The sequence below is a fragment of the Phoca vitulina genome, unplaced genomic scaffold (assembly GCF_004348235.1).
Source record: "Phoca vitulina isolate PV1807 unplaced genomic scaffold, GSC_HSeal_1.0 scaffold31, whole genome shotgun sequence".
NCBI lineage: Eukaryota > Metazoa > Chordata > Mammalia > Carnivora > Phocidae > Phoca > Phoca vitulina.
The window spans coordinates 12,145,572-12,270,331 of NW_022589734.1; the positions used below are offsets into that span (position 1 = coordinate 12,145,572).

The 124,760-nt window shown below is 42.3% G+C and overlaps 1 protein-coding gene and 1 pseudogene across 1 annotated transcript; one reads left to right on the forward strand and one right to left on the reverse strand.

The window, feature by feature from the left end:
* Nucleotides 1–48,277: 48,277 nt before the first annotated feature.
* Nucleotides 48,278–107,369, reverse strand: ADTRP (androgen dependent TFPI regulating protein). Its single transcript, XM_032425002.1, has 6 exons — nucleotides 106,962–107,369; nucleotides 97,184–97,318; nucleotides 95,494–95,595; nucleotides 68,383–68,498; nucleotides 56,459–56,610; nucleotides 48,278–50,383 (listed from the first exon to the last, which is right to left on the reverse strand). The coding sequence occupies exons 1-6, from the start codon at nucleotides 107,115–107,117 to the stop codon at nucleotides 50,349–50,351; spliced, it is 696 nt and encodes a 231-aa protein (XP_032280893.1). The 5' UTR covers nucleotides 107,118–107,369; the 3' UTR covers nucleotides 48,278–50,348.
* A 12,920-nt stretch (nucleotides 107,370–120,289) lies between these two features.
* Nucleotides 120,290–120,398, forward strand: LOC116645060 (annotated as a pseudogene).
* The last annotated feature ends 4,362 nt before the right edge of the window (nucleotides 120,399–124,760 follow it).

Here is a 124,760-nt window from a genome sequence, read left to right on the forward strand (position 1 = left end):
TGTCAGGGGAAAACAGTGTATTGAGAATCAGAGGACTTGGGTTTGGGCTCTGGTCTTCAGCAAATCAAGTAAATCTTCCGAGCTCCCTCCCTTCTTCCTTCTTTCTTTCTTTTCTTCCTTCTAAAGCAATTTTATTGAGGTATAATTGACACGCAATGAAATGCACCCATTTTAAGTATACAGTTGATAAATTTTGATACAGGTCTACATCCACCATAATCAATATATACGACTTTTCTATTGGTCCTAAAATTTCACTCTTGCCCCTTGCCGTTAATCCTTCCCCCTCTCCCCAGCCCCAGGCAACTGCTGACTGACCTGCTTTCTATCACTCTAGATTAGTCTGTTTTAGTGCTTTATATAAATAGAATTACACAGTATGTATTCTTTTGTATCTGGCTCATTTCACTCAGCATGCTTTTGAAATTCATTCATATTGTTGTATATAGCAATAGTTCCTCCTTTTGCTTGTTCCTTTTTATTGCTGTGTAATATTTCATTATGCAGCTTTGCTTCTGTTTGTCCATTCACCCATTGGTGGGCATTTGGTGTTTGTCTCTTAAAAATAAATATGAACATGTGTCTGTTAGCCATTTGTATGTCTTCTTCAGAGAAGTGTCTTTTCATATCTTCTGCCCACTTTTTGACTTGATTATTTGTTTTTTGGGTGTTGAGTTTGAGAAGTTCTTTATAGATCTTGGATACCAGCCCTTTATCTGTAGTGTCATTTGCAAATATCTTCTCCCATTCTGTGGGTTGCCTCTTTGTTTTGTTGACTGTTTCCTTTGCTGTGCAGAAGCTTTGTATCTTGATGAAGTCCCAAAAGTTCATTTTTGCTTTTGTTTCACTAGCTTTTGGAGATGTATCTTGAAAGAAGTTGCTGTGGCCAATGTCAAAGAGGTTACTGCCTATGTTCTCCTCTAGGATTTTGATGGATTCCTGTCTCACATTGAGGTCTTTCATCCACTTTGATTTTATCTTTGTGAATGGTGTTAGAGAATGGTCGAGTTTCATTCTTCTGCATGTAGCTGTCCAATTTTCCCAGCATAACCACATTGAGATACCACCTTACACCAGTTAGAATGGCAAAAATGGACAGGGAAAGAAACAACAAATGTTGGAGAGGTTGTGGAGAAAGGGGAACCCTCTTACACTGTTGGTGGGAATGCAAGATGGTATAGCCACTTTGGAAAACAGTGTGGAGGTTCCTCAAAAATTTAAAAATAGAGCTACCCTATGACCCAGCAATTGCACTACTGGGTATTTACCCCAAAGACACAGATGTAGTGAAAAGAAGGGCCATATGCACCCCAATATTCATAGCAGCAATGTCCACAATAGCCAAACTGTGGAAAGAGCCAAGATGCCCTTCAACAGATGAATGGATAAAGAAGATGTGGTCCATGTATACAATGGAATATTACTCAGCCATCAGAAAGGATGAATACCCAACTTTTACATCAACATGGATGGGACTGGAGGAGATTATGCTAAGTGAAATAAGTCAAGCAGAGAAAGTCAATTATCAGATGGTTTCACTTACTTATGGAACGTAAGGAATAGCATGGAGGACATTAGGAGAAGGAAGGGAAAAATGGGGGGGGGAATTGGAGGGAGAGATGAACCATGAGAAACTATGGACTCTGAGAAACAAACAGGGTTTTAGAGGGAGGGGGGAGGGGGGATTGGTTAGCCCGGTGATGGGTATTAAGGAGGGCACGTACTACATGGAGCACTGGGTGTTATACGAAAACAATGGATCGTGGATCACTACATCAAAAACTAATGATGTATTGTATGGTGACTAACATAACATAATAAAATTAAAAAAAAGAAAAAGAAATAAATATGAACATTCATGTAACAGTGTTTTGCTGACATGTGTGTTCATTTCTCATGGGCAAAACTTGGGAGGGGAATTGCTGGGTCTTATGGTAAGGGTATATTTACATTTATTTTAAAAGTACTCAACTTTGCCAAACTTCACCATTTTATATGCACGTTCCGGTTGTTTCATATCCTGGCCAACAATGGTTATTGTCAATAGTTCAAACTTTAGCCATTCTAGTGTGAAGGGCATTGTGAACTTGATTTTAATTTTAATATTCCAATAACTAATATTTTCTTTTTTAAAAATTTAATTTAGTTTATTTATTTGTCAGAGAGAGAGAGAGAGAGCACAAGCAGGGGGAGCAGTAGGCAAAGGGAGAAGCAGGCTCCCCACTGAGCAAGGAGCCCGATGCGGGACTCGATCCCAGGACCCTGGGATCATGACCTGAGTCAAAGGCAGATGCTTAACCGACTGAGCCCCCCAGGCACCCCCATTCATATGTTTTCATTTTTGAAGTGTCTGCTCATATATTTTGACCATTTAAAAAATTATCATTTAGGTGTAAGAGTTCTTTATATATTCTAGACATAAGTCTTTTGTCAGATATATAGAATGCAAATATTTTGTTCAGCCTGATATACTTTTCAAGTAGTTGAAATTTTAAATTTTGATAAAGTCAACTCACAATTTTATTATTTTATACTTCATGCTTCTTGTTGTTTTGTCTAAAAAGCTTTTGGCCTATTTCATTACAAGGTTATGAAAGTAAAATGTGATCAGGTATATATGTAAGAACTTTGTAAACTATAAAGTATTGTACAACCCTAAGGTATAATAATAAATAGAGCAGCAAAAATAAAAATCTTAGTAAGTAAATCAACAAGCCCTTTAGTAAAGCACAACTCTCAGTGATTAAAGAATTACAAAGAAACACCTCCAATCTAGAGAGTTACAAAATATATACTAAAAGTCTGCAACAAAATAAGATGGCAAATGCTATGTGCCATGTAATAACATTAGAGCTACTCTTAAGTGAATATTTAAGGCATACTAGCTAAGTTTTTAATAAACATTATTTCACTTAATCCTTAAAAGAATCTTGAGGAGTAAAGGTTAGTGTGTCTTCTCCATAGATCAGGAAATCAGGGTTCAAGAAGGTTAAATAGCTGAGAAAGTTTACATAGAATGCTATAGAACTAAAATTAGACACACAGTTGTATCCTGATTATCCGTTAGGAGGTTAGACCATGCACTTTAAGAATTCAGAGGACAGACAGAGACGTGTTGACTTGAAGGCTGAAGGAATGCTTTTGATAGGAGGTGGGGGTTGAGATAGACCTTGAAGAACATTTAAATAAGAGTAAATAGGAATCCAATTTTGTCAAGAAGGGGATTAATTACAGAAGCAAAGAAATAAAGATAATATGTTCCAGGGACATTGACTAGACTGATTTTACTAGTTTGTAGGAGTAGCAGTTAAGGTTGCAGCTATATGGTGATAAATGATGTTTAAACTATTAATATATTACTTTAATGTCAACATATCTTTAAGTGTAGTACAAATGTTGGTTTTTATTTTATTTTATTTTTTTACTAATAGTACTTTTTAAATTAATAGTAACCCATACCAATATTTTCGACCATTAAGTGCTTTCCACATAATCTCATAATCTTGCATAATGTCCATTCATTTCTTTAATGTTTGTGAGTGTTTGCTCTGTGCTGGGCATTGTACTAGGCACAGAGAATATAAAGGTAAATCCAATATTGTCTTTGCTTTCAAGGAATTCACAGTTAATGTTTAAGTGAAAGGGTCTGTTGAACAGAAAAAAATTGAGGGTTGAGTTCTAGAGAGACAAGGCTAAAAATGTAAATTTTGTAGTCGCTGATGTGTGCACAAGGCACATATGCATTTTCTAGAAAGAAAAACAAAGATGAGATTCCAAAGAGCAGGAGTGGCAGGGTAGCTCAGTGGGTTAAATGTCTGACTCTTGGTTTTGGCTCATGTCATGATCTCAGGGTTATGGGATCAAGTCTAGCATAGGGCTCCACACTTAGTGGGGAATCTGCTTCAGATTCTCCCTCCTTCTCCTTCTGCCTCTCTCCCTGCTTACATACTCTCTCTCTCTCTAAAATAAATTAATTAAAACCTTGAAAAAAAGAAAGATTTCAAAGAGCAGCCCAAAGCAGTTGGAAACTTTTTAAAAATTTCTGAATTATATACATGTATGTACACACACACACACACACACACACACACACACAACTATTTTAGCTAATCTTGCAACAAGGAAGTAATAAGAAATGTTACCTTGAGGTCACAAAGTAGTTTTTATTATAATATGCACATTCCCTTGAATCAGTGGAGTATTGGGTAACTAGAGAAATGGATGTCAGTATTAGATAGGTGGTCAATATCTTTTTAATGCTTATGACAAGCCTATAGTTAAATATTTCTGGGCTTGAACCAAGTTTTATCTTTTAAGGGAAATGTGGATCAATTTCTCAGGACCTCCAGTCTTAAGATAGAAGAAAATAGCTCATTCCCAGAGGTAGAGCTGAATTGTACTCAATATGTTTGGGACTCATCTCCATTCCTTTAAGGAGACAAAGATTTTATGAGGAATTTATAGCAATATAATATTACAATCCACATACTACATAGCCCAGGGGATTCTTTATCCAAGCTTATATTGCAATAGAGCTGACTGTGGAAGGTTTCTGAGTAAAAGGAGATTCTGGAGTCTTGGAAGCAGCAGCATAACATGACCTCCAGCCAGAGGTTCTGAAGGTCATTGTCATTAAGAGCATCTGGTGAGGGAGTGATCCCTACAGAGATGCTGGGTGAAGAGATGCTCAGTGCGGAGGAGAAAGGGAGGAGAGGAAAGGCTGGGACCAGAACCTTGCAGAAGGCCTGTGATTAGGGGGTGGGAGAGACAGAGAAGATGGAATAGAACAAAAGATGAGCACAGTCTCAGGAAAACATTGAGTCACAGAAGGCAAAGGAAAGAGTTTTCATCAGAATCAAATAGAGCTAAGTGAGAGAGCATGACAGATTTAAAAAAGGTCTTAGATTTGGCTTTTCAGTCATTAGCAAAATTTTGGAATACAGTTTCTGATCTTAACTTTCTGAGATCACCAAGTTGTTTTGTTAGCTGACTTTCCTGTTTCTGGAAGATTCTGAAGAACAAATCAATCTATATATACAAATAAATGAGAAATAGACATATTTATTACTTAAAGATCATCTTGCAGAGATAGACATTGGAGAAAAGAGATGAAATATGAGGGCATACATACAAATACAACAATTGATAACAAGTTCAGGTGTTTTCTCTACCCAGAAGCCAATGACTCCCCTTTGTCTACAAACCATAGCACTCCTTCTTCTATCTGGAAATCATAGCCTTGACTTGTGAGGGTTGTCTCCCAGGATTCTATACCTTCCCAAACTGGGCAACCACCTTGAACCCACTTATCTTCCCCACCCAGGTACCTTTGCATACCCTCCACTTAGACTTTCTTTGATGCATTTATTCAACAAGTATTTAGATGCCTTCTTTTGGCCTTGTAAGGGAGTTACCATGGAAACTAAGGTGGCCCTGGCCCTTGTCCATGTGAAACTTTGCATCCATGGGACAGTAAGACATTAAATAATAGCACACCTAATCATGTAACTATGAGCTGTGTGCAGAGGAAATTTATGTAATAACATGAAGGTTAAATAAAAGGGCTGGACGCTAACTGGCGGATATCCCCAAGATCCAAAGAGTATGTAGGAGTTAATTTGGTAAAAGATAGGGGAAGTGTCTGAGGCAGAGCGAACAGTGTGAAGGTAGGAAGGGAGCCTGAAACACAGAAAATGAGACAACAGCACAAGATGAGGTAGTGAGGAAGGCAGGGACCAGACTGGGCCATAAGCTGGGCCCGAATAAGGCTTCAGACTATTTCCTACAGGTAATTGAAAGCAACGGAAGGATATAAACAGAGGAATTATGCAGTCAAATTTATATTTTAAAGACCATTCTGGGAAAATAGACATGAATAGACATTAATTTTATATAACAACAATAGTAAATGAAATTAAAAGTAATTATACACCCTGACTAACTGGGGTTTATTCTAGGGATGCAAGTCGGTTTAATATGTGAAAATCAGTCATTGGAATCCACCATATTAACAGGTTTAAGACAGGAGAAAAATCATATGGTTGTATGAATCAATTCAGGAAAAGCACTTGACAAAATCCAACACCCATTCATGATAAAAACTATCAGAAAAATAGGAATAAAAGGGACTTCTTCAAACTAGTAAAGAATGCAATATAATTTGCATCAGTAAATCAGACTTAATGGTGACTGATGTTTTTTCACTAACATTGAGAGTAAGGTCATAATTGCTATTCAACATAGAACTGGAAATTCTAGCCAGTGCAGTAACGAAGAAAAGGAACTAAATGCATACAGATTGAAAGGGAAGTAATAAAACTGTGCCTACTTGCATATTACATGATGTCCACGTAGAAATCCTAAGGAATCTACAGAACAACTCCTACAACTATTGAATTCACTGCTACTACAAGATCAACATACAAAAATCAGTTGTATTTATATACACTATCAATTAACATGTGGAAACTAAAATTAAATAAATACTACTTAGAATCACTAAAGAGACGAAATACTTAAGTATAAGTCTAACAAAACACATATAGGATTTATGTGCTTAAAAATACCAAAGAAATCAAAGATCTAGGGCGCCTGGGTGGCTCAGTTGGTTAAGCGACTGCCTTCAGCTCAGGTCATGATCCTGGAGTCCCGGGATCGAGTCCCGCATCGGGCTCCCTGCTCAGCAGGGAGTCTGCTTCTCCCTCTGACCCTCCTCCCTCTCATGCTCTCTGTCTCTCATTCTCTCTCTCGCAAATAAATAAAATCTTAAAAAAAAAAAAAGAAATCAAAGATCTAAATAAGTGGAGAGATATTTCATGTTCATGAATAGGAAGATTCAATATAGTAATGATGTCAATTCTCCCCAAATTGATATACAAATTTAATATAATTCTTATTAAAATCCCAGCAAGGTTTTTTGAAGACGACAAGATTATTTGAAAATATGTATGGGAGAGGTACCTGGGTGGCTCAGTCGGTTAAGTGTCTGACTCTTGGTTTCGGCTCAGGTCATGATCTCAGGGTCGTGGGATCAAGCCCCTCATTGGGCTCCGTGCTGAATGGGGAGTCTGCTTGAGGATTCTCTCCCTCTGTTTCTGCCCCTCCCCCCTCTAAAATAAATAAATCTTTAAAAAAAGATATGAAGAGACACTGCACCGAAGAAGATACGCAAATGGCACATAAGCACATTAAAAATGCTCCACACCACTAGCCGTTAGCTAAATGCAGATGAAGAAATGAAGAACAAGGTGAGAGAACACTATACACCCATTGGAACAGCTTAAAAAATGATGACAAGGACGCAAGGAAGGGGATGCAGAGAGAGTGGATCTCTCCTACATTGCTGGTAAAATCGTACAGCCATCTGGAAAATGATTTGCTAGTTTCTTACAAAACCAAATATACAATTGCACTCCCGGGCTTTCCAGAGAAATGAAGACTCATGTCCACATTAACACCTGTACACAATTGTTCATTTCAGCTTTACTTGTAAGAGCCAAAACTGGAAACAGCCAAAACGAATTCATAGGAATTCACTCATCTGTAACATGAGTACTACTTAGCAAAAAAAAAAAAAAAGGAACAAACAATTGATATGCAACAACTTAGATCTCAAGGGCGTTATCTTGAGTGAAAAAAGCCAATCCTAGAAAGTCACATACTTTATGATTTTAAGGGGTTTGGCATTTTTTTTTAAATGTTTTATTTATTTATTCATGAGAGTGAGAGAGAGAGAGAGAGGCAGAGGCAGAGGGAGAAGCAGGCTCCCCGCCTAGCAGGGAGCCCGATGCGGGACTCGATCCCAGGACCCTGGGATCATGACCTGAGCCGAAGGCAGACGCTTAACCATCTGAGCCACCCAGGCGCCCAAGGGGTTTGGCATTCTTGAAAAGACAAAATTATAGAGATGGAAAACAGATTGAAAGTTGCATGGGTTAGAAATGGTGGGGAAGACAGTGGAGAGAAGTAGGTGTGACTACGAAGGGGTAGCATGAGGGAGGTCTCTGTGGTGATGGAATAATAGTTCTGTACCTTGATTGTTGTAGTGGTGGTGACATCAATCTACACATGTAATAAAATGAAACAGGACTATACTCACACATTGCACCAATGTCAAATTCCTGGCTTTGACCTTGTACTATAATTATTCAAAATGTAACCACTGAGGAAACTAGGTGCAGAATATGTGGGTCCTCTCTCTCCTATCTTTATACCTTCCTGTGAATCTATAAATATTTCAAAATTAAAGTTAAGAAAAGGAGGTTGCTTTGGTTGTGGTATGAAGAGACTAAGGGAAGAAATGGTAGAATGGTTTTGGGCTCAGGGAAATGACAAGCAACCACTGGGAAGTTTCCTATAGTCATCGCTCTGATGAGGCTAGTAGTGAGAGAAATGGAGAAAAGTGAACAGATATGAGAGATTTTTAGGTCATAAGATGGAAAGTTTTCCTTTGGTGTTGTACATAAGATGGAGAGGACATTGTCAATAATAACATTCAGGTTTCTGGACAACGCAATTGCCATGATGGTGGTGCTATTCAGTGAACGAGGAAATGGCAAGAAGAACAGGATAGGGGTGCAGGGGTTTGGATGTGGAGATTGACTTAGTTTTAGACTCACTGAAATTTGAGTGCTTTTGAGAGCAAGGAAGAACTGTTGACAGTCAGAAACTCAGAGTTGAGTATATGGGAATCCAGAACATAGGATATTTAAAGCCACATTGAATGAGATTACTTTAAGAAAGTACAGCAAGTAGAAGAGTGAAGACCTACTAGTCCTACCTAGGATCTAGTTTTGAGAAATTCCAACATTTAATAGGTTGGGTAGAGAAGTACAAGTAGACAAAGGATACTGAGGAGGAGTTGCCAGAGAAACAGGAGAAAAACCAGGAGCAGATAGTACCAGGGAAACTGAGGACAGAACGTCTTTCAGAAAGAGAACGACTCACAGTACCGGATGGTCTGGGAAGTTCTGGTAGATTAGAACATATGTCCCTTGGGTTCATGACATAGAGGTGGCCTTATTGAGCGTCTCTTTCCTTCCCCAAGCATGGTGGAGTTGATTAAGGAGGCAGTGGAAGGGAAGACAATGGATATGGCAAAGTATATATAATTTTTCCTGAAGTTTGGCTGTGAAGGGACAGAGAGAGCCATGGAGGGAGGTTTTCATTTGTTTGTGGTTAGCTGGTTTCAGAGACATGTCAATGGAGGAGGATTGAAAATACACACAAGTAAAAGTACATGATAGAGTACCTGAGAGGCCACAGGTTCCAGAGCACAGAGGTGGAGACATCATGGACCATTTTTCGAAACCAGAGAGAGAAGTACCTCTCATTCGGCAGTGCCAAGGTTTGGGTTGCAACGGTAATCATGGCACTTGGGTTTAGTCTGTATTCTTCATCTGAATAAATATTCTTTCCTTAAATTACAGGTTAGAAGGTTAGACATGTCAAAGAAAAGTAAGAAGGGACGTTGGAATCGACCCAGCTTAGAGGCTGAGAAGAGTTGCTCTTCCCAACGGTGTGTGGGACTTGGACGGAAGCCACTGGACTTGCTTTCATCCCTTGCATTCTCTGTCAGGTCAGCACCCTTCTCTGAGCTTAGGCTTCTTCAGGTACAACATGAACCATATGGTTTTGGAGAGGAGAGGTCTTTGGGATGATCTACTTTTTTGTTGATATTACTTTGAAAAAAGTTGTACTTTCTCTGCTCCCAGCTTCTCTTAGGAGCTGACGGGCCTTACAGGTAAATCTGGCCAAACCCCCTGATTACAGTGCACCAGTCTGCACTGTGGCACCCAGTGTTATACTGGAAATATAAAGAACTGATTGGTTTTTAGGTGTCTATTTATGAAGGAGTGGTGGCTCACTTGTATTTGGGCAGAGAAGCCCTGATTTCTTGTTACACCCAGCAGGCCTCATGACAAGTCAGATCCCCAGGCCCCATCAGCAGGGCAGGCTGAAACAGTAGGACAGGCACCTGTGCTCTTGTATCTGCTGAGACCACAGGTGGTGGTTCCGTTCTTCTTCTATGGTACAAAGAAGAACTCTGTTTTCTTGAAGGGCCATAGGCTCAATAGAATCAATTCTCTTTCTGCATGCTTTTGTTGGTGCTTGGAACCCTGCCAATTTAAAATCTTTTATAATATTCTCTGCACAGAAATGTCTCCCTCTCTATTATGCTAAGCGAAATAAGTCAGTCAGAGAAAGACAGATGCCATATGATCTCACTCATATGTGGAATTTAAGAAACAAAACAGATGAACATAGGGGAAGGGAAGGAAAAATAAAATAAGACGAAATCAGAGAGGGAGACAAACCATAGCAGACTCTTAACTCTAGGAAACAAACTGAGGGTTGCTGGAGGGGAAGTGGGTGGGAGGACGGGGTAACTGGGTGAAGAGCATTAAGGAGGGTACGTGATGTAATGAGCACTGGGTGTTATATGCAACCAATGAATCACTGAACTCTACCTCTGAAACTAACAATACACTATGTATCAATTAAATTGAATTTAAATAAAAACAATTAAAAAAAAGAAATGTCTCCCTCTCTTTTTATGTGTATATCTGTTGGGGCTTTTTGTTTGTTTATTAATTTATTTTAGGGATATTTTAAACAATATATTATGAATTATTTTAGTGTTATAACCAAATTGTAAAAATAGTCCCAAAAGTTTTCATATACTCTTCTAGCTTCCACAAATGAAACCATTAGACAACTATCAAAACCAGGGAAGTAAAAATAGTACAGACAATACCATTACTTAATCAACAGACCTTATTCAAATTTTGCCAGTTGTCATACCCATGTTCTTTCTATAATCTAGAATCCGAGCCAGCATTTCACAATTAATTGCATTTCGTAGTCATGACTCTCATCTGGGACAGGTCCTCATTGTCTTTTTGTCTTTCATAACCTTGATATTTTGAGCTTGTCTCTTAGTGTGGGTCTATCTGATGTTTCCTCACAGTTGAATTCAAGTTTGTGTGCTTTTCCCTTTTAAGCACTAGGTCTTGGAGTTTGGGAGCCGGAATTTGTATACTACCCATTCATCATGAGCCTGTGTTCTTAGTGAAAGGCACATTCATTTAGAGAAAAAAGAATCTGCTCCTGGCTCTACCTCTGGAGCTATAAAATTAATCCTTAATGCAACTAATACAGCACTTACGGTTCACCTCCTGGGTTTTCATGAAATATTTTTTTAAGGAACATGAACTTTAAGTGTTATATTGTTTAATGTGCTATTTAAAACAGCTAAGTACCTGAGGGTATCAGTTCTTAAATCCCTATCATTAGTCATCATTAATTCACAAGGAACACAGCTAAATCATCAAAAAACTAATGCTTAGCCCAATTACTGGATCAACAGAAATTCTTCAAGACTAAAGTCACCCATAAATAACTTCACAGCATAAAAGTGCCTAGGCCAAATGCACCAGCCACCAATCATGCGGCATGAAGGGGCTGACTTCCCAAGAGATTTGCAGGCTGGGTACCATTACTGACACCTCTAAAATGAATATGGGGAGCTGACAGTGGTCAAGAAGCTCTTTTAAGTTTTTAACTCAAATGCCACATGAAAACTCTGACTGGGCTAGGAATCAGAAGCCCCATTCCAATGCCCCAGCTTATTACCATGTCATCTTAGTCAAGGAACATGACTTTGCTCATTATTCATCCATTTCTTTTATTGACCCATGTTGAGTTAAAATAGATCAGGTCTTTGGCCAAAAGGGATAAGGAATAGTGTTCTGGGGGTGGGTGGTGGGTGGAGGGCAAGTGTGAACAGAGCCGTTTGGAAGACGAGAGCAAGGGTTTTGCAAAGAGGTCACTGTAGATAGATGGCAAGCAAAAAGGGCAAGCAGCATAGGAGCTAACTCTGTAGGGTAAGGAATGGTGAGGCTTTGGGGAGCACTGCAGGGAAAAATTAACTCAAAATGGATCCTAGAGCTAAATGTAAAAGCTAAGATTATACAACTTTTAGAAAGAAATATAGGAGAATTTGAGTTGAGATCCTGAGTTAAGCAAAGATTTCTGGGATGTGATACTAAAAGCAATTCCACACAGAAAAAAAAAAATGATAAAGTGGACTTCATCAAGATTTAAAACTTCTGCCTTTTTTTTTTTTTAAGATTTTATTTATTTATCTGAGAGAGAGAGAGTATGAGTAGGGAGGAAGGAGAAGCAGAAGGAGAAGCAGCAGACTCCCTGTTGAGCAGGGAGCTGGATGTGGGACTCGATCTCAGGACCCTGAGATCATGACCTGAGACAAAGGCAGACACTCAACCAACTGAGCCACCCAGGCATCCCAAAACTTCTGCCTTTTAAAAGATACTCTTAAGAGAATAAAATGGCAAGTCCCAGGATAGCAGAAAATGTGAAAATATTTGTAACCTGAATATGTAAAGAGCTCTCATAACTCAATAATAAAAAAACAAACAACCCAATTAAAAACTGAGCAAAAGACTTGAACAGATACTTCAGCAAAGAATATATACAGGTGGAAAAAAAAAAAAGCAGATGAAATGATACCTCAACATCATCAGCCATTAGGGAAAAACAAATTAAACCACAATGAGATAACTTCATGCCTATTAGAAAGGCTAAAATTTAAGACTTATCATACCAAATGTGGCAGAAGATGTGAAGGAACTGGAACTCTCCCATTACTGGTGGGAATGTAAAATGTTGCAATCACTTCGGAAAATTCTTAGTAGGTTTTTTTTTTTTTTTTGAGAGAGCTTGAGCACGTGAGGAGGGGGAGGGGCACAGGGAGAGGGAGAGAGAGAATCTTAAGCAGACTCTGTGCTGAGCCTGGAGCCCAATGCCAGGCTCTATCTCACGACCCTGAGATCATGACCTGAGCTGAAATCAAGAGTCAGACGTTTAACTGACTGAGCAACCCAGGCGCCCTTTGGCAATTTCTTAAATTAAAATATTACCTACCATATTATCCAGATATTCCACCCTAGGCATTTACCCAGAAGAAACGAAAGCACATGTCCATACAAAGACTTATACATGGATCTTCATAGAAGTGCTATTTGTAATACCCCAAACCTGGAAACAACCCAAATGCCCATCAGCAAATGAATACATTGTGGTATATCTTTTTAAAGGAATGCTACTTAGCAGTATAAAGGATTGCTAAACCATTGATACTTGTAACAAGCTGAATGTCAAAATAATTATGCTGGGTGAAAGAAGCCAGATGAAAGGTGTGTACTCTGTATGATTCTATTTCTGTAACATTTCTGGAAAATCATTTTCTGTAATGACAGAAAACAGATCAGTAGCTGCCTGGGAAGAGGTGGGGGTGGGAACGAGTGGGAAAGAAGGATTACAAAGGAGCATAAGAAAAAACTCTTGGCAGTGATGAATATTATCATTATTGTGATGTTGGTGATGATTCTGCAGGTGTAGATGTACATCAAAAATCATCAAATTATATACTTTAAATATGTGCAGCTTATTGTATGTCAATTCTGTTTTATTCAATTATATGTCAATTCTATTTTATTCAATTGTGTGTCAATCTAATTTTATTCTATTGCATGTCAATTCTATTCTATTCTGTTTGTCAAATCTATTTTTTTTAAGGTGGGGGGCGGGGCTGAACTATCCATGTCTCAGATAATCTCCCAGAGGGCTAGAGGACTTTATCTGGAGGCTGCACAACAGGGAACAGAGTTCAAAATTGTCTTGCAAACTTGCCTGGCAATCACCCCACTGCTAGGTTCTAGATGTGGGGTCTGGTACAACCAGCTCCGGGGTAGGATTGGGCTAGAGATGCTCCCACTTGAATTGCTGTCCCTGCTGCCTCCTGAACAAAGATGTAGCTGCCCCTTCCAAGTCCAGCATGGATCCTGAGTCCTCATTTCTCTAACTTCGGATTCAGAGTCTGAATCCAACTTCTGAGTCGGAGCTGCATCATAGGTGGGTCCTGGGCCGAGTGCCTATGTGGTAGCTGCAACAGAGGCTGGGAGCATACGTGCTTGCCCTGTGAGACTGGAGGGTTCCCCAAATACTGCAAGGGTAACCGGATGCTGGGTAGCCAAGAACAGCCAACATCAGGAGTCAGGGCCACTTTTGAGCTTACCCTTCATGCCCTTCACTCGCTAAGAAAGGAGTTTTTAATGAAGATTTCTGTGAGAATCCAATGAGATCATATACGTGGAAGTACTTCGCAATTTTCAGTATAAATGCAAGCTGTTATTTTTCAAACCCATAAAACTTTGGAACTGAACATTTTTTTGGCCAACTAGCGTCTTAAAAGAATACGCTAAACAGCGGAGGGAGAAGGCCCTGTGAGCAGACAATGGGAGATGCCAGAAGACGGAGAAAGCCCTGGATTCCAGGTTGTGAAGCAACCAGCAGAGGGCCCAGAGAGCACAGCCCAGAAAAGACGACTCCTTGAAGGAAATTCTTTCTATAGCTATTTCTGGAACTTAAAATATAATAAAGATGGGTGTCTTAGGAAAAGCAGGACAGTTCTTAAATGTATACACTTTGAAATCTTACATATACCTGTTATAAATAAGTTGAATAAGAATACCCTTACAGGTGTCAGAAAATATTTTTGTATGAATGTGTTTGTATCTGTGTAACACATATTACCGATTCAAAATCTGGGGAAATGCTATCCTATCCATTCTAATTTAACTGTTTGTTCTATGTTGTCTGATGGCATCATTTTGCATCCCCATCCTTAAAAAAATAAAACATGCCACACATACAGAGTTTGTTAATGCCAATTGAACGGACTAGATTCTTTAATTCCATGCATAACTCCTATGACTTGGCTTTCCTTTCAGTTTGTACTACCATGGTCAACATTGAAAGTAAGAGCCTTTAGTCTACAGAGACGCACAGACAAAGACCTCACAACTGCATTTAGGAGGTTAAATATCTAACAGCACCCGCGATATAATAACGAAGTAACGTTAATTCCTTCAGGTATTATTTGCTATATGTTTTTAAATAAACTTTTGTATTTTAGAACAGGTTTAGAATTACAGAACAGTTGTGAAGACAGAACAGAGAGTTCCTGGATATTCCACACCCAATTTCTCCTATTGTTAACACCTTGAGTTAATGTGGTGCATTTGCTGAAATGGGTAATCAGTATTGTTAACTAAGGTCCGTATTTTATATTCTCTTCAGTTTTCACCTAACGTCTCTTTCTGTCCCAGGATGCCATCTAGGGATCCACATTACCTCTAAGTCACTGTGTCTCCTTAGGTTCCTCTTAGCTGTGATGGTTTCTTGTTTTCAGATGACTTTGACAGTTTTAAGGTTTACTGCTTGGGTATTTCTTAGATAGTCCCTCAGTTGGGATTTATCTCATTTTTTGTCATGATTAGACTGGGGTTATCTGTTTGTGAGAGGAAAATCATAGAGGTGAAGTGCTCATGAGTGAAGACACTCATCATGTCATATCAAGACACATGCTATCGACAGGACTTCATCACCATTGTTGTTGACCTTGGTCACCTGAGTTGGATGTGCTCTGTACCGTGGTCACTCTGTGCTCTAGAAACTCCATCTGCCATTTACGTTTTCATTGTTTTTCCAACATTTTCTCATGAGAACTTGAAAACACACAGCAAAATCAAAGTTGTAAACAAGTTTTTATAATATTTACATATATCCCCAACATAGATTCTACAACTGATCTTTTACTTCACTTCCTTTATCGCATACCTGTCTATCCATTCTGCCATTCAGCACGTCAAATCATCTTTTTTAAAAAAAGGTACCAAGTTGCCATTTACTTTAGATTCTGCCAATTTTGCCCCACGATACAAGAGGAAATAGGACAGACTTGTTGCAAAGAAACAAAAGAGAATCATATTGGATTTTAAAATCCAGGTTCTAGAGATATGGGAGCAGGGGCACATCAAAGAGAACCGTAGAGGGTAAAAATTAGCCTGCAATTTAGAGACTAGTGGAATGTCCTTTGACATTAGAAAGTGTGTCAAAAATACCACTGCAACTCCAAAGATTGCCAAGCATCCCATGGAAAGACGTTAAAGAAAACTATGTCCCAAGGCATGTGTGACATCAGGGCATTTGAAGAAAATGGAAGAGCATTTGCCAGTTTTGGATAGCAGGAGCAGATCTCCAAAGGCACTGTGTCAGAAAGATCTGGAATTGCATTACCATTTCCTGGATCCCATTCCCAGCACTAAATGGGAAATGCTGGGGTACCAGATTTTAATGATCTATTCCCCTAAGGCAAAGAACAACACAGTGAGTGTCCCTTTACATTTCTCCTTGTCCATCAGTGTGAGGTTTTCTCCAAGAGAATGGTCTTTGTATTAGTTCTCTAGAGATGCTGTAAAAAGGTACCTCAGACAGGGTCTTAACAACAGAAATGTATTTCTCACAGTTCTGGAGGCTCAAAGTCTGAAATGGATGTCTGTAGGAATGGTTCCTTCTAAATGTTGTGAGGATCTGTTCCTGGCCTCTCTCCTTGGCTTTAAGATGGCCACCTTCTCCCTAAGTCTCTTTGCCCTGTATTTCCTCTGTCTCCGTGTCCAAACTTACCTTTTTATAAGGACACACCAGTCATATTGATTAGGGCCCACCCTAATGACCTCATTTTCACTTGATTATTTTTATAAAGGTCCTATCTCCAAATAAGGTCATATTCTGAACAACTGGGCTTAGAACTTCAATGCATGAATGGAATGGAGGCGGGGGGCGGCGGGCACAATTCAACCTGTAAGTCTTCAAATTCATTTCTTGTATAAACCTTAAAAGAATTTGGAGAAACTATGTACCCCTCACACAGTTTAACACTGACATTTGAGAATTTAAATCATAGGTTTAAAACAGTTCCGAAGGATAAAATTGCTGACATTTTGTAAATATTAACATTTTTAAATAAATGATTACTCTTTCAAGTATATCCAGAAGAATCTAAATCCCTTAACAATTTGATTCAATGATCATAATCATTAAAAATACATGCATAATTTCCTATGGAAATTTTAAATCTTTCCGTTTTCCCCTTCCCATTCCAATTCTCCCAGAGTTTTATCTTTGTGTAATATATTTCCATGCCAGGAAGTCCCATTTTTGATCATCCTATTATATTTCTTTTTGATGAAATTATGAATGGAAATTAAAAATTTTAAATGTTTTATTTCCTGGGATCATAAGTCTATTATAAGTGTTTAAACTTTCTTTTTGGTATTGTTATGCAATTGATCAAGAAAACAAAATGATGTTATAAAATAATTACCCTTTTGTAATTTATTGAACAGAAAAAATAAAATATCATTGAAAATGCTTCTCTAGAAATAATATAAATAGTGCTTCTCCCTCCAATTAATTCATGTATCCATTGATGAATGGCTTTATACTAGAACAATACAGATTTCTGCACTGATTTTATTCTTGTCCTCCACCCTATTTTTACAGAAGTAACTGCTCAGAAAACATATTCATTGTAATAAATAAATGGGAATGAAAAGTGTTTGTTACAGCGATTTTATCCAATTCTTTGAAATTCATTCAAATTACATGCCAAATACTAACTAGTCATTTACCATCAAAAATTATTTTTAGTATTCCTCTTGCTAAAAATTCTATTAAATTCTTCTTCAAATTGGTGAAAATTTAAAACCACCTGACATGCGAATGAGAGTTATTCACACGTTCAAGTTCTCAGAGGGACATCTAGATTTATCAAATAGCTCTTGGTTATACCTGTTGCTCTTTTACTTACAGCACCTTGTCTAGAACAGATCGCTGTCTTAGTTAGAGTTCTTCAAAAAACCAAAGCAAACTCTAAAATGAAGTCTTGGGTTCAAGTGGTTTATCCGAACGTCGATCCCAGAAAATATATCACAGTGGGGACTTTCTGAGTACCATGTAGAAGACACCTCAGAACTGTCCCATCAAGCATGCCCTTTCATTACCTGCCCCTGTACCTGGGAGAACCAGAGAGAACCTTCCTTAGGCAAACACTCGGGCACTTACCAAGAGAAGGTGCAGTGAACTCAGAGGTGGGCTGGAGGATACACTGTGGAAAATCAGCGTAGTCTGTAATACTGAAAAAAAAGGGAAACATTGTAATTTTCGTGACTGATAAAAATATGTATCTTATCACATTTTTTTAAAGATTTTATTTATTTATTCAAGAGAGAGAGAGAGAGTGAGCACGAGCAGAGGAGCGGTGAGTAGAGGGGGAGAAGCAGACTCCCCACTGAGCAGGGAGCCAGATATGGGGCTCCATCCCAGGACCTGGGATCATGACCTGAGCTGAAGGCAGCCGTTTTACCTACTGAGCCACCTGGGCACCCCTCTTATCACATTTTAAAATATATTTTCGTCAAAACCTTGAAGCTGCATTTAATTTATAAAAAATATTCTCCCTATATTGACAAAACCAATAACCTTTGTCAAACCTATCAGCAAAATAAAACATTTTCTGACAACAATAGTTTAACTTCATTTTTGATTCAAATAAATGTTAATATAGGATTCAAAAATCTCTTTAGCTATTCCTTGAATTGAATTTGAATTTAATATAGTAAACATGAAACACTACCAAACTACTGAGAAATAAATTTCAAGATGCATGTTGTAAAGAGATGATTTAAATGGTGTAGAGATAATTTATTTATTCACTTTATAATAAGTCATCCAAACAAGAAAATGAATTGACATGTTGTTTCTCATTATTTAATTTATAATAATGTAACATACTATTTAGCTAAAATTGTAAATTATTTTTGAAATGAGGTATATGATAAAAAAGCATGGTATTCCTTTGGTAAGTGTGTTTGTGTGCATATATGGATTATTGGTATTCTGCTCTGGGGAATAATTAACTTAGAACCCAGGAAAGATGTCATAAATAATGTCATTAATTTCTAGACCTCAGGATAAAACATGTCCTCGTCTTCAAAGGAAGAGAAAGATACTGCTGAAACTCATCTGTGTAGAAGAAACATATGATTTTATTTTTTTGTTGTTAACAGTAATAAAAAACATTAAGTGTTTTATAAATAAAATTAGATGGAAATTAATTTCAACTAGAATAAATTTTTAATGATATGCTGTTATAATGTGCATTTTAGCTGCTTTATTTAAGAGCACACACCAAGAAATAATGAACACATTTTAGTTGTGGATTTTTATCCAATTTACTTCGGGCAGTTTGCGGTTTCCAGAAAAACATGCTGGATCCATTTAAAAAAATCAGAGTCACTAACATATACTTCTCTGACTATTTAAAGGTGTTTTACTTTCCTACTAATGAAACATTTTAGGCATAAATATTGAGGATGGCTTAACAGAATTGCCTGCACCTAAACACACGAGAAAAGTCAGGTATTAAAATAATTTAAAAATTTTAAATAATTGAAAACTTTAGCCACGATTTGCTCTCATGAACTCCCCCCACCCCACCACTACAAATAGAGTTGCCATTTTTGACATTAGTCGAGGAATAACAGAGGCAAAATGGTAACCCATTTTCTGCAATGTAACCCATTATCTCATTTTATTTTATTATTTTTTTAAGGTTTTACTTATTTATTTGTCAGAGAAGGAGAGAGCACAAGCAGGGGGAGTGGCAGGCAGACAGAAAAGAAGGCAGAGGGAGAAGCAGGCTCGATCCCAGGACCCTGGCAGACACTTAACCAACTGAGCCACCCAGGCATCCCTCATTATCTCATTTTAGACCAAGGCTTCATTCTTAACAGAACTGTGTACACAGAGACTAGAAGACCAAAAACTCCATGGTGTTTTAAGGAGTCCTTAAAGGAGGCTGCTTTTTTGTTTGGTTACCCATAGGTTTTTGAACTCAGGAGCCATGAACTGAAGTAGGATTTGGGATGGATGTGGGAAGGGCTTTTGTGCACACAGGTAGGCTCTTAGGTCAGTCTGGTAAAAACCTCCGAACTGATGAAACCTTTGAATAGCCCTGATGTAAAGACCACCAGAATGCTGGACATGCATGTATTCAATGTTAAAAAATACTGCCAAATTGCCCCCCACGGTGTTGGTGCCAATTTTCACTTTCACCACCTGTGTGTGAGAGTTCCCATCACTCTAGCTACCTGCCGACATTTGAAACCATCGGACTTTGAAAGTTGTGTCAGCTTGGCAGGTGGGTTTTGCTTTACAAAATTTCCAAATAATCACAATGATTTCATGGATTTTGCTTTCCATGTTCCAAATTATTAGTGAGTTTTGGCTTATAGGGTTGTCAGCTGAGTTTCTACGGAAGTAAATCGTCCTTATTTCTTTGCCTCATTTTTTGATTTTTAAAATTGAATTTTGAAGTTCTTTATATACTCTATATGCTACTCCTTTGTCTGGTTTAGTGTTGAAAATGTGGTCTCTAATCTGTCCCTGTACCATGACTTTAATTCATTGTCCTCATTGTTATCATCGTTTTTATGCCTCGACTACCACTAACATTAAAATACATTGAGTGCTTACCTTGTGCCAGGCCTGTTTAAATAACTCATGTGTATTATCTCATTTAATTCTCACAATAGGCCTATGAAGTAGGGTTTATTATATCCCTGTTTTGTAGACAGAGAAACTGAGGTATACCAAGGCCTAAGGAAATCAATCAAGGTTCTCCAGCCAGTCAGGGACAGAGCGCTCATCCTTAATCACTAGACTGTCTCATATAACTTCATCATAATACAATACAAAGATTATTGCAGTGTTCAAGACTTAATTTTGGTATAGCATAAATGGTACTGAGTTTTATAGTCAAAGATATAGTCCGTTTCAATTCGATTGACATTAAGTTCAATGGGTTATACATTATAGGAGACCTTCGGACTACAAAAAGGAAAAGGAAAAAGAAAAAGGCAGAGTCCCTGCCCTCGGACTGCTTACAATGCAGAAAGAAAGACAGACAATTTTAATACTGCATGATGAGCCCTATAATAAGATACGGCAAAAGTTGCTAATAGAATATCTAGGAGGGGGCCCTAACATGCAATCATGTGTGGTTCTATAAATAATCATATCATAAGAATGATTTATATTGAATGTTCATTCAATAAAACGGCCTCATCTCTATCATATGTACCAACCTTCCCTTATTTTATACATTAGTTTAGACATAAATGTCCTAATGAATATGGCTGATCTGCTTGAGATCTTTGGGACTCAGTGGCCGTCCTGCTGCTTCTTTCCCTTTTCCTTCTTCTTCACTCTTCTCCCCACTCCCCGCACCGCCCCCCCACCCCACCATCCAAAGCTGCCTAATCGCTTCAAAGAAATTAGTGAAGCTTTAAGTTTTCATTTGAGCTGAAAATAACAAGAGATCACTTAAAACTGCTGACACCTCAATTTATTCCTCTTTAAAATAGAAAAAAGTAATGCTAGACACTAAATGAAAAATTGTAGTTCCTTAGTGTGTTTTGGAGGGAAGGAAGATTAAGAGCTGCAGGAGATTAACTGTGCTTGCAAACATTTGTGGGGCCAAAGGGAAAAAGCGCATCCAGTGGTAAAGCCGTTTGTGACTTCACACGGGAGCAAACATTGTTGTATCTGGGTTTGTCCTATTATGTCATTCCAGATTGGCTATTTTTAAGCACACAGGCACAAATATTTATTTCTTGGCTGCTAGTTTTCGGTCTCACCTTGGTTGCTATTTTAGCAATCGTCCTATAAAGGGCCGGCTCTGTGATCTCACAGGGTGCTGTGAAAAAGAGGGAGGATCGGGGAGGCAGGCAGGAGGGCCTGACGAAGAGGGCAGAGGGTCTGTTTCCAGGGTCGTTAGCAAGCACAGGTGAGCTGGGAGAGCAAGCAGAAGCCAAGTCCAAGATGTCGCCGCTGCAGAGGGCTGGGCTGTTTGCCATTTATGGGAGAAGAGCGAGGTTCTTTAAAATTCCGAAGGAGTGAGGCTGGGTGACGTTGGCAACAGAAGCAAACCAACAAGAAGGAGCAAGTAGCCTTCTTCCCTGGTCATTCCCCACTGGAAGACGCAAAGGTGGGGGCAACTGGCAAAACAAAAGTGGAGTTTGCAGAGTCAGTGTCAGAATCTCAAAGCTGAGTATTCAAGCCTGAGTTGGAAGCTGAGAGAGAAAGTCTTAATAGCTGGCTCACTAATGAAGTCCACTAGGATGGAGCCTTAGCCTCGCTATCATTTAGTACACTCAGAAGACACGGTCAGAGTCAGGACAGTAATTAAGGAAGTAAGGGAAGACATATACCTTCTCCAGGGAAGAGAATAGTATTAGTTTCCCTATGAAAATGTTGATTTTTAAAGTACCCCTGTGGGGTTACTCATGCATACTATTGAACATTATTTATTAGCGCATGCATTTATTTAACACATGTCAGGATGTACCTTCTAGGTTTATGGTGTTTGCAGTCTAAGGATTCTGTAGGTGGAAAAGGGGGCTCATTTAAAGCTAACTTTTCCACTGTGGCCATAGCAAATGTGTCTAATGCTGGCCAGGGTCCTAGGCAATTATCTTTTACCATGGCCCATTCTTTTTCACCAGGAGGGCTGTGTTGGAGAGAAAGGAGAGAGAGAAAATTAAAAATATTTTAAAATATAAACAACATATCATCCCTACTACTTAATCCAGTTTTGCAATCTCTCAAGAAATTTGGGAGAGGAAGGAAGTTTGAGTTTCTGTCTTTAGGCACTGATTATATAAGGTGAGATTAATTTTCCCATATGTGCATGAAATCCACCTCACTGCTCTGCAGGTATACTTCCGCCTCACGTAAGTCTATTTGCATCTAGCTAAGCACACAGAGTAGGGTGTAGCTTAGAATAGAAAAAAATAAGAAATGGAAGGTAAGAAGAGAGAAAAAAAGTGTGAAGGGCAAAGGGAGACACAGCAGATAATTTAATTCAAGGCTCATCCTTCAGAATGGGTCAAACCTATTAGGGTCTAGTCACTCATTCTATCATGTAGTATTTATTGACATTCACATGCCAAGTGTTGCAGGGTAGTCTGTAGGTTGCAAGCATACAAAGAAAAATAAAACACGACCCCTACCCTCAAGAGCTTTTCATACCAGGGGCGCCTGGGGGGCTCAGTTGGTTAAGCGTCTGCCTTCGGCTCAGTTCATGATCTCAGGGTCCTGGGATCGAGTCCCATGTCGGGCTCTCTCTGCTCAACGGGGAGCCTGCTTCTCCCTCTCCCATTCCCCCTGCTTGTGCTCGCTCTCTCACTGCCTTTCTCTGTCAAATAAATACATAAAATATTTATTAAAAAAAAGAACTTTCTGTCCAGTGGAGAAGCTGCATGAGGGAAATAAGCCACAGTGTGATACGGCAAGAACTCTGATGAGATGTATGCAGGGTGCTGTGCGAGAAGAGACGAATGGCATCAAAATCACACTCGAAGTCTGGAAGGCTTCCTAGAGGAGACAGTACTTTGAGTTGGATGAGAATAAAGGACATAAGATTTGGGGAGGTACGATCAGCATCTTTTAAGGCACAGGAACAGGAAACAGGTCAGTGCAACCAGAGCATGGGATGAGAGATGGAACAAGAGATAGGAGAAGATGGAGCTGTCAAACACTGTGGAAGGTATGGAATTTTCCGCTACTTACAGCCTAACATGTTAGCATCACGGCAGATGATACAAGACTCCTGGGTCAGAGACAAAGTGCTTTATTATTAATGGTGTAGCAAGAACATGAGCTTCAGCATATTCGCACTGGTTTCCTTTCCCCCAAATCCCACATGAGTGATGTGATGGACCCAAGTGGATGCTACATGTTCAGTGGGTTTGCTTTGCAGCTGAGGCATGCAGACCCAAGGGCACAGCCTCTTGTAAGCAAGCAGCCAGCTATCAAGTCCCCCCACTCCAAGGGAGCGAGCAGATATGCAGTGACCATGCTGTGGTCACCTGGATCTCCTTAGATCCCTCTGTGACTGGCTGCAGGTACTGCTCAGTGTCAGGAGATGGACAAGTCTTGCAGTCGGACCCACTCGGCAAGAGGGTGCAGAGACACTCAGCACCCATGGTGGAAGGTCTCTCCCAACAGGGGCTGGAGAGCTAAACAGGGGCTATCCCACGAAGGGCATTTTAGTTGATGCTGAGGAATTTGAACTTTGCCTGAAAGCATGTGGAGCCACTGAAGACATGACCGGAGAAATGTGACGATGATCGCTACAGTCTGAAAAGATGACTCTTGTAGCTACTTGTGGGGAGGACTGGACAGCTCGCTGAGATGGAGAAGAAAAGCCAGTTAGGAAGCAGTGCCAGTATTCCATGTGTGAAGCAAACTCCCCAAAGTCAAGGTAGGACAGGTTGGGGTGGGGGAAGGTGGCAAGACCAAGGATATTATGTAAAGTAGGGTCTGAAGCAGTTCTGTGGGGTTGGTTTTCCAAAAAAAAGAAAATTTAAAGATTTAATTAATTAATTAATTAATTTGAGAGAGACTGTAAGTGGTGGAGGGGGCAGAGGGGAGGAGAGAAGGTGAGGGAGAGAAAAATCTCAAGCAGACTCTGCACTGAGCGTGGAGCCCACTTCAGGGCTCAATCTCAGGACCCTGAGATCATGACCTGAGCCGATACCACGAGTCAGATGCCTAACTGATTGAGCCACCCAGGCGCCCCACTCCAAAAAAAGAAAATTTAAGAAAAAAATCTAATGGGCAATATTACTAATAACTTACTTTGTGTTCTGCATTTCATTAGCATTTTGCATGTATTAATTCATTTGATCTCATTCTCTGTGAAGTAGATACTATTAATATTGTTATTTTATAGATGAGGAAACAGAGAACCTAGAAGGTGACCTCTCCTAGTTGCCAGGTAGGCAGCTGGGCAGATGGTGCTGTTCTTCACTGAGATGAGGCACAGCAGAGGTGGGGCAGGTCTGGGAGGGAAGACTAGGCATTTGGTTTTGGCCCATATTATGAACTGAATGTTTGTGATTCTCTCCCCCCCCACCAGAAAATCATATGTTGGAGCACTAATCCCCAAAGTGATGATATGTATTTATTTATTTCATTAATTTTTAAAATATGTATTTATTTTAGAGATAGATGCATGCGCGTGCACAAGTGAGTGGGGGGAGGCAGAGGGAGAAAAATCTTTGAGCATTCTCCCCGCTGAGCATGGAGCCTGACATGGGGCTCGATCTCACGACCCATGAGATCATGACCTGAGCTGAAACCAAGAGTCAGATGTTTAACCGACAGAGCCACCCACGTGCCCCAATGATATTCAGAGATATGGTCTTTGGGAGGGTGGCTAAGGTTCAGTGAGGTAGTGAGTGTAGCACCCTTATGATGAGGTCAGTGCTTTTCAAAGAAGAGGAAGACAAAGAATTCTCTCTCTCTCCATGAGCATGCACTGAGTAAAGGTCATGTGAGTACACAGGGAGAAGCCATCTGCCAGCCAGGAAGAAGGCCTTCACTAGGAACTAAATTATCTGGCCCCTTAATCTTGGCCTCCAGAACCATGAGAAATAATTTTATGTTGTTTAAGCCACTCATCCCATGGTGTTTTGTTATGACAGGCCCAAGCACACTCAGAGAGCACAGTTGAATGTGTGATATCTGGGAAACATCTGAATGGAGATTCTTAGTAGATATTTGAATACATAAATTTGGACTCCAGAAGGGAGCTCTTTGCTGGAGAAATAGATTTAGAAGTAGTTATTGAGTGGGTGGTAAGTGAAACCATGAATTTGGATGAAGTCATCTGGAAAAGTGGGAAGAATAAGAAGAGAAAAGGGTTATAGGATGAAGCTGAGACAGGGAACCTTAAGGCACCCCATGAGAAACTGTTTTTTTGTTTGTTTTTTGTTTTTTGCTCCTTTTCCTGCTTTTATTCTTGCTAGGACCTGCATCTCTGCCTTACAGAGATGCTTTATAGAACAAATAATGTTTGTCCTCCTTGCAAAGGTCAAGGAGTTAATAATTTCTTTGGAGTCTTCAAGCATACCAGAGAACATCTAAGGAGTGACCGAGTGGGGTTGTCATAAACATTTTCCAAGACCACTGACTCATTAAGACCTCTGTCTCCAAGGCATAAGTGACTTATGGAGGACACCTAAAAAACTATCTTTGTTCTTGGATGCCTGAGAACACACGTGCACGGAACCACAACCCTCAATAAAAACCCCAGACCCCAAGCAAAGATGAAATTCGCCGTCTTTTCCTTTCTGAGTCTCCCGGATGCTTTGTCTATATCTATGCTCTCTCTATGTCTTTAATGAACTCACTCTCACTTCTTCTCAGCTTGCACTTGATTTCTATCCTGCATGAAGCCAAGGACCCTCTTGGCTTGTCCTGAGGGACTCCCCTCTGGGTCCCTCAAAACTGTAAACACCTACATTTTAGGGGCAGGTAGAGAGGAAAGCCCCACAGAAGACCAGAAAGAGATGATCAGAGTGGTTGGAAGGACACAAAGAGAGAAGGCACAGAAGCCAAAGGAGGGGAGAATTTCACATAGAACGGAGTGCTTCATAAAAACTGGACCTCAGATGGATTGAGTAATAGAAGCACCATGCACATTGAGTGAGGCAATGTGTAGGCAATTTCTGAGTGTAAAGAGAGTAAGTTAAGGCAGTGGATAGGTAGGGAGTCATTGAAATCTGAATTGTGGGTGACAGACTTGAGACACCATGTGTTAAGTGAGGAATTTACCTCGATGATAACTTTACAGGATGTCCCATCTGTGTTGGTTGGAGGAATATGTGTGAAGCAGAAATGGCAACAAAGTGGACAGCCTTCTCCTTTTCCTAAAATATATGTGATTCTATATCTCTCTGGAAGAGAATATTGTTGGCTTTTAAGAAGGTCATAGCCAGAATATGTATTCCTCTTGCATAGATTGGAAAAATAAAGTGGGCATGTGTCCCAGATATCTTAGTTGTGTTTTAGACAGCATTTGGATACTGATCTAGTATCCCTGTGCCTTGATCTTCTGCAAAAAATAAAAATAAAAAATTGAAAGTGAGCAGTTAAGAGAACAGAGCTAGCTATCTTGTTGGTCATGCTAAATGTACTATTGTTTTTTGAAAGTGTTAGGAGCATTGTAAGATAGTAGGAAGAGAGAACAGGCCAAAGAGACCAGGCATGGAGACCTCTCTTATCTTTCACTGCAGTTACTTAACCAGCTCAGGGAGAAGATAAAGGAGAAAGAAATGCTTAATAAATAAATAAATAAAACATGGGCATAGGGTCAAGCAGAGTACTTATTGTAGAAGGAGGTGATTATTATAATTAATGGTGATACATATGGGTAATGTCAATTTGTGAAAGTTGTGCTGGTCTCTTATTTATTCTATTCTTCTATCTTCTTCCTCTGGCCTCCTTAATAGGCCTCTGCTAACTCAGCTACTCTTCCCTGTTAACCTGGTGGCCCTGCTTCTGTCTTTGTATTTCTGATGTGTGTGTGCGCGCGTGCATGTATGTGCATAATTCTAAATAGCTAGATACATAGCTATGACAAACAGTTCTACAGACAGCAAGAGTCCCCAAATAACAGAAAGGGCTGGATAATATTCTTACTTGAATGTAATCCAAAATGCAATCAAGTTCATGGTCTCCTGTGATTAATAGGACTTAGCCCTTGCATCAAAGATGAAAGAGGAGGATGCTCTTCCCTTGATATTGACTATTGCACATTATCTAGCCTATGGAAGAATTACAAGGGTTTTTAGAAATCAAAATTTCTAACTTTTTGTCTCTATAGATGAGAAGACTAAGGCCTAGAGAGGCTAAATTACAAGGTCACACAGCTGGACGGTGGCTAGGCCAGGATCATCACAAAGGTTTTCGAGTAACTTTACTGTTCCTCATTTCATGTGGCATACCTGTGATTAGAAGAGACTGAAGACATTATTATGTGTTCAGACACATTTGAATATATTTTTTAAAAACTTTGCTCTCACTACTATACCCTTCTGTTTTTCATGCACAGCCATGGGTTCAAAGACCTATTTAGCTTTTACTTGGATATTCTTGGACAACAAAATTTTGTTATTTGTAGAGTATCAAGCTGTATCATTGAGATCTTTACCCCTCTTATCTTTCTATATCCTAACTTTTAAAAGCTTTTTGGGGAGGGGTGCTTGGCTGGCTCAATCAGAACATGCGACTCTTAATCTCGGGGTTGTGAGTTCAAGCCCTACACTGGGTGTAGAGATGACTTAAGTAAGTAAAACTTAAAAAAAATATAAAAAGCTCTTTGGGGAAACTTTCAGGATGATGATGAAGGAAATAATATTGTTAGCTTGACATAAGCTCAAGTTCCCTTTGATAACCGTGTCGAAGGAAAGATTCCTTAGGAAACGGGGTGGTGTCTAAGCTGGGAGGGGGAGAAGAGGAAGCAAAGAACACTCAGAGGGGTTGAGCTAGAGAAAACTGCAGGGTCTCAGTGGCAATGTCTTTAGGTCCTCCTGCTTGGTCTCTTCTGGAGATTTTTGCTACCTTGCATATTCACCTTTGAAACTTGCTGTTACTTCCTTCCTTTAAATATAGCAATCATGTCCTAGATGCATGTCATTCTCTCTGACATCAAACAAACAGCTCATGTTCTTTGCTGGCATTGTTTCCTTTAGCTCAAGAACGGCCTCCCATAGCAGGTCATGGGCTCGTTAGTCATAATTTCCCATCTTCACTCTCCTTTCTACTTTCTATCAGAACCTAGAGCACCAAGTATCAAATAATTGATTTTCATGAACGTTTGTATTAGTTACTATTTTTTCCATTTACCTTTGCAAAGAGCACTGTCGAAAGTTCTGACGTTAACCACTTCTTAACTCTGTGGCTAGAAACAAATCACTCTGGCTTCTCAGAGTCTTTTTTTTTTTCCTTTGTAAAGCTGGAAAATTTATACCTGATCTGCTGCTCCAATGGGATAAAATGGGAAAGTGCCTGTCATTTTCTGGTAAGTGTGATAAGCAGAATTCAAAGATGGGCCTTAAGATTCCCACCTCCTGGTTTATATACCCTGTGTAATCTCCACTCCTTGAGTATGGGCAAGACGTGTGACTGTGACAGGATTTCACTGCTATGAGCCGATTACAACTCAGTTGACTAGTAGCTGCGCAAAGGGGTGGGCCTGGTCTAAGCAGGTGAACCTTTGAAAGAGAATGAGAGGCTTTCTAAAGGAAGAATATAAAGCCAGAGAGATACTCCTGCTGGCTTTGAAGAAGTCAACAGTCCTACTGTGAGCTGTCTATTGGGGGGGGGTGGGCCTGTGGATATGGCAAGGACTTGAGCGTGGCTCCAGGGAGCTGAGCATGGTCCCAGCTGACAGCTAACAACAAAGCAGGGATTTCAGACACACGGCTGCAAATACAAAATTCTTCCATCCTCTGAGGGACCTTGAAATGGATTCTTCTCCAGGTGAGCTTCCCAGTGAGAAAGCAGCCCAGTCAACACCTTGATTCCAGCTTGGTGACGCCGTGAGTGGAAAGCCCAGCTAGAGGCTGTACTGGAATTGTGGCCCATGGAAGCTGTGAGATAATAAATTAGTGTCATTTTAAACCTAGTCCTTATTATGCAGCAGTAGAACCTAATACAGCTACTCGGTACTGAACACCAAGAGGTGAGGGGTGAAGGAAATGGAGATTCTCTATTCTCTCCCTCCCCCTGCCCGCAACAGCTAGGGCACAGGTGTGGCCAATCAGACGTGTCCACCTGGAACTGTGCATCTATAGAGAGGGACACAAAGACTCAGAGACTATTAGGGGTCCACCTCTGAGGCCAGAGGCTGTGGCGGCAGAGCCTAGCACAGTTTCCAGACAAGATGTGACCGTGATCTGACTGGTTAAGCCACATGGAACCAGGTCCCCTTAGTTCCTGACTATGTTCCATGCTTTGGGGCTCATGTAAATTCTGTGAACTGTACGCTGCCCTTCTAATGCATTTATTCCTGCTGCAACTAGCCAGAAACTAGCTTCTGTTATTTGCCACCAAGAACTTGGATTATTATAGATCATACATGTAAAAATACCTTGTAAACCATGACAAATACCATAAATGTAACATGTTATTTTAACTGTTTCTCTGCCTTCACTTTTATTCAGGCTCACACGTGTAACCTTAGGTCTTCTCTGAGCTGCTATAATTCTTGGTGTCATTCTGCATGTTGATATTCCAATAAATAAGTGTACCTTCATTCTAATAAATAAATGGGACTCATAGATAAGTCTTTGTGAAAACAAAGGGACTATTATCAAAAAACAAAAAACAAAAAACTGAGGGAGAACATTTAAGCTTTAAGAGAGGGACCATTTCCTGGGAGCTTGAATGGTTTAGGTTTAAAGGACTTGGTTTAAAGGACTTGCCTCCGGTCAAACTTGAAGGTCAAATGGAGAAACAGGTGTCTGCTACAGTGGGGGTCTCCAGGGAAGACGTGTCCTTGACCATCCTTCAGAATGGGCTTGAGTCTTGGAAACATATATTCCAATTGGTTTACATTTCCATATAGGGTTCACATCCTCACGGGTAATGAACCAGAAGCTTGTGTGTATCTTCTCAGACTCCCTGCATTCCTGCCACTGACAGAATGGGAAACCAACGAAATGAGAAAGAATAAACACACAGGGGCACCTGGGCGGCTCAGTCGATTAAGCGTCCAACTCTCGATTTCGGCTCAGGTCATGATCTTGGGGTTGTGAGATCAAGCTCTGCATCTAACTCCACGCTCAGCACAGAGTCTGCTTGAGATTCTCTCTCCCTGTCCCTGTGCACCTCCCGCTTTCTCTCTCTGAACTAAATAAATCTTAAACACACACACACACACACACACACACACACACACACAACCACTGCATTCATCAGAGTTGTCTCGGGCTTTCGGGTGTGGCTGGGCAAAGGGCTGGGGTTGGGCCACCCACCACGTTCAGTCCTTGCCGCCATGCTCTTGGATGAAATATTGGGGTTTGAGGCTATAACAAGTTTGAGAGCACCTGAGAGCAAGTTTATCTGTTTTGACTAGCTAAGTCCAGGGCCCTTGGATCGATTTACATATGGCCACTGGGGGTCTGGGGACCCTTTGTGCAGAAGGGCCTCTGCATTTTAAGGAAAAAGACTACAACCATGACCTTCTCCACTCACCATATTTATGTCTAGTCTGCAGCAAGGGGAAATGAGGTGTTTGCCGTGATTCCTGGCAGGAGAGCAATGGTGAAGTGGAAGGCCTACTTGGGGCTGGAAGCGGTCAGGGAGAAAGTCTTGTCTGTGGAGCACAGAGCAGGTGGCGGGAAGAGGAGGAGTTGTGGTGGCGTGATGCTGCACTGAATAGCTTCCCAGAGTACCGACCTGAGCACTTCATTTAAGTTCCTAAATAGAGAAAAAGCCATTAACATGACCTCAGCAGAGAAAGCTGTAAAAGTGAACCAATTTAGCAACCTCGGGTAGCGGTTTACCTGTAACACTTGGAACAGAAATGGGGAGAGTGCGAGAAAGCAAGTGGCCCAGTGACAATGGGAGAGGCAGAGCACATGGGAGCTGGAGGAGCAGAGCAAGGGCGGGAAGTGGCCCGCCCACCTCACTGGCATCAGGCTGGACAGGGGTGGAGGGAAGGTAGAGGGGATCAGGCTGAGGGCTGCCTCAGACGTGGCTCTGGGCAGGGTCACAGCTGTCCTGGAGGATCCTGTTAACCTAGGTTCTCCACATTGACTTGGCATTAATGGTTCATCCATCAGCATAGGAGAAGGCCGAGCGTGGCCAGGGGACTTGGCAGCTTTTGAGTGCCATGGCTTCTACGTGGTCACTTTCTTTACAGGTGTAGGCTTGGCTGGGAATAGGGTTGCATGCCAATTGCCGCAGCAGAACCAACCTGGCCATCAACCCCTTTTGGTTGCTGCGAGATCAGAGGAGCTATGAACATGGCCTGCAATTGAGCGAGGCCTTGTAACTTTCAATTTTCCTTTGAAAAGGATGCATTCCACTGAAGATAATATAATTTCAGTGTTTCAAGACTCCAAAGAGAACTAAAAATAGCTAAACAAAGTTTAAATTATATTTCCTGGTTTATATAAAAATGGATATGGTTGTAAGTGAGGCACTTTATGTTTAGAACAATTGATGGCCAGTTTATACACACGGTTCACTTTGTTCATAGTACCAAAAAGTCAGAGCTGCAGCATTTAAGCTAAAAACCTGAAAGTTTCCATGACAGAACAGGGCATGCTGGTATTTGCAAATACTTGGACGAGTTACTGGAACCTGACATGATTGGCACCAGATACTTTTTGAATGGACATTCTGATCAGTGACTCTGGGCAAAGCTTCAGTATGGCTGAGAAAGGGAAGATTCTGATTAAGAGCTCTCCAACCTACCAGGGAGTGACCAATTGGCCAGGAATGAAAAGAACCATGGTGTGAACAAGCCAAGGGCCATACAGTATACGTTGTATCTTCGAATCACCACAACATGATGTTAGGTATTAATATCCCCGTTTTACAAGTTAACAGTCACATACCTAAGTTAGTAGGTGGTCAAACAATGATGATGGTGATGATGAGGATGACAATGAAGGTGAGATCCTACCTATCATGCTTTTCTGGTTACAGAATAAATTATCATGATCAGTGATCTCATTTGATCCCTATAGTACACAGGTGATGCAGGTTTTGTTATGATCATTTTTATTTCTTGTGTAGGAAAACTTGGACCGAAACTGCTTTTTTTCCAAAGTAAGTATCGAAAGTAATACTCATTCATATTTGTGGCAGATCCACAGATTTTTTTTAGCTGTGTGTCATTGAGCAAACAACCTAACTTCTCTAAACCTTAGTTCCTGGCACTGACTTTCCAGAGTACAAGGAATGAATGTGATAATCATTATAAATTGTTTTTGTATTGTTAGGGCTCAATAAATAATAACTATTTAAAATTCATTATCATTAGGGGTGCCTGGGTGGCTCAGTCAGTTAAGTGTCTGCCTTTGGCTCAGGTGATGATGCCAGGGTCCTGGGATCGAACCTCAAGTCGGGCTCCCTGCTCAGCGGGGAGCCTGCTTCTCCCTCTTCCTCTGCCTGCCACTCTGCCTACTTGTGCTCTCTCTCTGTCAAATAAATAAATAAAATCTTAAAAAAATAAAATAAAATTGGTTATCATTAGAGATTCAAAAATCCTTGGGCCTTTTTCATGGGGTTTATTTTACAAAATTGCCAAAAAGATGTTCATATCCTGGAAATGTACCCTGGCATAACCAAGACAAACTGGATTGAAGCTAGATTGTCTGCTTATATATTTTGTGTTTTTATGCTTTCTCCTCAATATATTAACTCAAGAAATACGTAGTTAATGCTAATACATAGTTAATGCTGTGTACCTTTAATTGTGCAACGTATCAGAGATGAGCCAATGCACCAAACCTGGTCCTGCTTTCAAGAGCTTACAGTCCAATGGGGCAACCATTTATGTGAATAATCCCAGTACAGTGGGGTGAGTGCATTTTGACCCAGCAGTTCCACTTTTAAGTACTTTCCTAGGAGAAAAGAGAAAATGGGTCAACATGTATCCATAAAAGTACTTGTATAGGGGGCTGTTCATTGCAACTTTATTTATAATGGCTCAAAATGTAATTGATCCAAATGTCTTAACAGTAGGAAAATGGAAAACCAGATTGTGTTATATCTGTACACATAAAAAGCAACAAAAAGGATAAAACCTGGATGTGAAGATATGGAAACCTCAAGAACATCATGCCCATGCTGAGGATAAGAAGCCAGACACAAAAGAGTACATCCTATGTAATTTATATGAAATTCTATATAGATAATACTAATTTATGGTGAAAGGAATCAGAAAAGTGGTTGCTTGGAGTTGGAGGTAGGACAGGTATTGACTGGGAAGAGGCATGAGGGAGCTTTCTGGAGTGATGGAAATGTTTTTTATCTTGATGGAGGGAGGTGTGGAATAGAATACACAGGTGGATGCATTTGTCAGAACTCATCAAACTGGACATGTAAGACGTGTGCGTTTCACTGTATATACATTCTACCTTAATACACAAAAACCTCTGTAGTCTTTTATGTTTTTACACTATTATAAATGGTATTTTTAAAAATCTTATTTTCCAAATATTTGCTATTAATATGTAGCAAGACAATGACTTTTTATATATTGGCTTTGTATCATCTAACATTGATAAATTCACTCATTCATTCTGGTAGTTGGCTTTTTATGTAATTTTCTCTGGGTCCTGAATGTGGTAAACCTCTTTCAACCTTCCATTTCTCTTAACTACCCACTTATGTTTCCCATTTGTGTCTACAGTTGGGATAATTTCTTTCGATCTGTCTTCTTGTTCTCTGTAGTTTGTTGATTCCACTCTCAAACTCATCCATTGAGTTTTTAATTTGCATTTTTGTGTTTTTCATTTCTAGATGTTCCATTTGGTTATTTTTCAAATCTGTTAGGTCACTCTTCCCCCCCGCCGCCCCACTCAAGTTCCTGTTCACTGCAGATATTTTTAATTCTAATTTCTTTAAACATAGCTATATGTTTATATAACATCTATCTATATATATATGTTATAAATTGCCTCTGATTATTCAAGATACTGAAGTCTTTCAGGATCTACTTAGATAGTGTTTGGTTTTTTTTCTGCTGGTTTTTTTCCTTGATGTTTATAACTTATTTTCTTGTGGCTTGGTTACCATGACTTTGCACTGCTCACTATCTATGAGACATGACTTTTGGTGGTTACTGTGGCTTAGGTGAAGGAGCTCTTCTCCAGTTTTGCATTTGCTTCTGCCAGACATTTGGGGACACTACCTCTCTGTAACCAATTCAAATTAAGTCATGGCTTAAAGTTTTCTGAATCACTCCTAGGTTTTTAATTTAGGTTAAAATTTCTCAGGGGGCTGATCTCTGGGTAGAACTACCCAGAGACAGTGTGTGTGTGTGTGTGTGTGTGTGTGTGTGAGTGTGTGTGTGTATGTGTGTGCTTCCCTCCCTCCTTTGCTCTATTCAACATTAAGACACTTCTATCTTGGGAGGTTTTTTTGAGGGGGGAGAAGCAGGTAGTTTTACTTCGGATTTATCTTTATTCTGAGAGTTCTTTCTTTGGGATTCTAGGTTAACATAAGAGAGACGTCTAATATTAATCTTTCAACCTGGTGTCCATCCTTCTTACTCTGTAAGGTCTTTAAAACAGTTACATAAGTCCCGAGCATATGTCTTCAGGGCAAAAGAATTTTGTTGCTTTTCTTGCCTTTATGGGTTCTTGGAGTCTCTTAGACCTTGGTCTGGTAATTTCTTATTATCTTGTTATTTCTTTGATGTTTTTAAAGAGATTGGAAAATTATTGTTTTCCATTATTTTTAGTTGATTTTAACAGGAGGGTTGGTTCAAATGGCCTGGCCCTTTTTTATTGGAAATGGAGGAAAATGAAATTTGAAATACTGTTTAATAGGCTCTTCTTCATAATTTCTAAGTATAAAAATAATCCTCTAAATTGGTAAGTTTCACTATGTAAAAATTTAAAATTCTGCATGGCAAGAAATAAAGGACATAAAAAAGAAAGAAATCATAAGGAAGAAGGAAATAGACATTCAACAAATAGGGAAAAGTATTTGAACTCATATAAAGAAGCTCAAACTCAAGAGAAAGGACTTATAGTGTTAATATATGTAGAGCTCTATATTATGGTTGATTGATGCATAACAGATTACCCCCAAGTTTATCAGCTTAGAGCAACAAACATTTCTTACCTCTCAGTTTCTGAGGTTCAGGAATATGGGAGCAGCTTAGCTGGGTGGTTGTGGCTTTCAGAGTCCATCATAAGATTGCAGTCAAGAGGGGCGCCTGGGTGGCTCAGTTGTTAAGCGGCTGCCTTCAGCTCAGGTCATGATCCCAGGGTCCTGGGATCCAGCCCTGCATCGGGCTCCCTGCTCAGCTGGGGAGCTTGCTTCTCCCTCTCCCACTCCCCCTGCTTGTGTTCCCTCTCTCGCTGTGTCTCTCTCTGTCAAATAAATAAAATCTTTAAAAAAAAAAAGATTGCAGTCAAGACTGCAGTCAGCAGGGACTGCGATCTCATCCGAAGGCTCAGCTGGGGCTAGAGGGCCCTCTTTGAAGGTAGTTCATGTGACTCTTGGCAGGAAACCTCAGTTCCTCACTGGCCACTTGCTGAAGGCATCGGTTCCTCACCATCTGGACTTCTCCATCAGCAGCTTGGCTGACATTGCAGCTGGTTTTGCCCCAGAACAGATGACTCAAGAGATAGTCCCCAAAAGAGAAGCCAAATGTTTTTTGCAAGCTAATCTTGAAAATGACATACCATCTCTTCCGCCATGTACTGTTCATCACTGAGGCCAATGTGGTACAGTGTAGGAAGTGACTATGAATGAAAGTGGATACCAAGAGGTAAAAGTCATCTGGGGTGTCTTGGAGGCTGCCCACTACAAACTGCTAAAGTTTAATTCAAAATAAAAAATCCACACAGAAAAATGAACAAAAGATATAAAAGTCTATGCATATAAAATACACATAAATAACACATATTAAGATACATCTGAAACATAAAAAAGGTGTTCAACCTCATTCAAAATAGGAATAATGTCAATTAAAACTATACCAACATGCTATTTCTACCCATAAGATTGTATAACCCACTGCATTGTTGAAGATTTGGGGAAATAGGTCTCATATTTTGTCGACAAAGATAAACATAGGTGAGATCTCTATGAAGAGTAAATTGGCAATAACTATCAAGAGTAGAAATACACATTTCCTTTGATCTGAAAATTCCACTTCTAGGAATTTATCCCAAGTATTATCTGGCACATGTGCAAAATGATGCCTGTATGAAGATCTTTATTGCAGCATTGACTTATAATAGCAAAAGATTAGAAACCATCTGAATTTCCATCTAAAGGGAACTGATTACATAATTTATGGTAATATACATATAATGGAATTCTATGCATTTCTTAAAAAGGAATGAGGCAGACCTCTATGCCGATTTAGAATTTTCTTTGTCATATACTGAAAGATGTGAAAGCAAGGTTCAAAACAGCATGTTGTCACTTGTGAAAAAAACATATATGTATATGCTTGCACATGAATACAATATCTCTGGAAGCATATGTAAGAGATTGGAATTGTAGTTGCTTTTGTAGAGGGGAATCGGGTGGCCAGAGAATAAGGGTATGAGAGAGACTGACTTCTTACGCATTCATTAATGTACATTTTGAATTTTATAGTGTGTGTATTAACTACTCGAAATAAGTTTTTAAAATACACTTTTAAAAAGCATATGGTAATAAACTGAAATGATGGTGCCTTAAACTAAGCTGGTGTCAATAGAAACACAGAGAGAGAAAATTAGTAGGGCATGGTGGATAACTGCCTTGGTGAGCAGGAGGAGGAAGAGTTCAGAATGGTGCTCAGATTCCTGGCACAGGCATCCAAGTGGATAGAAGAGAGAGAACCTAAGAGTATATCTCTTAGAAGAAATTTCTGTTCCTCAAAAAGTTTAAAATAGAGCTATGATGCAGCAATTGCACTACTATGTATTTACCCCAAAGACACAAATATAGTGATATGAAGGAGCACACACACCCCGATGTTTATAGCAGTGATGTCCACAATAGCCAAACTATAGAGAGAGCCCAGATGTCCTTCAACAGATGAATGGATAAAGAAGATGTGGTGTATAAATATAATGGAATATTACTCAGCCATCAGAAAGGATGAATACTTACCATTTACATAGACATGGATGGAACTGGAGGGTATTACGCTAAGCGAAATAAGTCAATCAGAGAAAGACCATTATCATATGGTTTCATTCATACGGAGACTATAAGAAACAGTGCAGAGGACCATAGGGGAAGGGAGGGAAAACTGGATAGGAAGTCATCAGAGAGGGAGAAAAACCATGAGAGACTCTTAACTATGGGAAAGAAACTGAGGGTTGCTGGAGGGGAGGTGGGTGGGGGGATGGGGTAACTGGGTGATGGGCATTAGGGAGGGCACGTGATGTGATGAGCACTGGGTGTTATATGCAACTGATAAATTATTGAACTCTACATCTGAAACTAATGATGGACTATATATTGGCTAATTGCATTTAAAAAAAGAAATTTCTCTAGTTAATAAAATTATCGTTTTATTTAAAACCCCCACGTTTTTAAAAATTCAAGGTTATTCATTTCTATATTGTACCATGAACTTCTTGCAATTAGAAATGATATGTTGATTAACATAATAAAAAAAGAAATGATACTTTAAATGTCCTTGTATCTCTTATAGTACCTTGTATAGTATTTGACTTTTTTAGATACTCAGTAGATATTTGTTAGGTAAATGTCTTAAAATGAAATTTGTAAAAATGTGTTTCATCTTTTCAGAAGGTAGATTAAATAATTGCCCAGATTTGTGCAGAGTGTGGACATCAAAGAGATTGAAAAGAAAATATTTTACCATCTCTTTACTTGAGGGTGAAGGGGCCAAGGTGGAGAAAAGATGAAGTTTATGCAGCAAGTTGCTAATTAGAACAAGGCATAGAACTTTGAAAACACAAGATAATTTGTTTTAAGATCTCTAAAAAAGGGGGGAAAGCCAGTCTAGCCAGCAGAGGGCTCTCATCATTCCATTCAATTGTAGGCTTAGAATTATTCATGAGATAAAGACAAATGCTAGTTGAAGACCAGTAGAGAATAAATATCCTCCCCCACCCCATTAAATTTATACAACCATTGTAAGGACATCCTGCCAAGTCATCTTATTACAAGATGAGGGAATTGAAACTCAGCAAATGTGCTTTAAAGACTACATTTCCAAATGTCAAGGATGGCATCCTTGTCTTGTGTTAATTGAAAACTGAATTTATCTCTAGTACCCTATAACACGAGGATTGCTTGGAATTTTCCCATATGTTGGATGGCAAGAAGAAGGAAGTTGTAATGGGCTGTGTCCCCTAATGTAAACCTATCTAAAGCAGTGATGTTTGTTGAAATTTTAGTGCTTTATGAAGACCTAGAGGGTTCTAAAAACTAGAATTACTAGAGTCTATGCATTTACAATTTTTCATCGCTTTTCCCATTTTTATTCTGCTGGGTCGTATGTAATGGTCTCTTATTTATACTTGAAGTCAGGGAATTATTGGGACCTTCTGTTGATTTTGTGAAGTCACTCAGACAATAAGTTAGTGTCCCTCCCATTAAAATCTTCTGACCCCGGGTGCCCTCATCATCTGCTTTGTCCTCTGTGATTTAACACTGAATCTGCCAGGATCATACATATAACCTATAAATATCCTTCATTGGATTAATAGAGCCTTTGAGTTAAGAGAGCAGAGAAGGACATGTATGTTCATTGATTTCCAAACACTGGGCTGTATTCTTGGTCCATTATGACATTTCCATCCATCCATTACAGTGACTCTAACAGAAGGTATGTATTGTACCCTCAATTTATAGTTGAGGAAGCCCAGCTCTGAAGGTTGAATGAGTCACCCAGAATGGTAAATGCTGTGGAAATGGGACTAACTGGGTTTTGCCTGCCTATAGGGTTCATGCTCTTTTTGACACTGCATTGTGCCCTGTAATATGGACTCAGGCTTTGGCCTTTATCTCTGGCTACCACCCTCTCCCCAAGCCATTCAAGGGATCTTGGGTGGGGCTTTAAGGCAGTGTGTTCTATAACCTTCGCAGTGTCTACTGGGAATGTGGTTTAATGATGGTTAGAGCAACAGTGCAAAGCCCCTCTCCAGCGTCTTCCCAACTGTCCATCAACCATAGTGGACATAGCAGACAGTGATGAGACCCATGCAGGTCTTTTGCAGTAACTGCCTTGGTATGGCCATGGCTGCTCTTCCAATTCCAGCTACTAATGACCTCTGACTCTGGGACAGCCTGCCAGTAAACACAAGTGGGGTTAATGAGCCACCCAGTCAGTACTTGTGCTCCTTGTTGTGGACTTTACGTATTGACCATATGCGTTGAGCTTGTATAATAATGATCCTTACTCACAGGAGGAAGGCACAATGGCCCATGGTCAAGAGGACATACGCTTCTGGGTTTGCGCAGACTCCTTCACACCTTCTCACCCAATTCACCTGGAAGGCAATGTTATATGAGCAGGATGGTAGTGTGAGGCTGGTTGTAAGATCTATAACCATGGAGGACAGGGGTCTTGAGCAGCTCAGTCAGGAAGCCATACCAAACACCACGGCCTTGCGAGGATCATTAGCACATGGGAAGATGGTCCAGGTACAGATGTGCACAGGGAGTCCAGCCCCAGTCCTATCTAAGGCAGAGGATTATGAAACCCCATCTCCCCTTAAAGTCGTGTGTGGAACAGTCTTGCAAGGTAATTTTCAAAGCAACACTCCAACACTAGGGTTTTCTTTCTGAAATCTGTTTCACTGAATGGGCTCATCTGAGGGAGGACAGACTGTTGTTTCCTTGATTGGATGATGTGGGATTTCGGGAGATTCTTGAATGAAGGGAAGAGAGGGAGTTTGGCAAATGGAAGCTGAGGGCTATTATAGGCCTATGAGTCAGAGGGACTGCATGCAAATGATTTAGAGAGGGGTGAGTGAGTGAGTGAGGGTAGGCGTGAGCCAGGGCTGGAAGGCAGACCCAGAGAAAAGAAACCAGGCCAGGGAAGAGGGAAGGTAGAGCACATGAGTCAGGGTTCTCCAGAAAACAGAACCAATAGGCTGTATGTGTCTGTGTGCATGTGTGTGTGTACATATATGTATGTCTGTACTTCCATACATTAGAGGGAGAGGATTTTAAGTAATGGGCTCATGCTATCATGGAGGCTAGCAAGTTCAAAGTCTGCAGGGTGGGCCAGCAGGCCAGAGACCCAGGGAAGAGGTCATGCTACAGTTCCAGTCCAAAGCCTGACCACTGGCAGAATTCCCACAGGAGCCTCTACATGTCCCAGTGACCTGGGCTCTTTGACTGTGAAAGAAGTGCATTGAGGTCTGAGATAAACGTGAGAACGCCTAACCACAAAGTTCTGCAGAGGCCTCTGAACCATCCCCAGAGCCTGGGCCCACATCCTCTCTCAACATTGCATCCAAAGGGACCAGGCAGTCAGTCATGTTACCGGCTTTGCCGAGCACTAGGATGGCTGGACTCCAGAAGACAGCTTGGGAAGAAGGCTCTTCCAGGTGATGTTCAAAACGACCTGAAACTTATTATATTCAGTCAGATTTCAGTTGCTGCCATGTCCAAGGAAAGTTCAAGGAGAATTCCTGTACATCAGTGCTTCCAACTTTGGCTGTGCACTGGAATGACTTAGAGGTGCTTTTAAACCTCCCAATGCCTAATCTATAACCCAGATGGATTCAGAAACTCTGGAGGAGGGATCTGGGCATAAGTGTTTTTATAGCTCCTGAGGGCTCCAAATAAGTAGGCAAGGCTGAAGAGCTCTGCTAGACCCCTCCAGCAGTACTTTGTATTTCCTTCCCTCATCCCACCCCTTGAGGCTCTGCTCAATGTCCACTTAACCCATTTTGGGGGCCATTCAAGCTGCTAGGCATGGGAAAGAGGGTTTTCTTGGGGCCTGCGCCCTTCCCATATTGCCTCAGAAGGTTTAAAGTGAAAATGTTGAATATTTTGATCTTGAGGAGACAGAAAGAACAGTTGATCTTCTAGACATCATGAGGGAAACAGAAGCAGGATTTGGGGGAGATCACAGGACATAAAAGAAAGGGGGCAGGTATCCGAGCTGATCAGAGTGGGCTTGGGCCCCATTCTTCCTGGGTAATTCTTCCTTGGGAAAACCCGTCAACCTCACTGAGCCTTAGTTTCTTTATCCTTAACATTAAGATAATAATGTCTACCTTTCGGGGCTGTGAGGAGGACTAGAGATGAGGAACAGCAAATGGCCATGTGTAGTAGGTGGTATAATCACCGGTGGTATAACTTTGTGGTGATTGCTTAAATTAAGACAGACAAGTAAGAAGAATTAAAAGCTGGAGTCTGATATCCAATGACCTCTGACCCTCAATCCTCTCATTTGTAAAATAAGGATAATGTTCCGGGTTGAATAGCCTCCCCCCAATATTTATGTCAGCCTGGAACCTCAGAATGTGACCTTATTTAGAAATAGCATCTTTGCAGATGTGATTAGTTAATTGATCATCTTTCAGATAAGTTAAATTAGAAGTGATCATCTCCCCTAGTCTCATAAATCAAAGGGGGGGGGTTACAAAGCAAAGGGGACACAAAGAAATCTCAGAAGCCTAGAAACAGATGGGCTCACGTGGCCCTGAGTTCCTGCCCTAGGAGAGGGGACAGGTTTCCTGGCCAACAAAGTATACTAGGAACAAACCTTCCTTTTTTAATTCCTCCAACTGAAAAGCCTGATCTAGAAAACCATTCCTTTTCTTGCTTCTACCATTGTGGGGGGAAGAGCCTGGCATCTCCATGGTGCAGGTGGATTTAACTCTGGGACCCCATATCTTTCTCCCCTAGGCACTGCCCCTGCAGCCAAGGAAGGTGCACTAGGGGATGGGGGACATCTCTGTGGTGGGGTGGTTTGAATTAAGTCATTCTGGACTTAGGGGAGCCCTAAAAGCAATGACTGGTGTCTTTAAAAGAGAAAGGAGAGGCAGATTTGGACACAGATTTCAGATTCCTACTATGGTAAGAGACACAGAAACACACAGGGTAGAATGTCATATGAAGATGGAAGCAGAGATTGGAGTGGTACAGCCACATACCAAGGATTATCAGGAGCCATCAGAAGGAAGCCTTCTTCTCTAGAGCCTTCCAAGGGAGCATGGTGTTGCTGACACCTTAATTTCAGGCTGCTAGCCTCCAGAACTGTAAGAGGATAAACTATTTTTTTAAGCCACCTAGTTTGTGGTCCTTTGTTGTGCTAGCCCTGGGAAATGAATACAGATAATAATAGCTCTACCACTTCTAGTCTGTTATAACTATAAATGAATTTATATTGTAAATATAATTAAATTTAGTGATGGTTTAGGCTAAATGTTAACTGGGATTATCCAGATACTGGATAAACCGTCTAGCCTGATGTTGACTGGCACCTGGAGGGTCTTTCAAGGATGACTGTATGAGGGATGATGTGAAGTGACAAATGTTGAGTGGAGAAGGGGGCGAGGAGAGAGGCACTCAGGCAATAAGTCAAATCCAAAGCTGCCCACCCTTGGCATCTCCACCCACCAACAGGGAGCAGAGCTGGCTGCCCTTAGATCGCAGGTACACAACACAAATAGCCTAGAGCCTCGCTGGCTCTCATCTTCAGAGACCCTGCACCCCCATCACGGAGTTGTGCTTTCAAGCTCTTTCCCAATAAGCAACTACAGGACCAAGATTTATGTGCATGTAGCATTTTCATTAAACCCCTTAGAGTGCACAGGAATCTCCCTTTATGGTTGTTAATGCAGTCATGGAAGTAATCCCTGTTTTAAGTAATCCTAGGGTCTAAGATGGCTCCCAGGTGGGCCCCCAAGAGTTCATCTGTGAGTTGGAAGGACATTTTGCAATAGGTCTTTTCTTTCCCACTGCTGAGCAGGGAGAAATGACTGAATTGGCTGCAGACCTATCTCTTGGCATCTTCCTTTTTTCTTGGTGATATGTGAGGGTGCCAGAAGGTCGAAATGGCCGCACGTCCAGCAGAAGAAAATGCAGGCAGTACCGATGCAATCTATTTTATAATAAAAATAATTTTACTTAACCACGTGACTCTACACATTGGCAAAGTTGAGATTACGCATGTATGTAAAATGACAACGTGAGTGCATTTTAAAATACACTTAGGACAATTTTCCAATGGAATAGAACACAACATCTTAGATTGAGAGTTTTCAGAATCACATACCAAATTCCTGCCAAGGTAAGAGTCATACAGTATTTGTTTTCTTAACTCAACTTCATCTAACTTCGTTGTTTGAATCTTAATAAAATTAAGTGTTGAGTGAAAACAAATCCCTACAGTGTCACCAAATGTATCAGCTCAGGCCAGACTTAAGCCTTCAGCGGAAGGTTTTGTAAGCTCTTGTAGTGGAAATGCTTTTCCTCTTCTTCCTGTCTGCATCTCAGAGGGGCTGAGTCTAGCAGAGCAGCTGGTAACACAGTGAGCAGAACAAGGCTTTCTTCTACGTTCCCACAGATGCCTCAGGAGGAAGGGCTGCAAACTCCTGACCCTAATGCAAATGGCCCGAGCGGTGACCACCAGGGTCTCTGTCCTCAGGCCACGCATGCATATGGCCCAGACCATACACATAGTAGGCACTTGCTCAATGAATGAACGAATGAATCCTACAGTACGGTGGAGTGCTATGTTGTTCAACCTATAGGTTGCAATCTTACTGTTGGATTAAGAAATCAATGTAATGGTCACAATATATTTCAGGTAATAGAATGGAAAATAATAGGATAGAAAATAAAGCGGTCTATCACACACATTAAAAGTGTGAATATGTTTTTATAGAGTCATGATGTAAAGCGTATTTCCGAGGTATGAGTCAGGAAAACTTTTGGGGGAGTGGGAACAAGGGCATTTGTGTTGGATAGATCTAGATTTAAATTCCCATGCCACCAGGAGGCACTGAACATGTTACGTAAATCTGAGTGTCAAATATGCATTTAAAGTCTGCTGTATATCACGCACTGTGCTCTGTGTGTGGGATACAATGGTAATAGGTCATACTGCCTGCCCTCAAAGCAGCTCAGTGAACCTTTAGTAAGTGTTCCATTTCTCCTCAACACTTCAGGCGCTCTGGGACTGGTTGACAAGATGTGTGGGTAAGAAGGAATCTTGGTGGGGCACCTGGGTGGCTCAGTCGGTTGAGCGACTGACTTCCGCTCAGGTCATGATTCCAGGGTCCTGGGATGGAGCCCCGCATCTGGCTTCCTGCTCACCAGGGAGTCTGCTTCTCCCTCTCCCTCTGCTGTTCTCCCTGCTTGTGTTCTCTCTCTTTCTGTCAAATAAATAAAATCTAAAAAAAAACCAAAAAACAAAAAACAAGAAGGGATCTTGGGGAAGTTCAATCCAGTTGAAGCTCTTCAAGAACCAATGGAATCCATTTTTTTTTTCTTTGCTCTGCCTCCTCTCCTTTTTAAGAATGGTGACAATCCAACACTAACTTCTCTCCCCAGCTCTAGAGCAAACTGAAATTCCTGTAGTGCCGGCCAGACAGTCAAGATTGGAAACATCGAGAGTGGCATGTCACAGCTGTGCCTTCTCTTTCCACTCCTCCAAAGGCATGCAGAATTTTGTTGACCCACCAGTGGCCAAGATCACTGTCTAGCTCTCTTTGTGGGTACACTGACCATAGATTAGCTCCCTAGTGGGATGGAGTTATCTCTTGGCCACCCACATGGTAAAAACATTGTGACCGAGGCAAGGTTTGTTTTTGAAGTCTGCAGCTAACCCTTTCTGAACCTTTTTCTTTCTTTCCAATATCCTCATTTTCACTCTGCTAAGCATACCTTTTCCCCTATTAAACACTTGCTTTCAAGTCATCAAATATCCTTCATTGATCATTGCATACGAATGAGTGTAAGTCAACAGGTCACCTCTCTCATTTATGTGTTAAATGGGTCTCTCCACGTCCAGGGTAATACTTTATCCATGGTGAGGGATTTTTTGTACATTTGTAAGATATTTGGAGTGGCAGTAAGAGCAGAGACCCTTTCCATGGTCCCAGTCAGACCATGGAAGTGGCTGAAGAAGTCTCGGTTAAGAAAAAGTAAGAGTCAGACTAGACCAAGCCTTGATGATAAGAGCTATCATCTCTAAGAAAGGGCAGAGCAGGAACCTAAAAGAAAATAAGTTCTGATGTAAACGGGATTTGTCTTCAGTGCTCCCCCTGCCCCCACTTCTCTTTTGGGGATCAGTCTTCCTGATTTGGATCAGTACCCTGTAGATGCTCTTTGGGGTAATCAGGGCTATCCAGTCGTCCAATCTGGAGCTCCACCTGCATGCAATCTTTATTCTCCAGGCCATTCCTCAGCTGCTTTTCCTCTTTATCAAAATTTATTTGCACTATGTTTCATTCTGTCAATGTGCTTTCCACTGCTAGGTCCCACGAAACTATAACCTGATCATCACTGGTAATAGGATTCTGGGATTTAACATGGAGAGAGTATCTTCAGTGAAATGGTGGCTCTCATGTTGACAATCTCAGCTTCTGGGAAAGGGGGAAGATTACTGGTGATGAAGCCTATAGAATAGAAGCTGTAAGTAACCCCTAAGTCAATTCTCTGTACATATTTCCAGTACTCTGTCACAGTGTAGAGCTAGGCCTTGTTGGGGATACAAACAACTGAACGTAGCCCCTGGTCTCAGTGAGCTTGCAGTCAAGCAGGGTGGAATGGAGAATCTTGGATGCCACCACTCCTTTAAATAATCTTATTTACTCATGGTAGGTATTATCATGTGACTTTAAAGAACCAAGCCTCAGAAAAGTAAACTCTTTTCACCAGGTTCTAATTACGTAGCAAGGGGTGGAGTCAGGTTGAGTTCAGATCTGCTGTGGTTCTTAAGCTCATGTTCTTTCCAGTTTCCCAACTGCTATGGGAACAGAAGCCAAGAGGCTGGATGACGGACAGAGATGCAAAGCTGGGTGGGACAGGTATGGCCCGCTCTGGGGTGTAGAGAAGGGAATGAGCCTTGTGCCTCAGAGAGCTAGAGGGAACTTTGTAGAAGACTGGGAAGTGGCGCCCAGGAAAGTCAGAAGCCACGAAGAACAACTTGTTTATGTAACAGTTGCTGGACAAATAGCAGTCTTTTCAGGGAGGGAGAGCAGTTTAATGGAAATAGGAATAAAATCATGCTGGAGGCCAAAACAAGGGGCACTTAAGAGGATGAAAATTATTCCCTGTGGGTCACCTGCTCTTTTACCCCATCTGCAGCCGAGGGAGAGGGGGAGAGCCAGTGCAGGAGAGGGTTTCCCTAGTCTAAGGGATGGGACCTCTGCAAACCTGGCCTGGCCCACAGTCTTATCCGGAATCGCTGCCACAGAGGAGGACAGTCAGGGTCCCCAAGGTGAGGGGCTTTTTCTCAGAAGTCCCTGATGACACAGGTTGTGAGCTTCTGGGGAGAAAGGGCGAGGGAGCCAGGTGCTTCTCCCTTCTCTTTTTGGAATCCTGGCCAGTTTCAATTTACATAACACAGCTTAATCCACAGAAACAGGAGCTGGGAGGCAGGTTCTTTCTCTCTCTCTCTTTTTTTTCCTCTCTGAGACATGGAAACCTTTATTTTCTCCCTACACCACAAACTGGTGCTGTTAAATAATATTGGATAATTGCACCTGTCGTACTCCCCATATTGTGCTGAGGAAAAATAATTGCTGGTTTTCTGCTTTGCAGTTTAGCTGTGACTTCGTCATTTGACTTGGAGCATGTCATTTTCTCCCATTTTAGACCGTACAGCCAAACTGTGTGAAAGGACCGCGGGTAGCAGCCCTGCGTGTGTGAGTGGGCGCGGGCCTCATTCAGCAATGATTTCTAATTTATACAGCATTGAAAATGCACAGCTATAAATAAACAGTTCTGACTGGCTTTGCTGCCTACTCAAGTGCTTTATTAAAAAAAAAAAAGAAAAGAAAAAGAGCCACCAACTGCATGAGAGAGGAAAACAATGTCTGGGTAAGGATTCTGGTTTCTGACACTTGGGTCCGGGAGGGAGAGGCCCAGACCTGGGATGGGTTCAGGGCTCAGCCAGGCGGCCTTCTGGGAAGCCTGGCCTCCCCACTCCTCCCTTGGCCCCCTCCCACTCCCCGCGTGCAGGCGCCACGTGTTTGGGGATTACAGTATATGCAACTAACTTCCTGTTATGACAAGTATTGCAAGCGAGTAGGTGCAGAGGAGCTGAAAATAGCTTGAGAAATGCATGACCCATTTGAGGAGAGGATGGGGGCTAATGGATTGTTTAGGCAAACAGGGTAAGTCTTCGCCCCAAGTTGAAAATTGGTGTTACATGTGAGATAGCAACGCTAGAATGTAGGGACCAATCCACGAGGCATTGGAGGTGCTCCTCTCTCTGCCTCTGTGGATGGGAGTTTCCATCAAGTTGGCATCCCCTGACCACCACCTTCGGTCCAGCCTTGCAGATATACACACATTTTTGCTTTGTTAAGTAAATGCTTTCAGATGGCCAGTTACTGCTCTGTTCTATAATCAAGAGATAGGAAGATGGCCTTAGGAATTGACCACGCGTGTGACCTTGGGCCAGTGACATACCAGAGCTAACTCCTGTGGTCCTTTCAAGGACCAAATAGTTATGCATATCTCTTCCCAGCTCTGCCTTCAGTGGCCTGTTGGTAGCTTGAAAAAGGTTGTGGTGGAATGTTCCCACCACGGAATGGGCAATCACTATAAATAGGGGCCTTACAATTTTCCTTTTTCTGGTGAGTTGGTTTTTAAACATTTATTGGCACACCAATATCAGAAACTCAGTTTCTTCATTTGGAAAATGAGGACGCGATACATTTTCTACTTAAAAGATTCTCATGAGGATAAAACGAGATCATGGGGGTGAGTGAGTTTGTCAATTACATGACCCTACACAAATATTATTGCTGATTCTTTCCCCATGTGGTTGGTATTGTCTTCTAACCACTAAGGACCTAGCCTTCTGTAGGCAGCAAATCCTACAAACCTCTTAATGAATGTTTATTTAGTGTATTTCGTGTTTGTTGCAGGTGTTTTGTTGCTTCTCCTTTCTTAAGCTCTAGCAGCACCGGGAGCCAGGAGGTGGTCTTGTATATTTGCTCAATGGGAGGCGGTTCTCAGGTATTTCTGGCACTGGAATGGGTCCTGCATCATGGTCAGTCATACAGAAATCAAGGTTTAATTTGGTCCCAGGGACAGTGAAGCCACAAATAGAATTCAGCAGGTTCATCCCAGCCAAGAGCTTACTATCACTCTGAGAAGTATGCAGCCCCAGTCATCTTTGGGGTGTGGAAAATTTAGGTGATCCCCTGCGGGCTTCGCATTTGGGGAATTTCCACTGTGACAACTGCTTCTGGGCTTCTTCTGAGACCAGGTGCTCTGAGCACTCAAGCAGCAGCAGGTATAGAGTTCCCAGTTCAATCCAAAAAAGACTTGCGGCTCATATTTATATATTAGTAGATAAAGGATTAGGAAGACAGCAGGTTTCTTGGTGCCTGTCCTAGGCTTCCCGGGGCTGCCTGCCCTATTGTGGCAGTCTGCCCTCTTCTCTAACTCAAGACCATTTTTGGTATTTCTGAGGTTTTCTGGTCTTGGAATAGATATGGCACAGTGGCCAGTCATAGAGCCATCAAGGTTTGATGTGGTTCTGGGAATAATTTTTACCAACATGTACCCATTTTTACCAGATTTCTCCTGAATGGTGCTAGGTTGGGAAACCCAAGTACAATTTACTCTGCTGTCCACACCCAGCCCACATGGACCTGGTGAAGCACCGCTAGACTCCATGCTTACCCACTAGTAGACCCTTATCATCTGTGTTCTTTACAAAATGTGCCTGTAAATAAAGACCCAGAAAAACTCACTAGGAAGATCAAAGCAGGGTTCATGAATGTGCTTGTTAATCACCTAGCCATCAGCTTTGTTAAACCATAAGCTAACTCAGCAAAGTGATTTGTGCCAAAGCATTCTTAGGGGTCCTCATGGCCATGTCACATCCTATCACTTACTCCCCAGGTAAGATGTACATTTATTTGATGAATGAACCAATATTCGAATGGAAGAGATTTTGATGACAATGTTGCGAAGTCCCACATTTGGACCTGCCCCAAATGCTTGCTCACAAGAGGGGCAAATTGCCCCATATTTTTTAAAACTTACTTTCTCATTGCCCCAGTTAATTTGCTCTCTTATCGGGTGGACAGATGACTTTGGTAGCACCCATCTCCCCACATCTCTATCTAGACTGAGGAAAACAAAATCAATGAGCAGTCCATGAAAATAGCTAGTTGACAAAAATACTTATTTTTAGGAAAGTTAGGGTCATTCAAAATGGCACAAGACTGGGAGTTAGAAGATCTGGGGGACAAATGCTATTATCTTGGTTGTGACACTAGTTCTTTGGCGCTCGTGCAGATTACTTCTCAGCTAGGTCCTCAACACCCTCCTCTGTAAGGTGAAGAGTTTTGGTGATCCCAAATCCCTTTCTCTCTCTAAACATTCTCTAAAGCCGAGTTATGTGAGTTTCCTTGGCCTTTGGCCAGATTTTGACCACAGAGGCCAGACAAAGGTAACAGATTCTGAGACAACAGTTGTTTTTGGCATGTCCAGTAAACCTTGCAAAAAAACGAAGAGTCCCCAAATTAAGCTACCTTCACAAACCCTCTTATTTTAAAATTTAGATATCATTCCCTGTCCTTTCTACCTTCCTATATTGCTCCACCATCTCCCCAACCAGAAAAAAAAAAAAAAAAAGAAAAGAAAAAAAAATCTCATGTTTTCTTCCTCCTTTGTTCTTGGAAAACAGCCTGTGATCACTTCCTCTTTCTCCTTGGCTGCATTGTGTCACCTGTATGATGAAGAACAGAGAGAGACATCAGACTTCAGGGTTTCCCTAATGGGTATTCTTGTGAGGGTAGACATTCACCCTGACCTGGGACAGTAGAAAGTCAAGGACATTTAGCCCAACGCAAGAAGATGTACTTTGCAGAGTTCTGAAAACCTAGCACCTCTGCAGAAAGGACAAGAAGCAACTCTGTTGTCTCCACTTGGTTCTTGGCTCACAGCTAGCCTGTTGACCAATGGTGCCATTTGCCTTCACGGGGTTCTGCAGGTCAAATGTGAGCCACTGATTGAGGTTGTTTTTGGCCAAGCATTTACAGGCTACACACAATCCATCAACAAACTCTGAGATTGTGCAAATGGAGACGAAGAGACATCAAATTAGAGAAGAAAGAGAAGAGTGGAGATTCACCTAATTAAGGTTCATTCCGTGACCTCTCCCCAAATCAGCGTAACAGCCTGAATGGAGGAGTACTGGCATATTGATTAGATTTTAGTAAGCTCATTAGGAGGGTTTTCTTCTGCTGAAATTATAGCCCTAGATTTCTAGAATGACTTCATTCAGCCAACAAGTTGGTACCTCTCTATTTATTGATCATAAATCTTTGCATAAGCTCTGAAATTTCTAACACTTCATTAGTGCATTATCCTTCCCACTTGTTGTAAATGTTATCAGTCCTACTTTGAAAACTTTTCTCAAATCAGCCTCTCCTTGCCCATTCCAGAGGCCTGTTAGTTCTGGCTCGGTGCCACAGCAACCTCATGCTTCTACTTTCATGCTTCACCCTTCAAATCCCACCCCTGTCCATCAGTTATGCCCTTCAATGTCTTCTACTAATTTTATTTTGCTAGAATTCCACTTCTCATAGGCTGTAGTTACTGATGACTTGAAGTCTCCTTCATCACCCTGATTTTCGAGGAGAGCCGACTCCTAATTACACAGCCCTTGGGGCCATCCTATATTCATGTCTCTCAACATTTTTAAGGACAGTCCTCTCTCTCCTTCTTCTACTCATCAATCCAGATATCCTCACTCACTCCAGGGAAGCCTTACTAAGTTATCCAGCTTTATAGGCTTCATGTCGTTTTCATTTATGCTCTCACTTATTTTTCATTTTTGATGTGGATTCTCTCCTCCCCCATCAGGTCTTCTGTATGTTAGGTCTCTAAGTACAAACCCAGAACCTTCTTTTTTCTGAAGCATACACTCTTTGCCCATAATAAATCCTTTGTCAGCCAAATGACGCATTAATTCCTTCATGTTCAAGAGCTTGAGCAACGTAAACTTCTCAACTTAGTTGCCCCTGCAGTCCCTCTGAAGGCTCCTAAAACCCTCTTACCAACCCCAACCCCTCGAGTGTAACTGTAACCATAACCACATCCTTCAACCCAGGTGCCCAGGATTGGAGGGTCCTTCTCCATTGAAGAAACACAACAGATACCGAAAGGCTTAGAGAGAACGAGCCCAGGAGTGGGAGTGATGACAGGAAGTTCCTTTGTGGGAGGAGAGCAGGTGACTCCTTCCCCGGGATCAGAGTCTCCCGCATCCAACACTAAGCAGCTAGACAGAGCACTAAGACATTGCCATAGACCCACAAATACGTTAGAGAAAGCATCGTCCCAAAATGTGTCTCTGGGACTTCCAACAGTCATTTCTTCTGTAGTGACTTAGGTGGTGTGAACATCACAGAAATCATATTTTTCTTTTTGTTTCTAGCAGGTGGGAGGTGGGTCCTTAGTCCTGAATTCTGGAGCTGAGCAGTCTCTAGGCTTCTCTGAGTCCTCAGAATTTATCTCTGACTCTGATTCCACAATACATGGCTGGAGATTGGGAGCTGTTGACTTAGTAATAGATCTTCTTATCTTACTCAAAGTTCACAACATGGATTTCATATTCTGACTGGGAAATAGCGTTGTTCGTTATCCCTCTTTCCTTCATGGCAGGGCAATTTCTCCCTAGGAATGCCTCCTAGTTGGCAGTTAGGGAGCTAAGTCCACCCCTCATTCATTTTAGTCCTTTCTTTATCCTCTGTTAGATAGTACCAAGGAATAAAGATATTTTAGGCCAAACATTTAATGTTTGTCTTGTGCAAGATCTAAACGTTTTCTGCTGTCATGGCAAAAAAAAAAAAAAAACAAACAAACCCAAACTCATTCTTTTAATCAACATCACTATGGATACCATATGTAATTATATTCCTTATTATTCCAATAGTCAGAAAACAGAGTAAGTAAAAACATTTTATTCACAAAGATTTACACCTCTGTATCTACAATCACAAAAGCTACTGCTGCTAGACTTTGAACTGAAAATTTGAAGAACATTTGCCTAGTTTCCGCGGGTTGGCTTGGAAAAGGGTGAGAAGGCAGATGGTTGGGGAGATAGGAGGTGTTAGAAGAATGAGGTTTGAACATGAATGAGTAAAAGTTTCAGTGCAGACGTAGCAGGAAGGAGATGGAGCTGAGGTTCTGGCTGGAGAAATCCTTGTGGGAAGAGAGGCAGTGAAAGGAGAAGCAATAACCCAATGTGGACTCTGAGCTAAGAGAGATGAAATTAGGACAAGAAAGGCAAAAAGGAGATATATTTCTGTTATTGACCAAATGCTGCTCCTGTAGGACCGTGCTTTAGAAATACACGTGGAGTCATCTCCTGATAAGAGTCTTTTGTTATGAAATGATCAGGGACAATGTGCAAGGCAGAAAAAAACTTAAATTTCTTCATGGGTAAAACCAAAGAGGTAGACTAGGTGGCCTCTAAGCAGCTTTCAGCAATGAAATCTCCCTTTAAAAAAAATCTGGTCTACAGAAAATAGTATTAAAGGAAGGTTTTAATGTCCTCCTGTCCAAGCCATAGACACAAAGTCACTTGGTTAGACTTGAATTTTCATCTGATGAACTCTAGTTAGGGTGGAAAGGATTTATGGTCGCAGGCCCTGACAAAGGTTAGCCTGACTCTCGGCACATGTCCCTCAGGAATGTTAGCAAAGGGGTAGTGGGCCAGAGATAAGCTGATTGCCTCTCCAGCCACACCTACCCAGAAGAGGCCCTGCCATGGGGGCCTGGCACTTAGCTCCTTTTTGCGCCTGATATATCCTGTGGGTTGTGTTTCTTTTTCTGAGGAACTCATGTCTTGATGTCAGCATTGTTGTGTCTTATTAAGGAAAAGATAGAAAGAGAGAAAGGAAGAAAGGAAGGAAGGAAGGAAGGAAGGAAGGAAGGAAAAGAGAAAGAGAAAAAGAGAAAGAAAAAGGAGAAAAAGAGAAAGGAAAAGAGAAAGAGAGGGAGGGAGGGAGAGAGGGAGCACACGATTGAATGTCCATGCCTTGACAATGCTAAACTACATGCACACTCGCATGGCCAGCATTCACCAGGAATGTCCTAGGCAGACTGGCACAGGTGGTCACCTGACTTAGAGGTCATCCCATCACTGAAAAGTTGAAGTGTTTTGACACAGCTTACATGGTTGGTTTGTAGCCAGGTGAGAGACATACCCTGGTTTTCTTGATTTCCATTCCAGTGTCCTTCCCCATATTTTGCACTGCCTGCCCTAACACTCATCTCTTTTTCAACAGCTCTCCAACCAGTATACCATAGCATCACCATCTATGATCCTTAAACTCTCTGCCCAATACTTTCATCTCCGATCATCATAGTCACTCCTTGACCACTGTCTCCGGAAGCCCTGTGTACAAAGTCCCATTTAATGCCTAAAGAAAAGAGTCCTTAGATATCTTCTTTCTGCATTGATTGAATAAGCTAATGGAAAGGGGAGTGTCAAAGATGGATAAGACACACTCCTAACCCTTACAGAACTCAGAGTCTTGTGTAAAAACGTATCTCCATGCAGACCATAGAAGGCTTCCTGGAAGAGGTGAGTTGATGGTGTGAGACAGGCAAAGACTGGGGGATGTGAGAGACTGAAGACCATGGTGGGGAGGAACAACATCAATGTGTAAAGAAAACGAGTAATTTGGTGGTTCTGCTGGAGCACACATTTAGACAATGGAGATCAAAAGCCACAGCAGGGACTGGTTCACAGAGCCCCTCGTGTGTCATTCCAAGAGTTTGGACTTTCATCTGTAAACTGGGGAAGACTTTAAGTGTTTTAAGCAGAATAAGACATGGGAAAATGTGCTCACATAGATAGCTCTGTTTAGTTTTACGCAATTTAAAATGTTCACTGCAACTGGGATGTTAAGTGATCTAATTTCTCTTTTAATTTTTACTAGACCATTTGTAATTATGATCTGTTTAGAACTTAACCCATTTATGATCCTATTCTGATGCTATATAGGACTTTTGGCCCAGTCTATTCTTTAAGGATTTAAAAATCTAGACGGAAGAGAGGAATGCACGGCCACCTACGTGTGTGTCTGTCACTCACAGGAATGTTCGTATGTGCACGTGTGTGGGTCCACATGTTGATGCTAGCCTATTTGCTCATTGGGACCTAAATGTAGTGAAAAATTGGATGTAGCTCTTAACCAATGAAGGTTATTTAAAAGAGCTTTGTGCTGAAAATAATATTAAATTTGGTGAAAATTTTTTTAATTCAGCGGATGTCTTAAAGTCACTGTAGAGTAACAACTTAGAAGTTAATCATTATTGAATTCAATACAATTGTTAAAAAAGTTATTGTTCCATAAGCTCTGAATAATCACATTTTTCTCTGCAAATTTCCAATGGATTAGTTTCTTCCTTTTTTTTATATAGATTTGGGGAAGGCATCAAAAACCTTACCAAGAACTTCAAGGAGCCAAACTAGTTAGAATTAGATGTCAACACATCTGAAATGTCAACACATTTTTTCTTCTCCGCTCTGGATAATTTCCTGTGATTTGGAATTCTGATTTTGGGAGTAAATTTTAGTATTCCGTGTTTTAAGTGTTTGCTTTCAAGGATAGTGCCTTTGAGATTTCCCCAACCAGTTACATTCTCCAAGAGTAGAAAACATATGAAAAAGCCAAGTGGCATGCTTATTTCTCCAGGGTCTCATTTTCCTCTCAGAAATATACACTCTTATGAAACTGTCATGGTTTTTTTTTTGTTGTTGTTGTTGGTTTGTTTTGTTGTTGTTGTTGTTGTTGTTTTTGGGTACATGGGCTTGTGTTTTCACACCAGTTCATAGATTGGGCAGAAGATGCCACTTGGGCCGTTTCTATTTTGATAGAACAGAATGGCATGTGGGCGTGTGATGTGGGGGACTGTATGTTGATCTTGCTTCCTCATATACAAAATCAGGCTATGCTTCCTGCACTTCCCTTTGGGGAGGGAAAAATCATGATTATTTTGCAACCTGACTTTTTGATGGTTACTTTTCCAACAAAATAATATTCTGTGAGTGGGGGTGGTGGGAGAAGCAAGGAGGAGAATAAAATCTTCCATTTTAAAATCATCTGAGTTAAGCTTTTTTTGTTTTTTTGTTTGTTTGTTTTTTGTTGTTGTTTTTAAGAAGCAACATGGTTCCAGCTACCTATAATTAGAAAGCTTAGTTTGCTGACATATTCACTTTGCCCAAGACCCTGTTTAAATGAGAATTCCCATCTCAAGTATAGGATGTGATTTTATCTGGTAAAAGTTTTACTAAGGGTTGAGAAGCAACCTAATGGCAGAAGGATGGGAGAGCATCTGGGAAGGCACTGCTGATGTTGGAAGAACAAAGAGGGTCATCTGGATCCCTATCCTTCAAAAAAGGAAACCTTGACATGTAACAGCTTGTATCCCTCAGTCCCTCACTTATGGGAGGAAGAAGCTGAGTTCATTTTTTTTCATGCTGGGGATGATGACACCTTGCTCTCTGGGTCCTGAGCTCGCTAAACAAGATTATTTTTAGCCTTGAAATTAAATGAGGTGTCGTTTGGGGGAAGAGGAGAGATAATTTGATGGGATCCTTTGAGAAAATTCAAACTTCCCCCAGGCTTTCCCTTTGCCTACTTTGCCTACAGGACCTGTCTGAATCCTTTGAACAAAGGCGTTAAGCATCATTGACTTCTGCTCTTGGACTAGTTCCTCCTGTTTCCAGGAGGAGTGGAAAAAGTATAAGGAAGGCATGTTTCTGTAGGTAAAAGAGAAACAAACTGACCCCATTTCCAGTGGTTGAGCTTCTCTCCAAGTAGATAGATGCCGGCACTAAAGATGTAGCTGAGAGAGAAGAAGGCTGTTAGACCCACCAGGCTGAGTTTGGCAAACACAGGATACACCCAAGTACCCGTCTCAGAGTAGATCCATAGGACCCTGCAGAAAATGACAAGTCACAATAATTAGGATGGTGGGGGTGACTTGGTGGTGGAGCCATTTTATCCTCAAGATCAGTGGGGTTTTGGAGCCCAAGCAGATGAAAAGAAGCCATGGGGATCATTTGTCAACAGCTGAGGTGTTCCACAAACCTACAGAAGTGATTCTTTTCTGGATAAATAGATTTGATTCAAAGAGACATCCTATTTCATAAGCTGGGCTTGGCTATTTTACCTAATCCATTAAAATTCAACGTTGGTGAAAGAATATGGGAGAACATCAAACACATCATCAGCCAAAGAGAGTATGTGAGGACATGAATTATTCCTTTCCCTGAGAGGTATGACCTGCTGAGACATTGAACCTGCTAAGATGGCATCATTCACTGGCTCTCAGCCAGACAAGTGGGGTTTGCTTTTCTGTACCTAAGAGTCAGGTGTGGCTTTTCATTAGCCCTCTGAGTCTGTTGGAGTAGGAGGGACAGAGATTGAGCATTATTGCTTTATTACAATATGCCTCTTAGAGGTAGGAGGGGTTTAACTGTCGGCCCTGATTTCAGCTCATGAATATAGCCGTGGATAAAGTGTTCAGTAGGAAAGGATGGATTTACAGGAGGCTCAGATCTTGCTCATGTGAGGATAGCATAGAAGTCATTTCTGGAAGCCAAGAGAAGGAAAAGAAATGCTAGGAGAGGAGCCACGATGTCTAAGCAAAGCCTGCAAATGTAGCATGCTGGAAACCAACTGCACTGGAAGATGCCAAAATCTGAAATAACTTTTAAAATTAAATATGGGGAAGATGATGTATCAACTAAGTTTATAATTGGTTAAGAGGACAGAATCTGGAACCAGCCTTCTGTGATACAAATCCTAGTTCTGCCACCTATTAGCTATCTTACCTTCAGCAATTTATTCAGCCCTTCTGTCCCCTGCCTTCATGTGAAAAGTGGGGGGTGCACACAGCATACATATTATAAAGCTGTCATCAAGATTAAGGGAGTTAACACATGTGAAATAAAGTAGTGCCTGGCCCATTGTGATCATTTAATAAGAGTTCTAAAGCTTCTCTCTTCTTAGGGATGGCACAGAGCGGTCCTAGCAACCTTTCTTTGAGGCTCCTTATCCCTTGTAACAATTAGGATAGGCTAGGTCATGCTTCAGAAACAACATTCAAATTTGGATACCTCGGGTTATCAAAAGAGTTCAGAGGGAAGAATAAAATTCTGAGCCTAATTAAACTTTCAGAAATCCAAGTGTACTTTTGGTTGTTTCAAATACTTGAGATTTGTCAAATGTTCGTGGAAGAGACAAGGACTAGTATGAGGGTCAGGACTGGAGTGAGGCAAGAGAGGCACCAACGGTATGAAGTTTAAGATGCCAACTCTGTATATCAAAGGACATAATCAAAAAATTAAAAAGGAAACCTATGTAATGGGAAAAAATATTTTCAAATCATATACCTGGTAGAGGATTAATATCCATAATATACAAAGAACTCCTCCAACTCAACAACAGCAAGAAAAAAACCCAACAACCCAATTAAAAATGGACAAGAGACTCAATAGACATCTTTCCAAAGAAGATATACAAATGGCCAACACACACCTGAAAAGATACTCAACATCACTTATTATTAGGGAACTGCAAATCAAAACTATAAAGAGATACCACTTCACACCCATTAGGATGGCTAATATCAAGTGTTGGAGAGGCTGTGGAGAAACTGGAATCCTTATGCACCATTGGTAGGTACATAAAACAGTTTCACTGCTATGGAAAACAGTGTGGCAGTTACTCAAAAAATTAAACATAGAATTACCATATGATCTAGCAATTCTACTTCCCTGTATATACCCAAAAGAATTGAAAGCAAGAACTCAAAGAGATATTTGTATACCTGTGTTGATAGCATTATTCTCAATAGTGAAAACATGGAAGCACCAAGTGTCCATCCATGGATGAACTGATACATAAAATGTGGTATAAATATGCAATGGAATATCATTAAGCCTTAAAAAAGAAGGAAATTCTGACACATGCTACAACATGAATGAACATTGAGGATATTATGTTAAATGAAATTAGCCAGCCACAAAAAGACAAATATTATCTGATTCCACCTATATGAGGTACCTAAAGTCATCAAATTCATAGAGATAGAAAGTAGAATGGGGGCTGTCAGGGCTTGTGGGAAGGAAGGAATGGGGATTTCCTGTTTCATGTGTACAGATTTTCGGGGCACCTGGGTGGCTCAGTTGGTTAAGCATCTGACTCTTGATTTCGGCTCAGGTCATGATCTCAAGGTCTTGAGATAGAGCCCTGCATTGGGCTACATGTTAGGCATGGAGCTTGCTTGAGATTCTTTCTCTCTCTCTCTCCCTCTGCCCCTCCCCACCCCCCACACACTCTAAATAAATAAAGAAAGAAAATCTTTGTAAACAGACTCTGCTAGGTTCCTCCCTGTCTACCTCACCTACTTCATATTTCACTGTGCTTATCTATGGTGATACCTATGTTCCTGGGGCAGAACCCCATCTAAATTCTTTTTGGCAATTGGGGGAAGGTTAAAGTTTCTTTCTGAGCCTTCTGTTTCTTAAAAATAATGAGTCTAAAATAGTCCTCATGCCAAAGAGACACATTTTGGGCGGAAATTTTGCTCCCTTACCTTATTCTGATCAACATTGGAATTCTGTGAGACGCGCATTCCATGGGCATGTACATCGGAAGGATATCCATAGCACATGTCTCTCGCATGGCTGCTTCTCATGACAGGCCAAGAAAGGTATAAGGGACAGAAAGTAAATCCCCAAGGAGCTAGGGCTAAGAATTTGGGGTTAACAAGGAGATGTGAATGCACTCCAAATGGATTGTTTTAATTAGCTCACTTTGTTTACTTTATATACTAGAAATTAGGGCTTCCTAGTTTCCATGCACATTTATATAAGATAGTCGGCAAATAAAGACATTCCCCCAGAGGCCTGGAAAGTTTCTCTTTGTTTACTTCATTTTTGTTTCCTTCAGCATAAGGTTCCACAAAGGAAAGTTCCTGAGGTAAGTTAATGAAGTCTGTAGTTTCACAGAAAAAGTGCAGAGAAAGTTATAGGTGTGTTAAGTATCAGCAAAAAAGTAATATAAACAAATAACAGTATCAGGCAAGAGTGCAATTATTTAATGAGGGGCAGCCAGTGAGAGGCCTGGGTGAGGAGATGCTCATACTCAGGTGGGGTCACATCTTTTTATTTTTTTTAAGATTTATTTGTTTATTTTTTTGAGAGAGAGAGAGCTTGAGCAGGGGGGGATCTTAGTCAATGTCAGCTCTTCCCCAGCCCCATGTAGGATCCCATGAAACCACATCTAAATGTTTGTCCACTGCACCCTACTCCAGGCTTCTTCATCTCTAAGGGTTTCTATAATTGTCTACTTGCTGGGCTTTCTTGCACCCTTCAATCCACTTTCCATACCACAGGCTACTAGTAATCTGGCAATCTTTCCAAAAGAGAAATCTGCTCATGGCACTCCCCTGCCTCCAGGGGATCCCCACTAATGCCTTAGGAAAATACCCAGCCTACCTGGCCTTGCCCTGCCCCCCTTTCCGCCTTCAGATCTACAGCCCATCCATGTTGGATCCTTCTATGTTTCTTAAATGAACCCATCTCTTCAGCTCTGGGCCTTCATTCATGCTGCTGTCTCTGCTTGGAACACCTCTGACTGTTTCCCTTCCCAAGACCCACTTCTCCTTGCTCTGTGCCTGGTGGGACCAGACTCATGCTTCAAGTCTCAGCTTAAAAGTCAATGTCTCTACATCAAAAACTAATGATGTAATGTATGGTGATTAACATAACATAATAATAAAAAAAAAAGTCAATGTCTCTAGAAAAGATTTCCCAAAGGTCCTGTAACCCTCATTCGGTTGGGTTCTTATGACACATACTTCCTTCAGCATGAATTTACTCATGGGACAGGGGTTGTTTCGATCATGCACATCTGTTTTCCAAGTGCCGGGAAGATGGCAAGTTCTGTAGATGTTTAAATGAATGGCTCTTTGGGACGGTTCTACCAGCACCTATGGTTCCCTTTAATTGCTGTTCAATGGCTACTATACACAGCTCTCAGCTCCTTGATCCACCGAGAACACCGCAGCCTCTGAAACCCAGGAGATGGACCCATGGCCTTCCAAATTCTACTTAATCTATTGCTCACTTCATTAATACTTTGAAGAGGCCAATAATCCTGTCCCTCAGTTCCCCTAGAGAGCAATTTTATATGTCCTTCTAGAGCTGTCTGCCATGTGAATCTATGTGAGTCAGGCTGGGCGGGCACAGATTGGCAGCCCAAAATTAATGTTTTATAGTTTTCTCCTCCTAATTCTTGTAGTGTCCAATGGTTATCATAAAATTCGTAATTTCTGTGTCTTACAGTACAGCAGCAGTGGAAGTCTGTGGGTTAGGGACTAGTAAATAACAAGGGGTTTGTGGGCTTTCTGCATATAATTCTAAGTGCTAACACTCATGCTGTATCTCCCTAGCCCAGCAGAATAATAGAATTAAAGGACCCCCTGGCCCCGTATTTTCATGCTGACTTCCTACAGAAGCATGTACGATGGTCACAGTTGCATCTGAGGCCAGAAGACAAACACAACCTGGATTCACATTTTGTCAATAAATGCAACAAGTTAGCAGACTTCCTACAATGAAAACGTCGGCAACAATGGCTGGGACCTGGTGATTCCTTAAGGTAGGGGACTGAGCCTACCGCTGCCTTTGCAACGCACCCCCACGTCACTCCTCTGCTCACCTGCCCTCCCAAGCTTCGTACTCCTCCCTGCAAAGAGCTCCCAGTCACACATGAGCAATGGCACGTCGAAGACACCGCCAGCTTTAAGCTACAAAGATGACTCCTGGACCTTCTCTGTTTTCTACGATCTGATCATTTTTTGCTACTTGGTTGCCCCCTTGCCCCTCTTGCCCCTTAGATGAGGGCACTGCCCCTGCATTCACTTTCCACTTCTCTCTGTCTCTCCCTCTCTCCCTGTCTCCCCCTTCTCCCCCATCTCTTCCCCCCCCCCCCCCCCCCCACTCCGTCTCTCCCCTCTTCCCTCTCTCTCTCTCTTCAGCAACCTCATCCCACCAGGAGGGTTCCCTCCCTGGATCTCCACTGTACCACCTCTCTTGGGAAGGCCAGGTCTGAATGTCCAAACTGAAGTTCCTCTAGGCAAGTGGTTCTCAACCTTGGCTGAAGATTAGAATTGCTGTGGGGGCTTTAAAAATCCCAATGCTCAGGACATATGCCAAACCAATTAAACCAGAATGGGACCCAGATATGGGATTTTAAATGGAGTCTCTTACTTATACCCCCAAACTATTTTTCTGCTTCTCTTAGTGCAACCACCCTCTTCCCAGTCCAACAGCCCAAAATTCATAGACTTGCCCTTGATTTTTCTTTCTCATTTGCCCACGGCATGCCAATTAATCCATAAAACCTGTTCTGTTCCTTCCACAGTGTGTCTCAGGGCTGCCCTCCATGCTGTGGATACCAAGGTATCATTCTTCAGGTTGGTATTGTTTCTAATTTCTGCAACAGGCATTCTGGTTGAAGAGGAACTGAGGTTTGCTCAAGAGGCATGGGGAGGGCAGCCAGCCATGTCCTTTCCCCACTCCTCGGCTTTCACCTGTTTCCAGTCTGCATCGTGGGTGACCCAGGCTCCAAATGCTGATAATAAGGGGGGGGGGGGGCGGTTGTGTGGCATCTTTATATTTATTTCATATGTTAATTTACCCGGGGGCTAAGGAGTACTTCTGTAGAAAATGGGGCTGGGAGTCTGATCTCAAGACTCAAGGTTGTGCAACTATGGTGCATCTAGATGGCCCCAGATGAAGGTTGTATTTATACCCAGCAAGGAGTAACAGGGGCTCTGGGCAGGAAATCACCATAAGGCATGAGTGGAAATAGGAGCTGATCTGGGAACTCAGCTCTGTGCATCCCTCTGGCAGTTTTTAATGTATTCTGGAGGTAACATATCTGTATGTATAGTACATGTGTAAGTGTGATTGTAAATGGATGCACAAATTTAGAGGATTGCTATACCAGAGGGCCCAGGCAGCTTCGATGTGGGAGCTCACCTGAGTGAGCACAGTAGGGAAGAAAGGAATGATCTCTTATGCTTCATAGGAAGGGCAATTGAGGAGCGACGTTTCAAATACCTCCCCCACTGCTGGGTGATAGCTGTGTATCTGCGTGATGCTTGTCCTCGGCATGCAATGCCTTACCCACTAGCAGAGACACCTATAGCACCCGCAGACTTCTGGTCTACCGAGCACAAGGCGGTGGGGCACTGCAGGCCAGCCGGGGCTGTTGCAGTGGCTGGTAACATCGTTCTACTGACACAGGGCACCAGTGGGCAACAGCAGGGTGGGTCAGCAATGGGGGCAGCAAGCTGCGCTGAAAGCAGAGCCGGGCGGAGACGTTGGGCGCAGGAGGCTAGGTATCGTCACCTCTCAGTCTGCATAGGTGGACAACATGGGCAGCTTATTAAGACTCTTAGAGAAGAGGGTCCTGGAGGCCTGGGCCACCTGCAGCCGGGGCAAGGCTGCTCTAAGCACCCAGATGTGGGCTGACCCTGGAGCTATGACATAACCATGGACAAAGAATAGGTCATGGGGATTAAATCCCATGGTAAGAATATTCCGGCTAACTTTTATTTGTGTGTTATTTTACTCTATTTTGCTTCCCACGTCTTGCTGCTCCAATCCATTTTAAGCACCATTGTCAAGACAGACTTTTGCCAACATAATTCTCCCGCCATGTTATTTGTAGCTCTCACTTCCCCTCCCTGCTGTAGAAACAAATAGCAACAACAAAACCTCACGTTGTCTACACTGTGCCTAACCTCTAGCCTGTCGGCCGCCAGCCTCTGGGGGTGGGGAGTTCGAGGACCACTTCCTATTAGCCTCAGTCACCTGCAGGTCTGGTGACAGTGAGGGGCTGACCACTGCTCTATCATGATCTGTGCTCTCTTGGCCTTGGGACCATGCTCTGTTGTTCACTTTCTCTCACTTTTATCACTGCAATCCACCAATCCTTCTGGGCCCAGATCCAACATGCACCTCTCCTGAAGCCCTCCCCACACCACCCAGCTGGATGTAACCGCTTCCTCCTCTGCATTCCTGGGGCTCCTTATATTTGCTAAATGTCATCCCTCTCCCATCTTATGTTCTTAAAATGCACGGCTCATTCCCCCTTTATTAACTACAAACCCCCTATAGGCGGGGGCTTGGCCTGATAGCACTTGGCTTTTCCCAGCAAGACCAGCCCTGTGTTAGGGGAAATATTTGTTCAATAAAAGAGTGAATCAGAGCCAGCTGTAGGAAGGTTTCTGTTTTCCTGCTCCTCACCAAGACCTCAGAGAGAGTGAGGTGAGGTGCTTAGAGGTGAGAGAGATGGGAGCAGGGAGCAAGCTACTGTATTTATAGGTGAGTCATGCTTTCCAAAGGAAATGAAAGATTTGCAGTTATTACTACTTTGCAAAGCTTTATTTTCTCACTTACGGGCCAGCCTTCCAATTTTGCAATCTGAAAAATCACAAAAATCAAGTGCCACATGCAAGGCAGTCCCCATGGTCTTGGTGGCTAATTTTAGGTCGTTGTAACGTGGTTTCAGCTGGGCAGTGCTTCTCCAGCTCAGAGTTACTGCCGTTTTTCTGACTCATGTTTGTTTCTCACGCTCACTCTCACTCTGGCCTCGGCCCATATTCTTTACCTCATTCCTGCTAGGCTGTTTCCCTATTTGACCATCCAAACTGGCATGCCTAACAGCTGGCCCACGGCCACTTCCCTAAAACATCTCCACAGATATGCACAGTTTGTGGAACTTCGTTGCTGGCCATCTGTGGCTGTGAGGGCCCATGGGCCCCAAAGCCTTGTGTAAGGGTAGAGACAACAGGCAGCAGAGTGCGAGCTCCCACAGCCGGGAAGGATGGGCAGAGGTAGGGAAGCTTCAGTCTGTGGGGCAGCATAGAGGAGTAGTTGCTTCGTCCTAGCAAAAATGAAGACTAATGCGCCAAATGCTGATTTAGGACTTCATCGAGGATAAGGAGGTCCCAATTCCAAACCACTTCAGCTCCCCACCGGGGCCCACCCAGTCACGTTCCAGCTGGTGACGGGTCTCTGCCCCTCCCTCCTTTGCTCTTTGTATCCATCACTTTAATGTCCAATCCAAGCACAGAGCTGGGAACCATGACATCATGGAAGTTTATCAACCATAGAAATGAGGTTAAGCTTTTTTGCATACTACATCCCCCCCCACTCCACATTTCGCAGAGTGTGTTTTGCACAAATGGGGAGCTGAACAAATACCTAGCCCTGTGGATACTGTGGAAAGTGAACTGCATTTGGAAATAGGAGCCCTGAGTGTAAGTCCCAGTGCTGATTTTCCCCAGCCCTATGACCCTGGGCATGTCATTTCCTCTGCTGAGGCTTCAGGCCTCCAGTGCTGGATGGCCTCCAGTGCTGGATGACCTCCACGTCACCTCCACCACTCACCCTCTCTCTTTCCATTTGCAGATTGACTGATACTGTCATCAGTTGGCTAACATCAATTCTCCCGAGTTAGCACAAATGCCACTAACTGGCGTCCCGATCTTGTTCTTCTTTAATTGCCACACTTCATCCAGAGTCCAATCATCTTTCTTACATAAGCCACATCATATCTCTCCTCCGCTTAAAACTTTCCCACAGACAAGCCCTCAGGTTCAAAGTCCGGACTCACTGATGTGAATTGATGATCCAGATTTTCCCTGTCTTCCAGGTCAACCCTCTCCTCAGCAACTCCAGCCCTTTGCAGATGCTGTTCCCTCTGCCTGAAGGTCTTTTACATGTCTCTTTTGACTTACTCTTACTCATTCTTTGGGTCTCAGCTTAGACATCAATTCCCTTCAGAAGCTAGCTCACAACATCCCTCCTGGGCACTCACAGCACCCTGTGCTTCCCCCTCACTCTGTCTTCCCTTTATTTGGTCACTTTCTTCTCTCTCAGACAGTCCCTAAAGGTGGCATGGTGCCTTTTCCATCACTGTAGCCTCACTCACTTAGCACAGTGCCCAGAGCTGATGAATAATTGAATGGACACAGGATGCATTCATACAGGACCCCCGCCTCATTGCACCTCCTCTCTCCAACCCCCTAATTCCCTGCATGGTCGGATCACGTGTCCAGGCACCGACAAGCTAAGCCCTATTCACCACTGCTTCTCATCTTTATGGCCACCACAAATTCTCCCCAAAATACCAGTGGCTTTTGTGGTCTTTTACCCTCTTGGTCTCTGAAGATAAAAAGGCAACAGTCAGATGTGACAGTCGATGTCCAACTTCCAAGTCCTTAGGTAGAAAAAGTTAACAGACTGGGTGCCTGGGTGGCTCAGTCAGTTAAGCATCTGCCTTCCGCTCAGGTCATGATCTTAGGGTCCTGGGATTGAGTCCACGTCCGGCTCTCTGCTCATCGGGGAGTCTACTTTTCCCTTTGCCCATCCCCCCACTCATGCTCGCGCGCTCTCTCTCTCTCTCTCTCTCTCTATCTATCTCTCTGTCTCTGTCTCTCCCTCTCTCTCACAAAAATAAATAAATGAAATCTTAAAAAAAAGAAAAGAAAAAGTTAACAGACCAAAAAATGCTGCCTTATATACTAACTCCAAAAGTTACACTCCGCAAGGAAGACCAAATCAGATGGAAGTCCACACAAGAAACGAAAGTATGGAAATTCATATCCATAATCAGCCAGACACCACCTTGCTTCTGCTCCACACATAACAACAGGAAAAAGATACCTTGATGTATCCATGCTCTTACCCAACCCCAGCTTCCAGATATTTTATCTTTAGGGATTTATTCCTTTGGGTTAAGCCAGATATGGCAAATACATGGCACATATCCTGCCACTCTCCATTCTTATGCTCTTGGCAGATACTGCTAAAGGATGACAAAACTCTTTTCTGGTCAGGTCTCAGAATCCTTCTCAACACTATGCTCCAGACATCAACTGCCAGTAGGTTCCCAACTATCACCTACTCTCTAAAAGTGTCCTTTGTAAAAATGCAAAGGCCCCAGACTGGAGAACAGCATAGATCACTGGAGTCTTGGGGTAGATTTATGGAGAGAGTGCTTTCTTTCTTCCAGAAAGGAGGAGAAGCAAGAAAGATTTGGGGTACTCAGGGAAGGAGAGGTGCAGAAGGGTGGGAGGTGCCTACATTGCAGGAGGAGGAGAAAAGGTAAGGCAAGAGCCACCAACGGAGTTCTGGGCACAAAGCTTACGGGCTCTGAAACAAAGGATGGTGAAAGCCAATGAAACAAGCACTGAGAGAGCCCAAGTCTTTTGGATTGTGTTCTCTTTCTGGCTTCCATCTCTAGCAGAGCCCTATACTGAGTTAAACTTCCCCCAAATAGGGAGGGATTGGGGGATGACCCAGATTGTCAGATGCGAACAGTTGATGTAAGTATAGACTGGAGAAGGAACATCACTATTAGCTTCCACCTGCAGGTATTATGCTTGGCATGCCCTTATCAGTAGAGCAAGAGCATGGTAGTGGATAAGAAGGTGACAGAACGGGGGTTTCCAATCATCGGGTGGAAGGCCAAGCCTTTTTCTTTGATTACAGACCACTGAGCAGCACTTCTGAGTATTGGTGTCACCAGGTGGTTGAATAATGAAATCTAGGCCAGCTACTTGAATTACCTCTCCTGCCTCAAACGAGGCTGTTCTGTAAGCCCCCGGGCAATTACCCAAATGCCCTGTAGGAGCTCTAGTGCCAGATGTTGATGCAAATGAGCCCATAAAAATACAGGCAACAGGAATGGGCCAAACCTAGCATGCTCAACCAGTCAAATGCCTTTTTAGATGGAATATATTTGGATGCGTCAGATCATTCGGCCGTCTAAACATTTTATTTTTTTTCTTTTTAAAATTTTTAATTTAAATTCAATTAATTAATACTATAGTGTATTATTAGTTTCAAAAGTAGAGTTCAGCGATTCATCAATTGCATATAACACCCAATGCTCATTACGTCATGTACCCTCCTTAATGTCTATCACTCAGTTACCCCATCCCCCCTACCCTCTCCCCTCCAGCAACCCTCAGTTTGTTTTCTATGATTAAGAGTCTCTTATGGTTTGTCTCCCTCTCTGGTTTCATCTTGTTTTATTTTTCCCTCCCTTCTCCTATGATCCTCTCTTTTGTTTCTTACATTCCATATAGGAGTGAGATCATATGATAATTGTCTTTCTCTGATTGACTTATTTCGCTTAGCATAATACCCTCTAGTTCCATCCACATTGTTGCAATTGGCAAGATTTCAGTCTTTTTGATGGTGGAGTAATATTCCATTGTATATCTATACCACGTCTTTATCCATTCATCTGTCAATGAATGGGCTCTTTCCATAGCTTGGCTATTTGGACATTGCTGCTATAAACATCCAAATATTTTATTTGCAAACGGAACCAATGATCAATATTCTCTGGGGGAAAGTAACAAGTGTAGCTTTGCAGTGATGACTTGTTCATGAGAGGGAGAGAGGAACGCCTGACTTACTGCCTGTGCACGCACGCCTGTGTACCCTTGTGCATGTGATGTTTCCATGGCATCAACGTCAAACAATACACATCTCTCCTACCTAAAAATTTAGTGATGGTTAAATCCCTGTTAGCCCAAGATAAAGGCCCTCTTAGAGTATCCCTCATAGTCCTGAAGGAAAAAGTCTAAGTAGATTTTCTCTGCAATTCTTACCTGCTGATATATGCAAGGCTAGCAAGAGCCAACAAGGTGAGACCTTTTTTCCTCTGTGGATAGCAATGCGGCCTGAGGATGACTTCAGCCAGTGTGAAGGGTAGTATGGATGTGTGCTGGAGGAGAGAAAATGATAAATCATAATGTCAGGCTGCCCCAGCTGCCTGGCATGCCCCTAGTTCTCTCTTTCCTCTCCAGTCTACCTTCTTATGCAACTATCAGATGAAACTTCCCCTAACTTGGCTTAGATCATGCTCCTTAGATGCCCCAGGGCCTGCAGTGGCTCCCTATTGCCTTCCATGCTGGCCCAAACTCCTTTGTTTGGCCACCAAGGCTCTTGGTAATGTGCTACCCTCCTCTCTGCTCCTGCTTATTGTCCTCCTCTTCCCCCCCCCCCCCCCCACACGCTTACACACCCACCCCTTCCCTAAAACAAGGCTGTTTCCCTTCATCTCCCTTTGTACTCAGTGTGCTTGCTCCCACCCTCACACTTTCATTCATGCCTCAACGCTCTGTGTGGAATGTCTTCTCTCCCTGTATTCGAATCGTTCATGTTCTTCACAGCCAACACAATCTTCCACAACACTGTCCCTGCATTTTCCTCTTGCTAATTTCTCTCACTCAGTCCGACTGCATTTCTATCCTGTGCCATGTAGTCTAGCACTTATGGTGTGTATTTGGAAGATCTGGGGGTAGGGTGAGCAGAGAACACTGCTTACTGGGAACATCTAATAGTGTTAGTATTTTATAGTTTCTACATTTGCAGCTGTCATTCTTCTTTCATCCTGGCCCCTCTTTTCCTCAGCTCTTGGCAGCCTCTTGCATCTCTAGCCTCCACCCGTGAACTCCATCCCGTTCCCATTCCTGAGCCCCCAGACAGCTGTGTGAGCACCTCAGAAACCATAGTCGCTGGGGCTTAGAAATGCAACAGAGCCCGTGTCACCGTGCTCCCACACCCAGCTTTGTTGCTGGGGCCCTGGGTGCTAGCCCCCTGAGTGGCCTTTGCTGTCAGTCACATCAGTGTTGTGCTCAGAGGCATCCCCAGGGGACCACAGCTTCTCACTCGACCTGAACTAGCTAGGGGATAGTCAGGAGATCAAGACTCTCAGATGACAAGAAATGTGGCAAGTTTTTATGGGGCAGGGGTGGAATGAGAAGGAACGAATCTTAATAGGGCATTGCTGGGCTGAGAGGTTCTCCTGGGGCCCCAACAGGGCGGCAAGTGGGTGGCACAAAGCAGTGAGGCTTCTTACAGGCCCCGGGTACCCACATTTTAGTAGCAAAGCTTAGAGGAACAACACTGCAGACAAACCATGGCTTTTATAGACTTTGTCCAAGATTGGTCCCGAACATACTGACGGGTTGCATGTACAAGTGGCAAGACATGTAGGTCAATTGGCACATCCTGCACCTTTCTTTGGTCTGATTTTAGGCTACAGTTTCTGTGTCTCTCCCTCTAATAAAGGGGCATAGTGGTTAAGGGCACACACTTTCAGATCTGACCTTGGACTCGATACTGAATCTGTTTGAACTTCAGCTTCCCCCATTATCAAATGCGGAATAGTCCACATGTCATAGAGAGTACAGCTCTGAGGACTGAGATTAGAGTATGGAAAGGGCTTAGTCCTCGGCCCCTGAGAGCTGCCAGTGAGCATTAGCTATGATTGTCACGATTATCACTGTGATTATGTCCTTCATCTCATCTGTGGACCTGGAGTGGGGTGAAGCAAGGTTCTAGGACGTCCACAGTGCCAGGTGCTCGGAGACAGGCAGACAAGCAGCTGAAGCAGGGTCTCAGAGCCGCCCCGTGGCCGCCCCGTGGCTCCCTCCCCAGCCCACAACTGCTGCCCACGCTCTCAGCCGCACTGCCTCAGAGCCCTGGCAATGCCAGGCGACTGACATCAATGCTCTTTTCACCCAGAGGCCACCTCAGGAGGCGAGTGATGGGGCCACGTGCCCAGCACAGCCACCTGCCTCTCCACCTTGCCTTCACTCTGCCGCAACCAGGAAGATCCAACTTCTATCAGAAGGCATTAACAGTTCCATTATCCTGGCCATTGATCTGACGGATTTTATTACCCTGCCCATAGTCAGCAGCTTCAGATCTCTACATTAATGATCATTGGGAACAGAATTCCTGTGGAATAATGTAGTGTGTTCACATTAGGAGCAAATGAGTTCAGAGTGATTAATGCTTTTACAACAAATAACTCAGGAATGCATGACTGGTCACCTCTTCTAGAAGCCTGCCCTTTGCAAGTGACATTCAATTGGATTTCCAAATGAATTCTCCCTGATGACTTCTGGGAAGTTTACTTCAGTGATGTCATTAGTGACGGGCCATATACTGTGGCTTAATACCAGCTAAAAGGTCTTTAAAAGAACCACATTTTTTCGTCGGGGCTGGGGGTAGGAGGAAGACCACAGTCTGTGAACCTTCTAAACACTGGGCTAGTGGGAAGAGCCAAGTGTAATACATTAAACCTCTTGGTATTTCAAATGTGCTGGTATTTTACCTCGTGTTCATATCAATTGTATAACTTTTGTCAAGCTGCACATATTTTTTTTTTTAAAAAAAAGGAAGAAAAAATCAGTAAGAGAAAAATAAAATATGCTTTCTGCTTCCAAAAAATCTAATAATTAGGCTGGGATTGACACAAATTAGAATGCTGCCAAAAATTACTGAAAACAGTGACTCATTCTGTATTTCAATTAACAGTTTCTCAGTTTCCCTTATAAACAGTGAAGCTGACAAAAATTAATTATCTCAGAGGGGGTAAAATATTTCCTTCCAGAGTAAACAAAACATCACGGGCTGAAACAATAGTATGTGTGAACAGAGACGATGGAATCAAATTATCTTTCCTTGTCAATTAGCCATCGTTTTGGGAGATTTTTCTTTAAATATCTCATTCCAGATGCATTGGTTAAAAGGACAGTGTTGCTCTTTTCCCATCCTTTTCTACTAAATCATGCCTTTTCCTCCTGTCCTTGGTGTAGTGCCTACTTCCATCTGAATATCTTGGTGATGGAACTCTAAGCATGAAGAAGTGATTTAAGTATTAGTATAGTCATGCACTTTAGATTCCCTGGTTGAAAAATAGCCTTGTGCATAAGTACTGAAATTTACCAGCCCGCAGAGCATTCTTAGAAGGTCACTTGAGGGGTGACGTGAACCATAATGAGCACTTATTTTTACTCGCCTCATACTAGTAGGGACGTAGCTGTTATAAACAGCTTCCCTGGTTTGAGGCTAAATGTACCATGGGATGCATTTTCCTGATTCTTGTGAAAGAGGCAAGCCTTAATCCCTGAGATAACCCATGGAGCCAACAGGTTTTCATCACTGTCACGAAGGCTCCAAAGACTAAATCCATAAGCTTAGGATGGTCACACTCTTATCTCTAAGATCCTCGGGGGGCCAAGAGCACTTAATTTCCTCCAATGAAGGAAATTCAGGGAGCCTCTACATTTTAAAAATCAGATAATAACATTTAAAAATATGATCTCTGCCTCTTTCCTCGATTTCTTTTCCTTGTCAGACTAGCCCTTGTGTTGCTTTGAGTTGACCAAGAGAAACAAGCCAGCATTGACCTTCTTGGACTGATCATGGAGAGGCTTTCTCCTTGAGATGCTGTTTCTCATAAAGACTTTACATAATATCGCCCACTTTGTGTTCGGTCTCAAACTTCGCTTCCTTCCCTCTGTTCAGGCAATGCTTACATTTGAGAATCAATTCCTTACATTGACGTTTTCCAAACTGAGGTCCTTTTCCCCAAGTCTCTAAGACAATATTTTTGGTTTGTTTATGGTACTAATATATAGATATTTTTAAATAAAATTTTATTACACTGACAAGATCTCATTTCTGAGGACATGAAGGGTAATTTTTACTTACTATACCTGGAATATAACACTTTATGTGTTAAAAAAAAAAAAAAAGAAAGCCTTTACAAAATCTCTTCAGGGGCAAACACATGGCCAAAACATCAATTAAAACTTAAACGTAAATACAACAGACATGAAAAGGAGGCAAACAAACCTTAATAGAATGCTATTATACTCAGGCTCATTAATACAATGCTGGATCATGTTCCTTAAGCTCAAAAACTACATGTGGTAAAAACACACAGTAATAATTGTTTTGTAATTCCCAATAAGGCCATCTCTGATTTCGGTAACTACCATTCATTTGCCAGCTAAAACCTTGTACCTCATTCCTCACCGCTGTAGTTTCTGCCTCTAAAACCCACAGGTTGGGACAATAGTGAAGGTCTTCCTGGGAATATTTTGTATCCAAAAGCAGAAACCATCTGTATTCTTTATGAACCCCTATGTTGTTACAGTTACATTTTTGCTTTAAGTCCATCTGATACACGGAAATCCAGAAATGTAGACATGGGCTATATTGTTTATACATCTGGAGACAACTTTTCTCTTTTTCTATAAATTTTTCCACCTACGCTTCCTGCAGGAGTCTTTTCGGCCTCAAATACCAGAGTTTAGAAGACACAGTGATTGGATTTGTAAAAATTCCCTTTTCCACTTTCTAGAAACTCTAGTGCACAGTGTAGGCACCACTATAATTAAAGAGTCAATGTTTAAATGTCTGGGGAGGGTGATTGGGAAGATAAACCACCCACAGAAAGACCCACAGGCTTCCCTTTGATCTTTACAGTCTTCCTAGGCGGGCTGACACAGCCCAGCTTGGTAAAAATTCAGAAAACCTAAGTTAAAAACCAATAGTCTTATTTACCATGGAAGAATAGTACTGTTTGCAATTTACTCTGAAATATACCAAAAATAAGATGAGTTGATGGATGGGTAGATGCACAGATTTGAGATAAAGCAAATTCAGTTAACTATGAAGAGTAGGATCTAAGTGGCAGATAACACAGGTGATCACTGTAACATTCCTTCGACTGTACTTGGTTTGAAAATTTTCATAATAAAAGGTTGGGAGAAATGTGACCTGGAAAGAGAAGTAAACGCTCCATTGGGCTGAGGAAGGAAAGCAGGGTGTTACTTATGAACTCGTACATGAATTGAACAAGTGGTTAAAGGCTAACTTTCTGGATCTTCTAAAGAGGGTTTCTAAGTGATTTCTTACTTACTACACTGTGGTCCTTTGGGTTAATATGTAGTTTGGCCAACATCTCAAGGCAGTATTCTTCTAATAGGAAGCTAGTTGGCTTTGACAGCATCCAGCCTGGTGAAGAAGTGGCCGTTTAGATTTGACCCAGTTAAGGGTGAGGTAGAAGAAAGACCTGCAATCTTGGGACCCTACAGTCCTGCTGTAATCAACGACTCATTCCTTCATGTCTTATATCCAAACTTGATTCCCTTTTCCCTTCTAATTCTTCCCACAGCTGCCCAGCCTTTTATTCTCCCCAGCATCACCTCCCTAGCTTTTTCCTATCTTGTACATACTCAACATTGCAATTACACCAACCTTCCGAAAACAAGTTTCACGTTGCTACTCCTGCTCAGAAACTTTCGGTGGCTCCCTGTTGCCTCGGTCCACTGTCTACCTTCTTTTCCTAATCTCATCTCTCCCTCTGATTTTCCACAGTGTCTCAATGGGCTCCCCATCCTTTGACTCAAACCAGTCTCCTCCTCATCCTGGTCTTTCATTCTGTTCCCTTCCCTAGAATTCCTCCTTTTTCCATTTACTGAGTTCTTTAATTCTTCTCTCCCAACCAGCCACACACACCTTTGAGATGCCTCACAACCAAAAGCACACACATTAACATGAGAAGGTATAAAAGAAAATCAGGACCCAGGAAAACACTGAAATGCAAATATGCCAACCAGAGGTTTGCTGGGCTGCTGTGATTGAGATTCAAACAGCAATAGGTTTCCGGACAGCCAAAGTAAAAAGAGAGAGATGGAATGAACAGTCCCCTTTTTTTGTTTGTCTTTGTTTAGGGGAAATCAAGTTTTTCCACTAGTATTTTCCACTAGTAGGTGGTGTCCCCGAAGCCGAACAGTACAGAGATCTAGGTTCCATAAACTGATAAAATCTGAAGGCAAAATAATAAAACGCAATCTCTGGAAGGGGATTCTGCCAGTAAGGAGATAATATTGTATAATTATGTAGGCTTCCGGTGATCTGAATAGTAGATGGACTCCAGAAATACCATTTTCCCCCATTGGGTGTTTTTGTTTCCATTATGAGTCAGACAACAGTCAGTATTTTATTCTCTGTTTAGAGCCTGAAGTAGAGGTATTATACACTGTTGATGACACAGAGATCTAAGTGCTCAGAGGAATTCAGTCAGTGGTAACATTGACAGCCCCTTCCTGCAAATAAGAAGCCTCCCCAAAGAAACCACCCGCTTCTGGGAGCTGAGTGCCCAGGCCTTACTGCAACCTGTGGGGCCCACGTCACGTCCACCCCACACCCACGTCACATGCTGCCTTTGCACGAGATGCTCATTCTCCTGTCCTTCCCACAGCTCTTTGGGGCTGCACTTGACTCTCCAGGGCTTAGCTACATTCAGTTTTATTTTTTATGCTGTCAATTTAATTTTTACGCAGTCAATTTTTTTTTCTCCTAGTCTCACCAGATTATAAACTCTGAGGACAAAGCTCTCATCTCCTACTTTTTCGGGACTCCTCCTCTGCTTAATAAACACATTTTGCCCAATTTTCTGTATTTGAACTTATATATTACACAGTAGAATTAAGTCCTGAATTCAGCCTGCAGAGCCCCTGATGATCGGGTCACCTTGCCCATTTTATTTCTATGCCCTGCTGCTCCTACCTACAGCCTTGACCCCACTCTCACCCCCTAATTACTCCGCCTCCACTCACAGGTCCCTCCGTCACCATTGATACATCACACACTTGTCCCTCCCCTCCGTTGACCTCCTCCACCTCCTCCACGCCTTACAGGGCTCAGTGTAGATAGTCCTACCTCCAGGGAGCATTTGCAGCCATCCTGAAACGTCCAGTAGGTACCCTTCCCTGGTACAGTTGGACCTCCCCGTGCTCATGCACATCATAGCATCACATGATTGCGTTCACCTGATATGGGCCAAACAGGATGGAACCAACTGGAGGCTTAGGGCTATCCCCATTTCATCTCCAGTTGCCCAACACAGTACTTGACCTACTCTGGTCACTTACTATTTCTGGCATTAATGAACGAATCAGTGAAACAAGGGAGTGGGGCAGAAGAGGAAGGGACAGTGTTCCGTCTAGCCCAGGAGGACAGTCTGGTGTTCTGGTATGAGAAGACAGCTGCAGAGGCCACATTCAACTGACACCAGTAGCGACGTGCCAGGCTGTGTCCATGGTCACATGGTCACATCAATCCCTCTTCAGGCTGATCACCTATCGATGGTGCCTCAAAGGCTGAAAGTGGGTGTTGCGGGTCACAGGGAAACCTGTGAGCAATTTGACTACTGAGAACAAGCTCAGGGTGTCAATGTCATGGTAACTCAGTTGGAGACTCAATTAAGGGGTGTCACCATCCAGGAGCTGGCAGCCCTGCAGGAAGTCAAAACCTACGTAACTAGCAGAGGCTGTGCTTTGTTCACTTTGGGATCTGCTGGCCATGACTCTCTGCTTGGAGATCGGGCCAGGTGGAAACGCCCCAGGTTTTGTTCGCTATTTTCTTTGTATCTCCTCCTCTGTATCAGTGTGTAATCCACCCTTCCTCCCTGCTTCTGTGCCTGGCTCCAGATAGCACACATGGAGACTTGTTTTTAAGACATAGACAGATGGGCAGCTCTCTAGAAAGCTGCTCCAAGTTGGAGGGAGGAGACTGTTCTTTTCAAGAAAGAGAAAGTTTCAGAAGCACGAGAATCTACTCTTGCTTTAAGAGCCACGCTGTCTCAGGGCACCACTGCCTCCCCTCAGATATCACATCACGGTGGCAATAAAGGACACAACGTGTAGGCAGCTGGTCTCCCTGGGAGATAAGAGCAATGCAGGAAAGCACCCTGTAAGCACAGGCGCCAGGGCAGAGTTCCAAACTCCCCACATGACTGATCCCATGATGGACGGGTTTCCACAATTTCTCCTTCCTGACTCTGGCTCTCCCTTGCTGACCCATCAGGGTATTCCTAAAGGGACTCACCAGCTGTTCTGCAAGAGCCGCAGTTGCTGGCTGATGACTTTCCCGAACACAAGTAGTTGGTTGATTTAGGGGTAGTCTGTAGGTGGGCGACGAGGGACGCATGAGCTCACTGCAGGGGTGTCTCACCCACAGAGGAGGCAGTGGCCCGGAGGGGCATTGTAGGATGGTTAGCAGCATCCTTGGCTTCTACTCCCTAGATACCAGGATATGCTTAGATACCAACCCCCCTCCGTCGTGACCATCAAAACTGTCTCCACATATTGCCAAATGTCCCCTGGTGAGCAAAATTAATCCCTGTTGAGAATGCCTGATTTAAGTAATTAATTAGCAAAGGAAGAGCATCTTACAGAGGTAGTTGACAAGGAGCAGTAAGAAAGTCTGGAGGTGGGGCACCTGGGTGCTTCAGTCGGTTAAGCGTCTGCCTTCGGCTCAGGTCATGATCCCAGGGTCCTGGGATTGAGCCCCACATTGGGCTCCCTGCTCAGCGGGGAGACTGCTTCTCCCTCTCCCTCTGCCTGCTCCTCCCTCTGCTTGTGCCCTCTCTTTCTCTCTCAAATAAACAAATAAAATCTTAAAAAAAAAAAAGAAAGTCTGGAGGTAAGGTAAAGAAGGAAAGAGAAATTTTTGATAAATATGGTCAAATGTGTCAAGTGTTGAGAAGGTATCAAGGCATGAGCACCCCTCCCCCCCAACCCGGTTTTAGAGACAAGAAGGCTGCAATGAGCAACCAGGAGCTTGTTTCTTGTGTTCCCAAGTTGCTTGTTCTTCCTTCCAGGTTGACTCCCATTGTTCCTTGTCCAGTTCCCTGTACCTCTGGGTTTTAGCCTTTTATTCATGGTAATCTTGGGCTTGGACCTCGGAGCCCCTGGGCACGGGGGAAGGGCTAGCATGGGGATGTCTCTGTGGCTGCCACTGCCATCGGTTCTACAAACCCTAAGGCTGGGTAGAAACTAAAACAACTTTCTAAGTGCAAAATTTGGGAACCTACATTCAGGACAACTTGATGACAGTGTGCTTGCTCAGATCCCCCTACACCCCTGGGAATGCAAGCCTGGGGCACTGAGACAATCCTCCCACAGCCAAGAAATTTGCTTCACTTCCTTATCATGGTTTTCTTAGGAAAAACAAAACAAAATTTCTCAAAAGGTCACAAAATTCCTTCTCACCACTGAATAGTAAAATGTGGCTTTTATGAGCTCCTAGATGTGTTTTGAGAGCGATGCCCAAAACACACAAGCTTTTATTCCTACTAGTTCATACTAGGAGAACTCTCTGGAATAACCCTCTGAAATAATCCTGCACTTTTTGGTTTCCACACTCAGAAAAAAAAAAAAACCACAAAGGTTTTTGTTTTGTTTTGTTTACCTTTAAATCTGAATTTTTACTGGTAAAATCGGTTCCTATTAAGGGAAGTGAAATGCTGAACTCTCCCTTGTCTTTATGAGGGTTTTTTTTTTTATTCTGCCCTCAACATAAGAAGACTCTTGATTACTATGGAGGTGTTCAGACATTAGGTTCCATGGCAGTCACCAAAGAACTTGTTCTATTTCTATTGAAGTTCTACATTTGTGGGTTCACTTTTCACATACATATACTAATGCACCCCAGTAGTGGCCTCTTTGCTCATCAGCAGAAACCCATGGTTGGATCTATTATCAACCAAGCAAGCCTGGCAATAAAGAGGCTGGGGAATTGACCTTTCACACATTTTCACAGAGACGGAAAGAGGCTATTTTTTCAATGCATTCTCCTTGTTTTTTCTTCGACCACCTCTCTTTCATCTGGTTAACTCCAACGTGGTCATGTCTTCATTCTTCTTAGTTTCAGCCTCTGCCAGTCTTCTTCCCTGATTCAATGGCTATTTTGAACTCCCTTTGGCTACATGAATACTCAGTTACCTAATTAACATCTGTTGATGGTGGTAACAGAGGAAGGTGTAAGCCTGAAAAGCCTGCCAGAGAACGTTCACCTCCCAGCCACAGTTCCCATCAGAAAAAAACAGTATTTTTCCTTTAATAAAAGATATGTAATTACCATGACTCTGTGCATCTCTTTGAACATACATCAGTCAGTAGTATATCATGTGTCAGAAAGAACAACCAAAATCCGCATAGATATTTCAAGACATCAGTAATCCCTCTAGAATTCTCCTCACTTAGAACTTTCTGAACAAAGGAACACCTCACAGTTTCAAAGCATTTAGTGTCAGCCACAGACTCTAAAGGCAGGCCTCCTAAAGCTTCCTCTCTGCCTCCAACACCCCTTCACCCCAGCACATCCCACTCCGCCCCTGAGGAGGAATTGTGGGGCCAGTCAAGGGCACAAGGAAGCTACCAGAGTAAGAGGTGAAGAGTTCATTCATTCTTCCATGCAACAATCTTTAATAAGGGCCTACCTCATGCTAGGTGCTGTGAGAGGTGCTAGGATTAAGGGGTAAATATGGGTGCCTGGGTGGCTCGGTTGGTTAAGTGTCTGACTCTTGATTTCAACTCAGGTCATGATCTCAGGGTGGTGAGATTCTCTCTCTCCCTCTCCCTATGCTTTTCCCCTTCTCTTAAAAAAAAAAAAAAAAAAAGGTAAACATATGTGGTCCCTGCCCTTGTAGATCTTAGAGTCTAGTCAGCAAGATTTTCCATAAACAAGTAAAAAACCACATAGATACCAATCATATTATATGTTATGAAGGAAACAAACAGGAATCTGCACCAGAAGAAAAGTGGGGGGACATACTTTAATTAGGGTAGACAGGGAAGGCCATCCTGAAGAGGTCATTTCTGAGCTGGGGCCTAAATGATAAGAGCGAGCCATGAAAGAGCAGGAGGACAACATTTCTGATAAAGGGGACAAAGCATGTGCAAAGGTCCTGGTATAGGAAAGAGCTCCATAAGGGTGGCAGGCTCAGAGCAGAGGCTGGCCACCCATCAGACATGGCAGGCCACAGGAGGGAGTTTGGGTATCATTGTAAGTGTAACAGAAATCACTGAAGAGGGCGCCTGGGTGGCTCAGTTGGTTAAGCGACTGCCTTCGGCTCAGGTCATGATCCTGGAGTCCCGGGATCGAGTCCCGCATCGGGCTCCCTGCTCGGCGGAGAGCCTGCTTCTCCCTCTGACCCTCCCCCCTCTCATGTGCTCTCTCTCTCTCTCATTCTCTCTGTCTCAAATAAATAAATAAAATCTTTAAAAAAAAAAAAAAGAAATCACTGAAGAGTATTAGGAGAGAATACTCAGTTTCAATCCATTTTGCTGTTATATGGAGAAGGTTGAACATGGAAGCAGGAAGACCAGTTTGGAGGTAGTGAGTGCTTTAGATGAGAAGAGACTGTGGACACCAGAGTGTTGGCAGTGTGGAGCTAGAAAGTGAACAGATTTGCTAAACATTTTGGAGGAGAATGGACAGGATTAGCTAATGGATTGGATGTGAGGGTGATGGGATGGTGGGAGGTGGCAAGGTCAATGCTGGTTTCTGTCTTGAGCAACTGGCAAGATGGCGGCTCCATTTTCTGAGAAAGAGGAGCCCTGGCCAGATTTGGCAGTGAGTATAACATGTCCACTTCAGGACCTGTTGACCTAAAGGTGTCTGGGACACTCCTATAGATAATGTCTATAACAGATGTGTAAGGTAGGCAGTTAGATGCGAGTCAGGAACTGAAAGGAGGGCTGGGCTGCAGACTGGGCACCGGGATGAGGATGAATGTTCCTAGGGAGAGAGTGCTGGCAGAGAGGATGGCCCGGGGCAAGCCTGGAAGCACACCATCATTTAGACGGCAGGCAGAGGTCACAGCAGAGACCAAGGCAGGAAGAAAGCTAGTCAGTGTGGTATCAACCGAGCCAAAAAAGTAGAGTTTCAAGAAGGAAGAAGCCTACTATGCCAAATGCTGCTGACAAGTGAGTAAGTTGGGGGCAAAAGCAGGAGCCCCGGGTTTGGCCATGTGGTGATAGTTGGTGACCAGAATAAGAGGAATGAGCAGAGTAAAGCATAGATGATACTTATTATGGGTCTGTTCCATTCAGAGAGGATTTCCTGCTTCTTTTTCGTGTGGCTTGTCTGCCCAGAAGGAAACTCCTAATTAGCCAACCCCACCATCACCCCCCAAAATCCTGGTAAGAATCAGGGCAGAGCTCAGGAAACTGAAGTTATAGCTTGAGATTTGTCTTTGCCTCGGGTGGTATAGAGAAGGGATATCTTTCATCTTCTCATAGAATGGTCAGTTGGAAGACATGAAGCCAGAGAATAGGTCTCAGAAAAGTGGCCAAGCAGCAGGCTGCCATCTTGCTTTGGCAAGGCCCTAAGCTAAGGGGACAAGATGGACCACTCTGACTTACAATAATAGGAGGGATTAGGAAACTGGGGGGTGTGGGTGGGGAAGAAGCAGCACCTATGTTGGCCAAGTCTTTGTCTTGGGGCATTCACATCTAGCAGAGGCTCGGAGGAGAGCTGGGAGTTTGGTTTCTGGTTAAATCTCTCAGTGGGGCATATCCCAGTTTGCAAACAGGACTTGCATTTCACCCCTCCCCTGGTGAGGTAGCCCAGGTGGTTCTGTAGATCTGTGCGGAACTCCCACATTGATGTTAACAGGAAAGCAAATCAAGCAATCCTGAGAACATAAAAACCCAACCCCGAACATTACTTATATACAAACTAAACAGCATGCACCAGAATATAAAGAAACACACACTTGTGCTTAATTGTCACATTGCCCAGCAAAAAAGGCAGGCAATTTGGTCACCTCGAGTGATCACTTTATGATCAAGAGCCTTTCCTTAATTGCCAGAAATGTCTAAGGGCCTCCCCTCCAGGGACACCTGCCAGGATTAGAAAGGAGAACACTCCCCCAAATTCATCTATAATCACAATTTAGTATTATTAAAGAGCAGCCTGCGGAATAAGCCTTGGGGACCAGGGCTCTTGCCCCTGATAAAGGGATGAACAAAAATGGATTGCTGAATCGTTCATTCTTCTTCTTTGCTTATGCCTATCCTTTCCGAAGGAGCACTCTCGAAACTTTGCATTTTCCCTTCAAATGTATCTTGACCTTCCTATGTTGCCACTCCTTTCTCCATGTCTGACTACATTATTAACTGGAATAGTTCAATTAGGGGTTAGTTGCATAATTTAGAAATTTGTGACTTGGAGAGCAGTAGAAATGTTTGTGGGGGGGTGGGGGGAGATAACTCAATCCTGCACAAAGGCCGTAAAGCACACCTACATTCGTGGGACTCCATCCCACATGGAGTCCTGTGCTCATGCTTTTCTCTATGCTTCGGAACGGCCCCTGACCATGGATTCAAATTCTCATCGGTGTAGTTTTATTTTTCCTCTTCAGCTTTTCTGCTCCTACTGATGCAGAAGTCATCCACTCCATTTCCGTGTGGCTATTTTAGACATTATAACGTGCTCATTTAACTTGGTAGTGTATAATAGAAGTCATTATCTCTAGCCCCACCCCCCGCAATCCAAGGCAGCCTTAGAATGCCTTCATTCCAACCATCCTCCTCCCAATTTACATTCTATTTTCATCCAGCATTTTAACTCATTCTTTTTTTAAATCACCATAAGTTGAACAAATTGCTTGCCATTTGCTTTTGGTATCTCCGACCTCCCTTCTGAGATCATTTTCCTTCCTCCTGGAGCATTCCCGTTAGCCTTTCCCATTACTGAGGGTCTGTAGGTGATAAAGTTTATTTCTGCGCATCTGAAAATGTCTTTATCTTGCCTCTGTTTCAGAAGATACTTTCAGGGAGTAAATAGGCTGGCAGGTTTTTTTCTTCAAGACTTGAAGCTGTTACTTCACTGTCTCCCAGCTTCTTTGTTGCTAATGAGAAACCAGCTATCAGTCTAACAGCAGTTACTATTTGGGAAATCCATCTTGTTAATCTGGCTGCTTCTGGCATCTTCATGTGTAAGGTGTCCACAGTCACACAGTGGCTAGATGTCTGCCCTTCATCCTGCGTGGGGATTTTTGCTACTTCTTGAATCTGAGGGTTAATTTTTCAAAAATTCTAGGAAATAATGTGACTCTCTCTTCAAGGATGGCCTCCTCCTTCGAATATTGTAACTCCCTCTCTTTGTTAGCTCCTCTTTGGTTTTATTTTAGCTTTGGGGACTTTCCATTACTTTCTTGTCAGAAGTCAGACATTTAAACATCTTTTCAAAAATATTTTAGTCAACGTTTTAGGTGTCTTATAATGTTTGTTTCGGGCTACTGTTGCATTCTACAGCCAGAAACAGAAGTCACTCAAGACCTTGTTTCCTTTGGATGGATAACTCGCTCACGTGAAGGGTGTGGGCATGATTCAGAAGGAAGCGGGGATTTTATGGGCATGTATCAGTCAGGACCCCAGGAGGGACACAGAAGCCCACTGAGGGATTGCAAGGAGGAAGTTCTTAGAGGCACAGGGAACTGTTGGAAAGGGTAGGGCAGTAAGAGTCAGGGAAACTTCTGCGAGAAGGGGTGATTTAAGGGAGCTGGCCAACAGGCTGTGGCTACTGTCATAAGTCTCTGGGAGCTGCTACCATCGATGCCAGATGCTTGTAGTGTAAAGTGTGTGAATTCTGGGTGCTTGTCCTGCAGCCACGGCTAACCTCGGGTCTGTTTCCCCACACAGCTGTTTTCAGCTGCCGCTAGAGAATAATAGCTTCTTCTCTTGCACCACTCGTGAGAGTGCCCTTTATTGCCTGGCTCTCACTGGGAACCATATGGAGAAAGGTATTCTAGGAGCTGTGTGTAGTTCTGGGCTTTATACCCTTGCTACTCAGGGGAGGATGGAGAAGGAGTAATGGTGATTCCAAGGAGACAGTGATTTGGCACTTGGGTCCTTATGTATCGCTGAAAGCTTCATGTTGCACATATATTATTTTCTTTGTTCCTAATAACATCACGGAGAAGAACAAGAAACATATACCTACTTTTTATTTTTTAAGTAAAATCAGAGAAAAGGATGAAACAGAACAGAGCAGTCTTTTTTTTTTTTAAGATTTATTTATTTATTTGAGAGAGAGAGCAAGCGCGTGCATGCAAGCACAGGGGGAAGGAGCAGAGGGAGAGGGAGAAAGAGTCTCAAGCAGATTCCGAATTGTGCGCAGAGCCAGACGTAGGGCTCGATCTCATGACCCTGAGATCATGACCTGAGCCAAAACCAAGAGTCGGACGCTCAACCAACTGTGCTACCAGGTACCCCCTAAACACACTTATTTTAAGGAACCCAATACCCAGAGAGGTTTACCAACTTTCCCAGAATCACACAGTAAGACAATGGCAGAAATGGGACCAAAATTGAGGTTTTCTGGTACTTAAAGGCTATTCTCTTCATGAAATCAAAACTTAACTTGTAGGAAACATCGGAGATCAATCATTTTTGCAACTTAGACACAGAGCGAAGAAATTTTGCTTCCATTCACCCTAATCTGACCTTTAAGGATCAAGCTCCAGCACCCTTTTTCCTAATAATTTATCCCTTTCAACTCTTCAGCCCAAGAAGCAACTTAACGGATGTGAAGATAGCAAATGCTTCACCAGACAGTCCATTTTCTGATGACCTGCACTTGAAGATGTCTCAGATTATCTGTGCCATGCTCCAGAAGTCACCACCTCAAAAAAACCCATGAACGTTAAGTCCCATTCTCCCTGGATAGGTAACTCATACTCCATTTGTCAAATATCATTCGACAAATATTTCTTAAGCACCTTTTGTGTAAGGCTTACAATTTCTGTGATCATCATAATATTTTAATGCTACTAACTCTGACATTATTAGGTTAGCAAAGTATTTTAAAATATGTCAGTAAAAGTATGCATATTAATTAAAATGTTCCCACATATAAGCTTTATACGAACCTCCCAGGGCTGATGGGAGACAAAAGACTTTTATTAAATACTATTTGATAGGTTAAGTATTTTAGTATCTCTGCCAATCATTGCTATAAATGCATATTGAATAAAAATGAATAAAAGAATATTTATTGTCAAGCTTGAAATGGGTGAAAAAGGGAACTGTCACTGTATTATTTTCTGTTCGAGTCAGATGTCCTCAGACAATAGCAAAAAACAGCATTTTCAAGCAATGGCCACACCCTCTTGCCACTTACTAACATCATGTTTTCATTCTGTGTTTAAACATTCATAATTAGACAGCTGATTCTCTGAGTGGAGAGATGGGGTGCGGGCCAACATGCCTGTAGGTTTTTGTGTTAAAGGAGCGTCTTTTTAATGGCATCCATGGTATTTTCAGTTATTTTAGTTGTTCAAGGACAGTAAGTATGTTCATGACAAGAAAGGCAGGACCAAATGTGCAAAAAGCCACAAGTGAGAGAAGACACCGTCTCTCTCCAATCATACAAAAAGTAGAGTGTCCATAGAGTACACAAACTCTTAGATAATTGGCAAAAAATGTATACTTTCACAATGGGAATGTATGAAAAAATTTCACAGAAGCATGAATGAAAGCTTTAAGAAGTCCAAGTTCTACCCACATTTTGATAACTCTAGCTCCCCACACAAGTATGTGTCTTACAGCCCAGCCCTCACTCCCAGATTTAATCAAGGCAGCCTTACGTGGGTTGAAATCAGTGGAATAAGAAGCTGCTATGTTTTTTGATCTTCTCCATCATGATAAGTGAGAAAGGCATTTGTGATAAGTAAGAAAAACCATCTGATTAAAAGGAAAGTACATTCAGCTAATCACAGAGCTGACCTCACCAGTCAGAGGTTGTACAAGTCAGCTAGCCCCAAGCTGCATCTGGTCGGCACACATATTGTCTACTTTAGCAGTGGCCCCAAAACTGTGAGCCAGTACTTTTAAATATGAAGGTTTCACATTTTGTAAAATGCAGATTTCCAACTTGGGTTTGTTCTTTTTTTTTTTTTTTTTTTTTTTTTAATGACAGCTACCCTCTTTGGACCATATAAAATGCCTCCCTACTGTTTCCACAGCACTGAGGGGATTTTTCTCCCTTCTCACTGTTCCTATGCTTAAAGAACTGCTCTGTTTTCAAAGAGGAGAAAATTAAAGTGAAATCTAGTGAAGTCTAGAATCTCTGTGAGGTTTCTTCTGTGTGCTTGCCTCCCTCAGTTTCCTTACCCTCCCAGCCCCTTCAGATATCCACATTTGTGACCTTGGATTGGGTCTTAACTTTATTGGCCCAATGGCACCACATCAATAGACCATGCAGGGCCAGATCCAGAAAACCAAAGGTAAGAGCAGAATATCCATGCAACTGTGAACTCAGCCTCAGACTGGCATCCGTGCCAATCAAACCATTTATGCAGGCCTAGAATCACGTCTCTCATCTGCCCCTTGGTTTTTATTTAGAAAGAAATTACAACAACCACAATAATGACCAAAAGCAATTTTTTAAAAATGCTATCCCTCAAGAATGTCTTATTTTTAATCCTGATGTACTCACAGAAGAAGAGCCCATGAAGATAAGCGATGGCTCATAATTGTAGGACCAGAGGCCTTTTGGGGACTTGGAGAGTCTCCCAGTGTGAGGATCAGTGTTGGGACACCACGGTGTAGGGAAATTGAGTGATAAATGATCCATGTGGCACATCCAATAATTTTAAGACTTTCCTGGTCAGGACTGAAAATGAAACCACCAAGGTTGCTTAATGGCAGGTTCTAGAACTGCATGTATGTGGGTGCCCGATTATAGATAAACCCACCGTTCAAGTTTAGAAGGGCCATTAGGTCTGCTGGGGGCTAAGCAGAATACAAAGAGCCCACAGCAACAGAAAAGGGAAAGAAAGCCCACATTTGCTAAACTCTTAACCATGTGCTTCACACAGTGCTGGGCACATGACATATATCACAACCACATCAAGTTGTCTCCCTAAAAGTAGGCTCTGGCCAGGAGCACCTGGATGGCTCAGTTGGTGAAGCGTCCGACTCTTGATTTGGGCTCAGGTCGTGATCTCAGGGTTGTGGGATCGAGCCCCTGGTCGGGCTCTGTACTCAACGGTGAGTCTGCTTGAGATTCTCTCTCTCTAACCCTGGGCTCCTCCTCCCCCCAAAAGTCTTCCCCATCTACGCAAATTCACCCAGTTTCTTATGCTAAATATCAGGGGAGTGATCTTGGATTTTTTCCTTTGCCTTATCTTTTAATCCATCAGCAAGTTTGTAAATTCTACCTCCAAAATACTCCTGCAGTCCCTCCATTTCTGCCCATCTCCACACCTACCTCCCTGGCCCAAATACCAGGACTCCCACCGGGATGCTTTCAATGGTGTCCTAATTGGTCTCACCACCTGCGCAATGTTCTGTAGATGACAGCCAGAGTGGGCCTCTCCTGATACAAAGCGGGTCATGTCACACCCCAGGAACAACTCTGCAAAGTCTTCCAGTGGTAAGACAAAGAGGATGCACAATCCTCAGCCTGGCCCCCATGGGACTGCAAGCTCCCACAACCCTACCAGCCACTCTCCCACCTAGTTGGCATGTCTCCCTTGCTCTCCCTTCCTCCAGGGCCCCGAGTTCCTTCCCACCCCAAGGGCTTCACGGGTGTGCTGACCTCTGCCTGAACTCCTTTTTGCCCTGCTCCCTACCTGCTAACACAACTCATCCTCAAAGAGGCCTTTTTCTGATACACAAGTCCATATTAGGCACTCCTGCTGGTCTTTCTCCTAGGATACTTAAAGTTTGTCCTTATACTTTAATTTGGGGGATTGTTTAATATCTGCCCCTTCATACGTTCGGTGAAGGCGGGGTTCTGTCTGTATCCTACATCATCTGTCCCCATACACACAGCGCAAAACAGACGTGAACAAGACACTCAGCAAAAATGTTTTGCTTCTCTTTAGACTCCTTCATTCATCCCTCCCTCAAAAGCACAGGGAGAAGGGCAACAAGGATTTAATCTAAAAAACAAAACAAAAAAAGTCTGCAAAGATACACTCCAAGCTCAGGTAGAATCACTGAGCATAAAAGCAGGATCCCCACTTTGAGCAAAGCTTTTACTCTCACTCCCACAGACGGACAGCCACCTAGTCTCATGCGGCTCAGCATGCATGAGCTCCCTGGAGAAAGAGCTCTTTCTTGTCCCCATGTGCTCACTCCTCCTTCGCTTTGCTTTTGGGTGAAACGTTAGAGAAAATGGATGAATCTCGTGAGCATATGAAGGTGAAAAAGGATACAGCTGGTAAATAAGTAAGGCTACTGGTAGGGTGGTGGAGTCGACTAGATTTAGGAATTAGTTGACAAAGCAAGCACCTATATACACGGATGTGCCCATGAGATTATGAGGGGGTTGCAGGGCAGGGCCAAGAATGCAAAACTCAAGACAGAAAGTGTCTGAGAGCTAGGAATCCATGGGATGTTGGATGTGTGGCTTGGGGATGAGTGGAGTCACCATCCAGGAGACTAGACAATGCCCTGCAGAAATATTCCATTGCCCGGTAATGCAAGGACCTGGAGGTGAAAGAGATGGTTGCCATGGAAGTAAAGATGAATTAGACAAACTCGAACTTACACTTAGGCACAAAGGACTGCTCTGCAGCAGGGAAGATGCAGAGACCAGGAGAGGGGGTGGGGGCAGGTGGAAAGCCCGTGGGCAGCCCCCTCCTCCAGGTGAGGATGGGGATCCACAGCTGTCTTGGAGTGGCTGCCAGTAGGCTTCCAAAACAGCCAGAAGCATGGTGTGGCTTTTCTGTGCTGACTCTCTCATCAGGCAGGGGATGTTCCTTGGAATCTGACAGAGAAGGCTCTCCTACCTGGGCTGCTCTTGGGCATTTTCACTTCTGTGCTGAGATTGTGGGACGTTAGCTCTTTCCTACGCACTTAGGGTTTTTTTCTTTATCTTGGTATTTTGGAGGGTTTTAGGATCCTCTGTTATGAGTTTCTCCATCTGGTTATTCTCCAACAAAAAGTCATTCTTCTTATTGGTTGTATTGCACATGGTTGCCATGGAAGTAAAGATGAATTACATCACACAGGAGGGGAGACCCACCAGCATACCCTCAAGGGCACGGAATGATTTTAATTATTCAAATGCCTAGTAACTTCTTAGAAGATATATATATTGTTTTGATCATTAAAAAAAAAAAAAAAAAAGCTTTGACCTTAATTTTGAAATTGGGATGTATTTTCTAAGGGGTGTTCTTCTATTTAGAAAGCAGCCTGTTGTTAGAGAACCACGGGATAATGGAATTGTGAAAGCAAACCACTCTTCAGCACACACTGGAAGTTCTCTGAATCAGGATTTTAAAAAATAAAAAAATAAAAGATAAACTTTGGCTATTGTGTTTCCTGCTCTCAAGAGATGAAGCAAGCAGGCACCGTGATCGCTTGGTTCTAATTACATAAAACTGTGAATGGACTGGTAATCCTTTGGCAGTTCATTATCACAATCTCCCCTATTTACCTTAAGACTTCCTGAGGGGCAAGATGGCTTTATTGTCCTTCCTCAGTTAACTCTGCTCCCTAATCCTGGTTTAGCTTCGGATTTCACTGCTGAGCCTGAAGGATTCATTCAACTTCTCACTGTTTCCCAGGTGAATGCCCTGGGAGAGCCTAAACTCCTTAGATTAGGAACTGAATAGAATGAATAAAGGTGTAGCTAAAAATGGTTTAAAACAAGAGGACAACCCATAAATAACCCCGAAGACCCATTCTGACCTTCTGGCCTCCAGAACTACACGATAATAAATCTGTGTTGTTTTAAGCCTTTAGGCGTGTTACTTTGTTAAGCAGCAAGAGGAAATTAACACATACAGCATGACGAAGGCTCTACCACCCCTTACCACCATGCCATCAAACCGCCCTTGAGCAAGTCACTGGAGAGTTCAATATTGCTGAAGCCAATGGAAAATTCTAATTCAAGTCATCTTACAATGTCATCATACTTGACCTCTAGAAGTTTTCACATGCAATACTTCCTCTTTCTTGAAACTTTTGTATACTTGATTTCTGGGAGGCCAGAGGGCACTGGGTTTCCTCCTAACTCATGAGCACCTCCTTCTCAATTTCCTTTGTAAAATGCTCCTGCTTCCCCTCCTAGGCACAGGAAATGGAAGGTTCTAAGGCTTCGTACTGGGGTATCTTCTCCAACCTTACTTACTCTTTAGGTGATCTTATTTAACTTGAAAAAAAATCATTATGATGAAGACAACCAAGGTTATGGCACCAGTGTGGGAATCTCCTTCATACTCATATGTACAACTTGCCTATTCTGCATCTCAGTTTTGTTGTCTGTTAGGCATCTCAAACATGTCCAAGCAGAACAAAATTTCCTGTGGCTCCCTCCCTCACTTTACCCAAATTTCTGTGAAAACATCAGCTTACCATAGAGACATCCCCTGGGCACTCTGATTATGCTATACCTTATAGACCTACTAGTTCTAAACACACACACACACATACACACACATACACACACACATACACACCATGCTCTGTCCCCTCACCCTGCTTTATTTTTATTTTTAGTACTTTCCCTAAAGTACCTGACATCATTTATTCTTTATTCATTTGCTTGTCTTCCCCACTAGGATGTATATATTCTCCACAAGGACAGATTTCTGTGGTTTGTTTTTGCATCCTTAGTGCTTAGAAGAGGGCCTGGTACATAGAAAGCACTCTATAAATGCTTGTTAGCACTGCCCCATGTTAAAGTTAAATGCCTTGCTTATTATTATATGTATTAGCTGGTTATATATTATATAAAAATATAGAGATATAATATAATGTAGGCTTCCTATAGTGAGATAACATTTGATAAAAATGGTGTCAATCAAGGTATGGTTTACAAAGGTATTTTTTGAGGCGAGTATATTTCCAACTATCTCACTGTATGAGAGCTGCATGGTTTCTGTTAATTTTGAACTGTGCTTCAAGTGTCCTCAGATGGATCTCCCTTACCACCCTGTGAGTGACATGGGCTGGGGCACTCTATCAGCAGGACATACTTTGGCTGGTATCTTATGTCCTGGGGAAACAGAGATGGATGGGAGGTGGAGTCTCCCGTGGGAACCTTGACCAGGTCCCTCTTTTTTTTCAGATGTGGACTTTCTGGGGAATAATAACTGGAGGGGGGGAATTGTGTTTATATTTTTTTACTGCCACAAATGTTCTCTCAAAGATGCTGCATAACACAGCCTCTGCTTTTAATAAGTTAAAAGACTGAGTGGAAATATATATATGTGTATGATATACATATCTATCTATATATTTATCTATCAATACATATATATATAAAAGATTAGATATAAAATATCTATAGTTTAAGCTTCTTGAGGTTCGGAAACCAACCTAAATTGTTCAGGTTGCCCCCAAGGAGAGTTGATCATTTCTCTTATCACTCCATAGAGATTTCTCTTATTCTCTTATCTCCCCATAGAGATGAAAACAGCTCTATGTATATCATAATGGCTTTTTAAAAATGAATAATTCTTTATTTTGTCTTTTAGATTTGAACTGAGCATTAAAATCATCTGGGAGTCCTCTTTTCAAGTATATGCTCAGTTACTCAGGAGGTCTTAACCTGAGTCCCATAAATGGAATCTATAGACTCATAGATTTCCTGATTCACAAAAAGATCTATTCCCAAAGGCTGAAAAACACTGAGCTACACATAGATACCTAGATTGTGGATCTCCTCTGCTCAGAGAAATGGTGGGGTGAGGAATCAGGAAGGCATGGGGGATGGGGTGGTAACTTGTGATGACAAAGGGTGGCCCTTTGGTATGGACGTGCCCACAGATGACCTTCTTTACTCATCATAGTTCACCTACCACTGCTTAGCAGCCTAACTATGTCACAGCAGGCTTATGAGTGGGAGAGAAAAATCTGAGATTGGGTCTGAATTTAGGGAGAGACAACATCTTGCATGCTATGAGTGAGTAAGAAACTGAAAGGTACAGAGTTGCCCTGTCTTGACATTATGACTCCCCAGCACACCCCCAGAGAGAGCCCAAAGGCCTTCTAGATTGTTTAGTCATAACACACCTGTCGGTCAAAACCAGGCCAGGACACAGGGAACATAGAAGCCCTCTTCCTGTCCACGTCTTTCATTTGGCAATAATTACACACTGTGGCTTGACACCTCATATGGTGATATCTTCTATTAGTATTAACTATTATTTTATTATTGCACCTTTGTGTGTATATACTAGGCTCAACCAGATTTAAGATTTAACCAAATCAAAAGCTTTGTCAAATATTGACCATGGTGCTACACACACAGTTGGTACTTAATCATTTTTTCAAATGAATAAATGACAATGCATGAAATAAGTAAGACGCTGTATCTGGCACTTGCTCCAAGGTAAAGAGCCAAAGTAAGGCCTGTCTCTTGAAAGCAGGTTATTTTGAAACTTCCTTTAATATCGATGAAAGCTTTATCAGTTCTAAAATTCTGTGACCATGCATTGAGAGTTTTATATGATGATAACATATCTACACCATCCTTAATACTTTATAAAGTGCTTGCACACATGTTCTCAATAACTGTGTACTATTTTAAAATGTAGAGGGGCTCTGAGGGGGTTCTCTGATCTATTTCAACTCTCCCCGGTGGCTACCTGAACAATTTAGGTTGGTTTCCAGAGAAATAAGTTCCCTAGCTCCCTTCAGGTTAGAATCTGATGGTTTCCTCAGTTACTGAGTCCTCTTCCTGCTATTTAAGTCTGTGTGCTCTCATTCTATCTTTAGTAGTCATTTAGATAAGACCTGGGGAGTTAATGTTTTCCTGGCGAAACCTGGAAGAACACTTTGCCGTTCTTCTTCTTCTTTCATGAAGATTTGAGAACGCTTAGCAATGAAAGAGGCAGGTTGATCTACTTTAAATAAGACAGTCTGGCTCTAATGGGAGTTCTTAGGGCACCAGCCAGTGGCAGCCTGTCAATGGTGAATACAAATATCTCACTGATGTTACTATTTGGTTTGAATAAAAAGCACCGGTAGAAAAATGTCCATTAGAGATGACAGTCGACTTTGAATGGCCTTACTTCAATAATGAGTCTCCAATGAGCTAGAAGGATCGGGCTGGGAGGATTCCAAAGACCTGATGAATCATTAAGGGGTTAGAACCACACTGTGGCAAAGGGGAGAGTGTTATTTCTTAATTTGACAAATACTACTCATTAAACCCAGGGCAGCATCACAGATGGCAATGGGAAAAATATTCCAAAGCTAAAGCTAGAATAGCAAACATAAGTACTGTTGTGGAATGAAAGAATCTTTCAGGAAAGCATGCAACTGGTTATGTACAGCAATAATCCTTATACTGTGGAAGAGAAAAGGGGGTGATTCCCTTTAGATCAGGGCCAGCCACATATGGAGGCAACTAGTATGAAGTGTCCAGGCTGACCCCCCACCATCACTCTGACTGTCACAATGGTGGTTTCCAGGTACTCACTCCTTTGGATTGTCATGGAAGGACACTGTTAGCACGTAGAGTTGACAAACTAACCCAGTAATAGTTATTTCCATATTCATTCATACTGGTATCTGAGAAATTAGCAGAGAGCATTCCTCGAGGCAACCGATCAGGGGGATTCAATAGTAAGAAAAAAAAAAGTCCAGACTAAGGGACATGATCTGAGAAAGAGGCATGAGATGCAGTCTTGAAGATCTTGGGTTTGGAGCAGAACACAAGGAAGCATGGAAGTTTGGAGGTGACCACATTAGGGATACCCAATGCTGGTTTTGCTGATGCCAACATTTTTCCATAATGGCTCTGTTGGGAGTTTCTCCAATTAAATGAACAGAAAACAGAAGAGTCTGTGTCTGACCCAAGGCAGTTTCCTTCCCCCTCTCCTCTCTTTGTCACCAGTATCACTCCTCCGTGGACTCTGGCCCTTTCTCTCTAAAGCTCTCTAAGGTTAAGCCTAATTGATTGACCATAGGACAAGGAGCAGGGTCAACAGAAACTCCCACTGTGAAGGCACAAAATAATCTTAAGACCCCTGTTGTACAATATCTGCCTTAATTAGTTTACCGATATGTTGTACATTATCCAATTATCTGCTTCCAAAATTACCAAAAGTCCATATGGCTGTTTAGCAAGGTCACAAATGCCAGGCATTGCCATTGCAAGTGTTTGGAAGAAATCCAACTTCATGTCTATGTGGAAAATGGAACCCCAAAGAGGTAGCAAGCTTGTAATGGTTGTAAGAGGACTTCTACATAAGCTCACAAAGCCATGAAAAAGGTGTTCGATATATGTGTTTGGCTCCAAATTAAAGATACTTCCTTCACTCTTGCCTTTTCATTTTAGTAACATCTAGCTCAGTCACTTGTCCCAAATCACTTCATTTTCTTAAGTCAAGTTTTGGCTTATTACCATACAGATGGGGATTCTGGATTTCTTTTTTTAAGTGAGAATTCTCAGTTTGCTATGTTAATCAAGCAGAGTGACATCCTTTTTGATTGCCTGGTGAATTATGAAACCAGATCGAGTCACAGATTTTGCACTTATTGTAACAAAAAGCAAGGAAGAGTGAGTTAGTCTTAAATCCAGCTGTCCCATTTATGAGCTTGGTAGCCCCTAGGCAAATTGCTTAACCTCTCTGAACCTTTTATTTTTTTCTAATTTATAAACATCAGGATATGGTTGTCATCTAAGGAAAGTTGTGGGAATTAAATGAGCTCATGTTTGAAGAACAGGCTTAGCACAGTATATAGTGCCATTAAAAATCAGGAATATTTTCTACATGTGTGTCTCAGATTAATGTTAATGGGAATTTGGGAAGGTGAGGAGGTGGTTTGACCAAAAGAAGGTAGTGGGAGGGATTCGTGAGAGGTGGGACTTATTTAATATATAGTTTTTTGTCCTGAACTCTGAATTAGGTCAGAAATTGTGTATCTTTGTCAATTAATAATCACTAACTCACTGAGTACATATTTAAAGTGAAAGTACATTTTTCTGGGGGCAGGGCACATGAAGGGGCAGAGTTAACAGAGTTGCTTTTCCAAACTGGTAATCATGTGAGTTTTAAGACAATTGGAAGGGTTAGGAGTGGAAGAAAGTCTGTGAACTTGAAGAACCTTCATATTCTCCCTTGAGGTGTCCCCTGTTTTTTTTAATGTCATTTACTTTGCAGAATCTGAGACCTCCTTCCAAACTCCTCACTAATGTGGAAATGCATTTGTAAATATTGAGAAGCTGAGCTGGGACTCTGAATATGTCCTGCATACATGCAGTGCCAATGACTCAGACCTCCTCTTTCATCCAAGATGGGGCCAACCATGTACCAGCATGGCTTGTCCAGCTCACTGTTCCTGGCATTCAGATACCAGTGACCTGAATCTCTCAGAATAGCTTCTGTTTACTATTCAGCCCCTCAAAAATAAATGCGTGAATAAAAAACCAAATGGGGATAACTCCAAAGAGACAAGTAAAGAATAAGTGCATTTGCAACGAATGGTCCTAATCAAGTGTTAGCTAAAGAGCTGCTGATGAGCTGGGAGATGTTCTTTGGGTGTTGGGGTCGATTTTTCATAAAGGTGGCTTGACTTCTTTCCTAGATCAGAATTTCATTACATGTTATTCACTGAAGTCACTTCTCTTTCAGGACTGCGGCTGCCAAGAAATTGCCTGTCCTTACGGTTGGGTGTCTTTTCAATGACTTCAGAGGCAACTTGCAAACAGTGTTGCCTGGACATCCCCTCTGCTTGCAGTGACTCCAATTACAGTAGCTGTTTTTGCTCATTTTGTATCCTCACTGTGCTCTCTATTTATTTATTTATTTAGAGAGAGCACGAGCCAATGTGCGTGAGCGGGGGGAGGGACAGAGGGAGACGAAGGGGGAGACTCTCAAGCAGACTCCCTGCTGAGCATGGAGCCCAACACAGGGCTCCATCTCACAACACTTAAGATCACGACCTGAGTGGAAATCAAGAGTCGGATGCTCAACTCGCTGAGTCACCCAGGTGCCCCCTCACAGTGCTCTTTAAATAAATAGTGATGGGATGGAAAAGGAGTGAATAGGATGATGGGGACCGAGACGTTTGGAAACATAAATAAGGCACTTTGGAGTTCTTGGTACAGAGCCTGATGCCTTTCCAAGGTCACTGAATTTGCCCTTTACTCACCATTGCATGATTCAACCATACTGGAAAGATACCATCTAGGGCCTTAGGGTAAACGAGCTCTCGATCGTAGAGAAAGAGGATCCAGAATGACAAAAATACAAACTGGAAAATGAAATACAAAAATAGCATCATTAAGTCTGTTTTCCATCAGAGCTTTCTAAGTTAACAAAGGAAACTTGGAGAAATAAAAATAGAGACCAGTTTTAAAGATATCCTATAGACAGGTTATAGAAATGTAAAATGAAGACAAACTTCCTGACTGTTGAATTGCTATGTCCACACTCTGGGCATTCCAGAGAATTGGGGATCAATTATTCGTCCTCGTGGCAATCAGGGAGGATATAGATAAACAGGATTCACAGACCATTAAGTCATTTTATTTTAACCAATGACCTCTCTAGTCTAAGCTTTCACCAGGAGTACTGAGATCAGCCACATGGGGTGGTCTGAGTCTTACACTTTCCTTGCCCACCCTCTGAGTAGGCATAACAAGGGGACGCAGGGAGACTGGGAGAGGGCAGAAGTGACAAGGGCCCAGGATAATTCACAAGCTAGTTAATGAGAGTTGCATCTCCCCCTTGCTCAGAGCTTTGGAACGATCCTCATCCTCTCATGCCCCTTGGCTGTCTTATCAAAGTGTCTCTCCTCTGTGTTACAAAGTCAATGCAGAGATGGGGGAAAAAATAACCATTAATTTTCCAATCTTCCTATCTTCTTAAATTCCAAAGACTCCATTTCTAAGCCCTAAAAAAAAAAAAAAAATGAATAAACTCCATTGCTACTAAAAACCTGGTCTTTAGATGTATGGGAGTGGAGGAGGAGGTATCCTGCGAAGTAAAACTGGAATGCCAGGACTTGCTCTGTTATCTGAGAACTCGTCAGTGTTTGGGCAGTTTCATTTTGCTTTTAAGTCTGAAGTCTCAATACTGTAGGATGCAGGACAACGACAGGCGGAGGGAGGCAGTCATTTCTAAGCATAGGCCCTGCTGGGCAGCCGGCAGGCTTGATCTCAGTTTGTTTCCATTCTAACCAATGAATGAAAACAGAAGCAGTGTCATCGAAACGTGGGCAGTATCAGCAAATACGCTCACTGTCGCTGGCATATGTCGGGCCCCCTTCCAGTGTCCATTCATTCAGCAAAATGAATGAGGTACTCACTGTGCACCCCACACTAGATTATTTTGGACAGACTCTCTTGCTCTCTCCCCAATTGTCTTTTCCACGAGCCAACTCTGAAGTTCTCATACCCTCTCCCCACCCCTTTTTTTATGGTTTCCACTTGCAGAAGTAACATATGCTCATTGTAGCAAGTGAAACAAGATGTATAAAAGGGAAAATGAGTCATCTGTCTCCCCAGCACCCTGCATTCCCAGGACTCTGGTGGAGCCAAAGCTATCTTAGTTGTAGTTTGATTAAGAAAGATCCTTCAAACTTCCCCATTAGACATCCACAAGGATCTTGAATCAAACTTTTACAAAGATAAGAAGGCAGTGATAATTCTGGTCAGTAATGAGCCTTCTTTCCTGATGACACTGGGCAACATGGCGCAGTCCTCAGACAAGACATTCATGCAAATGCACTTGCTCTGATTCACAATAACGGGCACCTGAACAGCCTTGCTGCCCAGGAGAGGTGTTGTTCATCCAAATGGACATGTGTATTATATCACTAACACATCTTTGTGACTTACTGTGGAGATCGGAAAAGCCAGCGTGGTAAAAAGCAGGTCTCTGAAGGCGGTCATGAACTTAATGTCTTTTTCCCCCTTAATTCTTTTTAGCACATCTTCCATGCAGGCGACCCCGTAGAAAATGGCCTGCAAGAGCTAAATTCATTACAACAAATGAGGGCATTTTCATTTGCTTTAATTAATACATTCTTCACTGACGTAAAGCTCCATCCCTCTGGGAGCAATGTTGATTTGAGAAGGAGGGGGCTGTTGGCTGTGTTGGTTGAGAGCCAATTCAAGGGCTGGTCTTCCAGCTCAGTGGGCCCTGACCTTGCTCGCTAAAACTGATTGAGTAAAGTCGTTTAGGGGATAATAATGTGTACAGTATTTAGTGTAATGGACTCGAGCTAAAATGGAAACAAAATAAAGAGTCAGCTTAAAAGGAGAATGTAATGAGAGATACCTTAGCTGCACGGAGGTAGGCAAAACCAAATAAACAGCACAAGGGCAAAGAGCCAGACACAATGGTGGACATATTCTGGCCTCTTCCCAGGAAGAAAAAAAAAGTTAAATGCCCAGTGCTGCAATCTCATTAAAGAAGCTGGAATCAGGGTCAAGAGCGCCACAAAGGAGCTCTGTGATCTCCTGAGGGAGATTCACAAAATGGCGTCTTGCTTATCTGAGAGAGAAGCCAATGTCCTTCTCTGATTGAAAGGGGGTGCCTGAAGGCCTTACAAAGAAAATCTGGCTAAGGGAGTGATTTAAATCCACAGGGATAGAGCAGGCCAGGGGCTCTGGTGCATCACTAAGTACCATGAGGTCCTGGAGGTGAGGTCAAAGAGAAGTAGGGCCCTTTTCAGCAAAGTAAGACCAGCTAAGGGCAAAGTGCCCATTCTTACTGTTTTGCACAAATCTGTGGCTTTTGATTGAAGGCCTCATGGGTCACAATACAGAGTTATGGTTGGTTTTGATTGTACTTGCACTAGATCCCATCCTATTCCGTGAAAGCTCTGGGTACAAAAGGGGCAATCAAGACTCTGCTCTGAGAGTATGAATCAGGCAAGGTCTGGAACCTAGGGCATTGCTCTCAGGTTGGATCAGGTTGGCTATTGGGGAATGACCTCTAAGGTCTGAATTCTAGGAAAAAGAAGTTCTAGCAGAGCTGGCCTCCTCCCATTCTTTAGCCTGAAGGGGTGGGTGAGGGAGGATCCAGAGGTGAATTGGGCCAGCCATATGCCCAGCTGGGTCCTCAGACCAGCAGCACCAGTGTCACCCAAAAGCTTGTGAGAAATGCAGGACCTCAGCCCCACCCCAGACTATGGAATCAGAATCTCTGGGAGTGGGGTCCAGCAACTTGTTAACAAACTCCTTAGGTGATCCTTACATATGCTAAATTTCTGGAAACGCTCACTGGATTAGACATAAATTTATCACTGAAAATTCCTATTGACTACTCAAAGCCATAATAACAGACTTTCATTGATTTCTTGTTATATGTCAGGCTCTGATCTAGGTTTTTAAATTTCTCATCACCACTTTATGAGGTAAGTCTTATTATTGTGCTCTCTCCCAACCCATTTTACATATAAGGAAACTGAGGCATAGAGACATAAACAAACTTCCCTTAAGTCTCATGGTGGGTAAATGGGGATTCAAAACCCAGAGTCTGGTTCTTGAATCAGACTTTAAAAAAAAAAAAGTCAGGTTTCTTTTGTTTTTTTTTAATCATTTATTTGACAGAGAGAGAGTACAAGCAGGGGGAGCAGCTGAGGGAGAGGGAGAAGCAGACTCCCCACTGAGCAGAGAGCTCGACACAGGGCTTGATCCCAGGACCCCAGGACCATGACCTGAGCCAAAGGCAGATGCCCAATCAACTGAGCCACGCAGGCACCCAAAAGTCAGGTTTCTAAGAACGGTTTAGGTAAAACACCGTGGGAGGTTGGAAGAAAGGCAACTATCTCTTGGTGGGAGAATTAAAAATGACTGTGAAAAACACTGATGCCTGATTTTCAACCTATCCCCCCAGAGATTTTAATTTCCTAAGAGGTGTGGCCTGGACTTCAGGATTTCTAAAAATTCTCCCAAGTGATTCTAACTGGGACCACTAAGGTTGAGAACCAGTTGCGTAGAGGAACTTCTGTTTGGACATTTGGATCTGGCCTTCCCAATAGAGGTGGGACAGTGAAGATCCAGGGAGCGAACCCTCCTGGTGGGATGAGCTTGGAGAAAGAGAGAGAGAAGTGGAAAGTGAATGCAGGGGCAATGCCCTCATCTACAGGGCATGAGGGGCAAGGGGACAGCAAAGTAGCAAAGAATGATCAGCTGGTAGAAAACCGAGAAGGTACAAGAGTCCCATGGTCCCTGAAGGGAGGAGGAAGTTTTGAGCCAGAAGGGTGGTTCCAGAGAGGGGTGGGCAACAGTTTTACATGTCACAAAGAGGTGGCCACCCCAATACTCATCATCTACTTTTTTTAAAAATTTTTTTATTGTTATGTTAATCCCCATACATTACATCATTAGTTTTAGATATAGTTCATCATCTACTTTTGACATTCAGCCCTCGGGCTGTAGAATTTGGAGCAGTCTTTTGTACATGGATGTTAGAGGAAGTCACCTCCTCCTCCACTCTTTCCACTCCCCCAGAGCAGCTCTCACCTCATCCCTGGTTTCACTTCCAGCGGTTCAGGCCACAGCAGGCAGCTGTTTTAGTTAGGAAGGCGGGCATGGGGCCTGGGCCCTGGCGCGGAGGCCCGTGCTCTTCTATCAACAGAGCAATTAATCACGTACTGAGCACTGAGCGTCTGCCAGGTTTTCCGTCTTTGGGGAGAGGCTACCTCCACCCAGCATGTGAAGTCCGTGTGTGACCACTTTCCTTAGCAAGAGCTTCCTAGAGTCACCATGAGTCAAGCTCGTCCTAACTTTCTCTGGCTCTTCCCAAAAATGTGGAAATTGGATTGGCAGGAACGAACACATGACTCAGAGCCTCCCTGGCTTCTCCTTCAACAATAAAACTTTTCTCCACACTGCAAATTTGCCAATCACCTCTCCACCTCTCCCCACACACACTCCCACCCCCCACCGCCAGCCCCACTCACATGTATATGCTAACTGTGTACGTGGAGCAGCCTCGTCCCCACTGATCTCAATCTGCATTGACATGCCATCAACTGTATGAACAAGGAATATTTGTGGAGCCCTCACAAAGGAACTCAGGAGGGAGGCGCTAGGGTGTTGCCAAGAGAAATAAGCCAGAACTAGGGCAGAGAGGAGCCACACAGCAGAGCTGGAGGGCAAGGAGAGGGAGGCGCCATGAGCTCCTTCAATGGGGAGGTTTCTTGGAGGGCCCTGAGGACAGGTTAGTATCAACTCACCCAATGCGACATGGGTCTGCTCATCCCCTAACGACAATACAATGAAGTGTTTGTAAAACAAGCACAGAAAGAACAGTCAAGGGGGAAAATGGTAGCTATCAGGGACTGAACTGTGTCCCCTCAAAATTCTTATGTCGAAGTTATAACCTTCAGTGGTTGTATGTGGAAATAGGGTCTTTAAAGAAGTAAATACGCAAAAACAAGGTCAGTCAGGGTGGGTCCTGATCAAGTATGACTGGTGTCTTTCTAAGAAGAGGAGACTAGGATGCAGACCACATGCACCATGAGGCAGGACCACGTGAAGACACGGGGAGAAGAAAGTGGCCATCTGCAGGCCGTGGGTGGGGCTTCAGGGGAAACCGACTCTGCAGACGTCTTGATCTTGGACTTTCAGCATCTGGAACTGTGAGAAAATTAATTTCTGTTGTTTAAGTCACCCAGGCTGTGGTACTTTGCTTTGGCAGTCCGAGCAGACCAACACAGTAGTGATGAAACAAGATGGCAACAACCGGCCTCCTTTGAAGAATATCACAACAAAATGACTGTCATTTACATTTCTCAACTATTTGGGCTGCCCAAGAAAGCAGAGCTGATGGTATCTCGATCAGGGTTTATTTCAAGCTACAGCTCTGTGATTTATCTCTTCTACCAATTCTTTTCTAAGTCTGTTTGTTCCTTGTGCCTTTTTCTGAAATGTTGCTGGTCTAAGTTTGTTAGCTGGCTTCCGTTTTTGCTGCTCGCTAAAAAATTTACCACCTGGGAAGGCTGAATTACATTTTTTATAAGTAGTGCAATTTAAGAAACCATAGCTAAAGGAAATTTTGTTTTTACATTCACGTGTCTTCACAAGATTCACAAAAATCTTGAAATGATGGAAACTTCGCCTTTCTAAGTCATCAAGTTAATTTCTTTGCCTTTAAGCCAGAACCTTCTTCAACTATCTCAGGAAATGAGAATTTCTTCTATTTAAAAAATAATTCCAGAGAGGGAGATTCCACAAGTTTCCTGAACAAGACATTACAAATCTTATTGGATGAGTCAAGTCACCCAACGCCCAGCCCAGCTCTGTGCCTGACTTGAACAGGCTGGGACTTTCTTAGGTCTTGCCTTTGAAATGATGCAAGACTTGCAGTGGGAGACTATGCCAGAATAAAAGAGCAAATGGAGACTAATTGTGGTGAGTATTTTCTATAACTGTGGCAGTGAGGGTAGTTTGGGGGCAGGTAGAGGAAGTCTTTGCTAAAATAGATCTGCACTATATATGTAATAGACTGTTTCAAGCATCATTCATGTGCATTTAGCTTAAGTAAAGAACTGAGATAAAAAACACAGAAGAAATGATATGAAGAATATAGGCTGGCATGAAGAGGAGGGGGAAAAGAAAAGAGAAGAAACCAAGAGAACACTGAAGGACAGGTTGGAAAAAGAATTCTAAGAATGTTCAGCCAGGGTTGCATAGCGGCTGACCACTGGCTTCAGAGTAACAGCAGGATGGGTAGGCTGTGGGTAGGCTCCCTTACAGGTGGGCTGGGGTTCCCTAGAAAGTGACTCTGACCAGGTAGACCCAGGTTCTGGTCATTTATTCGTGCAACCAACATTCACAGAGTGCCTGTTAGGTGTCAGAGACTCAGAAACTGTATTAGACATAGTACAGGCTAGGGCGGGTTCTGTGCTCATGTGTCTTTATTAAGAAGAAGAGAGGAGAAAGAGGAGGAGGAACCCTTTCTGTATGTTTACTATTTTACATCATGTAGGTCAGGTTCCTTGGGAAACAGAAGCAGATTCTTAGATCTGCCTGCAGAGTGTTCATTGAGGAGTGCTCTCAGAACAGCTGTGAGAGGGAGGGAAAGGGGCAGGGGGAGCAGGAAAGAGCAGCAGGAAAAGATGAAAGGCAGTGCCCTTGCATGGAATCAGCTGGGCCCCAAAGGAGCTGTGGAGCTGAGCTGGCGCTTCAGAGTCGTCCTGGAGCCTGGCCTTTCTACCCCAAATCAGCCAGTCATTGGATGCAGCAACCCCAGGGAGGGCCTTGAGCCTTGTGTAGGCAGCTCCCTTCTGCTAAGGGCATTTCTGGGACAGGACCTTAGCTGTGAATCATCAGCAGCCAACACTCCTCCCGGAAGTTGGGGAATGAGTACCTTGATGCTGGGGCCATGGGGGGATCTGGGGGCCACACCAAGGCATCCACTCCATATGAGGATACTGAGGCTCAGGGATGTTAGGTAACTCACTCAAGATCACACAGCAACTGAACAGCAGAGCTAGCATTCACCCCCAGACAGCCTGGCTCCAGAAGCTGGATCTTCAATCACTGACCTCTCTACGGTGTGTAAAGAACCTACCAGAATGTCACGGTTGCCCAGTTAAGTTACAGCTATTTTATTTTGGGTGTTGGTGGTGGCAATTTCCTGCCATCAGTTGTCATCCTTTCAGCTATCTGAGAGCTGAAAACAGTGGCCTTAAGCATTTTTGTGAATAGACAGTCAAGTGTATTCCTGAGCTTAGGAGTTGAGCTTAAAGTTCCACAGATGAATGTATTCGCCTGATGATGGAAATTAAAGGTTGGCCCCAAGTGGGTCCTGTAACATAAATGGATCCCTGTCTTCTCATTGTTCGTGAGCTGCTTTGGAGTTTGGACCAGTGGAAGGTCCTCAAGGATTTCTCTTCCCCCGGTCCTGCTTTGCGATCTCTGAGGACCTATGTGATGAAGTTGCTGTTGTCAGGGTGACAGCTTGAGGAGAAAGAGGTCAGAACTGCACGAGGCTTGGGCAACTTCATGATAAATGGTGGGAAAGGTCGTGTCTCTGTTGGTTAAGGGGGGAGGGGCCACCCAGAATCTCCCCTGGAGATCCCAGTTATGTGGCACAATGTTTCAGGAGGAATTTTATTTTTAAAAAGAGGAAAACCCAGTACACTGTATAAAGCCAACAGGTTAAATTGTAGCTAAAATTCCCCTCCATCCCCACCTCCTAAGTTCCTTGAGGTCAGGGGCAGTCCCTGGATGGAAATGGAGTGGATAGAGAGGAGGGGACCCAACATTTGTGGAAGTCCCAGGCACTGGAAGCCTGAACTGACATGAGCACCCTGAGGATGTCCACAGCACTGCCATGTCTCCACACCCAGCTTCAGGGGCATCCCCATTCAGCATGACTCACTGCTCTCTGCTGGAGCCTGCCAACTCTACTCCCAGGATGGCCCCAGCGCCTGAAGGCTGTACCTGTACAGCTAAATTAGGTGGCTCCACAGTGGCCATCCTCTGGCTGGGAAGCTGGAGCATGCACCCTGCAGAGAGAGAACCCGAGCAGTGAGGCGGGTGGGCAACTCTTGCCTGGATCTAGAACCCACCAACCAAGGTGCTGTGAGGTGACCCATGTTCCACTAAATCACCTTGCCTTCTGCATGGCCTCTACTCAAAGATGAGAAACTAGAAGCTCATCACCACCCTCCTATCTTTGCTCCTCATCATCCAGTGTGAACAGCATTCTGAGAGCTTCCTGCGTGTTGAGTCATGCATCCCTCATGGCCATTCTGTGATGAGGCAGTCCTTTTATTTCTATTTGGCAGATTTGGAAACGCAAAACACAAAGAAATACCTAGCCCAGGATCATAGACCCTGGAGGTGGTAGAGCTGAGGTGCCATCCCAGAAACTCACGACAGTAGAGCTCATGCTTATAACCATGCAGCTACACAGCCTCTCTCTCCCAACAGAGAATTGGCTGCCTCTTCCCTAGGGTGGGTATACTCCCTCATTAGGCAAAAACTCAGATCTCCCCTCTCTTTTCTTTACTCTCCTTGGGCACTGGGCAGGAATTGGTCACTGTCACCAACTCTCAGTGGCACCCCTCCCATGCCACCCCCTGCCACCAATCCTGTGTGTCTTCTCTTTGAATGCTATAGGATGCTTCAAGAAGAAAATGGGGATGCTCAGAATGTTGACCTGCACTAAGGTGGATTGTGCTCTTGAAATGAGGCATAACTGATATTCAGCCAAGTAAAAATTAAAGCTATTTAAAGGGAGGGGGGTAACTTTCCTGGAGAGCAGGAAAGGGTACTGACTTCAACAAGCTTACATAAAATAAATTTAAGAGTATTACAGCCAGTTATGAGACTCTGTGCCTTTATAAATACAACTATTCACTAATAATTAATCATTAGTTAACACCAATTAATCATTAGGAAACACAACTATTAAATCAGCCCATGAGGCCTTAAGAGCGAGAAATGTTAAGGCCCAGGATCTCAGCTTGAGTAACATATTTGGAATCTATCTTTAAATTGATCCTCTGAAACACAGTCAACCCATCTTCACCAATTAGAAAACTTTGCATTAAGTCATACTTTCAAGATGGCACCTAACAGAGCCCGGAAGGGAAACAGCCACAGGTAAGCAAGGCCCTCTCTGCTCATTTCAAGAGACAAAAGATGTCAGAAGAGATAATACTGCTCAGGAAGGCAGAAAACGCCTAAGGTCAGTGCAGTCAACATACCAAGTCACTTAATTTTTCTTCTGGGGGCACTCTGCACCAGCCACTGTAGCAAATACAATGTAGAATGTTAGGAGACAAAACTCCTGTTTTAGAGCCATTTACAGTTTGATTGTGCAAGCAGGCTCATGATGTTTATAACAAAACCAAACCAAAACCAGTGCTTTGGAAAGATGAATCTGGAATCTGAGAGGTTGACGGATGGATTGCTAATAAGAGGGCAATGAAGAGATAATCTCGTCACCCAGGTACAAATTAATAAGAGCCTATAATTAGAGGGATAGTAAGATTGGGGAAGAAGGGAATGAACCTAAGGAAAGGAAAAACATAGGATTTGGTGGCTGATTCATCAGGGAAGCGAAAAGGGGATTATTACTAGGAAAGAATAGTGTCTTTGACAAGATAAGTGTTTTTTTCCATTCTTGGAAATATGAGGGCTCTGGGGCATGGAACTGAGAATGAAGAAGTCAGGGAGCTGGTTCATGGTAGTAGGTGGAAAGTCTGTTCTCAGCCATGCTTACTGTGAGGTGGGACATCCATACTGGAATTTGGTTTAGATTCCACCATCAATCCTGGCTACAGACCTCCCTGTCTTTTAGTTGACTATTTTTTTAAAAGGCTTTATTTGACAGAGAGATAGCGGAAGAGGGAACACAAGCAGGGGGAGTGGAAAAGGGAGAAACAAGCTTCCCGCTGAGCAGGGAGCCTGATGTGGGGCTCGATCCCAGGACCCTGGGATCATGACCTGAGCCGAAGGCAGACGCTTAACGACTGAGCCACCCAAGGGCCCTTAGTTGACTATTTTTAATATAAAGCCAATAGATACTCAAAGCTGAGGTTTTCACTGTATTATCCTAGCTCCAAAAAAGCATTTCTTTGTGGTTTTTTATTTGTGTGTTTGTTTTATAAAATTCTATGATTGAAAGAAAGAGTCACCTTCATAATTTCAAGTACACAAGAGCTGCCAGGGCTCAAATCTTTCAAGCCCAAATCAAAAGCCAGCAAGTGTCCAGAGAGGAGGAAGCAAAACCTCCAGGCCCCTTGGATTTGAATCTGAATTTCCCCTCCTTAGCACTGTAGAGTGTCACTTTTCCTGACCATGCATAACCTCTGCTTAGGATTGTGATTCCCAAGGATTGGAATATTTTGCCTAGTTTCTGAAATCAGAGGTTTTTATGGCACCCTACATTTTAGTTAAAAAATCTCAAACATTAATTAGCATCCCCAAAGGCTGTACTATTTTTAGCTTTTAACTTTAATATTTTTACATACTCCCAAAACAGTTTTTAAAAACCTATTTTTTTCCCATTCATTCACACTTCATTCATCAGAATGTGGTCAGCTGGGCTACAGAGACAAGAAGGAATTGAGTCATAGGATTGGTTGGTAAATTGTTGAAAATGTGTATTTGCCATTTGGTTGAGTGATTCATCCTTTAAGATGGAGCCTGAGCCTATAAAAAATTGAAGTGGGATCTGAACATGGCAAAATGTGTTTGCTTTTCTTAGATAAATCTGTGAGTCTGTGCTGGAAAATGGCATCATTCCCCCATTGGAAATTGTGCTTCCCACGCAACATACGCCACTCTGCCTTCCCTCACAGATTTCCCCAAGCAAAGTTCAAAATCCCGCTTGTGTTTGTAGTCAATCCCATGGTGAAACCATTAATTTAGTTTTTCCATTTGAGCTCATCTGAGAAGAACTCCAAGATATGATTCTTTTCAAAAGAGTGTTTAACAATTAGCACAAAAGATAGGAACCGATAACTTCTGAACTGGGTTTCTCAGAGCAAACTATCAAGTCAAAAAGAAAGCCAAAACTCACAGACAATGAAGAAGGAAGAAAGAGAATGGAATTTTGTATTTAATAAAACTCAAAGGTCATATGTGTAAAAACACTGTTACTATAGACAAAAACTTGCTTCCTGGTACGGTCATATGGACTTACCAGATTTAGCAATGTCAAATACTTCCACTGTCCGCCATTGAGAAAGATTTTGGATTTCTGCTGGTCTCTTCCTCCTTTTTGTGAGATGTAATAATTGAGAAAAATATACCAGCTCGACACAAGGAAGTGGTATATGCAGGTCCAAGTCCTCGTCATGGCTCTGACCGGGGAGTCGCGAATGACCCGGGTAGCTTTCCTCTGGTGTCCTTCTGCGGGTCACAGCCGGAGTCATAAAGCATGCCCGAGAGCTGTAAAACACACCCCTCTGGGATTTGGGAGTTCCAACAAGACTGAATTTTGCTTCTCTCATAGGCTCCCTCCCTGATAAACTTGGGAGACAGGATTATTGCTGGTTTTCAGATGCTTTCATTTAAATAATGATAAGTAATCCCCAGATTTGCATAAGTTTCAACGCTTAGGCTTTGAAAAGGAGCAGGGTGGGGGAGGCAAGATCTGCACTTTGCACTGTTTGGCTGGGGTGGGAGTTAAGGGACCTTATTGTGAAACACCAATGAACTCTAATCAATACTGTCAGGGCCATATCCTCTTCTTTCCTTTTTATCTGGACGGAACAAGGAAGTTGGAATAATACTTCTTGAGAGATTAGGATCAGGTTGATAGACTAGACGGGAGAGATTATGGGCATGTTTATGGCACAGAGGGAGGTCAGTAGAAAGGGAAAGGATATTATAATCTTGCTCCTGAGGTCTCTAGGGCCCTATAAAATCTGTAACAAACTGCTCCTCCAGGGAGCAGCCCCAAGGCTTTTTTTTTTTTTTTAGTTTTGTATCTATACCTTAGAGAACCAAAGGTTACCCAGGGTTGACCCAGATCATTTACAAGGGTGTTTCTGTGCCCTGAGAAGAAAGACGCATAGCAAGAGATCTGTGGCCAAAGAAGCATAGGAAGAGGTGTGTAGTCATGGCCCACATACCTGAGTTTAGACATTGCTGGGAGAGAGTGGGGGTCTCTGCATTGCCTTAGAGAGGACGAGAATGTGCTTAGGCTGGGCAGACTTTACAGAACCGGGCCCTGCTCAAGCTCAGCAGAAGGTACCTGAGAGAGCACTAGAAGTGTGATACCTTATGACATCACCAGCTTGTTTCCCTGGGCAACTAACTCAGAGGGTTCTGAGCAAATCCCCGAGGGAAAGGCTCCCAATGCTCTTATGTAAATCTGGAGCTGGTGCTGTTCAATGATTTAATCAGGGCTAACAAGTACTGGGAGAAAGAACTAGAGGCCACACATGGAGGGCAAAACAAAACCAAACTCACCTCCTAAGAGTCATCAAGAGAGAGGGTATATGGTGGCCAGGGGTGGGGAGAACAAACCTGAGCCAGCAGTAGAGGGTCTTCATTGAAAGTGTTCCCAAGGGAAAGGATGATCTGGCAAAGGTGACATAAAACTCTGCACAATTTCATGGCCTAGGTTAAAAGTGGAAATAGAGCAGCTCATGCTTTGACAGTGTTTATTATGTGACAGGCCTTGCTCCAAGTGCTTTATACATACTAGCTCATTTAACACTCTAAACACCAGTTTGAAGGAAGCACTGTTCTGAACCTCACTATGATGAACCTCGTTTTCAGATGGGGCTGCTAAAAGGAAGCTCAAAAAGTAGCAAGAGACGGAGGTGCAGTTTGCACTCTACCCAGTGTGCCTGACAACAAAGAAGCAATGTTTGCACTGCATACCCTTGGACTGCCTTGGCGATGTTTCTCCACCCCATGCTATACCTCTTTTATCCTCTCTCTTGCCCATGGGAAAATGCCCTCAGGAAAGGATCCGATCTGTTTTGAAACTTGGTGCACATATAACTTATTGTGCTATGTCCCCTGGGGTGTTTTCATGGTACATGCCATTATAGATTTAGGGGTTTTATCCCTTTATACAAAAATCTCAAGCCTAAGTCTGCAGATGGGTAAGAATTTGAGGCAAAAGCGAGAAAAGAGAGGAAGACAAAGACCCGAATCTCTGGAACATGTACATCCAACCCGGAAGCTGGCCTTTTAACACTTGGATTTTTTTTTCCTGCATTAATCTCAATGCCCATAGATGAAGTCTTTCATAAGTATTTATACAGTTGCGGCACCTAGGGGGCTCAGTAGGTGAAGTGTCTGACTCTTGATTTTGGTTCAGGTCATGATCTCAGGCACATGAGATCTAGCCCCACATCAGGCTCTGTGCTGGGTGTGAAGCCTGCTTAAAATTCTTTCTCTCCCTTTCCCTCGGCCCCTCCCCCCTTCAAAAAAATAGAGAGAGAGATACAGTTATTTAAACTTATTTGTACGTTGTTCAGTGTTTGATATTGGAATCCAATTGTTAACATTTTAATCTGATAACATTAATCTATCTATCTATGAGGATTTGTATATAGAAAATATGTAATTTTTTAATTCAATATATTTTCTTACAAAAATTTCCACAAAAATGTTGTCTAAAGGAAATGCTACCTTGTGGCCATGTTCACATCATAATTTGTATCTGTGGTTGAGTAACCAGATAAATGTCCATGAAGCACTTTGACCATCTGTTTCCTACTCTGAGACCAGGTGGAGCTTTGGGGAATAAAGACAGTGTCACCACTTAGGTGCATGCTATTATTAACTAATACATAATAAATCTGCTGTTAGCCAGCCTTTCTCCACTCTCCAAGTATCTGGAGGCTTCGTGTCATATCTAGGAGGAGAAGAGAATTGTTCCTAACTTAATAAAAAACTTGACAGAAATACACACTTTTTTCATGGGAAATACTAAAAATATAAACTAAACATATTTCACATTTTGAATGGAACAGATAACTTGACTATTAAAAGTAACTTTCTTTAAAACTCTCTAACTTCTGGAAGTTTAGAACACCAATCTTTAATTTCACAAATACTTATTGACTGAGCAACTGCTAATTGCCAGGTACTTACTAGGCTCTGCAGATTCCCTGGGGAATAAGAGAGATCCAATCCCTGCCCTGATGGAGTTTTTATTCTAGTAAGGGAGATGGACATTAAATAATAATACAATCAGGTGTTGATTTATAATTATGGTAGCTTCTGTGGAGGGTAACAGTGTGAGACTGGGAGTGGTCGGAGGTCAGGGAAGCTGGCCCTAGGAAGCCACCTGTGAGCAGAGCTGTCCTCTCAACACTCCCAACAAGCTCCGACTGTCCTTCCCAGTCTTTTTTTGTGAGCTCCTCTTTCTCTGCCAGTTCCTTATGTGTTCATGTTTCCCAGGGAGCTGCTTCAGCCCTCTGTCCATCTCCCTACATACTCACCCAAGTGATGCTGCCCACTATCATGGTTTCTACCATGACTTTCCAGTCTATAACCACAAATTTTATATCTGTGTTCCCAGCCCTCCCCCCATCCCCACAAAACTTCAAACATGTCTTTGACTACTTGTTGCATATTTCCCTGAATGAGTCAGATGCACCTCACACTCAAGATGTCTAAAATGAACTCACTAGTTTGTCCTAAACCTGACCTTTTGTCTCTATCCTCTGTTTTGGGGGGGATGACCCCATTGTCCAACCTGGGAATCTTCTTTGTCTCTTCTGTCTCCCTCACTGCCCAAGTCCCGCCAACTTCATCTCCCAAATCAAACTCAAGTCAGCCCTCCTCTTTCCATTCTGTCTACAACTGCCCTAGTTCAAGTCTTCCCAATCTCTTCCCAGTTGGTACTGTCTTCTAACTTGTTTTCTGGATTCTAGTCTTATCCCCAACTCCATTCTTCCCTAGGTCAGGAAATGAGTCTACCCAAAAAGCCAATCTTAACATATTCCTCCCTGGCTTAAATCCCTTTACTGTACCAATATCACCTACAGGAGAGAATCCAAGTTTCATAACTTTTTATAAACTGTCCCATCTGGCTTTGGTACTCTCTCCAGCCTCATCTGTGGTTTCATATTTTATTTCCTCCAACCACACTTGGCTAGGTCATGTGCCAGTGCTTTGCTCCTACCACCTCCTCTCCCTGATGGCCTCCTTTCAACATGTCTTTGACTGGATGTCTCATAATCATCCTCCAAAACGCAGCTCAGTTCTCTAGGAACTCTTCCCTGAACATCTCCTCAACCAAGCCATATTAAATATCCCCCTCTAGTCTTCCTTAATACCCTGTGCATCTCTGCAAATTGCGTGAGGATTATTACCGTGTTAGTCCATTCAGGGTGCTATGACAAAAATACCAGACTGGGTAGCTTATAAATGACAAAAACCTATTTCTTACAGTTCTGGAGTCTGGGAAGTCCAAGATCAAGGTGCCAGCCGACTCAGTGTCTGATGAGAGCTTCCCGGTTCATTGATGGTCATTTCTTGCTACGTCTTCATCTGTGGGAAGGGATGAGGGATCCCATCTAAGGCAATAATTCCATTTATGAGGGCTCCACCCTTGTGGTTCAATCACCTCCTTATGATCCCACCTCCTAATATCATCACTTTAAGGGTTAAGATTTCAACATATATATTTTGGAGAAACAAAACATTTAGTCCATAGCAATTAGAAATGAATCTCTTTTATGAAGTGTTATCTCTCTGGGTTCAGAGATGGTGTTTTTTTGGATTCTTAGAGCTTAGCATAGTGCTGGACACATAGTAAAAACTTAATAAATATTTGTCGAGTAGACAAATATGTATATATCAGGCATACTTGTCTACTGAACCTTACTATAAAGCCAGTTCACTCATGAAAAACATTATGTTCAAAGTGTTCAGCTGCTGATTTCTTGGGAGAAACTTGAACACTAACATGAAGATACAGCCCAGGCCCTGCAGGAACTCACAGTCAAGTGGCAGAGACAGAAATCTAAACAAAAAAAAAATTATAGCATGATGTGATAAGTACTATAATAGAGGTATGCATAACCTACTAATGGAACCTAAATTATCTTGCACATTTTCTGTCATTCTAAATATACAGAAGATTGACTTCAAGATAAATGCATTGAGTGAATCATCAGAAACTCCAGATGCCACGTAGAAGAAGATAAGGATTAATGTGATCTCACTAAGCAAAGTAGCCATGGCCACAGCATGGACAACGGTTTTGTCTAATAGAGATTATAACCCATTCCTAGGCCAGTCACAAAATGAGGAGGTACAAAAAGCAGGGGCTCAACCTGGGCTTGAGTCTACTGTGTGACCTTGGGCTGGTCAGCCATCAACCTCATTGAGGCGTTAGTTACCTCGAGTGTGAATGGGACTTGGGGTACCTAGAGTGGTGATTGTCTTGCTTCCTAAAGCCAGGACATCTACTGAACTAAGGGAGTAATTGACCAAGGCTGGCCTCTGAAGGCACTGGAGGTAAGCCACAAGCCCATAGATACACACCAACTCCCACACATACCATGGAGCCAACTAGAACGCAAGGTGTTGAAAGATGCTCCATGGTGTTGGCTACAGGTAGCACAGTGGTGTGAAGGATATCAGGATGACAGAGCTCAGAATTCTTGAGGTTATGGTTGAGGTAGGTAGACTTCACCTTCTTGAGGTTATGTGGGATCGAGTCCTGCATCGGGCTCCCTGTTCAGTGGGGAATCTGCTTCTCCCTCTGTCCCTCCTCCCTGCTTGTTTTTTCTCTCTCTCTTAAAAATAAATAAATAAAATCTTTAAAGCTAGTATACCTCCACACACCTTATAGGCTCCCTTAACTTTGCCCATGCTTCAGTAAAGAGTCCCATCATTAAATTCCCCTCCGAGTGGGCTACCTTTTCCTGCTGGAACCCTAACTGGTATAGCCAACCAGACAGTGAGTTCCTCCAGGGGAGTCTGATAACACCTCTGGGAACTCAGAACTATTCATGGTTCTAGGTAAATTCCGGATGCTGGTAAAAATCTGTTTGCAAGGATCAATTCTGGTATTGTGGTATTCTTCATATTGACCTAGGGGGTCTCTAGCCCTTGGGTTTCCTGATTATTACCACCCTAGTCACCCAGAGCTGTTTGTATTTCCCTAAAACCCCTGCTGCCTCTGACTCAGTATCACCTCACTGACTTCTAAAGGACCTCTCTCCGGTAAGAGGTAAGTGATTCTCGAAATAATTAAACATGTGTGTGATGTCCGGTTGGAGCCAAGGTGCAGGGAAAATAGGCTCTTTTTTTCAGTGGATTTTGCATCCCTAGGAGCCTTTGTCCATTTGCTGTACATGCATCTATGAGTTAGAATGAAGCATTTCATCTGTTGGGTTATTTATGCCACACCTCAGAACATTTGCTTTTCTCAGAGGTCACTGTGACTACCCTGCTTTTTAAAAACTAGAACAAACTGAGGGTTCTAGAGGGGAAGGGGGTGGGGGGATGGGTTAGCCTGGTGTTGGGTATTAAAGAGGGCACGTACTGAATGGAGCACTGGGTGTTATACGCAAACAATGAATCATGGAACACTACATCAAAAACTAATGATGTATGGTGATTAACATAACATAATAAAATTAAAAAAAAAAAAAAACTAGAACATTTATTGAAGGCCCCTTCTGAAGTCTCTTTGGTGAGAACATGTGTGGGTTTCTAGCCACAAAACCAAGCCAACTCTGAAAGACAGAGGAATCTATCCTCTTTGTTAGTCTACGAGAACTTTCCTGGCCCATCACTTTGCCTATCGCACTAGGAAACCTCATTTAAACCTGCCTTACCCTTTGCTCTGGGGGTTGGTTTTCATAGTGGAGAATGCAGCATTCTGTGCTGCTCTTCTCATATTCACTCAGAGGAGCAAAGTTCTCCTTTGGCAGTTTTTTGAAGATCCATTTTCAGTCAAGAGGCCAAAGATCTCTTCCTGTTTACCAGCACGAAATTGACACATTGTTGTAAAAGTTGAGAGCAGGAAAGAACCATTTGAGGTCAGTTAATTCAACCTCTTCATCTTTCAGAGGAGAAAATTAAAACTCAGAGAGGTTAAGGGACTTACTCCAAATCACGGAGCTATTAATGGGGGAGCAGAGACCAGAATACAAGGCTCTTAATCAGGCCAGGGAACTCTCACTGTTTCTTGAATTGTTTTGTTTTATACCCAAGTTCTAGAATTTTCAGGTGAGTTTTTCCTGCTTGAATTAGTTTGTGTCACTTGATTATGTGAAGTCTGATGAAGTTATTAAAGTAAAACTGTCTTACTAGAAATGCCCTTTTCAGTCTCCATGTCAGATTTCACGTTTTTTGCAAATATCATGTTAATCAGACATGCTTAAGTTTTTCATAAGAGAACTCAGATAGTTCCAACAGATTTTTACATCCTGAATTAATTGGCACAATTGAGAAACATATTCAGTGCTAACCAATCGGCACATTCTAGTTTCAATCTTTTGAAATTCTCATGTGAATTTCTGCTCCCCTGGGAAATTCACCATAAGAAGATCAGCAGTTAACCTCTGTTATCTTGTTTTGGCAGTCTGAATAGAAATATGTATGAGTCATGTATAGTCAGATACATAAACTTCATTTTGATTTGCTGATTTTCTATCTAATAATTATATCATTTGCTGGAAGGGGGTATTGACATCTCCAACAATAATTATGGATTTGTGTATTTCTCTTTTCAGCTCGATCAGGTTTTGCTGTATGCATTTGAGACACTTGTTTGGTACATACATCCTTAGGATTGCTATGCGTTCCTGGTGATTACTCCTTTTATCCTTATGTAATGTCTTTCTTTGCTTCTAGTAAGTTTCTTTGCTCAGATAAAGTCTACCTCACCTGATATTAATATTACCATTCCTTCTTTTTTAAATTGATGCTTACATTGTACATATTTTTTAATCTTTTTACTGCCGATCTACCTATTTTGTTGAAATTAAAGTGAATTTCTAGTAAATAGCATAGATGGGTTGTGGTGGGTTGTTTTTTTTTTAATTCACTGTGCCAATCTCTGTCTTGTTTTGTTTTGTTTTGTTTTTTCAGTCTCTGCCCTTTAATTGGTATATTTACACCATTTACATTTAAGGTAGTTGTCTACCATGTAATTATTTGTTATTCCTTGTCTCCTTTATTTCCTGTACCTCTGTTCTTCCTTTCTTGCCTTCCAGTGTATTAATTGAATACTTTTAAGTATTCTATCTTGATTAAATTATAGTGGTTTTGAGTGTATCTGTTTGTATAGTTTTCTTAGTGATTGCTCTGGGCATGGCAATATACATATATGACCTACGAGAGCCTATTGGCATTAACCTTTTACCATTTCAAATGAAGTGTGGACTCCTTGCTTCCACTTTAGTCCCTTTATTTTTCCCACCTCTAAATATCATAGTCTTGAGCACCAGATGGTGTTGTAATTTTTGTTTTATTCATTAAATATGATTTACAAAGCTTGTGAGAAGAGTTAGTCTATTGTATGTACCATAATTTTGCCCTTTACATTGGTCTTTCATCCTTTCCAATGCTTCAAGTTTCCTTCTTTTATCATCTTCCTTCAGTATGAATTACAGATGACCCTTGAACAATGCTGAGGTTAGGAATGCCAATCCCCATACAGTCTGCATGTAGCATTTGATGCTCCAAAAGCTTAACTACTAATAACCTACTATTGACTGGAAACCTTACCAACAACATAACTGTCAACTAACAAGTATTATGTATATGTATTATATATGGTGTTCTTACAATAAAGCAAGCTAGAGAAAAAAGTGTTTTTAAGAAAATCATAAGGAAGAGAAAATGCATTTATAGTACTAGTTATATATTTATTGAAAAATCTGTGTATAGGTAGGCTGGGCTAGCCAAGGGGCAGCAGCGGTGGTGGGCCTGCCCACAATGGTGATGTTCCTGCGCTTGCTGGCCTCAGCTCTGCAGCATCAGCTGTTTGGGGGCCCACAGGTGGCAACAGAAGTCTGGAGGTACAGTACAGTTGCCCCATCTACCTAGAAGTATACCACCAGCCTGTAGACATTGGCAGCTGTGGCTACTAGTGAGTGCCTGAGGTTCCAGGAGGCCACAGACCCAGGGCAGCACATAAGGAGGGATCCATGGCCAGCCCAGTAGGGGCCTGAAGCTCCCAGCTGCCCCTGAGCAGCTTCCAGAGACTAGGGCATGAAGGATCAAGAGCTCAGACTCCCTATACAATGTGGTCCTTGCCCTCTAGGCTGTTCGTTTGTTCAGCCTAGCCTCCTGCCAGTCCCAAGCACTGGACCCAACCACCCTGTTGGCACACAGGGAAACTTGCAGATCTGCCTGGTCCTAGGACCCCCAGGGGCTGCTGACAGCCTTGGTAGGCCTCCATGAGTACTCAGGGAGCAGCAGGTGGGGTCTCTGCACCAGTCACCTTTTGATCTGATCCTGTGGAGACTCAGGTGCGCAGTGGTAAATAAACATTTGTGGCCTTGCTGTCAACTCTTAAAAAAAATATCCACATTTAAGTTGATCTAGGAAGTTCAAACTGGTGTTTTTCAAGGGTCAACTGTATTTCCTTTAGCCATTTTTTAAAAGACAAGTCTGCTAGCAACAAGATTCTTAAGTTTTCCTTTTGAGAATGTCTCATTCCCCTTTCATTCTTGAAGACTTTTGTAAGATACAGAATTTACTGTTGACAGTTTTTGTCTTTCAGCACTTGAAAAATGTGCAACTTTCCTCTGGCCTTCATGGTTTCAGATGAGAAATCTGTTTTTATTTGAATTTGTGTTCCCTTATGGTTGATGTGTTTTTTCTCTCTGGTTGCTTTGATGACCTTGTCTCTACCTTTTAGAAGTGTAATTATGATGTGTTGTGGCATGGATGTCTTTGGGCTTATCATCTTTGGAGATTGTTCAACTTTGTAAATATCTTTCACAAACTTGAGAAATTTTCAGCCATTATTTTTTTTTGAATTCTCTTTTATTCCAACTCTTTTTCCACTCTCCTTCTGGGACTCCAATGACATGAATTTGGTGATTTTGTTATTGTCCCACAGTTCCCTGAGGCTCTGTTTATATATTTTTTCCTATTTTCTGTTTTTCATATTGAATAAATTCTCTTAATTAGTCTTGAAGTTCATCGATTTTATCCTCTGTTATCTCCACTCTATTATCAAGCCCAACCAGTGAGGTGTGTTGTTTTGTTTTGCTTTTTAATTTCTATTATTGTATCTTTCAGCTCTATAATTTCAACTTGGTTCTTTTTAATAATTTCTATTTCTTTGTCAATATTTTCTATTTTTCATTTGTTTCAGGAGAATTTGTAATTGTTCATTAAAGCATTTTTACAATGACTCCTTAGGATCTTTGTCAGATAATTCCAATATCTGTTTCATCTCTGTGTTGGTGTTGGTTGATTACCTTTTTTCATTCAAGTTGTGCTTTTCCTGGTACTTGGTGTGGCCAGTAATTTTCATTGTATCTTAGACATTTTGATTACTATCTTAAGAGTCTCTAAATCTTATTTAAGTCTTATTTTAGCAATCAGTCACCCTGTTTAAGTTTAGCACTCAGATCTGGCTTAACTTTTGTAGGCTATGGTTCCAGTGATTACTTAATTTCTTGAGATTTTGTAATGCCTCTTTGATGTGCTTTGTTTATCTGGTGCCACTGGAGCTCCCAGTAGGACAACCAAAAATATCTCCAGACATTTCCAAAAGTCGCCTGGGAGAATATCACCCCGAGTTGAGGAGCATTGCTCGAAAGAAGCCAGAAGAATTCAATGTCCCCAGTGTGGGACAAGCCATGATCCTGTGGGGAGGGGAGAATACATTCTCCCCCAAAGCCTCATGGGAGGACTTTGGGATCCCAGACTGTGGTTGTGTGTCCTAACTCCTCTGGCCTGGGACAAGGAAAAGGCTTGATTTGCCTCCTACTACATCTGCTCAAACTTGTACTCAGGGAGGATACTGACAATGCCTCCTATAATGAAACAGGATTTGATTTCTTGTATAACCCAGCTCAAAGGCTAATCTAGCCCAAACAAACAAGTGGTCTTTATTATGAAATTACAGCTATGAAGTTTCAAGGTGAAATCCTCTTAGCATTACATATATATGTATGCATATTCGTATTTTCTGCTTTAAGACATGCTGCCAAAGATCGTTATCAGATACATCCTTTTTGCTTGTTAGTTGGTTTTCTCCTTATTTCTACATTGCTGAGATGACATCACATGACCTTTTGAAAGTTTTGCTTTTCTGCCTGGAAACATAGGGCAGTGTTTCATAAAAGTGAGGAAAAGGTTACTATGCTTTAAAAAAATCCCCTTAACTTAAAAAAAAGAAAGAAAAGAAAGAAAGAAAGAAAGAAAGAAAGAAAGAAAGAAAGAAAGAAAGAAAGAAGAAAGAAAGAAAAAAGAAAAAAGAAAAAAGAAAAAAGAAAAAAGAAAAAGCTGCCAGATTGTTTATTGCAGAGTTGACTCATTTGGCCAAAAGGAGTTGTTTTGGCTAATCATTTACTCAGCTGCCCTCTGAATAGAAATGCCATCCTCAAACTGTATGAAAATTAAATGAAACCTCACAGAATACTTGTTTACCAAATGGCTGAAGTTTAAGGTCAAATCTGTTGGCCTCCTTGGCATTTTCTGCATGCCAAGCAAGTCTGAATTATTACATATTAATTATTCAGCTCGAATTGCTTCACATTATCTGGTTGGTGGAGGTCTATGATCATTAAGCAATTGCCACCATCCTCCTCCAGAACATTCGTGGCATTTGGAGCTACTAAAAGTAAATCCAGTATGTCTTGGAGTTCAAAATAAATCACACGCCAATACAGAATAAAATTAACCTCTCTCTCTTACCTTCAACAAAGGTAGATTTCTTTGAAACATGGCCTGCTCAGGATAAGAATGTTTTATAGACTGTGAGCTCCTGGAGATAGAAGTACAGCTGGGTTCTCACCTGACTGGAGGAAATGTCTCCTTCTGGACCTCAACTCTGGCACCAACCCTTTGTATCCTTGTCTTGAAAGAGGTAAGAGCTTTTGTCCACAATATTCTGCCTATTCCCCTTCTTTGTCCACCTTCCACAAGTCAGAGGGACTCTTGTTAAAAGGATTTGGAAAAGTCCTAATAGGGAATAAATGAAGCACAGCCACCTGTCTTCAAGGCTGTCCTCAAACCATGAGGCCTCCTTGCCAATGAATTTACTTGAAGTGCTGGGAAACTGACTTTTTTCCCCTGTTTTTGGAAACAATGATTACTTCACTGAAGGCCTGATGACATCCTCCCCCACCATAGTAGTAACATGAAAAGAGTTTTTACATAGTTTTTTGGCTCTTACTTGGCATCAGTATGAGCATCTCTGGTTCTATCAATCTGGTTGTAACTTTGAAGGTGAAGACTGGCTTAGGAGCTCAGAGAGAATGTACTGGGTCTAGAAGCCCTGGGATCAAGGGCCAAGTAGAAAAATCCAGCCCTCAGTCCTGACACTGCTGTGGTTCTGTTGTCTGCCATCAGTGATATCATTGTGGGGATGTTATGAGAAAGAGGGTGACAGAGGAAATGTCTGCAAGTTGTTGGATGATTTCGATGGCTCTCAAATTACTGTTATTTTGGTGAGGCTGCCAGCCTGCAGCTCAATGTTGGCTTCTAAAGAAGTGTGACCTCCAAAGCGAAGTGAGGCATATTTTCACACAGTGGTCAAGAGTGTGAGTTCCCAGGTCCGTGTGCCCTATTTCAAATTCTGGTTTCACTTCTTCCCACCTGTGTGCCTGTGAGCAAGTTAATGAAACTTTCTTGTCTCAGTTTCTTCAACTATAAAGTGGGGATAATAATAGTGCACAATTCATAGTGTTGCCATGCAGGGTGAATGAAACAGCACATGTGAAGTGCTAAGGATAGAGCCTATAAGGTAGTAAGTACTCAATAAGCATTAGGTCTTATCATAGAAAGTACTTGGAAAATATCTGTCCTCACAGTCACCACCTGATCAGAATGGCCATCTGGACCAGAAGTACCTCACCACCAGGAAGTATGTCTGTAGTAGCAAATTTTGCTATGTATCTTTGGTGAATGGCATGGTGGAGGTGCCTAATCTATCAACAGGTTCTCCATTGCAAGCAGCCTAACTTCTTTCCAAAAAACATTGATGGGAACAACTTTCAAATGTATTTCAGAATTGTCATAAGGGCAACATTAGCTTTTAAACTGAAGAAAAGTTATTACCCTTGACCTGGGGATTTCCATTCAGACTGTAATGACCCATAATTTCCCAATGCCCCTGCTAAGTTTGTTAGGAACTGAAAAGGGCAACTGAAATTGACCTAAAGTCCAATGTTGGTGAATTATCACTATCTTTCTCTTTGAGAGAGAAACAGAGAGAGAGAGAGCATGTGCTGGGGGTGGGGGAGGCAGGTTCATGTGGGCAAGGAAGGGTAGGAGGAAAAGCAAACACTCAGTGTTGAGCTGGTGTCTTTGTTTTAATCAAGGGGAGTGCTAAGTGATCATCAGAAATGTCTTCTAGTGCTCCCTTCTGCAGCACATATACTAAAACTGGAATGATACAGAGAAGATTAGCATGGCCCCTGCATTAGAAATGTCTTCTGGTAGCAGAGAGAAATATGGAAACAATTCAAGTATGCCTGACCGTTTACGAAATTTTGAAGCTTGAGAAAACTGATTTTGAATGCATAGCCCAAATACTATCTAGATAGAAGTATTTCCTTCTAAAGAAATGAGATAGTAGGAGTAACTGTTGGTTAATGATGAAGGTAAACGTGCATGATCCTAATGGACCATACAGAGGCCTGGGGGGAGTCCTAAGAGTTCTCTGTGTCTGTGAGGTAGAGAAATGGCCCTCAGCACCTCAGAGTTCACAGGCAGGGAAGAAAAGAGAAGACACTGCTTGGCCTTCTAGTTTCTCTCCTTCCACCTCATTCCCAGCTCAGCAGGGTGACACTGGGAAGCTGAGTTATGGATCATTGCCCAGCCCCACAGAAAAGGGAGTCCTGTATCCATGCCCAGAGTTCCTGAGATGGTGCTCTGTGAGCCCCCTCAGTGAGCTTCCCTTGAACAGACCACAAAAGAATGTTCCAGCCTCTCATCCTGGATGGGTGCTATGGACTCAGTGTCAAAATTCACATATTGAAACCCCTGCCCCCAAGGTGATGGTATCTGGGGATGGGAGCCTTTGAAAAGTAATTAGGTCATGAGGATAGAGCCCTCATGATGGGATTGGAGCTCTTATAAGAAGAGACTGGAGAGAGTTTGTTTCCTGTCTCTGCTCTCTGCTATGTGAAGAGACAATGAGAGGGTCATCTTTTGCAAACCAGGAAATGAGCTCTCACCAGACACCAGATCTGCTGACACCTTGAACTTGGACTTCCAGCTCCAGAACTGTGAGATATAGATGTCTGTTGACTCTTGGCCACCTTTTATTCAGTCTGAACTGCTAAGGCAATGGTTATATCCATTCCATCTTCCTTCCATTTCTTTAGGTGGGAAGAGCTTGCTGACAGTGTGGGATAAGCAGATGGTGGGTCCATTTGGCCTGGTGTGGATTGAGCCTGGGTGGAGGTTAGAGCTAAGAGCTCCTTCAACTGCCTAAGAAAAGGAGAAAGATAAGGAAGGGAATGGAATTTATCCTTTGAAGAGCTAAAACTATAATTGCTAGACACTGGCCATTTAAAATTATTGTAATGTATGGTTTTCATTAATTTTTTAAGACAAATATATCATCCATATCAATAATAGTAAGTGCTAATGTTTATTAAGCACATCAAAGGCCCAAGCATGTGCAAAGCACTTCCCACATCTTATATCATTTTTTCTTTCCCAGACTTCTAAAGCAAGTATTATTGTGCCATTTTATAATTCAAGAAGCCCCATCTAAGTATATGGGTGGTTAAATAATTTGTCTAAGGACACAATAACGAATAAAGAACTGGGACTTAAAGTCATTGCTGTCTGAATCAGAAACCCACTATCATCTGGGGGCTCCGTATACTTTCTTTGCAACTATTCCATAAATGTAAAATAATTCCAAAATAAAAAGGTTACTTGAAAAAAATAAAAGCCATTATCTAAATTGCTCTACTATTCTATCCTCCCAAATAACTTATGAAAGTTTTGCTTTGTTTGTATACTAAATTTCCCGGAAATTTTGAAAAATAGTGTGTTATATTTTCACCTGGGGATCCTTCCAGCATCTATATTCCCAAAGTATTATTTTGTATTTCTTCATGGAAAGCACTGAGAAAAGCACTTGCCCCTTGAACAGTTCCCAATAAATGTTCATCATCATCATCATCATCACTGACTTCACAAATAATCATTTGTTACATTATACTTTAAGAATCAGTGAACATACTAAACTCCCCCACTAGACTGTGAATGACTCAAGAGTAAGAGACCATAGCACGTGTTTACTAACATGTTATAAAACAAATAAATCCCTGTGCTCACAATTAGATCTTTCAGCAATGAATCATCAAATCGACAGGTAGTTTGTTTCGGTTTCTAACTTGCCTTTGCCCTGGAGGAAGAGGGTTGTTGCCAAAGGGGTGTCTTCTCCACGACTCTTGGCCACCTTTGTAAGAGGAGAAGCCCCATTGTTCCATCCATCTGTTGCTTGGGGTAGGGATGTGATTGACATAAAGCCACACATTCCGAAGGTAATTTTCCTGCAGCATGTCCTCCCTCAGCTCTAACTCAGTTAAATCCAGCTGTCCTGTCTGCTGCGTTGTGCATCAAGGGAAAATCTACACATGGGAACAAAATTAAGGTGACCTCATGCCCTTTGGACACAATTTAAAAGGGGTCAAATCGTCTTTTTCTAGCTGTCAGGTTCAATGTTTCTTATGCCATGTCCTCATTTTCCACTGAATGCCAACACTGTTTATAAGTTTGTGGGATCTAGGAAGAGTGAGGGCACAGCTCCAGAAGCCTGATGCATCGGGAAATGTGAACTCTGGAAACAAAAGTGTGCACTGTGCTTTTGCTGAACCAGCATACTGTGTGTGTTCACTGAGATGGCAGGCCCATCGCGTATTTGCTCGACCAACTGGTGATGACTAGGGTACTGTTTTAAAAGATGTTAGTTCTAGGTAATTGCAGGAAATATCCTCTAGCTCAGCACTATTCAACAGAACCTTCTGCAGTGACAGAGATTTATGTATCTGTGTTGTCTAATAAGGTGGAGTGGGACTAGAGGGACACTGCAGTCTTGGGTAAAACCATCTCAGCTTTATTATAGGGTGACCACTGCTCAGAAGCATGACGTTTGTCAGAGGAGGGTGTGGGGTTGTGGGCAGGGGTGTAGATGTGTATAAACATAACCCCAAGTTTTTATATATGAAGCGAAATTCTTGGAATGGGTTTTCCTTTTCTCTGTCTTGTCTTGAATATGTCTATTTTCAATAAACTAAGCAATCCTTTAGAAATTACACCTTTTCAGTCTTATACCTCCAAAGAGTTATTTTTGAATCCCTGCCTCATTAACAACTGTGCCATTTTCCCTCCTGAAGAAAAACAATTGTTTAAATTGGATGTCTTGGTTCATGGTTAACAATGAGACTTAGATCAGGTGTGAATTTTGGTCCCAAGGTAAAATTGTTACTAGGACATTAAAACACACACACACACACACACACACACACACACAAGCATCATATGACCTCCAACTCTACATTTTGCTATTTGCCACAGGTGAGTTATATAATTGGGAGGGTGAAAGAAGATGGATAATTTTATTTATTTTATTCTTTTTTTTTTTTTTTTTTTTTTTTGAGAGAGAGTGTAAGTGTAAGCAGGGAGGAAAGAAAGAGAGAGAACCTTAAGCAGACTCCATGCTCAGTGCAGAACCAATGCTGGGCTCCACAGGCTTGATCTCACAACCCTGAGAGTCCGACGCTTAACCGACTGAGTCACCCGGGCACTCCGACTTCCTAGAAACTTCTTAAGCTCCAGCAAATAAACCCTAAATAGATGAGCCTGCTCCTCAAATCCTAAACCCGTCCAAAACTGTCTGTATCCCAGCATGAACACAGGGCACTATTCTGAAAGTAGGAGCTTAGATCTATTCATTGATTAAAAGAATGATAGATTTTGTCAAAATAGAAATAAAACATTATTTCAAATACAGGTTCTTCATGAAGTCTTGTTGCAATTTTAAACCTTCACCATTCTCTTTGTTTTGATGCATGACCCCGAAAAATCAGTAAGCATAATTAGTCAGAAAATCAATTTCTTTCTTTGTTGCTTATAGAAATTAATTTGGCAAGCTACAGTTTTAAAAAAAGCATGTTTGTACTAACCATATTTTGTATATCTAACCCATTGTGTTCAACTGCTTGTGTTCCCTCTCTCGCTGTGTCTCTAGAGAGAGGGAAAACGAGTGGTGGGGAGGGGCAGAGGGAGAGGGAGAGGGAGAAGCAGGCTCCCCGCTGAAAAGAGAGCCCGATGCGGGGCTCCATCCCAGGACCCTGGGATCATGACCTGAGCCAAAAGCAGATGCTTAATCGACTGAGCCACCCAGGGGCCCTGTTATTTTTGCATTTCATAGAGGACATATCCTCAAGCATAAATCTCCTATTTCTTGCTCATTGAAATCTTGTCAGTCCCAAGAGAATATTCCGGACATCATTCTGCATCAAATCCATGGGTTTTCTGACCCAGGATCCCTGAGATTTGCTAGTTCGGGTCAATAGGAAGATCTAAACAGCAAGGCCACACCATGTTTTAGAGGGTTTACATCAGCATCTCACGGTGCTGCCTTCCTTCTAGGGATACCATGCCTCCCCACCAAATCTCGGCTCCCCTCTCCTGTACGCCTTCAGGATGGTTTTCCGTTTCCCCAAAGCATAGCAACTAATCTCATCTCTGCTAAACAGAGAGTCTAAAGATAGCTGTTGCACTTGACCAAATGGCACAACAATGATTTCCCTGTCAGGTTGCAGGGTGTGGGGGAGAGGGGTGAGGTTGTGGGGTGGGGGGG

What these genes read in the sequence shown, in the direction of transcription:
- ADTRP (XM_032425002.1), bottom strand. Translation starts at nt 107,117, where the DNA reads ATGACGAGGACTTGGACCTGCATATACCACTTCCTTGTGTCGAGCTGG. An exon ending in TGGCTTTTCCGATCTCCACA is followed by an intron (nt 95,596 to 97,183) that starts GTAAGTCACAAA and finishes TTCATTTTCCAG; the next exon opens with TTTGTATTTTTGTCATTCTG. An exon ending in TATGGTTGAATCATGCAATG is followed by an intron (nt 68,499 to 95,493) that starts GTGAGTAAAGGG and finishes TCTCTCCTCCAG; the next exon opens with CACACATCCATACTACCCTT.